The sequence below is a fragment of the Vollenhovia emeryi genome, unplaced genomic scaffold, assembly GCF_000949405.1.
Source record: "Vollenhovia emeryi isolate VEMERY1.0 unplaced genomic scaffold, V.emery_V1.0 DF939151.1, whole genome shotgun sequence".
In the NCBI taxonomy this organism is placed as follows: Eukaryota; Metazoa; Arthropoda; class Insecta; order Hymenoptera; family Formicidae; genus Vollenhovia; species Vollenhovia emeryi.
In genome coordinates, this window is record NW_011967215.1 from 1,908,008 (window position 1) to 2,018,462 (window position 110,455).

The 110,455-nt window shown below is 42.1% G+C and overlaps 8 protein-coding genes and 1 long non-coding RNA gene across 12 annotated transcripts in view; 3 read left to right on the plus strand and 6 right to left on the minus strand.

Annotated features, from left to right (window-relative positions):
* LOC105565548 (peroxisomal leader peptide-processing protease) overlaps positions 1-1,925 on the minus strand; it is a 73,988-nt gene extending 72,063 nt beyond the window's left edge. The window contains exon 1 of the mRNA XM_012018839.1: positions 1,440-1,925. The gene's annotated coding sequence lies outside the window, so the exon portion shown is untranslated. The remainder of the gene's footprint in view (positions 1-1,439) is intronic.
* A 1,462-nt stretch (positions 1,926-3,387) lies between these two features.
* On the minus strand, positions 3,388-6,480 carry LOC105565549 (F-box/WD repeat-containing protein 9-like). Its single transcript, XM_012018840.1, has 7 exons — positions 5,901-6,480; positions 5,497-5,656; positions 4,954-5,096; positions 4,627-4,868; positions 4,137-4,386; positions 3,772-4,047; positions 3,388-3,547 (listed from the first exon to the last, which is right to left on the minus strand). The coding sequence occupies exons 1-7, from the start codon at positions 5,976-5,978 to the stop codon at positions 3,458-3,460; spliced, it is 1,239 nt and encodes a 412-aa protein (XP_011874230.1). The 5' UTR covers positions 5,979-6,480; the 3' UTR covers positions 3,388-3,457.
* An 87-nt stretch (positions 6,481-6,567) lies between these two features.
* LOC105565550 (solute carrier family 52, riboflavin transporter, member 3-A-like) lies at positions 6,568-8,939 on the minus strand. Its single transcript, XM_012018841.1, has one exon. It carries the CDS (start codon positions 8,914-8,916, stop codon positions 7,555-7,557), a length of 1,362 nt encoding a protein of 453 aa, XP_011874231.1. The 5' UTR covers positions 8,917-8,939; the 3' UTR covers positions 6,568-7,554.
* An 813-nt stretch (positions 8,940-9,752) lies between these two features.
* Positions 9,753-11,907, minus strand: LOC105565551 (solute carrier family 52, riboflavin transporter, member 3-A-like). 3 transcript variants are annotated; one of them, XM_012018844.1, is made up of 3 exons: positions 11,675-11,907; positions 10,926-11,297; positions 9,753-10,859 (listed from the first exon to the last, which is right to left on the minus strand). In XM_012018844.1, the coding sequence occupies exons 2-3, from the start codon at positions 11,144-11,146 to the stop codon at positions 9,776-9,778; spliced, it is 1,305 nt and encodes a 434-aa protein (XP_011874234.1). In that variant the 5' UTR covers positions 11,147-11,297; positions 11,675-11,907; the 3' UTR covers positions 9,753-9,775. The 3 variants fall into 3 exon arrangements, with proteins under 3 accessions (XP_011874234.1, XP_011874232.1, XP_011874233.1); XM_012018842.1 differs by having other exon boundaries at positions 11,458-11,907; XM_012018843.1 differs by having other exon boundaries at positions 11,433-11,907.
* A 1,799-nt stretch (positions 11,908-13,706) lies between these two features.
* Positions 13,707-16,209, plus strand: LOC105565553. The gene is made up of 2 exons (XR_001009201.1): positions 13,707-15,198; positions 15,416-16,209. It is a non-coding gene; the product is annotated as an uncharacterized LOC105565553 (long non-coding RNA).
* Positions 16,210-19,667: 3,458 nt separating this feature from the next.
* On the minus strand, positions 19,668-82,946 carry LOC105565555. Its single transcript, XM_012018846.1, has 4 exons — positions 82,731-82,946; positions 21,691-21,939; positions 20,631-21,436; positions 19,668-20,234 (listed from the first exon to the last, which is right to left on the minus strand). Exons 2-4 carry the CDS (start codon positions 21,856-21,858, stop codon positions 19,754-19,756), a joined length of 1,455 nt encoding a protein of 484 aa, XP_011874236.1. The 5' UTR covers positions 21,859-21,939; positions 82,731-82,946; the 3' UTR covers positions 19,668-19,753.
* Positions 23,283-27,930, plus strand: LOC105565554 (tetratricopeptide repeat protein 25-like). The gene is made up of 6 exons (XM_012018845.1): positions 23,283-23,554; positions 23,961-24,236; positions 24,670-25,096; positions 25,318-25,581; positions 25,986-26,256; positions 26,886-27,930. Exons 1-6 carry the CDS (start codon positions 23,314-23,316, stop codon positions 27,240-27,242), a joined length of 1,836 nt encoding a protein of 611 aa, XP_011874235.1. The 5' UTR covers positions 23,283-23,313; the 3' UTR covers positions 27,243-27,930.
* On the plus strand, positions 29,517-34,410 carry LOC105565581 (tetratricopeptide repeat protein 25-like). The gene is made up of 5 exons (XM_012018883.1): positions 29,517-29,804; positions 31,207-31,458; positions 31,818-32,488; positions 33,201-33,518; positions 33,935-34,410. Exons 1-5 carry the CDS (start codon positions 29,617-29,619, stop codon positions 34,408-34,410), a joined length of 1,905 nt encoding a protein of 634 aa, XP_011874273.1. The 5' UTR covers positions 29,517-29,616.
* Positions 82,947-102,218: 19,272 nt separating the features above from the next.
* LOC105565556 (bromodomain-containing protein 7) lies at positions 102,219-106,611 on the minus strand. 2 transcript variants are annotated; one of them, XM_012018849.1, is made up of 3 exons: positions 106,438-106,611; positions 103,261-104,964; positions 102,219-103,049 (listed from the first exon to the last, which is right to left on the minus strand). In XM_012018849.1, the coding sequence occupies exons 1-3, from the start codon at positions 106,481-106,483 to the stop codon at positions 102,376-102,378; spliced, it is 2,424 nt and encodes an 807-aa protein (XP_011874239.1). In that variant the 5' UTR covers positions 106,484-106,611; the 3' UTR covers positions 102,219-102,375. The 2 variants fall into 2 exon arrangements, with proteins under 2 accessions (XP_011874239.1, XP_011874238.1); XM_012018848.1 differs by having other exon boundaries at positions 102,219-103,052.
* Between the last annotated feature and the right edge of the window lie 3,844 nt (positions 106,612-110,455).

A 110,455-nucleotide genomic window follows, 5' to 3' on the forward strand; every position in this document is an offset into this window, starting at 1 on the left:
CTAGATACCCAAGGAGAAATGAAAAGTCAATATGACGTCAATTTCACGTCATATTGACCAAAATGTGACATAAATTTGGTCAATCTGACATGAAATTGACATCATCCCGAATTTTACTTCTCCTTGGGTATACTATGGTATAGCAGTCCAGCGGTAGACAGAAGTCTGTGCCTCGGTGCCTCTCGATACGAATGAATCCGAGCGGACGATATGCGTGCGACTTCGACGACACTTTTACCGACTTTCGCGGGATAGTTTTTATTAGATACTCTTGTGCAGCACGCGAGTACGCGGGGGAGGGAGGAGGGGGGGGGGAGGGGAGGGAGGAGGGCGTGATACACGCGTCCGGGGAGACACGTAGGGGAAATAACACGTGTATTGTATATTTATACGCGCATACTCAGATGACACACTACAGGCGACAAAATTCGTGAACGAAGATGAGAAAGGGCTGAGAAATCGTATCCTATCCAATTAAAGTAAAATTATATTATATATACATATAATATATGTAATGTGTATACACCGCATTTCGTATATGCATTTCGTGGATGCGTATGACGCGCGATATTGTATGTATATGGACAGAGGTGTGTACGATGAGTACGATTAACGACACGGATATCCAAGTCTATTCTTGTTTTGCGTGAATAAACGGGTGAATCAAAAGCCAATATTTACAGACTTCTTGTTCATTTTGCCATTACGAGACCGTACGTTTCTTCCCTCCACTCCCCTCATTTCCTTTCTTTCGCTCCCCCCCTTCCCGCCCCTTGCAGTCGGCACTTTTATTTTTCTTCGCGTGTATTTAATTTTTATATTACATACATTTGTATATTTCAGTTTCTCGCGTGTCATGTATTTGAGTACGTTTAATTCAACAAAGTTACTTAAGTACTTTTTAAATTTGATTTGTGTATTTTTAATTTGATCCTTTAAATTTAATGGAAAGATAAAAATTATATATATGTGAAACTCCTGCCACTTCAATTTCTAGCCCGACATATTTAACTTTTATAACTTTCGTTACGTTCCCCATTTCTCCCAACTATTCTATAGTTATGTACTAACTATACATTGTATAACATATAATAACATATTGATTTTTATGGTCTTTAAGATTGTCACATCTCACGCTTATTATTCCAGGGTGTCGTGAAAATGTTCGGAATGGATTCCGGTCGGAACTATTCCGTTTCCCCTGTAAAACACAATAGAAATCCAGGATATAATTGAACAATTCCGAACATTTCCACGATAAGTATACCCTGGGGTTCGATCATCAATCTCTAGCGTGCGCTCGTGAAAAGTGAACAATTTCATTGGCGAATATTAAATTCCTCAACAAACCTTTCACGAGTTCACGCTAGACGGGAAGATTCACGAACAACCTCCCGGCCTGAATGTTCATTGCAAGTTCACTCAAAACATTCGCTTACCGCTGTCCCGCCAAATGCCGCGGATCCGATCGGGAGTTCCAGCGATATCGGTTTCGTTGGACCGCGAGAGAACCGCTCGGTCACCCGGTACCTCGTCCTCCGTTGTCTCCCACGAAGACTCGGGATCCTTTTCTCGAACGCCGTCCGGCCGCCGGAGTTTCCCGCGGACGCCGATACGAACCTCGGCCACCCGTCGCGTTCGCGAGCGCTAACCTCTTCGCGCGCGGCCGCGGACTCGGCTCGCTCTGTCGGACGAGCGCGCGAACGATGCGACGCGAGACGCGCGAGGCCGCGACGACGTTACCCTCGCGCGCACGTGCGACGCGACGTCGCGAGCTCGGGGCCCGCTCGACTCGCCCTTCGCGCGCGAAACAAGGGTGACCGCCGACGCGCGGCACCGTCGCGAGATACGAAAAAGCTAATCGCCACCGTGAAATCGCTTGAAATCGCGTCGCCGTGACGTAACGCGGCGCGTCACGTGACGTCATGGCGAGTTCGAATTCCGTCCCGCGTTCGTCTCACGTAGTGACTAGGGCCGTTACTTTCGATAACCTCGACGATTTCGAAAATTCCAAGTCGACATCGAAGCTTCGAAAGTTCGAATGTCGAAGCCTTCGTAGAAAATCACCAGCCCTAGACCGGTATTCATCGGATCTTATATTCAAGACCGTCTTAAGATCGTCTTTAGATACTCGGTAACCAAATCAAATGTTCCACACAGCATCTTTAGTTAAACTCAAGGCGGTCTTGAATATAAGATCCGACTATGAATACCGGCCCTAGAGACCCTGTAATCAGAGACTGTGGCCATAAGAGTTCGTCAAATTCCCGCGAGTGAGAGAGAAACATAGGCCAGCTCACTCTTCTACGACGTTTCTCTCTCACTCGCGGGAATTTGACGAACTCTTATGGCCAGTCTCTGATTACCGGGTTTCTAGTTTTACGCGGGGGGGCGGGCGGGGGGGGAGCGAATTTCGACGGACGGAAAAGGGAAGGAATTGTCTGTTACTCGAATACACGACTTGTATTTTCGTTTATAAATGTTATAAACAGGCGTCCGGTATTCGAGGAGTCTCTAAAAGCGCGCGGTTCCGCGCGCGGAGGAGATAAATTATGTTAAAATGTAACATCGTGTCAGAAAACTTTGCAAAACGACAAACAATATACGACGTACGGTAACACGATACGACATACGATATTACAATACGCATATAAAATATATTAAATATCATGGAACTTAGTTGTACTATAAAAATGCGTTTTCTCATTCTTACCTCGACGTGAAAGATCTCGTCGTCGTGAGTACGCTAGAAACTCGGCTATCGTTATCGCTCAGCTTGTAATTGCGAGAGATGTTAGTGAAGCTCTCTTACTAAAACGAATCTTCGATAAAACGTCCTTCTAATTTCGCGCGAAACGATGTACATTTTAGCGAATTCGATTGCTTGCGCTAGTGCGCACTGAGCGCACACCAAGGCCCGTTTACAGTCAATTTTTACATTTAACGCGGTCTTAAATACATGTTCAAAGAGTATTTAATCAAAACACGATCCGTACGGATGCTACACAGATCACTTCGCTGGTCATTTCAAGAGATATTTGCGACTATCCTTAAATATAAGGACGTAGGGAAGGTTCAAACCCTGGCTGAGGTAATATTTTTCGCAATAAATTTCCTGTATTATTAAAAATGCCAGATATGTCAAGAAAATACTGAAGTTCTTAAATATAAGAATTGACTGTAAACAAACGGTTTCTTTTCTGTTCCTGCACTGGTGAACTAGTGCAGTAAGCTAGAATGAGAAAATATATTCTTGTCTTACTCTAATTTATTGCACTAGTTCACCAGTGCAGGAACAGAAAACAAACCTAATTAGTGTGCACTCAGTGCGCACTAGCGCGAGCAACCGAATTCGCTATTAGAGAGACACGTTAAAACAGTATCTTAGTAAAAACTAAGAATATATATTATATATCAAAGCAATATTAGCTATAGAACACGTATAGAAATTCTCCGTTCATTGATGCTTCGTTGAATACGTCGATTTCGGGCGCCATACCGCGATATCGATGCCGGATATCGCGAGGATGCCATTCAGATAATCCATCTGCAAAAGACAATTGCATGTAATATCTATCCAACACAGCTTGAGATAAGACTTATAGTTCCAACATTTGGAAGACACTGATGAGACCCGATCTCAAACTTCAAATGCGAGAGAAAATTAAATTTGTAAATTGCATTCTTTGCGTTTTACACGTAGACGTTTGACGAATTTTTCTTCAAAGTCAACGATCGAGTCAACGAACTCGAGTCTCGGCGATCACTCACGCTGGCGATCTCGCCGAATCCCGAGAGCAGAGTGGCGATGGGCTTCGGCGGATCCGTAGGGCTCGAAATTCTCACGGTGCCGTCCGTCGAGCTCGTAATCAGGCACCCGTGCGTCAGATGCACCCCCGTTATCCCTTTCGTGTGCTCGGTGGAATAAGATTTCACCAGCTTGAAGCTGTTCTTTGGATTTAGCACGTGCAAGTTGGCGGTGCTGTCGCCGACGCAGACCCAATCCCGTTGCATGCTCATGCACATGGGGAACGCCTCGCTAGAAATCTAAAAGGCACATACGTGAGCAGCGTCTCTCCACTCTCTCTACTCTCTGTCTCTCCTCGCGAGACGTTAAAAACACGGAATGATATTACCGTGATAGACTTCATGGTCCGTCCGGCTCTCTGATCCCAAATGGACACCGTCTTGTCCTCGCTCGCGGACAAGATGTACTCCGTGTTCATGGCCAGCTTGATCACGGCTCCGGTGTGCGGCCGGTACTGCCTGATCGGCTTGTGTCCCGATCTCGAGTCGAACACGAATATGGTCCTGCTGTACGAGCCGGTCGCAAAGAGGGCCTGCTCCGGGCTCGACGACACGCACAGCAGTGCACCCGGCACGTTCCTGGAATGTGTCACGTTGATGGAAAATGGTACGCGCGAGATGTTAATACGCGGGCCAACGAGCGAGCTTTAGAATCGCGTTTCCGAATCATCTGTCAAGCGAGACACGGGACTGCCGTGTCCGCATTCGAGCAATTTCGAGGAGGACAATGATCTCTCCCGCAAACGAAAATTATCTTCTCCGCTCGGTCGAGCGTCTCATCGCGGGGCGGCCGGGAGAGACAGTTTCGCTAACGCGTACATCTCGTAAGTTCTCAGCTGGACGAGGCCGGTGTTGATGAGCATCCACGACTTGACGCTCTGATCCCAGCTGCAACTGTAGATCGTGTTGTCTATCGCCGTGAGATCCCAGATCCATCCGTTATGCGCGGAATCTATGCAGACGGAGTTCCCGATTTCGTGCGAGGGCAGTTTCTCGCGGGAGGGGAGCTTCCAGTAGACCAGGGTGCGATCTCTCGCGCCGGCTATGCAAGTGGTGCCGTCCTGCCAACGAGAATCACGTCATCGTTAAGTCGCTTCCCGGCAGGGGAGAAATGTCCAAAGACACTTGGCACAATATACCACCTACGTGCATCAGTAGCAGAGCGTCTATCGTGCTGTACTGTGCGTTCGCGATTATAAATTTCTCCATGGAATCCTGCTGTTTCCACAGCGCCGTCTGTTTCTCGACCGCGACGCATGACAACTTCCAAAACAGTTTGTCGGGCCTCGCTGTAATGACACGTGACTTCTTATACCAACGAAAGCCTTATTCGTACTGTAACGTTAAACACGAAGAATGCAGCTACAACCTGAATCGAGTACAAGTACACTACAGACACATTCTATTCAAGTTCTTACTTTGTCGGATGGTCGCAGTAAGCAGAGCTGCTCAAGCTTGTACGATGCGACCTCTCACAAATAAGAGATACGTAATATTTCGTGGAGCATGCTTATTTTCTCGAAGCAAACGGAAATGAAATTAAGTCTAACGCGACGTAAGCAACTGGTGTACAACCTGCATGTGCATGCGCAAGTTCGAGCAGCGCTGGCGTGGAACGACATAGACGCTGTCTTATTTATTAACGAAACGAGCGGTGCAAGGCGTAAGGTGCTATCAATTTGAGCTAACCGGGACGCAAGAGCGGGTAGCTAGCATCCGGCCATATATGGTTAATTCGCGCTTTCCACAGTGAGTCATCCTTTAAAATCAGGTAGAACTGTTTGCACACCAGGCTCAAACCGTGTACCAACGTCGACGCCTCTAGGAAGGAGCATATATGCAGGAATATCTGAAACGGAGCACAAATTAAAAACGTTAAACGCACAAACCGAACAAACGCCCCGACGGAAGAGACACGAGAAAGAGAGAGAACGAAAGAGCTGATCGTCGATGGTTCGATACACCTTGCTCCGTTCACAAGCGACTACTGACGGGCGAAGTGAAAGCGACGATTTGAAAAATAAATTTCACGTTCGCGGGGTGAAACACGAAAATCGGGACGTTCTTATTTCCCCCCCCCCCCCCGTACAAACCTCCACCGGGAGATCCAGCAGTGACAGTTGTGCGTCTTCCTCGCCGTCGTGCGCGCAGCTTGCGTTCTCGTCACCCATTTTTTCTCGCGCCGCGAAAATCTGAGTATTTTCATTCGATCTGCTCGAGACTGACGCCAAGATTTGACAAAGGCGATTGGGGGTTGGTTGTAAACACGGGCGCTTATCGATGCCCGATCTGTCGTGTTATCAAACAGCGATGGCTATCAACGTCCAGCTCCTTACGCAGCTAAGAATATATCGCCGTGCCTCACACACGAGCAACGCCACCTGTACAGGGTGTCGCGAAAGAAATGTCTCGATCGATTTGCATTAGACTCCGTCATGTCGAGGAAATTTATTAAATTTGTTCGTCTGATAAGCTTATTTAATTAGCAGAGCTCCGTCGAGCTGCGACGCAAAGGATTCCGACAATGGAATCTTCAGCGGATGACGAGTTGTGAGACATGAGTTTTGCTCGAGGATAGCAATTGTTAACGCTCCGCGCAAATTTATGCTCATAGGATGATAAATTCAAAAATTGCGAAATTTATAATTTATTAACAAGTTTTAAATAAATTTTCGCAACAATAACCTATCACAATTATATTATATACTGCCCGTGTTACTTATACAATTATTTAAGTAGAGTTGCCTACACGTAGTATTACAAAAATTGTTAATGTGTTCTCACTATTAAAATATGCAATTTTGCTAAACATAATATATTAAATACATGCATACACACACTAGAGACTGTAAGTGCATAGATGCATTGCACAAATTTTTAATACGTATATAGCTTCTCTCGAGATTTAATACAGTTTCTGGAATACTTTATTGAAATCAACATGGGAAGCACACTGTGCTCGGGCTACTAGGATAAGTTATATTTTTAAAAAATTTGTATGGCTCTAATGTGATAAACATAAGTTTGAAGGAATAAAGGACTAAGAGCCGTGACAGGGTGTTAATGTCTAAATATTTCACATTTTTTTAATTTACTGCGAAAAATATTACCTCAGCCAGGGTTTGAACCTGGACCTCCCTCTCGCCTAGGCGGGTTGACTCAGTTAATTCGACCACCGAAGCATACGGAAACACAATCTCGCAATAAACAGTCTAATGTTGATTCCCGAATGCCACCTATCGTGACAGTATTTGAAAAACGAGATTTTTTTGTTTCAAACAACCGGGACTAATACATTTTTAGTCTGTCGAAATTGATAGTGTGAGACATTATTATTTATCACTCATTTATCTAGCTTCACAAAGCATATATTCTTCTTATTGTCCGCTTATTTTTGTTACTGCACCTTGATTGCAATTGCCCTCGTATCTATCGAATCAGCTCGCACTATATTGCCAGAGTTTCAGCGACTGAAGGGTTGGACACACAAGAACTACATGGTTCTATTTTAGTAAGCTTTACAAGAACTAAGGAAAAACTGAATCTAAAAAGTCACAGTATTTTACATTTTTTTCTTACGTAATAATGCGATGCATTTAAGTGCAATTCTATAAGGCAACGTGTCAATATAAAATATATCTATTGTTTTAGATCCTATCAGCTTTTTTGCAGCAATAATAAAATCACAACTCATTTCTTACAAGAGATGATGCCACCTGGTTCTTGCATCCAACCCTTCAGTTGTCTTTATACGGAACAGGAGTTGTACGCTTTAAACCAATCGGTAAAGTTAATTAAAACGAACGAGATAATCGCACCGGTCGCTGAGCCCGTTTGCATAACTACACCTACGTTGAAGAGCGCCTTCGAGGACGACATGTGCTTCAGAACAGACACTATCACGAGTTTCAAATACGATATGATGCCCATCAGAACGATCCAGGACAGAACGATCAATCCCACACCGATCGTTGACTTTTGCAACGGCGGAGTAGGAGACAACAGAGCCACGCCAGTAACGTAGCATCCAGCGATTAGGCATGCCAGAGACAGGCAATTAATAATCTTTATATCCGACACCATGACCCAGACGGTCAGGAAGCATGCTAGGGGGTTCACGAATTGGGCGCAAACGATGGACAACTGATAGGCGAAATGTCCGTACGGTAGACACGAGTACGATTGAATGCTCGGCAAAAATCCATTACTGAAGAAGCAACAGACCCCGATCAGGACGTACAAATAAACTTTCCTAAATAAAGCTAAACTGTTCGCCTTAACAAGCGGGCAATTGTTTGCCGTTTCCGGCATATCGGCTGATGTGCGGTCAACGTTATCAATGTGATAAACGTGGACGGTAACATCGGACGCACTACGTCGCTTATAATCTACTTTAGTTTGCGTGGGAAAATTAGGGTCGCGCAGGCTCTTGTTGACCTGTACGAACGCGGAGTATCGCAGGACGATAAATGCAACGAGCGATAATACGAGCACAAGGGTCAGAAACAAGAAGTAATATTGCCCCGGGAACTTCAAGTCGGGCGCGTTAATCGTTTCCGTTGTATTTGCAAGAGGGACGTCGCACGCCGCCTGCTCGCCGACGCCCTGTATCAGCGCCACTACGCTCGGCAGCACGCCACTCAGGCCCTCCCCGACGAAATAGGACACGATGTAAACGTCATCGAAGTCGCGAAGGTAGGGCATGAACAGCACCGAGCTGAAGCAGCCGACCAGCGCGCTGAAGAATACCGTGACGAGCAGGGCCAGGCTGTGTTTTTCGCCACCGATTGCGACCGTTGTGTCGTAAAACACTATTAGCAGCCCCATGGCGAGAACCTGCGAGCCCAGTAAGCACAGTATGCACGACGACTCGTCCGGCTGGCATTTGCTCTTGTATAACAGGAGGACGTATATCGCGGGACCAACGTTCGCGGATTGGGCCACTATTACTATGTACGCGGGCAAATTCCAGCCTTCCGGAGCAGTGCCGACGAGCAGCGGCAGCTCGATGAATATTCCATTGACGCCGATCCAGGTGGACACACCGAACAAGATCACGAGAAGATGGACGATCGCGCGGCTACATTTGACACGTATACCGTCTTTCATTGTATATCGCCGGTTCCTTTATCTGTCCCTGCGCAAACGATTGGCGTTTGACTTAACAGCCTCGCCCGGCAAGTAACAAATAATTGCTATCGGCACTCCAAATTAAATCGATCACTCACACCAATACTGATAACAGTTTAAGTATTAAAATATCACAGAGATACATGTACATATACGTCTCTTCTCCGAGCGACAGGTGGAGAACGATAAGTACGGAACTCTGTCGCACAAGCTTATCAACAGCAGAGTCATGGAGATAAGTAAAGTTAGGAAGTAGAAAACTGCCCCCCCCCCCTTTCAATAAAATTTATCAGATGGAGGGTTTGTGCAGTCGTAAGAGAATAAACATCAAGTTTACGCGCAAGATTAACTCGAGCACTGTCTGACATACGATCTGTCTTCAGATCTAATAAAAGTTGAGCTGTTCACATATTATTATCTAGCACGGATAATTATAAACATTATATTAGTTCGTGAAAGGAAAAGTGCACGCGTCACGTTTTGATAACGCAATGTGCGTAAAGAGTTCGGTTCATCGTTCAGAAAAATATTGAACCGGTTTCACTAGGCCTCGTCTAGGCGCCGGATGAGGAATCTATTATGAGAAAAATGTCCGAAATGCACAAAAAACGTTATCGTTTTATATGTACATCCATGTTTCATTAGTATTGGTCTTCAATTAAGTATAATATCTAATAAGTTGCTAAAATAATGGTCTAAGTATCTTTATGTACCTCCAACAATAGCAGAAAACAAGCAATTGTGTACTATACGAAGTAGTTAATGCCCTTCCTGGGAGAAGAATAAATTCTCAAACACTACCAACGCAAATAATTAACAAGACTAAGTGCAGACTGCGTTAATTTTCTGTAAGGTACGCGCATGGAGAGTAAGTCTGAAACACTTTTGCGTAATTGACCAAAACAAACGTGATGATTGCGCCTATCAACGATCCGATTTGCGTCGCGACGCCGGTATAGTAAAGACCCCTCCCAGGATCGAGCCGATACAACGTCGTGATGCTCATTTTTACGAATCCAATTAAACCGCAAAGCGCTATCCATACGAGAACTACCATCAGCTCGCCCACCCATGAGTGTTGCAAGGGAGGATGAGGCGATTTCGCGGCCAGATATAGAACGAAGCCGGAAAGTATTAAAATAGGTGCTGCAAGAATGTTGAGGAGCTTCAACCCTGGTATTTTTACGAAGAAACCTAAAGACATGGCTAACGGGCCAGCTATGGCAGATAGCGTGACTGTCAAATGATAAGCTGTACTGCCATACGGTAGGCAGGAGTACGATTGTATGCTCGGTAAAGTACCGTTACCGAGGAAACAGACCACAGCCATCATGGCTAATACATAGTAGTAGGTATATTTCGGCATTTTCCAGCCGGAATCAACTTTGTAGCTGGGCGGTGCCGTCATGTCGGTCGGCAACATTTCCATGCTGCTCGGAAGCTTGACCCTCTCCCCGCGTGCTACAGGCAAGAGGTTCAAGCCCAAGAACGAGAAAAAACTCAGGCACAACAGAAATCCGATGAAGATGAAAAACACTTCGGAGGAGAATCTCGGGTCTGATTCGGCGGGCGCGAATTCCAGGTGGCTCGAGCCTGGTTTGGTAACGTTTACGCAAGTCTGATTATTACCAACGCCTTGGATCAGCGCAACTGCGCTCGGTACGAATCCGCTCAGTCCTTCTCCCACGAGATACGATACTAGATAAATCTCACGATAGTTCCTCATGTACGGCATGAAGAGCACGGAACTTGTACATCCGACGAGGGCGGTGACGAACATCAGTGACAGGAGTGCAGTCGAGTGCTCTTTGCCGAACACAATCGAGGTATAACTATACAGGAAACACAATGCGATACAGGCACACGTTCCTGCTACCAGCAAGGTATAAATGATATACTTGTCGTATGCCCAAGCGGTGTACCTGAAACAATCATTCATGTTAGGCTCGTTACGCAATCCCAAGACACGCTATGAAACGTAGACCTACTTTATGTACAGGGTGTACAGTATGGGACCTAAATTGGCAAATTGCACGAGCATCACCATGTGCGCGGGCAGGCTCCATCCTTCCGGGGCTACGTGCACGATGAGAGGCAATTGTACATAAATGCCGTTCACGCCAATCCAAGCGCCCAGACCAAACATCAGAGCGAGGAGATCGACGAGTAATCTCCGGTTGCTCAAGCGTTGACTCAGCATTTTGCCCATTTGCCTCAGAATATTTGTACTCTCAAATTATCTTCCACGCGCGAGGAACGCTTCTGGTAGCCGATCGCTCGTCAGTTTTATAATATCGGATTGATAATTATTATCGCATCATTATGATAACGAACAATTGTTCGTCAATTACAGCCAGAGCCTATCGGGAGAAATAAAAATTGAGATAAGCATATTAGTGCAGATACATTGAAATGCACTTAATAAGAAATAATTGAAACGTGATTCGAATACATTCGACGTATTGCTGCTATTCCTTATATATGAAATATATTACATTATATGTATGCATAACCACCCACTGTATATCCACGTGTCCAGATAACGGATAATATAATGAAACCCTTGACCGGAATTACTCGGTTGCATTAGAAAAGAATTTCTTTGTATCAATTATAATTTATTAATTCCTCGGAACTCGCTGGAGATATCTCGTCTTTGTTATCATATCATATTACAATAGGACCGCTTTTTCACGTGGAACTCCACATTCGTGGGAACGAGGAAAATGTTTCTTACACGTCGACTCCGATCGGATAATCACAAGCGTGCGACCGACACGCAACTGCACTCGGTTGCCAGAACGAATGCTCCGATTGCTCCGAATGCTCCGGAGTAGGGTTATATAAGCACGTGGCACTTCGATATATCGCACCAGTGTTTCGATAACGTCAACACTTTGCTCCGGTTTAATTTTCGCGCAGCTCGGCGGTACTTGTCGAGAGTACCATTTCACGTGACAAATATTTGTGCGCAAATATTTCGGGCGATTAGTGCACGTAATTGATTAAATAATGCGCATCGCAAAATATCGAGTAATCTCGAACGACCGGTCGCGAGTATCGAGTAACGAGCCTGTCTAGAGAAGAGGAGGGGATTTACCCCCACCAAAAGCACCTGTTGAACAGGTCACCCGGTATGATGGATGGCCGTAGGTTTTTGTTTTTGTAGGGAACGTAGTGTCTAGCGAGTTATCTAATGCAAAATGTATATAGTCACCAAGTCACTGTACGAAAAAAAGAACGGAAAGAAAAACTATTCTATATTACAGAGAATTTTTTAAAATATAACAGTGCTGGATGCCTTTACATTTTAGCATCTATTGAATTTTTCACGAACAATTAATTTGTAGCTTTTTCATAATTTATATTAAAATTGTTATGGAATGTCAACGATATTGATTAATACCGGTCAATGTTATTCCGCATATCGTCGCATGAAATATTTCATACTTACTTTTCTACCGACAGGTGGATCGCGGTCTGATTGACTGTTCGTCAATAGAGGGGATCACATGGACGAAAGGGCGTAGAGATTGAACATACGATAAATTGAATATAGCAAGAACTTTATAAAAGACGAGGCAGACTCACAGATGGTTTAAGTACATTAGTATTTGTCTCAAAACTCTTGAGAGTTTTTGCATTTGAGAGTGTGTTTTGCGTTCGCATCTTTGTTTTTTTTTCTTTTTCTTATATATATATATTGTTGTAATCATTTTTAATAGAATCACATGGATGAAAAAAGGTCGCAGAAAACGTGCTTTTGCAGGGTGCTCGAAAGTCGTGTACGGATATATAACATTAATTTAAAGGAGTCCCCGTTCGGATGACAGATGGCGGAAAAAGGAAACGCCGAACTATACTTGACATAAGCTTCTTCGTGTTGCGCCATAGTATCGTCGCCTATATATATTTTTTTTTATCTGGACGATGAATATGCATAAACAATAAAGTGAAACTTTCTTATCATAAGGAAAGAAAGATCTCATCGATTTATTTGCTTTTTTGTTAAGGTTTCCTCCTTCATTTAAGACAACTGGATAATGTACGGAGTGTCCCAGAATTCGCGCACGCGGAACGTACGGTTCGTTATGTCAGAAGAAGCAACTTTTTCCTCTGGCAAAGTTGCGTCCGAAGGAGGCCTTAAGTTTCGCATAAATCAGGAGCTGCACGTGCTGAACGCTGCCTCACTATTCTTCTAAAAATCTTATAACTATCGAGTACACTATTTGGAGTACATTAATGAGAAAGTTTTCTAATCTCTAAAGCAACGGCTAAAAATTAACTAAGTCGATTCCAAGAGTCTAGAGACGGACTTACGGATTTAAGAGATTGGACATTTTAAAGCATATATTCACAATAAAGGCCTCCCACTTGTTAACAATATTTATCTTGCAAATAAGATTTTCTTGTGCAAGTTAAATCACTAGTCACATTTAATCCATTTCCAACCGTCACTTCGAACCCGGTGAGAAATGATTCGTCGATCGATGTCAAATCGACGTCAACTTGACGGTGTCGATGTCGACTCGACATCGATCGACGAGTCATTTCTCACCGAGGGGGAAACCGCTGAGGGCATGTGGTGTACAGATTTGCGGCATTACTGGGCATTTTTTGGGCATTAGGTCTTGCTGGGGCATTATAAAGATAAAATAGGATATAATAAGATAAAACGAGATAGACAAGATAATAAGATAAAGCAATGCCCACTGGGCATTAGTGGGCATTGGTGTACAAGATTTTGGTCAGCGGTTTCCCCTCGTTTCTCGCTGGGAAGATATCAGTTCGATAATTTTCTTTTATTGAGAGTAAGCTGTAATAAAAAATAACGACGTTTACGTATATCGTGCACAGCCGTGACAAAATCTTTGGAGAAAAACAGATAAAATAGATTCGTCACGCACCACCCCTCATTCGTTAGCTTTAAACTATTCTCATTTCAAAACTATTGCTCGGACGCAACTTCGTCGAAGGAAAAAGTTATTTTCTCTGGCACGGAAAATCGCACTGTGCATTCTACGTGCGCGAATTCTGTGACTCTCTGTGCACACAGTGCGTTCGATATCAAATATATGTACATGTAGTATACAAATGTATTGTTACGTGTCTCGTATATATCATATATGTTATATATATGTATATATATGCATATATATATACATGGCTCGTTTAACCATATTCTATTCGCAATCTCGTGCGGTGCACGTTTACCTTGATTAACCGATTTGCCGTTGATTGTTCGTCAGATTCGTCAAATTCGAAAACTCGAGTACGGTCGATCGTGGCAATCCCCCTAAAGTTCGAAGCGATTACTATTTGCAAGTACGGAATCCCGTCGTGGAGGACGACGACGATTGTCGATTACAATATGGAAAAGTGTCGCGATCACGTCGATCGACCTTATGGGGGCGCATAATCGCGCGAATCATGGAAATTGCTGGATCGGCTGCGACACAATGGCGCGGGAAGCGACGATGTACACATTGAAAAATCGTATATACACATATAGGTATAACATGTGTGTATGTGTACGTGTGTGTTCTGTCGAACGAATGCGCGAGTAAACGAGCGTGAATGAAGGTAGAATATAAAACGCACGCGAGAAAGAACTCGTGATCGTTTGCGGGATCGAGAACGATCCGCCGCACGTACAAACTAATAAGCGCGATTGCGCGTGTCGCTATCACTAGAGCATTCTTATTTTTCTGCGTATAAATTTGTCCGCTGACGCATGTCGCTTCCGCTTGCCTTTATCAGTCCTTAAGCCAATTATGAACGGATTAATCGATCGCGATCAGTTAGAAGCGAATTAGCTTAAATATTCAAATTTTATTCAGGTCGGGATCCTATACGTTTTAAATGTCACAGATAAATATTTTCCCATTAAATTAATCAGAAATTACAAAACGAACCTTCAAGACGATATCTCTGATCAAACAACAAAATCACTTCATCAGTTCACATTTATTTCTCTAAATCTTGCATATTTTGGTTGTCAGCATCACGTGTTTCTTGCTTGGTCAACGTTACGTAATCGTTTAATAAAGATAGATTTCGCTTGTCATTCACTACGTCAGCGCACCGTTCTCGCGAGAATGAAATTAATCGACTGAGTCGTCGAACCGTGTCGGCTACACGAGGAATTTAACACTAACAAGTTTGTAATCGAGTGCGCAGTAAATGCAGCGAGTATCAAATATCGTTCGCGATCGTCTACTTTGCTACGTATCTCCGTCCGAGCTTGACTCAACTTCTCAAGTATGTATCTCACGGGAATTATCGACAAACTTGTTACTCAGTAATATCGAAGTTAACGTAAAAGCTACTGGCGTACGAATGCCGAAAAATTCCTACTGGCGCTTCTACGTAACGCGAATCCTCGCCGTGGCAATAAAAAAATGTTTAGATTATCCGTCGCGGAGATTTAACATTGTCTTAAATCGCAGTGTCATTTTAGTGCGATTTTTTTTTTAAGAAATAGAAATTTAGGGATCGACGTTAATTTGAACTCGAGACATGCTGTCAGGATCTCCTCAAACGTGTTAAAGCGGAAACGCCGGGGATCACGTCGGCGGACAAACATTCGATTCTCATCGTGGTAAGATGAGATTAGGTGCGATTGTCAGAGCTGCTGCTGCTATATACGCCTGCCACGAACGTGAGTTCGCGTAGAAAGTTTCGGGTGGAAGGGAGCGCTTTCTCCTGCGATTGGACGTTTATTCCGGCCGCAGGATGTTGAGGGAATCTTCTCGCTGGGACGCGAGCAAGACCGATAAAATCTCGATGAAATTGACTGCAGTACTAGTACACGGATTGTGCGCGACATGGGCGTTTTGTTACGAGCTACTATTGCGAGTCTGGTCCTTTCGCAATTTTTTGACACTTTGTTGCAGTTTCCCTACACCGCTTGCATCGTCGCCGTAACATTCTTCATTAAAGATCTTCGCACTTTTAATGATTTCTGATGACTTATTGATATTAGGAATAATCGAAATATGTCGTGATATATAAAATATGTACAACAATCTTTGTTGTGTCGCGTGTAGATTAATTAATAATACACAAATTGAAATGTGCAAAAATGTGAAATAAATGAATTAATAAGAAGAATTCGTTAATAAAGAGAGAGTTGGAGCTTCTTCCAAAGCTAAAGTCTAATTTGGAAACATTTCACGCCACTCAATAAAAAGTTCTTATAATTGATTTCGAAATTAATCAAACTGTTAAAAACGCGGAATTTTTTAGATCAATCCTTCGGTAAAAAAAAAAGACTGTCTCTTTTATTAAAAATTTGGCAACTTAGTCAGGAGATTTTTTTCAGGTCGAGCAAAAATAATAATGCAAAAATGCAGATTGTTACGCGACTTTGATTTTAGAAATGACACGGAAATGCGTCGCTGGCGGTATGACGAAATCTCCTGATAGATTGACATTCACTATAGATGCTATATGGGGGAGACGAGTTTCTAGCTGCGAGCGACGTATCACCTGAAAGTCCACGTACATATACACACACGTGTACACATTATGACGTAGGACAGTTTCGGCTGTACGTAAGTGTGTATGTACGTGTTCACGGGGAACATCCAACGTGCGGACCGGTGATACTGTATCGATCAAATGTTACCTGCCGGTGTCGCAGATGTATACATATATATCTGCGGGGATGGTACATGGTTCGCATAGCTATGTATTTCGGTAACGTACGGGGCTCGCACGTACGAGAAAATACCGCGGTGAGGCGGAAATTATTGCATCGTTCTGACGGCAGGGAGTTAAGTAAGACGAGAACGCCGTTAAGAGAGACCGCGAAATTCTGTAATTACTGCAAACGAAATTTTGTTCGAGAAACGTATCTACGGACACAAGAGGTATAACTTCTGCAGCGTTGTCTCAACCGAGAGAAAGAGAGAAAGAGAGAACACGTCCGAATGAAAGGTCTAAGCTGTACGATTCAACGTGTATTTATAAAATTTCAGCTGTATATGCTACACACGTGCAGCTCACTGCGCTCTTGCAGCGGTATATCAAGTGACAAAATTATCGCCTCTTGCAAATTCTTTACAAGTGCTGTAACGCAGACACTGAAAAAATTTTAGAATGACCGCGTATGCACATGCCGCTGAGAAAAAAATACTGCCGAGATTTTCAATCTTTACTCTCCTCGCCTAATAAGTTTTACTTTAGTTATAGATTTTCGTGAGATATAACGCTGTCGTAAATCGGAAAAGAGAAAATTACAGCTGCGTCAGTTGTTCGCGTTTCACGATCAGACCGCCAGGTCGGAATGTCTGCACCTGGTTACTGGGTCTAATATATTTGATCGATATGCAATAAATATGAAATTACGACACAAAAACAGCGTAGTTTCACCGAGGTCTTTTTGCACGTGTAACGACGTAAATAAAAATATTACGAGCATTAGAAAATTAAATGGGCGATTCTGACCTCAAACTTATAAATATGTAACAGTGGAAGAATCGTATGGTAGCTTATTTGCTTTCTTTTCTTTTTTTATTTTTACCCTGATCGTTTAGCCTTCCACGAAAGGCAGTCTGGGCTTTAAAGGCCGCGAATGACGACGTTCCCAGTTTAAATGCCTTTAATTGTCGTGTGATACTCTATTGTGTATGCTCGATTGGTTCCTTGAAGACGCTCGAAAGATAGGCGAGTTGTAAAAGAAATTTATTCTGCAAATTCGAATTTTTAATCTTCGAAGCCAGAAAATCTCCCACGAGAACTTCGGAAGCCTAGTTTATATTCCTGTATCGCTAATTTATCAACACGGTGGTTTAGATGTTTCATATGAAAGAGACGCTAGAATTTATCTTCATCTAAAGGAATGAGTCTTTTTTTTAAACTTTCCGTTGTTTCAATTTTTATAAAGATGAATGAGAATGATAAATATTAAAAGTCTATTTTCGATTACGAAAATACGAAATAAATGCAAGTTCGCAAAATATATTATATTTTTTTCAATTCCTATTAATCCACATACGTCTCGGATAGTCAGTTTTAGAATTAATAGATACTCCCGGCACAATCTCACGGCTAAATATCTGTACGGCGAGTAGCGATAGCTTGAATGGAAACGTAGATTTATATAACAATGACACTCTTAACGTTCGTAGTAAAAAGATCAATTTGAAGGTGACGAAATCGACTAGAGCGTCCGAGTGAACTCAATTTGCACAACGATGGCATTACGCGCATCGCGATGCGGCCCTTTAGGGCCCCCAATGAAGAAGCACGGGTTTCGTGCCTTTACCATTTCCTCCTCGTCCCCTCCGGCTCTTTCACTTCTCTCGTATTTGTTCGCTTATGTAACATTGACTGTACTCTAAAGTTCTGTTTAATATACGTACTACGATAATTACAGTATTGTTACTTGGCTTGGCGACTATGCCAACGCGCATATCCTCTTATTTCCACGGCGATGTACACAATAGGTGAAAAAAGTCTTTAGAGGAAAATAGGTTCTTTAGTAAATTGACAAGTAGATAGATTCGTGTTCGTGTATATGTGTCGCGTATGCGTAGCTGTGTAGAGTTGTGTGTATATGCGTGTGCGTGTCGGTGTAGAGTCGAGGAGAACGCGACCCTAGACTTCACCCTACGATTCTCTTTTCCCGGTCCTTTTGCTCCCTACCGTGTTCCTGCGTTACATGGATACGGTTCTGTCTCATAAAATCGGTGATCGTTTGCAAACGTCTCGCATAAAGACTGACCCCGTATTCAGGGAATACACGGCCCGCCCAACGCACAACATTCTGTATTGTATATTTCTAACGTGTCTTATGAAAAATGAAAAGGTACATTTTTATAAGCTGGATGTATAATAAAAAAGAATTACGAGGGAAAATATACGCCAAGAAAGTTATGGAACTGAAAGAAACTCTTGCAATCCTGTCAATATGATGTGCTGTAACAACTGAAATTTATAATAACGAAAGAAACCTGAAACGAAAGAAACCTTAAAATATGTGTGAACCTAAATTTCAATTATACCATACTGTTAAATTAAACGCTGCAATATGAAAATGTAATTTACAAAGGAACGAATTGAAAAAGATACCAACCATGTGCTTTACGTTAGGATTATACACAATTCCTTCGATCGTTATGCGACTCCTGTCTTCGATACCTCTCGAAATCCGCTTGGCGCGAGATATTGCACCGACATACATAAGACAGAACGCGGCGTATATATGCACGCCCGACGAGTTCCATGTCACATTCCCGCGCGTTTGCCCATCCCCGCAATTGCGTCGGGTCTGCGGCCGTCGGCCGTACCCTCAGAGAGGATCGCCCCGTCTGGCGGCCATCTTCGCCGCTCTGGAGGCCAGAGCGCCCAAGGAGCACACCAGCCCCGTCAGCGTCTCCCAGAATGTGGTCCTGCGTCGCTTGTGCGCCGCTTGGCCGACGTATCCCAGATAGTAGCCGGCATACCGATCGTTGTTGCCGGTGGCGCGATTCTCGTAAGTGCCGCCGCCACCGCCTCCGTTGCTGGACCTGGCGCCGACGCTGGATCTGGGCTGCTGCAGGATGCTGCGACGATGCTCCTGGCCGCTGCGATCGATGCTCCGTCTGGGCGAGGAGACACCGCTGCTGCCGCTGCCGCCGTTGCTGTGCCGATGGTATTGTCGCTGCTCCTCGAAGAGTTGTTGCTGCAGCTGCACGTTACTTAACCGTCGATCCATCATTCTGACTAGATTCTGATGCACCCGCTGGTCTTCCTCCGGCATCGCCGCCGTCGGCAATTGACGCCGATAACCCGGTGGTGTTGGTGACGTTGGTAACTCGCGTTCCACTTGTCAAGCGTATTCGGTGTCGCTGGACGCCGACCGCTCAAGGTGACCCGGATGACCCACCACCGAGTGATGCTGCTGATTCGGGTGTTGCTGCTGTTGCTGCTGCTGCGCCTGTGCATACGCCAGACTCTTCTGGTAGCTGAACAACTGCCTCTCCAGGCTGTAGTTCTCCGCCTGCAGCGACACGATCTCGCGTCGCATCTGCTGATTGTGGACGCGACACACGTCGTCGTACTTGTGATAGGTCGCCTGAAAAAGCAGGTGGCTCTCGTTCCACTCTAGCCGGATCCTCAGCTGACCCTTATCCGTAAGATAGGGACAGTGATTCTCCTTCACTTCATTCATGTCCACGTTCGTCTCCATGATGATACCCTCGTCTACGGACTCCTGAACGTAGTAGCGGCTGAACGGTTCGCCGGGCAGCCCAATCGCCGCGACGTTTGGTCCCTCGCCCCTCAGCAGATACGCCGACCAACTGACATACCTGTTCGGACAAAGAAAATCTCAAAAATTTAATCTCCTAATCATTGCACAACATCTCTTCAACGTTTCTTAAACTTGATTTATCTAGAAAGGAATATCTATTTTTGTTAAATTTTATTATCAATAAATATTATTTTATTACTTTTAATTAATTTCAATGGTTTACTAACTAAGGCAATAAACCATTGCAATTTTTCAACGATTGAGTATTTTTACTCATTTACATTATTACTCGCTCACAGACCAAAACTTTTTTTTGTAATGAAAGATATTAAGTTGACAAAGATATTCAGAAAGATTCGGTAAAAACGTTTAAAGACACGCAGCAACATTTTACGATTAAATTTGAGCTTCACAGAATTTGATTTCAATTTTTAAAGATAAAAATAAAATATACCTTAAATGATTCCTCGGCACATTATGGATGTCTTTGTACACCAAGTGCAGCCTAACTGTGTCAGAGTTGAGATCGGCGCGGATGGCCCAGGCCTGTTTGTCGCGATCGTAGCAAGGCGCAGCCGGCAGGACCGACGGTCCCAGCGCCTGCACCGCGACCTCGCAGATGGTCCTCGCCTCGAGCATCTCGAGCGACACGCGGAGCGTGCCCTTGTGCGCGATGTCGGACCATTTGACTCTCGTGTGCCATCCGAAGCCGCAGCCCTCAGCGTCGGATATATCCTCGATTTGCCCGGAATCTATCCGCCGGTCACCGTCGCCCAAGGCCAAGCTGTACCTTACCCTGCACCGATGATCGAAACCCGACAATCTCATCAGGTAGACGCTCACGCGGCTGTCTTGGCCGCGACCGTCCGCGTCCTTGCCGTGCGGATAGATGACCAGATTCCAGTCGAAACCGCCGAACGCGAAGTAGTCCGTCTCCAGTTTGCTCGGCTTCGTCTGACCGGCCGAGAACACCGACGTCGGCATCCTGACCTCCGTCATGTAGACCGTCCGCACGTTCGCCATGGACAGCTCCAGCTGAAATTCGCCGTTTGTGTCGGCGAAATTACGGCTGTAGAGGTCCGCCACGGCGATGTAGCTGCGGTTGCCCTGGGCCGGCGCCTCGTAGGTGAACTTGACGCGCTTGCCGGAGAAACTCTCGTTCATGGAGAAGTGCTCCCGATTCAGCAGCGTGAACGTGAAGTCGACGTATACGCGGAGGTTTCTTGACGCGCCACGCCATACCAAGTACACGCCCAGGACCTTGGTAGGATAAATCGAATGATAGCGATAGTCGCTATTTAATTCTAATTCTATTGCATCTTTCGAGACCAATTAGACGTTTAATGATTGAAGACGAGGAGACTTAAAGTGATAATCTTTCCCACGTATCTCGTACAAGAGAAACAAGTTTTTACGCCCACTTTCTGTCGAGAATTAAACAGAAATTTGTAGGGACAATTTTCCAACTGACAATTCTGCTCGGTAAGTTAAAAGGAGGTCACCGATCGAATTACCTTTTCCCCGCGCGAAAAGGCGACGGCCCATCTCTGAAAACCGCATACTAGTTCCTTGCTGGTAACGTCCCTCTCAGGATCGCGCACGACGGTCCTAGTGACGACGAAGGAGAAGACCCGCGTGCCACTGCGATCGTGCAGCTGCGCGAACCTATACAACAAAGCCATCACCGCATCTCGAGGGCACCGTTACCCCGATGGTCCGCGATGGTTTACGAGAAGGATTCGTCTTGGTCGATTTACGATAATCTGAAAAACATAACATTCCATCAATCTCTGTGGTGCCTAATAACAACTCGATAAGAATAAAAGGAGAAAAACCTTTCAAAGATGATGCAGTTATCATTCCGATATTTTTCGATTTTTTTTTCCAACATATTTTAGACTCGCGTTGTTTTAAAATACTAGACGGCATTTTATTACAACGAAAATGGTAATTGTCTTCTGTCTTAATTAAGACTTCAATAATGAATGACTCGAAATGTCAGAAATGCTGAATATTCCTGTTGAATATTCTCTTTGAAATTTAAAGCGCGGCAGCCAAAAAGTTCTTGCCCGACTTTTCTTGGAGTATTCAGTTCAAGGTAGTATTCATCATAATCCGCTTTCATTCCTAAATACTGCTAGGTACGTAAGAGTCTTTGTGGTATTAATTGTCATGTATAACGGAGCACGACAATGAAACGGGCGAGTAGGCTCTAACGCAGGGTTTTTCAGGAGAAGAACACGCGGAAACGTGACCTGATTTCGTGAATAGCAAACTTTTCTGTCGTTGCAGATGTGCGAATTTTAGATTTCGCTTCTAATGCGAGCTTCGGCGAGGTTAGCAGCCTACCGAAGATGAAGTAAAACCAAATGCTCAAAGTACCAGAACGAACTGAATAAAACAGGCTTTAAGCCTAATACACGAGGAAGAATAAGAAGCTTCTAATGTGTAAAAAATATGTGTGCAAAGAAAGCAAGAATTTCACATATTTTGATATATATATATATTATTATTATTATGTATGTAGTATGTATGTGTGTGTCTATGTGTATGTATCTGTGTATATACACATATATATCGTAATGCCGTCAGTGTTCCAATGCCATGAAATTCATTTAGCAGTTATAACTGACGCTGCGCTATTCTCTCTTTCCCTCTCTCTTCACTGATCTACTAATTTACATCCACGAATATGCTGGGATAAACTGAATTTAGCACTTTGCGGCCTGTGTCAAATTACATTCCATTGCAAAGCCGCATTTTGGAATCTGCGAGAGTCGCAATGTATTATGTATCGCCGTTCATACTCGCCTATTTTCACATAATACGCTCTATCCATGATGATCCATCCATCAATCTGTCATTTGGATGTCATGTAATGCGAAAGATAATAATACGTGTCTAGTAAATCATGTAAACGTGATTAAGAAAATTCAATAGCACGACAGGAGCAACCATGTGAAAATAAAATAACTCTCAAAGCTTTGTAAAAATTAGAAAAATTTGTCTGAGAAGAATGTAGGGTCCTGATCATTTTTCGTCGATTATTGTGTTATTTTTGCGCCGGTATTGGTTTTCAGTGTATCTACAACGGGTGTATGAAAATTACGTTATTAAAAAACGTTCAATAGATCATCATGTCGGCGTTGAAGAAGGAAGACACTCCCGAAGTCTTCAGGGAGGCTATCCTTTATCGTGAATGGGGCTATCGACTGGCCAGTCTGGGCAGATACCTCTTGGCCATAGATTATTTCGAAAAGGCGTCCAAATCGGCCGAGGTCGAGGACCTTAGAACGTTAATTGGCCTCTACAAAGCGCTCATTAAATGCACAAAATATTTCGCGGCAGAAAAACTGTCGGAGAAATGTATGAAAATAGGTACGACCGTAAGAAACTTGCAATATAAAATTGAAAACATAAAACATTGTAAATACTAAAGATATTTTTTCTGCACTTTCATGGTAATATGCAAATGAATGCTAATGTAGTCATCTCTGTTATTAATTATCCCCGCTTTGCTCGTGTGCATTTATAAAAACAACACGTTCGCGCCTTCCGTTTATTCAGCGTTATTTTCTTGAAATTTACCTCGCTCCATATTTTCTGCCTACAAATGTTTATCCTATAAAGTATCGTGCCGTATGAACGTTCGTCGCTTAAGCGGCGTCGATCGATGGCGTCCGATAATCGTCTTTCGGTCGATAATTTTATAAAAAACAGCAAAAAATAGCGGACACACTTGATCTCTGCGTTCGTGCATCGTTGTACCATACTCCGTCCGCAGATCCCGGTCATTATAAAGTACGGCAGATGCGAATGGAGGCGCTTTTCCAGATCGGTGAGTTCGGTCACAGTCTGGTTCACGCCTACGTGGGTGTGCGACGGCACAGGGTGACCTTTGAGCACGGCGTATATCAGGCAAACGAGACCATCGAAGATTGCATCGGCCGGAACACGTCGCCCGTCGCGCTGCTGCTGCTCTACCCGTGGATACAGTGCTTGTGGCAGCACCGCGAGCTCCTGATCGGCAAGGTCGAAGAGGAGGAGGACCAGCTCGAAGGTGCGTATCGCGATTAGAGCAAAGGTGGGCAAATGATTGTGCTTGCTCGCGATATCGCCGCGATCAGTTCTCGTCGAGCAAATACTCGACTCAACGACTGCCCGTCGAGAGTAATGTCGAAACAGTCGTCTCGGGATAGCGCTCGCTGACTTTTATGAGATGAGATTCGATTTTCGCGATGGTAGAGCAAGAAAATACTTGGGTTCTTATCGGACCTCGCTTTACCGAAGCGAGGTCGATCGGAGTAACTGTGATATAAGTATGTGATCGATATTTCTCATGTGATACGATCGGGGAATCGACACATCTCTCAATGATTTTACTAAAAAATATTATTTATCACGTTACTCGTAAATAATACGAAGTCTTGTGTAACTATATTGAAACTGCTTCAGCATGATTCGACAAGTTTAAATTGGCTCTATGATCGTAGATGTCGTAGAGGACGAGGAGAGATTCAAGGTGAACGATCCCCGAGTGCAACGGCAGGCACGAATGGAAAGACTGCAGCGCGTCATAGCGAAAACGGATATGGGTTATTTGACGATCGATAGGGATTTTCTCGAGGACCTTGTGAAGCGGCCAGAGATCGTGGCTTCGCTGAGCAAGAGGTCGACTGCCGAGCTGCTGGCCCTAGCGAGTGCTTGCTATCGCAATGCGATGTATCTGCAGGATCTTCTGCGTATGAGACGGCCGCTTTACGTTACCCTCTTCCGGCGACGTAAGATTCCAAAGGGTCGCAAAATGATGATAGAACAAGAGCGAAAATTGCGAAGGAACATCGTCATTGTAAAGGCGGATTTTCTTTTGCGCCTCTTGCAAGCCGCGAGGATCAACAAGGACTACCCGGCCTTCTTCAGGTCGGTAGCAATGTGCGGACTTACTTAGGTCGCCAATGTACCAGAGGAATATACCGTAATATTTCGAACCTTGTTTGTATCTTGAAATGGAGATACTCGAGAAGCACTCAAATATTATTGCTGCATGGCTGGGATTATGTGGCAGTACATTTGTAGAAATTCATCAAACTACTTTATGAATGTGAAATTGTATGAAATTTAATATCATGATCCTATACCAGACTCGTCGGTCACATTAAGGACAACTTCGACGCTTACTCGGACAAGTTGTTTCCGTTGAAGCAAAGGTGTCTGAACGCGCTGTACAAAACGGTGGCACAAGTGTACCTCGACACGCGTAATTTAACGTGTCTGGACAACGAGGAAATGAAGACGAGATATGTGAAGCATCATTTGGGAATACGAGTCGCAACGTTGCCCCGAGACAGTGATCTCGCGTGGATGCCGACTGTAAATCCGAAGGAGACGCTGAAGGTGTTCCGGAGGTATAATTCATTTATAAGTAGATTTCGGGGCAGAATATGTGATGTCTCGTAAATTTCCTGTCTGTTTAATGCAAGTAGTCATTCATATTTTATTTCCGTGCTATTAGAATTTCTAGCCACGAGAGCAACACAGATAAAACATCTCGTTGGAATACTAGTTTTCCGTTTATTTATTTCTGCAAGTTTCATTCTTAACGCTCTGGCAAATTCGCTCTTTGAAGTAACAGCCATTACTCTAGCATTAAACTGCATATTTTATACGATTATAGATTACGTAATTAGAAACGTTATATAATTTAGGGGCGTGTAATTTACAGTTATAATTATGCTTGCGGTTAGTCCACTAGTTCCCATTTAACTGATCGATATTTCGAAAATGGCTTCGATATTTGTGGTTCGAACAGGAGATTAGCTATGGCATCCGCACCGCTCGAGCTCGCCTGGCTGCACCATGAATTTTGCAAGTTTCTCTTCGGCATACGTCGCCTCGATCTGGCCAGATTCTACGCCAAGAAGGGACACGATATGGCACGGAAGGCAAACTGTGACCAATGGGTCCTGAACATCGATCATCTGATGCTGCGAATAGAGATCTATCAGAATAACCGGAACGAGGCGAGAGACATCGCGATTCTAACGCTCGCGCACGCCAGAAAGCTTAATATCGATTGTCTGGTAAAAATAAAATTCACAATTTCGCATACCTACTCGTAACGGCGTCGCCATTTTGCGGTCGAATTTATTCCACGCGATCGATATGCACACATTATTTAAAATTAGCTTGCGGCGCGCGAGAGAACGCGTTTAAAAAATATCGGAAAACGACGAGCGAAACCCACTCGCGCCGCCTCCAGCAATTTGCACTAATTTTTCCTCTCTTCAGAGCAATCTGCGCCGTCGGGGTCTCTTGAATTTTTTAATATATGAAGTCTAACGGCTCTACGGCGAAATACATTCATTGATGCATTATCGCGAGTCATGTTATATTTACTAAACGAATCAAAGCTAATTTTTCAGAATTTTACGTTCTCGTTACATTTTTTTTCGATCATTGAAAAACGTTTTTCTCTCCTTTCGTCAAGAAGTTACGCATTCCTGTTTGCAACCACAGCTCTTTACGTATTAGAAAAAGCTAGGAAAGTTCTGGAAAATCCCTTCATAAAAACGAATGTAACGATCCCCTTTCGCGAAAAGCAATTTTCGCCATTACGCGACACAATTGAGTCGCTGACGTAGGGATAAGCAAAGCATTCTCCATTGACAAGGTGCTTAATTCAAGGGCCGGTCTCATAATGTTTCCGCAGATAGATTTCTATGAAAGGGCTATGAGGGTCGTGGACGAGCTGGACGCGGAGCGTAGCGGCGACTTTGACGGCATCGCTGCCAGGCAACAGCTTATCCTCGAGCTGATGCCGAAGGAGATGAAGGGGGAGGTGGATTTTCTGTGGCGGCGAATGGACGTCGTGCCCGCCGAGAGGAGACTCTCCGTTATGCCGGGCTGCAAGCCGATCGATCGAAAGTTCAAAATGCCGTCCACGCGAAGAACCATATTACCCAGCCCGCCGAAGGACCCGGTGAGGGACGCGAGGATCGCTCTGTTAAAGCAGCATGCCCTGCCGCGCAGGCGACCGGGTTTCGTGAATTTTCAAGAGTTCGAATAATCGATCTTCAGTCGGCTCGCAAACAGTCGTGTTTTCGCATTGTTTGCGCCGCAATTCATTGCAAATTATCGCCGGATAATCAACGCCAGCCGCAGATGTAACGATTCGCATTCGCGAATGGACTCATTCGACCGTTACGTTATTAATGCGCATTTGCTCATTTCATATTTATCGAAAGCCATTAAAAATCTGTACCTCTGGCGACGCGAGATTATTCGATTACTCGGTAATATTTATTTCATAAATAATTACCAAAGTTTTTTTTTCAATTTAACAGTTTCTATTTCACGTTGATGGAGGCAATTTATTTGTTTACGTTTTGTAGTAGGAAAAATACACACATTTAGAATACGCTCGCTTTGATACTCGTTAGAGTAGCCTCATGCTGCTTTCTATCTTCGTCGGAACCAAGGGGGGTAACCACTTTATGTAATCATGGGACAGTATCTCCGAAATTATTATAAAATCCTTACAAAATCCCCATGTAATCGTTTTGCCTTTATTTTTCAGTTTCTTCACTTGTTAGACAATGAACATAAAATTTCAACATTTTCCCAACTTGTTTTCATTTCCCCCCAAAATTTACCTCTTTTAGTGAATATTCAAATATATATCATAGTTCACGATTTTATAAGCGCGTATTACTTTTTTCATAATAAGACTGAAGTAGTTGCTAGGACAGTGAGACCACGGTTAGACTGATGGGAAAAGTGGGAAGCGAGGAAATATGTTTTCTATATACCTAACCGAATACTACAATCTTCATTGAAATTACTTCTACAAGCAAATACTTATTAGTAAAATCAAAAAGATATAATGTTTTGAGGAAATCTAACAGCTCTTAACACTATTTTTAAACGTGCATATAAGAAAATTCTTTGCAATTAGATGAAATTATTTGTAATCAGATCAGGGGCGTAGCTACCGCCGTATCAGCCGTAACAGTGATATGGGGCCCCCGGGCTAGAGCGGCCCCGACGTGTGTAACCCGACAGTCGGGTAGAAGGGCCCCCCCGACAAGTTTTGATACAGGGCCCGTCTAGGGCAAGCTACGCCACTGAATCAGATGAAAGTGTATGAGATCTAATTAAATCATGTAATCGGTGGGACAACATTTTATGCTAGTGGTTACCCCCTTGGTCGGAACTGGGAAGGCGCCTAGATCACGCTGTCGAAGTAGCGCGACATTAAGAATTCTCGATCAACGTTACAGCTTGCTACTTTAAATCACGATCGCGCACAGTGACTTCTCTTTTCATTCGCCATGCATCATCGCGCTGCCTCGTTATCCTCGCGTTTCAATCTGGTGGCGCTTGACAGGACCATTTCGCCGAGGTGCACGCTCGTTTTCCAATAACGACGTCGCGCCTCCCAATCCGAGATGAGCAACATTCTGGCCGCTCGCGGAGCTACTGAAAGCATCGTAGCGGAAATCTCCTTACCGCAACGACACTCCCCGGCTTTCCACTCTCCCTTCTTTCTTTTCTTCTCTTTCTCAGTCGTTACCATCCCCTGAAATTCCAGTCTCACCCCTTTGCGTTTTCCTCGCCCTATTTGCCGGGCTCTCCGACAACGTTTTAACGCGGCGGTATGCCGACTGGTAATTGGCAAGAATAATTAATTAGCTGCCGCATGGGGACAATATGGTAAAATATTGAGTTGCGAAGAGAGAGATCGCGCGCGAGCGCGCGAGAGAGAGAGAGAGAGAGAGAGAGAGAGAGAATGGAGAAATTAAATCCGAAATTGAATATAACAAATGAGATATGTGTATTCGTGATTTGGGATTTAATTAAAGCCCTTCCGCATTTCCACGACGCGTAAATTTGATGTGTGATGTAAGAACTACGTAGCGTTGCATTTCTCTAGAATTGTACGTTGGAAATAATACGAAACGGATAGCCTTCGGCGGGCTGCTATGCAATGCGTTATTGTTCCAGATACGCACGAAATTTACGAAGACAGATTACGAAGATAGATTACAAAGATTACTTCTCGCGCGCGTAGGTGCTTATAAAACCTGCCGCGTAATAATTATAATAGCGTTCGCGTCTGCTGCAAAATTATTATTACTCATCCTTTACAGGAATTACATTGGTCTCGTACAATTGCGTTAATATACGATTTAGTAAAGAAAACAATCTACCTGTGGCACGTGTAAAACAGAAGATATTGTGTAAATATAATTACATTTGCACAATTAGGTTAACATAACGATCGCATGTGTCATAAACAGATCGTAGCCTGTCATATCGTATCGTGTTATACGAAGAATCGATTTTGAACGAGCGAAATTGGTCGGGAGAGAGGCTTTCGCCCAAAAAACAAATCGCGAGTATCTTCGGTCGGGCACAGACTCACGGAACAGGCGGTATGAATGGCTACCTCTGCCAGATGGAAGCTTAACAGCGCCGTGCACGATCTCGATGTCACCAAGCGGACCGTGGAAAACGCGGAGAGTCGTGCGCGCCTTCAGATAAAGACTAGCACTTCGAAACTGTCCCGTGGAAATGACCGACAGTATGCACAAGCCCTACATCACCAAGCGGACGAGCTGTGCCAACGGTGGAGTAATCAATACCTGTTAACGATATTAAGTGCTGGACGGCATTAACCGCACGTCCCACTTCATATTTCATGACTTTTGATTAGCTCAGCTAATTTGACGCGGGCGTGACGCCAGTCTCGAGGGTCCACGTTGAATAATTCGAGAATCGATCGACCGTTTTCGGGGTTATATCAAAAGCGCATTAACCCCCGACTTCCTTTTTCTGCGACGCGAGTCTAAACACCGGTCGTTTTCTTAATAATATTTTCGTTCCTCGAGAAATTTCGCGCGATCGCATTGGATCGCGAGCGCGTTTAACAATGAGGGAGGAAAGGCTATTGTGCCGGCTTGACGTCCTGTAATTTTCAACTGGAAATTGGATCTGCACACGTGAATGTGTAGAAGTGATCACGGTATATTCCCATTAACTTAGTTATGTCAAAAGTGCCAATACGGATGTAGATTGATCGACATGCATAAGCGATGAAAAAATTTCTATGAGAGAAGAAAACTCTTTATCTTAAATAATTTTTTTTGTCTAAAAAATTGAATCAAGACATTATTCAGTTTGTCTATTGCAATTCTTCCCTCAATTGTTTTTCAATTATACTTTTATTTTTAAGTATCACGTTTTTTAATAAATTGATAACCGTAGCGTTTAACCTATTAATATTTTGAGCAGAAATATTGGTAAATATTTTCGTTAACTGCGTGAATTTATCGGATGTTGTAGCGAGGAGAATTTGTTATCGATAAAACGCAGCATAACTTTGTTGCACTGAATTTAAAATTTAAAGCTCGTTACAATAACTTATCATTATTGTCGCTGAAGTATAGCATTTTGGTCGCACTTGAGAGAAATAGGTCATGGGGAATATCGGAAATGCTACCAATACGTCTCGTTTCCCTGAAAGAACATTCAACGAGAATATCGCTTTACAAACGGTCGATGTTTAGTTTTCGCGGATAGCCATGAGCGTTTTAATTCTACAAATAGATTTCCTCTCTTCTCGTGTTAAAAATTCTCAAATAGCCCGCGGCTGAATTCCTGTGTCAATAAGATAGATGCTTTTTTGCAATCTTACAGTATTATGGCGACATTAAACTTATTAACCGCACTTTTACCGACATTTTTCTAAATTAGTGCCTATCCAATTATTAAATATACTCACAGAATTGATTATTTTATATCTTTATACATATATGCATATTTATATTAAAGCACAATTATTAAATCATACTTTGGGGAATAATATTTATTAATAATGTAACAATTGCTTAATGATTTTTAAAATATTTAAACATTTTATTACACTGCTTATACGATCACGAGGGATTAACGTTGAAAGCTTTATGACAAGAATAATTAATGACAAGAATGATTAATTATCTAAAAATTTACCAACATAAATCGCACAGTGGCGAGTACGAGTCGGCATTGGTGTTATATCATCGAGCATCTATTGTGTGTCCGCACGACAGCAGCCACAGTGTGGTAGCGCGACGAATCGCGGCAACGATAAGCTCGTGGAATAATTCGGAAAAAAGCTCGGCAAGGGGTAATGCAATTTCGAGGGTGGCTTCGAGTCACGAGAGTGCGGCATTCAAAAGACGTGATGTTACGAAATCTTTTGATAATTTATCGATCCCGATTATCCCCGATGTTCTCAAGTAAGAATAGACAGGTCATATAGATGACATCACACGAGATATTTCAAAATCGTGAATCATAATTAATTTTAAAGAATCCTTTGCAAACTTTTTAAAGCCGATATTCTAGTACCTCAAACTTCCGACATTCAAGATTAAATACCATGGCAATTACATCTTGAAATAAAATTCGAATTAAAATTAAAGTCGAGAAGAAATAAATCCTTCGATTTAAAGCAAATAATAGGGCGGCGCTCTAATTATACCTAAAAATGTAAGAAAATTTAATTTGATGAAAGGATTTATCTTGGACAATTTCGGACTTGAATATTATTAAGTGTCTCGATACTTCGATCAAAGGATTTTTCATCCCCCTTCAGATATCTCGATAGTCGCAAGAAGACTTCCCACAAAATTTCTCCCGCGTTAGCACCGTTAACTTCGAAACTAATTCGACGGAGGACGTTGTTGAAGCACATCAATAGTCGCGCCAGTGTCATGCTGAAGAATTTGAAAGTTAATTTCAACGCCGGCAAAATGAAGACTTCTCTGAGACTCGCTGAAGATCTACTAACATTATCTTCCGGCTTGGAGGATTCTCGTCGATATCGAATACCGGCGTACCAACACTTATCTCTGATCCACATGGCCTTGGGAAGACATGATCGAGCGTGCAGCAACGTCGCGATGATGGTGCGACTGTCGAAGGAAACTAACGACGTCGTCCTCCTGTCGCATGCTCTTGTGACTCTGGGCAAGGTGCATCTCAGTTTCGGCCATCTGGAAGCCGCCGCACGTGCCTTAGAAAATCTGTCGATCCACGTCGACCATCCGGTGCCGCGAGCCTGGGTGCACCACGAGATTGGACGCTGCCATTTGGAGACGGGGAAGTACGTCAAGGCGTTGGGCAAGGCGGCGCAGTGTCGGGACTGCGCGGAGGAGGCGAACTCGAAGAAGTGGACCTTCCACGCCGACCTGCTGCGGGCGCAGTGCCTGGTGATGCTGGGTCGTTTTGCCGGTGATGACTCTATTTCTCAAACTGTCGTTCCAGGTCTTTCCAGGAGCATCCCTCTCTTCTTCCTGGGCCAATTTCTTAGTCGAACGAGTCCTCCGCGCGAACAAAATTGCAATGTCGCGAGGGATATTGCATATATCTCTCTCTCTCTGTTTTGTGGAAATTTCAGCCAAGTTTTTACACACTATCTTCTAACTTTTAGAATTTTTCCAAAGTATATATGTATAATGTCTCTCGCCATTTTTGTTCTGCCGAAAAAATAACGCACACTTTTCCACAATTTTACCCGAATTGCTCGAAAAAAATATATCTAAAACGTCTGGTTATATCAGTATTGTGTGCCTGAGCTTACAAAAAAGAAAAGGCGAGAGGAAAGAGGAGCGGAATGAAAAATATAACACTTTTCTCTGACGTATACGCTGACGTTTTTATCACGCGGAATTTTCATTTCACTGTGTCTGTGAGAAAGTGTCAAAATGTAGACCACGGTGAAATATCTGCAAACAACTAAGATACGGCAAAATTGTGGTAGAAATACAAGACGCCTATCTTAGGCATGAGATCAGAGCATTAATAGGAATTTGTTTAGTTTAACATATCTGCATATACATTCATTCGTTTCACTGAAATTATGTAATAATTTACGAGACGTTAGATTTGCTTAGGCACGGACGAAATGTTTGGACGAAAATTATGGAAAGAAAATTCAGTGTACGATCGTCTCTAAGATGAGCTCTGCTTCACACAGAGGCCCTCGAGGAGCTGCGAGTCGCCGCGAAGATCAGCAAGGAGGAGGGCGACACCCCAACGCTGTCTTACATTCGAGATCTAATCGAACAGCTGAATCGTGCTCTGCGCAAAGTCACGTTCGGCGAGGATCGATGCTCCAAAGGTATTCTTCGAAGGTTATCGCCGCGATGCGAAGAGCCTGGACTATCCGAGGGAGACGAGGTGATAACAAGTTCGGGAATTAGGCGAACGACGCGCACCAAGGACAACGACATTTTAACGCCGTCATTCTACTCCGACTGTCTAGAGGACGGGAGCCTCGATCGTCGCGAGATAGGTATGTGTAGGTTAGTTGCGGGAGAGATTTATTGAGAGGATTCAAACTAGTTGTATCCGACGAAAAAGTTAAAAATATTGTGTGAAAAAGCGTTATCCACGGATAAACTTGAATCTGTTATTTTAAAAAAAGGAACATATCCAGCTGAACTGAACTTTTTAGAAAAATCGGAAGAGAGTCGAAAAATTATTCCAAGAGAAATATTGGAATTCTGTTTTTTTTAACGCGTAAGCTGATCTTATTACTGTGCCGTAATGCCGTATTATTCTACACGAGACTAAAATAATTACTTCTTTATTTCTCTTATTAAATAACATTATTAAGAGAAACTTAATTTTTGTTTTTTATTTATCGTCGCATTGTCAAAGAAGCGTTAAATAAAATCTTCAAATTTTAATCAACGACAATTAATACAGCGTCAAATTCAAGTTCGCTGGGCAGTGCCGCGTCCTGCAGAAGTAAAAGGACTAACTTGACGTATGTCATCGACTCAAATACGGACGTTTCATACAGCAGCAAGCTCGACGGTATGAGGATATGTGACGACGAACTTTTGTCACGCGACTCGCACATGACGTTCCAAACGTGTTACAAGGAGTCCAGGCCCTTCATCGACGAAGACAAAGGATCGGTCTCTTTAAAACATCCAATCGCGACGTGCTCCAGTAATGTCGAAATAAGCGGCGGGCAAGCTGAATGCGAGGCATTCAGGATTTCGAGATCCTGCGAGGACGGACGACGTAACTTTGACACCGTTATTGGCAAAATGCACCGCGACACCATTGCTGGAACATCGTGCGGCCATTTGTCACTCGATGAGATAGAAAAACAGAACGACGACGAGGAATCCTTCGTTCGCGAAGCATCCTCCAGTTTCGAAATATCAACCTAAGCTCACTACAACTGAGGAAGGGTGTTCAGAATTGCGTTAAAATTATGACGAAAAATCGAGAGGGTATAGGATGCCGTAACAGTTACAAGCGCAACCAAAAAAACTCTTGAATTTTCCTACTCTTTTTAACACAAAACCTTTGAGATTCAATTATTGATCATGAAAGGTAGAATGATTGCAATAATAAATCGGACAAAAACACAATTTGTGAACTGTCTATCACAACGCGTGCGTTGAATGCGTCTGTTTTTGCTATTTTTTAATATCCGCAAACCTCATCTGATTGCGTAGTGTCCATCCAGTGCGCATCAAGTCACGCTTTATTTGCTCGTTCGAGGTGCATCGCGTGTGTAATTGTGCATCGCCGAATGAAGTGCCAGGCGACCGTAGTCGCCGTGTTTAATGAGAGCGCGCGATCATAATTACGTGTGCTTTTTTTTACTACTATTCGTGTTTGTGTTCGGCTTCGAAAAGTGAAATTGAAACAGTGATATAGATGAACAACCTGTACCAATTGACCACTCTATTATCTGTTCGCATTCGTTTTATTTTTCTGCAACAATTTAATATTGCGAAATCTTTTCAATCCTTTTTTGTAAAAAAAAATAATTGACTATTTCACCCTAGTTCAAACTGAATTTTTACCATGTTTCCACGTAAAAGAGAGAATTAAGATCTTTAATACTTCTGCAACAACTCCATTTTGCGAAATAAGACGACAAATAAGTTATTAGTATTTCTACGCATTTGCATTAATATTTTAATAATTTAAAAGAATTTGTTATATGTCCGAAAATAACGTATGAAAGATATGGTTTTGAAACGTAATCGTTCAAAATGTATATGTGTTGCCACAAAGCGTTCAAATGATAAAAAGTGAGCTATATAAAATCATTGTGCGATAAACAAACCAGCACGTGTCGCGGAAACGAATGAGTTTATTTAATCGCGTTTATCGCGCTCGTGAGGATACATGTGTATACCTCGCCAAAATTCAATCGAATTTGATGTCAAAGGGTGAAGCGGCGTGGAAGGTATCAGCATCGAAGAGCAATCCACGCGTGTAGGCGTGACAGCTCGTCTGCGTAGCATGTAAAATATGAAAGGACGGAGAAAAATACGATGGAGAGGAAGAGGAGAGGAGGGTGCGAGGTTCTAAAAGCTACCTGTTGAGCTATCTACGTGTTCTCGGCAGGCCTCTTTGTCGAGCTGCCAAGATGGCGAAGAAAATAAGTCGGGGCACGCGAGAGTTTACAATATGCGCAACCACGATTGCGACCTCAGCTGCGGAGGTTTCAAGTTGTTAAAGAAACACATTTCAAAACTCCGTAATAAACTAATTATTTTCAGGCGAGGTACTTTAATTTAATTACGTGTGGTAGGACAAAATTCTAGCGTTATATGCATTTTTATCGCACGAAAATGTTACAATTTCTAACACTATAAAATTATTATATATCCTTAGAAAATTACTAAAATAAAATAAACTTATGTACTAATCAAAGGCATAAAATTAATTCTTAAAAAAAGTTAACTGCGAGTAGGTAATTGACGGGACATAGTGATTGTATTGTATTGGAATAAAATTTTGAGATAGAGAGAGAGAGAGAGAGGGGGGGGGGGAGAATTTTATTGTAAATAATTGTTACGAAAAAATGCAGACCGAAATCTAGGACATCTGTACAAATTGCACAAATAATAAAAAAGGCAGACACAATAATCTAATTTCCATAGCTAAGAAATCCTTTCGTTGTTATTCAATTCGCATACGTTGTGCAAATAGCAATGTCTTCGCGCGATTTGTCCTGCTTCACCAAATGGAAAAAACTAGACTCTGGATTATATGAACAAAATGTAAATGCAAACTGCTGTTGTTCTTACTTATCGCAGAAACTGTTGCTGAAAATGTAAATACAACATTTGTTCACTTACCTTCAAGAAAATTATAAAGTGAACATTTCTCCCCCCTCTCTCTCTCTCTCTCTCTGTAAGTAACAAGTTGTAACAAATGTTGCAGACACAAGCGAATAAACGAAAGCTTTTAATATCTGCAAAGCTGAACTTGCGACTACGTGTCGCACGGCGACGATAACGGAAGATGTTTAACATCAACTCCTAAAAAGCAAAGAATTATTCATAGAGTACGGTTTTGCCTCGTACCTCTATCTCGAAACAAATGCTTTTACTTTTATCTCCTCCCCCTACCCTCAGAGAAAGGTCGCTTCCTTGCCACCTATAATACATGACCCACTGTGTAAAATCAGATTCTGTCGTCCCGCATCGCGCACGAATGCACACGACCACCGTAGGGGAAATGTATCGACCGGAAGCCAACAATAGTTTCGCGCGTTAAAACAACCCCGCTCGGGAGTGTCGACAAATTAGTTGAGAAGGGCAATTCTCAAAAGGGTCCCCCATTTTCCACTCATCCCTCCAATTCGCGCGCTAAATCCAACGGCGTACAATAAATCCCCATTAACCCCCGCCGGGTTTTATTTTGAGTACCGACACGTGTGGCCGTTTAGACTGACCGATGTTCCCCAGGTCGGATTTAATCAACTGATTTTTCTTCTCTTCCTCGCAACGAGCTTCATCGCAACGAGCGCGGCAACGGGGAAATCATTTCGCGAGAAGACGAAGGGACCTTCCAGCTTCATTTCGCGAATGTGGTTAAAACCATCTCTTCAACTTTAACTCGCCGGTCGGGAATGTGCGCCTTCTTGCACAGCGTGTATCTCAAACTGAGATTCCGAGTTTCTTGTTAACTCGTTCAGACGGAATTTAATCATGTCGGTAAAGAACAATAAACGTATATTACTTCAGCTTTGAAAAGAAATGATCGTGTCTTGTTATAAGTAACAGTGGCATATTTAGTATCGAAACTCTTACACAAGTTAAATGGGATACCTTTGTTATTCTTTAAGCCATTTCGAATTTTGTATGCAGTATTGAGCGTATTCTACATGCAAAATTGATATAAAAAGTTTCGTGGTAACGTACTGTCTGTCGATGGCTAGAGCTGTACAAGTAGAATCTCAACTCGAAAGAGACTTATGAAAATCTTATATTATACTAAAATTCTTGTGGTTGCCTATTTTTATTCAGCATAAGGCGAGTTTCCGTGTCGCGCCGTTCCTATATCAGCCGTATTTCATTGTCAAGATATCGAAATATGTGCGGTCAAAACTATTTTTGCCATTGGGTTCCGTTACCACCACATGAATTATGGCTGCAATCCAGATGCAGTTGGATATTGTAAGATATGTGTAACAAGTTCTCTCTCCCATATATATGTTTTCGGATAGCTTATTCCAGACACGCTCGATTGTAATCGACAAAAACAAAATAGAAAGAGAGTAAATAAAGGATTGTGAGGCTTTCGATATTTCCATAAAATATAACAATGGATTATAATTGTTCATCATGCAGTTCGCAAATCACAATACGCCTGAATAAAATAATACATACACTGGGCAAACGCGTGGATAAAATGATAATCAAATAATGTAACTCGATCAATATTAATATTTCTAGACTCTGGGCTTTAGTTATATGTCCGCAGTGGTAAAATTCCACAATCGTTATCTCGGCTTTGCCGAGATGCGATTTAATGGAACGCGAAAAACAGAAACAATAGTTCGAATAAGTCCCTCGGTTATGTTTGGCGTTAAAATAATTCATCCGTGGCTTTTACGCGAGCTTTCCGAAACATTACCTTTTACTCTTATCTACGACTGCCACGCGGAAGATAGAATACTTCGCAGCAGCTAAATCGATTTTTGAAGATGCGCCGGTCTGCGAGCGCATGCTAGAACTTCTCGGTGGAATGAAGAAGGATAGAGTCTGCGGGCAGGGAGTCATGGTAAAGCGAGTGGAGTGATGCGATTAAACCGCGTTAATCTGAAATCTTTATCACTGTTCTATCCGACAACTCAATTAAAGGCCGTAATCGACATCGTATTACATAGAAAATCAGTGAATTCCCGACTCCGTTATAAAACCTTCGCAGAAATTATCACGGAAAGCAGAAGATGGTAACAAGTTTTTCAAGTATTTAAATAAAATCAGAGGGAATCGAGTAAGTAAAATAAGTAGAAAATGACAGGTACGCTATCGTCAGACCCGTTCTTGCGTACTCAGCGTTCAGAAATTGCCGCGTTGATTTTAATAAGCTTAAATATTAAGCAAAGATAGCGCTTTATAAGCAATAATTGTGCTCTTCTCGCGAGAGCGCTACATAAGCCTTCGATAAACGCGCGGAAGAGTAATTTTATTTACTCATTATCAATTAACAAGGAGCGAATTATACAAACGCTATTGGCGCTAATTGAATCTTCTTTATGCATTTTCATCGTGGTTGGATGTTTCATATTGAGAGACAGTAATTAAATTTGTGCGCTGTATTTATCGCGTGTTTCCGTTTACAGTCCACGGTGGAAACGTAAAAATGATCGGGGTCGCATGTCCCGCTTTCTAGTTCAAACGATCGCGGGAATAACGCGTGGATAACGCAACGAAGCGTCCATTAGCCGTGATTGATGAATGCGATGTCATAACTTTTATACATTTCGCGTGACATGCACGACCGAAAAGAAAATATTAAGGTATTTGTGAAATCTATAAAATAGTATTTACATGTAAAAATAAATAAAATGTAAAGTTTCTTCGTTGCGTGATTTTTATAGAAATAAATCTACGATAATCTGTATAACAATCTGTAAAATGACAAAAAAGAGATAGAAGAGAGACGGAGAAGCGGTCATAATTTTAGATCGAGTTTCACGATTTATTAGCACCGCAAGAAGTAGAAAGGTGAGAGCGATTCATTTAGCTTGGCTTCCGGGCAAGTGAGAATTAGCGAAAAAATCATTTGCAATCACGACCGGTTGACTCCCCGTGGCTCGTCGCTTTCAGAAAGATAAATGGATTTGCAGTCGGCCTGATAAGTCCATTGTGGATCATGTTAAACGACGCCAATTTGTCCGTTATAGCCGTCGTCGTCGAGGATTCCGGGTAATCGACGCGATTCAAATTAAGATCACGAGGAATGATCCTTTCCACACAATAGGCCATGAAAGCGTAATTTCGATCAGCAAAATTACATCGGTCGGTCGGGAAAGCGCGATGAAGTTTGGTCGCGTGGACCGAACTAACGATTATTCACGAGCTGCTACAAAATGGAACTACGTTGTACTCGTTCCATATGCAAATGGGGACGCGAGACTCGGAATTACGGAAAATTTATAGATTCAAAGCCATCTTTTTGCGTGATCTCGTCGCTCTTGCGTTTAAAATTAATTTGCTGCGAGAGGAGTCCAATTAATGTTACCTCCGAGCTACGTATAGTTAAATTGCTAATTTATTTTTGCGAATATTTAGCTATATAATTATTTGCTTTTTATAATCTTTATAATAACGTCTGTTGTGCCAAATCCTTGCAAATAAAATAAAAATGTTTAACAAAGATTTAAGTAATATGGAATTATATAAATTGTCATAAAACATGACTCTCCACTTTCTTTACTTTTAATAATAGTCGTTAGAAAGCAATCAATTATAATAATGCTAACCTCATGATCTCACTCGCTATCAGTCGCCATTAATCGGCGGTAGCCTCGTAGAAACAGGAGTTGTTTCTTGTGGTGGCTGTAATTTACAAGAATCCAAACTATGTACGAACTACTTTCGTGTGGCTTGATCGACCGCTTGAGCAAAGTCGTGCTGCCTCGGACACGCTGGCTTTCTCGAGCCGTAAAATTGTCGCCGAATAACTTCTGACATGCCCCTGTACTTGGAGATAGAAATCGAGCGAAGGAGCGAAATTGAACGAAAGCGTTCGACGTGTCGCGTCGCGAAAAATTGCATTCACATGTGAAAGCTTTCAATATTCGAATAAATCTCACGAGCGGGATTAAAAAATGAATCGAATATTCAAACATTTTGGGTAAACTCAACTTTCAAACTGACTTATATCGAGACACTCGATTGTTAAGTATTCAATTATACTATCTGCTGGTCTAAAAGTACTCTGGAAGTCTGTCGACTTTATTCGTCGTTTGCGGAATATTTTTCTATTAAGTGTATTCATCTCATGCATCCATTGTTGAATCCATGGAATCCATTGTTTTCAGAAAAATGTATTATTTCGCATATTGCCCATATTGCCCAGCTCTTGCTGATTCTTCGGTGCAAAGGTATCGTTACAAGATACTGTAACCATTTTTCAAAGTGTCATCGCAGTCCGCTAAAAATACACGGTAACGCCTTTTCACGGATGCTATATGCAATAGGTATACTTGGCACTTGTAGACGCTAGCTCGCGTCTTTTGATAATGGGAGATGTTTGTCGGGATTTATGAGGTTGTACGGAGTGGAAAGAAGCGAAGTCTCATCGTCGTCGCTTCTTGGATAAAAGAGAAAGATCAGCAAAGTGAGCAGGAAGAAACTTGCCAAGTCGATATCGCCGGGAAATCGGGCAACGAATGCCCGATTTCCTCGATTCTCAGTTTCCTCCCTTTCCAACTGATATTCGCTGGATTTTGTCAGGCTTGGATAATATAGAGATAAAGCGTAACCCAGCCCTTTTCTATTTTCAAACTATTCGCTTTGTACATCTGCTTTCGAGTTACCCGCAAAAATGTATCTGAAAAGCTGGCGAGGCTTCCGACGTCCAACATCCAAAAGCAATCGCCTTCACTATCGACGAATATGTTGTGTCTCCGGTTTTATTATCCCGAAGTGAAGGAATACGGAAGAGAAATATGGCTCGTGTAAAAATATGGAATACACCGTGTAAAAATATGGACTGCAGGATTTTTCTATACGCGCGCCGTGAGCCTCGCACAAATGTCGCACGTGTTTCGATCGGATACCATGAAATTCAAATAACGTCGACGCCTTTAAATCCGTTTCGTTCCAGTAAAGGGATCTATGAAATCAGGGCATCTCCGCGTGCATCATTAAAGACAGCCGCGAGAGTAGAGCTAACGAATTCTGGCTGGCTCACAAATTCAGTAGCGTTAGAAATTTATATGTCAGCGTCTCGTTGCCTCGTAGAGCCACCCGGTTGAACATCATTAAATAGGATTAAAAAACTGGGTAATGTGAGTTTGATTTAAAGAGGAGATCAGCCGCGCGAAAAATATGAAAAATCGAATCATGTAATCTAAGACTGACGTAATGTTTACGATAAAAAATTGGTCTAAGAACCCTGCGGCAAGCGATAATAAATGAAAACGGATTAAGTCAGTCATGCGTACAATTGTGTTCTCTTAACACTACCCCCTGCAATCGTTTGAATTGATAAATCGTAAAAATAGTGACGATAGGTCAAAAGGTAACAGCGAGATGACCGACTTCCAATTGACAAACGGAGAAAGAAAAATGCGCGCAGTCGGCGCGAAACAAGTGAAAATCGATAACGACTTTCCTCAAAAGAAATCAGGGCCGGCGGAAAATCTTGAGGCCGGAGATGGCCGTTAAAAAAAATACAAAGAGCAGACGGGAGTTGCAACTTATTCCGTTAGCGTTCCGCCATGAAAAGAACAGGAGGAGCAAGCGAGGCAAACATAAAATAAATTGCAGCGCCTGTGATCCCTCCGAGATTTTCAATCGCCATTAGCTTGGACGGAAACTGATATTGATTATACTCCGGAAAGCCTCAACATTGCTCGAGCGATGCTTGAGTGGGATATCATAACATAATACGAATAATCCGAAGACAACGCGAACGTAACGCATTAACTTCCATTTGCGTAATTTAATCTGACATTATAAAAAACCCGCGGCAATCAGAGTTTCGATGCCATCAATTACAATTAATCATGCCGCATAGACGAACGCCATTTATTTTATATCGCAGTAATTACGGTGGAGCGTTGTAATGACTTACGCAAACTGTTTAAGCGCCGCCGTTGATTTTCCAACGATTTAATAAATCATAAATCATCGCCGGACGCGAGCGTTCGGATACATCATCGTTCAGCGAAGCGTATGTTCGAATATTTCACCATTTTATCGCAGTTCAAACACACAAATACACACACACACACAAACACGCATGCATGATGCATATTATCTGCAATGCAAAACGCATCGGCGTCGAAGTTTCCCTCGCACACGGTGTGTTTGATCTATCAGGGGGTAGTATCGATAGATACGAAGCTACGCCAAACGTCACTTTTGTCGGGACGATCGATTTCTCGTGTAATACTTGAATAGCGCTGTTTATACTGGCAAACACGGGCTCTCTCTTAGAACGCCCCATCTTCAATTTAATATTTACACAAGCATATGCATATACAGGAAGTTCTCCACGTTCTCCGGAATATGGAATATTTTTTATGAGTAACGCCCCTTTCCCTTGTGTATATCCTTAAAAATAGGTCGACCGAAATCGGCAATTCCACGTCAAGAGGGATCGAAATATATCGAAGCCGAAAGACCGGAAGATGACGTGACGCTCGGTTTAGAAACAAAAATGGTATGCTATTAGAATTCGATCGAACCGAATTCTGCAGGAAGATAGCACACGGGACATCGCAGAAGCCATTATTCGCGGTGAATTTTTAATATTCAACATTGAATATTTTAGTAATTTAAACTGTGACGTATAGAAAGCGAATGCATGGATTTTGAAGGAAAATTCATTGCTGTCTTACGATCAAAGGTTACTTAAAATTTCTTGTATGCACATGTGTGTGCGTGTGTGTTAATAATTATTTTGAAATAAAATATAATGTCACAATTATGTGATCATAAACATGTTATAGAAATACACAAAGTGTATTGCATGATTATTATTCACAATAATTTCTCTTTAGCGAGCGTCGGATTTTCCATTCAAAATTGCCCTTCGACCATCAGCTCTGGTATCAAAGATACGGTATCAAAAATATTCAATATCGCAAGCATCGTTAGACGCAACCTAGTTTTTGCAAAATTCCATCCGTACTCTTTTTCGTGCTTATGCATTCCGCTTTCCAAAATATTTTCTTAGCAAAGAGACTCGCGCGGCTGGCGATTAAATTGCTTTCCGACATATCCCGGATAACCCTTTGGCGCGCATCGAACATAAATCCTTCATTATCGCTAAGTACTTATTCTGTGAATGTACCTAGAGGTATACAGTATGTTTTCCAGCGGTCGAATATACACTTCTCAAATATTTGCTCGCGCGGTAATATCTGTTCGGTTACTTCGTCTTGAGAAAATGCATAAAAAGCACCAAATCAAGTTCTTCCCGAATTCAATTAGAAAATCCAATCTGTAAACATTTAAGGTAAATTATCCAGCGAAAGTACACGTACTTTTAACTGCTGAAATAACATGTATATTTGGAAAGGTACATTGCAGACATGAGTGCGCGCTTCCTGAATCGCGAAAGAATTACGATGGGACGTTACGTAACGAAAATGGAACGAGTTACCCCATAAAGTACGTAATACGTTAAATTCAGCTTAATGCGTTCCAAGGTATTAACTTTATTACCAGCTATATTAAATCACACGTGTTGCTCAGTACGACATTATGAACTTTTAACGATCACGTGTCGAGACACCTCAAAAATTACATAGATTGCACACATTGTTCCCGCGGCTTTTGTCATTTCTCTCAGCGCGTTCGACCTTTATTTTATCAATCGCGTGCACCTCGGAAATGCTATTAATAACGACGACGTGATATCCGCGGCCTGTGATAGCAAACACTCTCTCTAGCGTCTGGATATTAATAGAGAAAAGTTCATACAAGGCGAGAGAGGCGGAAAAGAAGGCATAAGTGCGCCATTGATCCGCGTGTGATTATGGTCATTACGCATATCGAATTCGGTTTGCTATCACAGGCTATCACATTGCACACGACATGCGCGATTCTTTACAAACTAAAGCTCGACATACACATCTCCGCTTTTAATACGCGCTTATACATTCTGGAGGATCAGAAATGAGACTACATAAAGTTAACCAAGTTCAGATGCGACGTATGTAACTCCTCCCAGAACTAACTTTACGCTTGATGCACAAATAAATGAACACGAATAGAACTTTTAACACTCTCTAAAAATAGTGCTATTAAACAGATTTCCAGAAAAAAATATAAAAGTTAAAAACCTACATCATTTTTTCCACAAGGCTCGCGTTAAAAAATAGCGCATTGCATTAAAATATCATAAAAGAAGAGAATTGCTCGAGGCGATGTGAAGGGCCGCGCGCATGTCCGCCGCGAATTGACCTGTTCTGTAAAATTTGGCGTAATTCCATTACGCGTTTAATTTAGCATGAGCGTCACGCGCGTGCACGTATCTAGTTTACAAACATTTTTCATCTTCGTGTTGCTGATTCAGCAAAACGATCGGTGAGTCGGGCAAACTGAAAAAGCATTTGAGATTACGCATTTCTGAAATTGCTTTTCTCTATACTATTAAAATGTTATCGTGGTTGAAAGTTTTCCAAAAATTAGCTTTCTTCAATGTTGCATGAATATAATGAGTGTAATATAGATATTATTTGCAAATATCCGCTTTAAAATTTTTCGAGTAACGATACATATATGTATACGTATATATCACAACTCAATTTGCGTTTGCGTAACACGTTGCGAATCTTTTCGTTCAATTTTATTTTCATGCACTGAGAAAAATGTTTTCATTGTATCAACAAGACATGTATGATAGAATGTATTTTGGTTAAACCAAACAGAATTTCTAGTTAAGCACGATAGGGCTCGATATTTCATAACCAGATGTTTGCCAGACTTCACTGCACATCTGGCAAATCCTAAAGGAATTCTGATTCGTTCATTTTCTAACAGACGACTGGTTTAATCTACCAGATTTTCAATTTAATGCAACCAGAGTTTTTTTCCAGTGTGAATTTTTTAGATTTCGGGATCTCGAATCTGCGAAATCACGTCCACTTAAAAATAAAGGGACGAGAACATTTTTCATACTTCACTCTTGAAAGACCCGATAATTCATATGTATAAGATTCATCCATTTCATTCGCGATAACGCAAGTGTCATATAGTGCGTGACGCGCGACGGTATTCATAATTTGTAGTGGACGTCTGTTGCGTGCCATTTTCAAACTTTATGATAAATCGCTATTATAACACACAGCACGTCTCGAACAGCCGGGGCGCGAGGATAAGATGTTTTATGTACCGTGACACATCGCATATATAGTTGGACGCGCTCTTATATTTTCCGGACGAAAAAACGCCGTCGAGCAATCTTTTTTACGTTTTACCCGGTTATCTTTTTGCATATAAAGAGCCTCGAGGTACATGGTCGTTATTCCAGAAAAAAGTTCTGTCGCTGAAGAAACCAACTCTTAATATAATATTGCGAGGGAAATTCATATTCAATTTGTCCCGGCGAGTAGCTAAGGCATCAAACGTGACTGGATAATTGCGTGTAATCAATGCATCGCTTAAATGGTCGATTATCCGACATCGAAGGTTGCGTGGAGAATAGACAATCCGTTGTATATTTGCATAATTGCGATTCGCCCTATTTGGGAGAACAATACGCTTGTACGTGAATATTCTGCTCGCTTTTCGATACGCAGGCCAGTCCTGCCTTTGCAATAACGTTGCAACGTGAAAAGAGCAGTCGAATGAGAAAAGTGAAAAATTTCGCTAAAGCTTTTCCGCTCAAATGTCAGTATTTATCTCATCCGCCGCGTATGATATATTGCAGTCATATGAATTAGAGTGATGCACTTTGGATTTCAACTTGAAAAAGAAGATTACTATCATAAATCCTCTTCTGAACTACACGTTGAAAGCGCTTTTCCGCAAAAGTGATACAAGTAATTCGCGATACGTGAGAATAAATATAGCACTCTGGCATATTTTCCGATGCTAAACCGATAATCGGCATAAAATTATTAAAAGCAATAATTCCCCACGTATCGATATACATTAATAATATTCTCTCAAGAAGTTGCGACGTCAACGTTGGGCGATATTGCTGCGTCACAGCGTCTGGATTAAACCAGCCGTAGCCACATAATCGTGTAGTTTGAGGTAGTCACGATTCGCGTGGCCGCTGTCACGTAGATGGAAATGATCTAGCCACCGGCTGACGGGGTCTCGTCCCCGCGAACTTATTCTGGTATTCACCAACACAGCCACGGCACCCACGCCTTTATCTCCTCCAACTGGCAGCGGCGTGCACGGCGTGTGCAGGTGAGTATTGATCGTCGCGGAAGTGCGGCAGGGACGAACGGCAGGCGAAGAAACGGCCGAATGTAAACGGCCGCGAGGCGATATACGCCGGGGATAAATGCGTGGACAGACCAATCGGAGGAGTCGAGGGAGAAAAAGCGATTTATTTGCGGGCAATCTAGGTCGGCTTATGTCCGATGACGACCGACCGGAGCGGAGCAACAGGCGACCTGTAGATTTCGTGAGGGACTATCAAGGCATCGGTGCGCGAATGATCGGTGCGGAGGGTTCATACGTATATTACCTTATAAACGCCTTTGTATTTATTACACGTATACTTCCTATGTATCTTTTCGGGATCGACTTGGACGTTCGTGTATTTCGCGATTGTTTAAAGAATCGCCGCGCCGAGAAAGCGACGCTGACTTTTGACACGTGCCATATTTCAACTAATTATTTCTTATTCGACATTGTAAAATATAATACTTGCAAATACGAGTCTCGTTAGTTTAGTCACGAAGCATTTGTGCATCTAGCGTCAGCTATTCTTTTGAAAACTTTTTATTTCACTTGATTTTATTATCGTTGTGACTGCTATTACAATTGTAAGAAGTACAATACATGTCAACGCGTAGACATGTTAGAAAAATGAGGTCCCTAGCGTTAAGGCTCTCATAACGATCAATGCGTGGCGTCGTGCAAAAAGTACGAGATAATTCGTTGAATTTTTTGTCCCGAAGGTACAACTGGTGTGCGAATTAAAACCAACGTAATTCCGGTTTCAGTTCAATTTCCGTCGCGTCGCAGACGCTGAAAAAAAAACGTGCCTTGCGCCGATCGTCGGTTTTTGTCTCGCATGAGTAAATATATAGAGATCATTTTCCTGTATGCGTAATATCGAAAATCTGAATTCATTGAATATTTATTGGTCCCGATACCCGATGAATGGAGCGTTATACGTTGTAGATCTATACATGGCAAGTGTATAGACGGAATAGTAGCTACAATTCACGCTCGCAAGGTTCAATAGTTTTAGTCTATAAGAATTTGATACAATATGTATGAGATACATGCAATATGAAAACATATTATAAAGCGATCTACAGCAGTTAGAGATACTTTACTGGTAATTTTCCTTATTATTTCAAATATCCTTCCCTCGTTACTCAAACTCGATAGTTTATCTCTCGATGGAAATTTTCCGAGGGGGAAACCGCTGACCAAAATCTTGTACACCAATGCCCACTAATGCCCAGTGGGCATTACTTTATCTTATTAAACAATAAAGAAATAAGGAATAAGATATGGAGCGAAGAATTAGATACGGTAAAAGGAAATACTATAAGGAAGCTATGGATGAAAAGAGAAAGCAAGTTACGAAGTTTAAGAGAGAAAAAGGAGAGAATAAAAAGGAGAAAGAGGAAGAAATGTAAATAATATAAGATCAATATAAGACTAATAAAGTATAAATAAGGAATATAAGAACCATACAAGTGTAAGTACAAATAGGCTAAAAATTTAATATAGAATAAAGCTAAGCTTAGAATTGTTAAATTTAGGTTTCAAATACAAGTAAACTACGTAAGTAAATAAAGCAATTGGAAATACTAGTCACAACACGCAAGGATGAAAATAGGGAGGATGGAAATAAGTATGCAAGAATGAATGAGTTAAGAACATATTGTAAACCAAGTCCACTTCTTGACTGTAAGCTGAAGTTAATAAATTATATATCTTTATCTATTACTTAATCTTATTCAAGGCCTAATACCCAAAAAATGCCTAGTAATGCCCAGTAATGCCGCAAATGTACACCGCAATACCCTCAGCGGTTTCCCCCTCGAAACTTTCACTCGCGAAAAACTCAAGTCTCGGATATAAAGATGTATATCTTTAACAATAGGATTGACTTGTTTATCGGTATTCTGTGACCGGTCATTCGTTCGTGCGATACATATGTCGCCGATTCCATTGGCAGTGCATTACACTGAATTGCGGGCAATGGTGGATGCATACAATTCGGAGTACGGCATGATCGATGTACGGTTCCTGCCTTTGTACTCTTAAGGCTGTGAAAGACGAGGTCGTTGACGATCGCCTGTTGCTCCCATTCGCGGCGCGACCTGATGCAACAGAGTCAGAACGCTGGCAAAGCAGCCTGCAGCTACTCAGCCACGCGATGCTTTGTCTCGCTGGCATTCTCCGAGATTATCATGGTGTTAATTTGAGAAGCACAGATATAGACCCGGAAGAGAGAGAGAGAGAGAGAGAGAGAGAGGGAGGGAGAAGGGATGCACTTGCAATCTTGCCTCGGGTGTTTAAAACGATGAACATTGCAACGTCACTACATCAACGTCATCTATACAACGTCAATACGTAGGTAAATAAAGTTTAAAACAAATGTCAAACACAGATATGGATTCATTATACGCGATATTAAATAACTTTATACAACGTACTTTGTGTAAAATCTCATTTATCGAAAAATATTATGCCCTGCGGCGGCGAAGTTAATTTCCAACTCCCCCGAAAATCCCACGAGTTTTATAACGCAATCATAATAAAATTAACTTTAAGTAATTGTTTCAAAGGAATGAAAGATTTCGATCTCTGTTCTCTATCGCGTAACGGTGAATAATGTAGGTCGAAAGGATTTGATGAAAAATATATAAAAGCTACTAGTTAAATTTGAGTAAAAGTTGATGTAAGGAGACAAAGCCAGTAATTTATCGAGGAAGACTGAGTCAAATTACGAATCGTGCCGAGGCCGAAATAGAGTTAGAATGTCGAAGGAACGATCGCGGTAAAACGAGAGCGAAAAAGTCGGTCAAAGGGTGTCACTCCGGGAATTGCATTTTCCTTTGTAACCACACAAGTGGCAGGTCAGCGAGTTCAATCGAGAGGAAAGTTAATTCGTTTGTTTATTCTCGATATCCGATCTGGACCTTTTTATTTTGCGTTCCGTTGCATCTGCAAAATGGAAATAGCTCCGAAAGTTGTCGCGGAATAAGACTGCGACAATGATAGCATTTTATTGGAAATGTAATTTCAGATTAACTTAATATTCTAAGATAGATAGTAGGTGTGAACGTAGGTATAAACGGTAGGTATAAACGGGGCTGCAAACGAGATTATAACGAGACGTATCTTACCGAACTGATTTGAAAACTTTCCCCGCTAGGCAGTTTTCTTCTTGTTGCGAATCTCGCGAAGGCGTGAGACACTTTTCAAGCTTCCGCACTTATCCGTGTGAATTGCCCAACGACACGTGGGCGAGTGTGCGCGGGATGAAAGCGGAATTATTTAACTGCTGATAATGTTGGGGCTACTGCGTGGACTTATATCGCCGAGATTAATTTCTGACGACAAAACTAATTTAACTTGGGCTATAGCAGCGAATAAACGATTCGCGACGCTTCTGCTTACGGCCGCGTTGCAGCCTGGAGTTAAGTTACAACTACGACATGCCGCAACTGCCACGGTATCTAACTGTAACGTGTCAAGGTTACGATTCGCCACCCGACGGCCTCGTGGGAACTTGGTTGCTTAAAGTTGGAGCTTTAACGACCGTAAAGCCATACGCGTAAACGTTTACCTACAACGTATAACCGGGATACACGTGTCGAAACGACACGTTCGATTAATATTTAATCTATTAATGCCGGACCAATTATTTCCGTATTTATCTTCCAATTTATTTTCGACGATACAGACGAAACAGAATTGGGCAAAAATTTTTCAACGAGATAAAAATTACGATAAATCATAAAACGTTGAGCGCATGTTAGTCTTGACAATGTTCTGTTATTTTAAGTAGCAGTTAAGGAAGGTTTTCTTATTCAATCTCTTTAACAAAAGATTGGCACAATGCGACTTTTCATAAAATAAAGGATAACGTGCGCCGCCCCGTAGTCTCTATTTAAATTCGACCTGTTTTCTGTAAGATAATAAGGATCGGAGCTTTTCCGCTTCAGTCCTTTAGTACGTAAGCAGATTTGCGTAATAAAATTCTAAACTAAAACTGGATAACTTGAAATTATTTATCTTGATGAAATTAGAATTTCACATTTATCTAAAGCTAATAATATACACATAACAGCAATAGAGATTATAAATATGCATTTTAGTATAAAAGTGTAATATAATATTTTTAAAGAAAAATAAGCATAAGAGACTTTTATTTATAAAACACGAGAGGAAGTCATTCTATATCTTCATGTGCTTATAATAACCAGAATTCTCTTTTCCTTAAGAAAAGCTCGACCTCGTATCGCTCAAAGAGTTTATCGACGGAAACCCGGGGAAGTCGGGACAACTCGTATAAACTTACGCTTATCTATGCGCGACAGATCGTCGCGCTATATACGGTAATAAAGTACCACTTTACCACGAAGTGACATAATTGATTTCGCTAACTGTGCGATATTTTGCGCGCTCTCTCTCTCTCTATTTCTATCCCTCTATCTATCTATCTATCTCTCACACACATCCGGCGAACAAGCGGTTCCGGAAGTGTCGCGAATTATATTCGCAAATCATGAAAACGTTTCGGCCGCATAACGATCTCGGATCATGTTAATGACGTCGTTTGCGGCTCGAGCCCGAGAGTCTACGACCGTACGCGACACCCTCGAGCATGACTATCGGGGCTCGCAATAAATGGCCCGACCACACACGGACTCGTACCACTGCCACTCGCCCCCATAGTACACTCCCGAGTTCAATCGACCCGAATCGATCCTTATCGTATCCGTTCGATGCAGCCCTGCTTCTATTCATGATTTCAGCCGGGTAATTGCGGTTCTCTCCACGTTAAAAGGGTTACTACAGGCGCACAATGCTTTACGGTGCACGTGAGTAACACGTTAATCGACGTTAATGATCATTGTACTCGATCGTCAGTACCTACTTCGTACCGATTCGTCGGTACTACAGTACGAGAGCTATTTTTGTACATTGAGCAAAGGGTATTTCGAAGGATAATTCCTTTGGCGATAAAACGCGAGACCATTATCCTCCTTTTCAATTATTAACGTTTAATCTCTTGATGTATTTAAAATTAAATAACCGCAATTTCAAGTATAATTGTATCGTCAATGACGATTAGATATTAATACATGTTAATATGCCAAATTTTATAATCAATATTTCCACCTGGACCCTTACGCATCTAGTTCACTATTTTATAAAAATAATTACATTGCGCTTTCCTAATTTGTCTTGTAACAATTTGCCTTCTGGTAATAGTTAATCTTTTCCCGACAACCATTGTAAAATCTTGAACACTGCGGCGAGTATTTATTGTTTCATTAATATCACTTTCATTCAATTGGAATCGCAGGATTCCGAAAAGATGATAATCGCGTTATGAACGTGCAGCGTTGAGTCCCCAATGAACAGTAACTACGATTATATGAACATATAATACTGTTCTACCGGGGTATTCGCAGATGGTCCTGAATTCATTGAACGACGGTAATCCCATGGGGAAACTACCGGCCAGGACTCACGAGGACATTATTCCATCGAATATCTCGCGCGGAGAGTACTTTCGTCTCTCGGGTGTCCACGTTGCAATCGGATGCACTTCGGACACGAACGTCGCGTTTATCCTCGTTTTCAGAATGTTAGAAGTTATTTGAAAATCCATTTACCGCGCAGGAACGTAGGTACGGAATGCGATAAACGGATAGCCCTTTGCGGTCCGAGATACTTTCCTCGCTTCGTTTCAGCCAGTTTCCGCCAAGTCCGATGCATTCCGTGCATACTTCATAAATTCTCCACAATTTAACATTTTCATAAATTAAACAAAGCGGTATTTATAGTCGCATATGCGTATTCCCGGCGGCGTCATAGGACACGAACAACTTAAATCTAAATTAGTAATTTAATCCAGATACTGTTATTGAAAATACAGAATGATATAACATAGAGTGACATTTCCTTTTTAAACGATCCTTTTAACTTCTAATATTGCATTTCTAACAGAGAAAGATAATTACGCCGGCCAATTAGTCTACGGAAAGTTTCAAGCTTTTTCGGAAAGTGCGAGCTACCAAAATTGCCTCATTAGTCCCTCGAAAATCTCCCGGAATGTTGCTCGTTATCCGAGACTTGCAGTTGCAAATAGTATCGGTGCGAATCAACGCGAGTGCGCCCTCGGTTATACGCGAGAAGTTTATTATTGGTCGCGATATATCCGCGCAGATAAAACGGCACGGCGGGGAACATGACACGCAGCACGTATTAGCAAAGTTTGCAAATTACTGATCTGACTCGCGCGTCGCATATGTGCAATAACGCGCCTCGAGCCACCACCGTGGATAATCGGTTGAGCGGTGCACATTCGGCCTGCTTCGAGTTTAGATGCGAGCAAGACGAGCAGCCTCAACTTTTAATGGATGGACCATATCGATGCGCGGATTCGAGGATATACGGTTGTCGGACAAAACTGATGCGTCTGTAAGTTCGCCGCGTAAACAGACTATGAATATGCAACGCGCGTATAGTCCGATTGCAGTTTGCGCGAGAGGTATGGAGTACCTTAATGGCTGCACAAGGCCGCAGTTATATGATCTCCAGAGACCACAACGGGGGGGGGGGGGGGGGGAGAAGAATACATTTCTCCAGCACAACCCGCGAAAACGGAATCTCGAAAGCGTAGCTTCCGTGGAACGAGAATTTGCAACGGTAAGGCTTTTTTACGGCACAAAAAAGAACGAGTCGCGCTGGCGCTGTACACGAAATGGACCAACTACACAATTTTTAAACGGATCAACCCAAATAAAATGACCTACATGGATTTCGAGTGTCCTGCACGCCTGCATAATTCACAGTCAATCGATATTCTTACCGTGTATCGTGATCGTTACCGTAACTATTAATACTGTTAATGGAAGCGACCCAGTTTTGGTATAATTAATATGAGCTTACGACGCTTCGTTTAGATTAATTGAATTCCTCGAGTCGTGATCGTCAACGCTGTGCAGTTGGGTGTACCTTTTCTTTATCCGATTATTGCTACACGCGGAGAATCCGCTACTCAAAGGCGCAATGTATCATACTTGTCCCGGGAGCCGATTGCCCCGGGTCGAGCTTGCCCGCAATCTATCTTCGATTCGTGGTTACAAATTTCGCGGGTCACGTTGAATGCGTGCAGATTAATGTCGCGGATCATATTTCAGACGTTGCCCGAGTAGCGGAGTAGGTGAGCCAGTTAAGAAGGATCAGCTCTCCTCGAGTTGCTGTGCGATCAGTCACTCGGTTGATTGCACGGCAGATTATCCGCTTATCTAACTCCCCGCTCCGCTCCGCTGTAATCGCCGGCCGCGTTCTCGTTAAGCCTTAATGCATTATATAACGAACATAATCAACCTTGCGAAAAACTCCGATGGAAACGCCAGGACATCGTTACGTCTATCAGTGACCTTTGGACAGGCTCCGTTACATGACGGCAGTGTTATTTATAGCTGATCTCGTCCCTCTGCGCGATGTAATGCCCGATGGTAATGCTCGCGGAGGCGGGTCTTTCATGGTGCAAGCGGTTACGAGCGATTTATTCAAACCGATGAGTCAACCCGTCAATACATTAATTCTTTCGTATTTTCGGATGTTGAGTCGCATTTGCATGAAATTTCCAATTATCCCGCGCACAAAAGAATATAAAGCGATCTAAATAAATTATACAAAAATATTCGAGACAGAAATTTCACGTGAATTTGCGCGAAACGCCAAGTATTGGGGTTTCAATGTTTCTTTTCAGCATGCAAACTATATATTCCATATTTGTACGTACTCCATGATAAATTTCTAGCAACCACTGTCTGTCTACATGTACGGTACGCCAAGGGGAAATAATAAATCTATTCTCTCTCGGTACATCAATCATAGTGAAACGATGTCTGACCACATACAGACATGTACTACTTCAACCCAATATTTCACTTCGCCCGCCCGTTACGTTGCGCATTAATCGCTGCATTAATTTCTAATACGCTACGTAATTAGTGATACGTTAACGGTTCTATTTCGCTAAAAAACTTTATGGATCGAAAGCTACTTCGGTTTCTTCGAAAGATAAGAAAGTTATTCGGCAACGGCGACATTCACATCGAAACTTGAATTTTCAGCTCCGAATGTTTCGTCTAATTTTAAGTAGCAACCGAGTTATTCGAGCGCTCGTAGGCGACCCCAATTGCACGGGCTTGGTCGTGCACAGCGTGACATGGCTATGTATTATAGAATAACCGTGGTCGTGATTCGGAAGCTCCCTTAAGCTCACTCTTTCGCGCGAGCGCGCGTTCAATATAAGTTAACGCGAGAGACGGTCGGCGACGGTTGCTTCCCACTTCAACTTTCCCTTCGCATTCTCACCTAGCGAGGCAAAGAGCTTGGCCACTTAACTCCCGAAGTAGCAGCTAACCACTTCGTTCCATCCCGGTTCTATCGGGCGCGCGATAGCTCTCTCACGTGCCTTTAAAAGTTCAATCTCTCTCGCGCACAGACTCTTCCGTATTATCTTTTTACGCCGCCGACGATTCATCGGTTATCCTTCGTCCTCAAGAGGGTGCTCGTGCTTTCTGTGTCGCACGGATTTTAATTTCCCTCCAACCGCCATCCCGTAACTCTATACCAGCGCCCATTAACATTCCTCGCCGTGGCGACTGTCAATAAAAAGTTTCATTTCTGCATCGTAGCCACCTCCTCTTGCATTACACGCGCTGTTACGGCCTCAGGCTCCAGGGGAAGTTGAATTACCGCTGAAGACTGCATAGCGACTGTAATATCGCATGCACGAGATGTCACAGAATCACACATTTTAATTTTCGTAATTTATACGGTGTAAATAGAAAACGGATTTTTATTCCAGCAAGATTCCACCTGTTGGAACTTTTAATTCCTCAATATTAAATATTTTAATAATTAAGCTTTGAATGAAAATTGAAAGAAAAAGTTACAATTTAAAATATCTGTAGACATTTCATTTGTCGCTACGCAAATGATTAATTGTGTAATTGTGATCAATCGTGCAATGTTTTTTTTATCAGACCCGATTCGACACATTTTTCACTTAAAATCTGTTCTAAAGTTTATCAATAAATATTAATATTTCCTCTTAGAGCATCTCGCGTACATAAAATAGGAACAATTAAGTTCGCAAGAATAAATAATTAGAGAGTATGTAAAGGCACGAGCAGGGTACATAACAAGTCCTATACTTGGCCGCTAAATAAAGATCCCTTAAAATACACGCTATTCATCAACGGGATTTCTCGCCCAAGTATAACGTTACCCAGTTTCTGATCCAAGCCGCGCGGTCGGGTGTAAAGAGCTGGAAGGAATGAATGGTGTAAAAGAGGCAGCCCTACGCACAAAACAACGCAGCGGGAAAGAGAGAGAGAGAGAAAGAGAGAGAGGGAGAGAAGGCAAGTTTTGCGCGAGTTGGAATTAGCAATGCGGGCTTGGCGCGGCGCGCGCTCGTCGGACCCGCGAGAACTTTTGTCAGGAATTTCTATTAACGGCTGCCTACATTGTGCGGACGGGAGTTATGACGATGTATTAAACGGGCCGTGCAGCGTCTGCGTTGACGTCGACGTCACGGCGTCGCGGCGTCGGCGAGAAGTTGCTCGCATAAAACGGGACTCGTTTCGCCGCAACGAGACTTACGTCGGCTCCCTCGCTTGGTATGTAAAGCGGGTTTACTTTATTTCGCCATTGTCGCGCGGCAAGTTTATGCGTTTAGAGATATACATCCGCGGGGGTACATTCGGATTTTCAGCTGATCGTTGTGGGAGCGGAACAGCGGATCGTGTCCCCAGCCCCGTTTCGAAAGATCTGATTAAATTCGTCGCGACGATCTTACCGAAAGATGCGCGCGATTTTGCATGATGTAACAGACATCGCAACATTCTGCTTCCTTTTTATTTCTTTTTGAAGATGACGATTTAAATAATTTTATACGTTACAAATCAGTCTTAAGCTGGCGCCACCCTACTCGCAACTCGTGATTCGCAGAAATTCGTTGGACATTCGTTATTACTTACCGCACTATTCGTGATTCGCGGATCACCACTTGTAATCTGTTATTTGTCGTTTCGTTCGTGTTAACTTGGACAACTTTTAACCTTTACCTGTTATCACAGGACTTGTATCATCGGTCTACAATTAGTCAAGTTTCAATATTAGTAAAAAACCCACTATGTTCGTCAAAAAACCGCTCGGCTAGCGAATCGACAAATCTCTCCTCCATACTATTCACGAACGTACGAATCGCGAGTCGCGCATAGTGTGGCGCCTAGCTTTATATCACGAAAAGCGATTTCGTCGTATCACAGTGGCAAATCCCGTCGTTGTTGTCAACGGTAAAAAGACCTCAAACAATTTCGTCGATATCGCTTCAGTTTAATATAATTTACAAGCTTTCAAAAAAACGCTCGGTTTCGGTAACCGCGGAGCAACATTCTCCCCCCCCCCCCCCGCTCCATCGAAGGGTGCAGCAGACGATATTAATAGAGCTTAATTTACCGAATGGATCAATGCATACCGTGCGTTCTTCGCGGCTCGACAAACTTGCCTGCGCCCGTGCCCTCGCAATTGCGCTTCATAACTACGCCGTTATCGATTTTGCCTGCATTGCGTTCCGCTGCGCTCAGGATCGCCCGGTGCGTTTTCGCATCCGCAAGGATGACGGGGCGAGGGGGAGGGGGGGGGGAAACTAATACCATCTGCAGCTCAGCCGTGTAATCGCGTCGGAATCCGTCGGCGGAGGACGACGCCGGTCAAGGCCGCGACGCCACGCGCCGCGACGGCGATTACGCTCGGAGATGCTCGCGATACATACCTCTGTTAAGCTACCCTTCGCCTCCGATCCCGAATACATCTGATACCTATTTATGCTCGAATAGCACACGGAGTTTTCGTCCAGGTCCGCGTACTTTTTACCTCGCTACATGTGTCTATATACGAACGACGATCATTCGTTAACTTGATAAGATTTTATGACAGTGCAATGTTACAAATCAGATATTTTTACGCCATATCGTATGATTTTGTCAGAAACGCCCTTAAGAAGGGTGCACCTAAAGTGTCCGATAATTCTTTCTCGATATCTCCCGTCGTGTAAAAACATGAGAGTGTGAATGGCACATTCACGCCGCTCGCAGTTATTTATCGCGAAGCTATAGGAAGCGTCAAGGCGAGAGGTAATCGAGACGAGAATAAAAGGGGGCCTCAAGTTACTCATGTTCATTTATAAGCTGGATCAAGGGCAAGGTCTGCCGCGTTATCAGTTCTCATGGGAAATGGAGAACACGTTCATGGCGATCCACACGATCTGCAAGACGATCCTCTCGGATCGAGGAGTGAGAATTTAGCGGCAGATCGCGTGAAAGATAATTAAAAATATGAGCCTTAATCCTCGCGGAGTCTAAGCTACAAATTATAATCAGGACGGACAAAGCGCGGTTGTCCACGACTACAAGAGTCCTTGAGCCGGTTTCTCTTTTCCAGGTCTCAAACGAACTGGCAACATGAAATACGATACTCTTACACGGCTTGAAAAACGGCTGATCGAGTGAGAATTTTAAAAATTTCGCGAATACATCCCTGATATTCCCACGTACGCTACTTTTTCTACTATGCACTTCAAAATAAAGAAAAAGAATCGAGCATTAGATAATCAATGAGGAGAAAAAAACCAATAATTAAATTAATACATAAATAAAACTTGACAAAAGCGGCGAAGAGATTAAAAAGAGTCCACTTATATAAACTTCGAAAAAGATTAATTAATTATATAAAAAATTTAACTCGTACGATATTAATTTTCCCGTCATTTGTGATATTTTTCTTTCCTGCATTCTCTCTCGCTTGTATGAAGAAGAAAAGATTTAGGCTGATTAAAATTGAATCGATTGGTGTAAAGGAACTTGTCGAGCACTTAAAAAGAAACTAACCCCGGTAGTTATTCGCGTTCGCGCGATTGATCAGGGGGAAAACAAATTATGTCCCTCGTTATCCGTCAAGAACATCGGATTAGTTAAAACGTGCATGCATAATGCGCGCCTTTGACGTAAGCGCGCGAAAGTGGCCCGACCGAAAGCGCGTATGCACTTTAATGTGTTTGATGACGTTGTAAATGAATGTAACTTATAGTATTCATGCACGTTACGTTGAGCGTGTCATAATCACGCGCTGAGGAAACTCAGCCTCATGATAAACACACGCGCGCGAGTTTAATTTGCCTCTCGTTAGTCAGCAATAATGAATACGGGAGTGGTAATATATTAATATGAATAACGTTACGTAACAAGCGAGGTTCGCAATTTAGCCAAGCAAGAACCCACTCCGGTTTTTATCGAACTTTCTACCATTTATCTCTACCCGTCCATCGTCTCCAGAAAATGACGAGAAAATCATGTAATCGGTAAATCGCGTTGATTAAACCGCGTTTCTCGCGTGACAACAAACTTTTTTTCTTATAGCAGCCTTTTTCTTAATTTAGAACAGCTTTATCAAACGGCTCCGGTCAGGTGTAAACGTTTCATTTCTCTATCGATTGTAAATTTTTCTCAAAAATTTTCCTTTTCTATGATTACATCGCGGTGCGAAAGGTTGCTGGACATTAAGAAACGAGAAACGTCGCGTTTTTAGTACGCGACATACAAGCGACGGAGCTAAAAATAATATTATTCTAAAATAATTTCCGCCACGTGTTAACTTCAAGCACATAATTCCGCTGTCGTTTCCGGTTTACGGTTATAGCTGCACGAATAATTCCGTGTGTGTGCCACTCCGACCGCGAGCGGCATGCGCTTAACGGTCACGCAATTGCAATTAGTTTGCCGTTCCGAAGTTACAACTCGTCAAAATGTTTTAACGCGTGTAACACAGAAACGATTAATTTGATAGTATCACCTGTAGAGCCGCTCAGGTGGTTTGTGAGAGAAACATCCGCCGACATCGGTAAGCCAATTCTGCGTTCCTGTTGTTCAACGAAATACCGGTGCAATAACCGGGGCGCGTATCTATTAGCGGTGCTATTCCACGCTTTAATTAGTGCGCATAGCGCAATAACGCTCCCCGCTGAGGCTGTCAGTCCGTTCTCGGCGTGCTCTTATTTTTATCGATTTTATACGACGAATGTCATCATTGCGGATTAAATTCATTCGGCCAGTTGAAACGATGGGGACGAAGTGTACGTGGCCGACCACTAATTCTTGCGATAATTCCTCACTTTCGTACAGAATACATTTCAACACTACAACTACCAAGGCGACAAAATAATTTGTCCTCGCAATTTTTAAATAATCATCACTCATTTTTTACGAAATTTTAATATCTGAAATTTTAATTCCCCGACTTTTATTGAAATGTACAGACGATTAATTTTATAAGCTTTATAACTGGTCAATATCTGTGTATTCATAAGATCCTTATTAATATTAATAATGTTGAATTAATTATCAATTTAATAATGTGATATTACATTTCCGGTTTTGGTATAAAGCTTCATTTAGAAGAATAGTAATTAGCGCGTGGTTCAGAAGCATAAAAGTGAAATATATAATATTTATAAAAATTATTATTAGGCGTAAAATCTCTTGTTCGATGGCCAAGATGCTAATGTTTATTTATTCAATTACCGACGTTGAGCGTTGAACGTGATAATAAAAGTACGGAAGAAACTCACTCATTTCCCTAGCTCGGAGCTATTTTCTGTATTGCACAAATATCGTATTATGACATTCTGTTGAGTCGATAACGGCCGACTGTCGGCCAAATATCGTCTGCACACGGTGTGCCAACAATATAGCGTTCTTGCAGGTGTTTGCGCGGAGAAGGAACGATAAAACGAAGATTATTGGAATTGAACGACCGCAATAAGAAACAGACAAATATATCGTGCAGAAATATTCGAGCGTTCGTATCGAAAGCTAGTTTCAAATATAGTTATTACTCCTTTTTTCTACTAAATAATCTGCAAAATATATTTTATATATATTTATATACATATAAATATGAATTTCCTGCAATTCCGTAATCTTCTCACTGCAGTGACATAATATTCTATTATGCTAATCTCCGTTCTGTTTCTCTGCATCTCGACGATGGAACAGTAAACGTTGCATCCCTCCTAGCCACACTTGTGCTCTTACATAAATTCCAGATCTGTCAATTTCGCGAGAGATTGCTATGTCAAAAGGGTTAAACGGCGCGTTTCATCGAGTCGAATAACTTGGAAACTGAGCAAGGGCAAAACTCTCCTCTTAATTGTTTCGATTAAGTCGATATGGAACGGATTTTCCCGCGTCGAGAGCTATTATGTGAGTTCCGTGTTCCCGGACCTTCAGCTTCAGGCTTGTAATTTTCCAACGAGGGAAATTTACTCGTTATATTTGCACAAATTCTCTTGCAGTTAATATTTGCCGTGTCCAGTCTTCTTTGTTTGCCACCACGTCTGTATTCTCCGTGGAAATTCGTAGGACGCTCGTAAAAGCGATAGCTGGAAACATGGCCGGTACGATCGTATTTTCCGAAACTTTCTTGCGCGAAAAGTTATGGATGCATGGAGCAATGTTATCGGATTTGTAACGATACTAATGTAGGATATTTTTCTTCTAAAATTATGCGCTCGAATCTATCATGGCGACAGAATGTTTGCATTTCCTGCCGGAGACACTGTACAACGCGCAATATATTTGTGTAATTTAATGGTATAATTTCATAATGTGCAAACTGCAAAATTAACAGAGATACATTATGTTTAAAGTATGAGAGAAACACAGACATCGTCTAAATTAACCTTTGCGTTTGTTTTTACAGGCATTGAACATCTTTTTCATGCATACCTTTCTACAGCTCATTACGAACTTTTTCTTACAAACAAGTGCACCAACTTCGAACTTAAACTCCGTTTTAGTTTCGATATCTTTTTTCGTTCTTTCGTCCTTATATAAACAAGAAAAACGAAAATCGAGCATATTTTTGCACGAATTGTTTTATTTGTATATTCTCTCTTCGGTACTTCCAAATCGTTGCGCGTTACTTTTATATCTCATCGTGCACCGGCCCTTAAAGACACCGTGTCAGAAGTACCGAAAAGGGTGAAGGTCGCCGAAGGATTTCATGCAAATCTCATGCAAATTGTCGTGCCGGCGCGGAAATAGCGACGACTGCGGCCGCTTTGAGAGAGAAGAGCGGAGCCGACGGGACACTCATCGTCTTGGAAAGCGTTACGCCCCGGCGATCAGCCGTCACCTTTTTCCTCTAATATGCGGAAGATGAGCGGAATGAAAAGGATCGAGTTAATATGCACCCTGTGGCGATGTGAAATAATTCCGCGAACCCTTTGTCGCCCTCTGTCACACTGACAGGCCTAAAAAAAACGAGTAACACGCGCCTTTCCTTCGGATAAATTATGAGACGTGTCGTGATTGATCGGTCAGTCATCAGAACGAAAGTTGTTACAATAGTAAATCTCGCGAATATTACTGTCGACATTTTTTTTATTTTATTATATGTGGAATATATAATTCCGCGAACCCTTTGTCGCTCTCTGTCACGCTGACAAGCCTAGATAAACGAGTAACACACGCCCTTCCTTCAGATAAATTATGAGACGTGTCGTGATTGATCGGTCAGTAATTAGAACGTTATTACAAAAGTAAGTCTCGCGAATATTTCTATCGACAACATTAAACAATTTTATTATTTACCGTCTTTTTCTTCGTCTTGTCATTTCTTAGAAAATTGAATAAAAGTAAAATACGGCAAATATATATGTGGTACCTACATCGTTTTTCATTTACATCCCCTGCTTCTCACTAATATATCTCAAGCTTTATTACAAACTGTTTTATAAGATACCTATATTATGTCGCAAGATAAATTCATGCATAAGATTTAAAGGAAATGCTATTCGTAAAATACTAAGTTCCATTCCCAGGGCACGATATCTTTTGAAACACGTCCCTCTACGTGGCAAATGGTCGGAGGAATGACGAGTCGCTTTCTCAGCACATTATTCGACGCTTGTATCAGTGGAACTTCCGGCCAGGCGCAAACTTGACCGCAAGCGCACAAGAAGCAGATATATTCCTCGCAACTCAACGCGCGTTTACCTTTCGCTCGGGGGGTTTTCATTCTAACGTTGTACATCGTCCGCATAAAGCCTTGGAGCATCATATCTCGTGGGAGACTACGCTCAAGTATTGCGAATTTTCAGAAACAGCCCAAGTTTCAGTGGTAAATAATTCATTCGCGGAAATCACGATATTTCATTTTCCACGCTATATTGTAAATCATAAAACATTGCAAAAGTCACTTGTCGTACCCGATATAACCGATTTCAAAATTTAATATTATTTAATATCAATTTAAATAAAATAATGTTATTTCATAATAGAAATCTAACTTGAAACTGGAAAGGAGAAACTCATATTTTCAGTCACGTTTATTATTAAAAAAACTATTGGTGCTTATTAATGTTAGATTAGTTTTTAAATTAGCCAAAAAGTGTTGTTAAAATTGCAAAGTGAGAAGTTTTCAGAACGCCGTTGACATCTCTCTCAAATTCAAAATTGTGCGTCCATGTATATTCATGAATAGAGGCACGCGTCGACGATACGCCTCAATCGCATGGAAATCTAATTATCGGAAGATAATCTCGCAACTCAGGTTCACCGTTCATTTCACGGTAACAAGACGCGATAGACAGGGTGCTACGTAATATGGGCGGTAGAGAGCAAGAGAGCGAACAGTGAAAGAGAAAGGGATGTGCAGACCGTCAATGTTCTCCTACCATATCTGATCATCGTAGATTCGCGCGATGCAAAGTGCGTTCTGATCCTGTTTGCATACTCGACATGCCTCCTACGCCACAATGATACGTCAACATCACCGGCCGGACGATGCGAACAACCTCAAATTGCGGCTCAATTCCAAGTCCCGATGGATTCGCTGCAATTTGAATGGCGAGAATTCTCTCCAATTTTGCGAAAACTGTTAAAATCCCCGTGGTTGCGGTAATTAATTAGGTCATTAAGCCAATTGTTTCCACTCTTCGCTAGCGGGACATTTTCCATATTACAAGCCCGATTGATGAACGGTGTAATTGCTTGCAATCGAGTTAAACAAAATTGCCTTTCCACGCACGATATTCGATTTTCCGACAAATTTGAAAATTGATTTAACTTTGTCATCTAATGTCTATTATCTAATGACTTCTCGCGCGAACACGGCGGTGTTCTACAACTTTTCTTCAAAGATATAACTTCAAATAGCAGTAAAATTAAGGACCATTTGAAAATATTCTGCATACCTAAAAATATTCATCGATTATCCACACTATGTGAATTTTATTACGCTTGCGATCGTCGATTGGCCACGTTCCCACGGCTTTAATAACTTTTAATTGCCTCGGTATCATCGACGGGTACAATTCCTCGCGCCGCGAGCAATAACTATCCGAAATCTTCTAGTACTGAATCCTGCGAGAACGTTGCCCCGAATATTTGACGCTTCAGATTGCGACGTGACCCTATTCGCGTCGCGTTGTGCTGTGGTGACGTCGCAATTAGCAACACGCCACGTAATGGCAATTAACGTTTAATGCGCGCCAAGTCGAGAACCTCGTTTATGTCTCAGTCGGAATGTGCCCTCCCCCCCCCCCCCGAAAATTCGTTGCATTAAATTTGCAACACGTTGTACGTGACAATGCGACATAATGAATATATCTACACGGGGTGGTCCCGAAAGCAATCTTGCTTTCAACAGTAATTATGTTAAAACACACAATTTAACTAACTCGACGTCATTAAATTAAGAAATTAAAACAATATTCAAATGCTTTTTTAGAAACTGAAAAAATTTGATAGAAACATTCCATTTTCACAACTAGCAATATAATCTTTGTACAATTATTAATATAAAAAATATAATTTGTAGAAAATTCAGCGGACATTGTCGGCTTCTAGTTTTAGTTTTATCTTACTCCGCAGCATACGAAGATAAAGTCAAGAGCTGGGAAAGACGTCTCCGCGTATTCTTTCATGTGTAGTTTTTACGATATCATCGGGCGCGCGGTAGTCATACATGGTACTTTACGACGCGCTTTTGTCGCGTATGCCATCCGTTATCGTAAATCGAGAAGGAGGATACTCATGCGCATCGTATACCCGACACTGGAAAAGCGAATAGCGGCAACGAACGTCGACGCCGCCGTCGCGCCGGTTAGTTACAGTTTTACTGCATCTTGTTGTGCGCTAATGAACTTCGCGGTGCTACAAGACTGACGATGTCTGTTTGCGCTCCGTCTGACCGCGGTAAACCGCATCTCTTGCAAATAAGGCGAGAGCTCTGCGCGCGTATCATCGCGATATTTGTAGACGTTAAATATTGAAAGTATATGTTTTGAAGCACCCGATCCGCCGGTCTTACGGTGGTTGGACTTAAATTTTTAACGCTGGATTAACCTTGTCCCGCAAAACATAAAAATAAACGTGTCCTTTACTTTACATTTATGACGCCATTTGTATTTAAAGAAGTGAACTTGTAACGTATGCATGAGACTAAAATTAAAATTTTGTGTTGTGTGCCTGTCACTATTACAACCGCTATAGGCGGATTTGTAGATATCGATGTACAGGAACAGATTTTATACATGTAGATTTTTATTTTACGGATATCGATGTTAAACAAAATATTTTTTAATTTCCAAGTAAGACCCCTATCTAAAACTAAACAACATATGAGAACACGCCAATGTGGGTCGCAAGGCAAGATGTAGGTAGCCCAACTTGCAAATCTTAAATCTTTCTGAAAATCGTGAATCTATATACCGTTTCTTTCCACAATTGTATATAGATTCACGATTTTCAGAAAGATTTAAGATTTGCAAGTTGGGCTACCTACATCCTTATTTAATCACGCTCAATAGTTGCTTTCAAGTGTATATAAAAGTTTACCAAGGCTTCAAAAAATTCTGAAATTGAACGGTGTGTAACAAGCTGTGTTAAATCTGAAGTAACAGGTGATGCGTGCTGTACAAAAATTCACAACATCGAACTCCCGCGATTCGACGTGTTAACACGCGAAATTTCTAATTCAAAATTCAGATTTTATATCTCAATTTCACACAAATTTTATATCTCTATTCGCTAGAAAAAGTGGGCATCGGATTATCGATCGGATAACCGAGAATAACGCGAAAGGGCTATCAATTTTTCTTGGTATCTTCTCACGACGTATCATCCTCGCTTTTATGCGAATGGCTAACGAGCGACTCCTAAATTGATTATCGGTCGATCCGTATTTTCGCCCGTCCTCAGCCAGGTTTTCCATCTCACTATTTTCGCTCCCCAGAGATACGAATTAACGTGATCTCTAAATTAATTATAACGCGAGTTAGAGATGAATGCAGATCTATCGCGAAACATCACTCATTGTCCGTTAGAAAATAATTTTGTTTTAGAATAACATGTTATATAACTCGAAAAGAACAATTTTTGTGATATAGGACTTCAATTACGGTTTATTTCTCATATATCCAGGGTTGTAATAAAATCTAAAAAAGTTGGAACTTTAATTTGAGAGAGACTCAGTCCTCTTGTGTGTCTCCTCAGAGAAATATCTTTCTTATATATGTCTTAAGAGTTCTATAGACGAAAATGTTCTTCACGCTTCCCATTGCAAACGGCGTGTTCGATAACTCAAGTGAGCTCTGATTTATCGTTATTGCGGCGGCCCGTTTATCTTTCGCTCCGAAGTCGGCGCGTTTGATACTTTTGTTTGTCCCAGGATTTTCCACGTATATACCAGCAACGCCAACCATTCACGGCACAATGGGGGGAGCAGGAATAAATTCGATCATCCACGATAATGTCGACTCGTGGCGTTCGAGAGCAAAGCGAACGACTTCCACTTTTCTTCGAGATTTTAACTCATTATTCTCCTTGTTTCTATTTTGTTTTCGGACGAATAAACCGGTCAAACTGCAGCTTGCATAACCAGAAAATATAGACGTGAAATTGATTCGGTTAGACAACAGAGCTTGCGGTCTAGTTTAATTGTGATTTCGGGAAAGCCCTGTGAATTGTTCACCGTTGAATTATACAGCTGACATTTTATAGAAAATATCTACATTGTGTTATAAACTGTTACATTAACACAATGATATATATCGTATATTAAGACATCAAATTATTTCCATAAATATTTAATATAAAATTATTACTTTGTAATTTTACCATTTTATTTCTAATAAAAGATCTATAAAACTGATAAATTTCTATACGTATACAACGTATATAATAAAAAAGAATATTTTGCTCATTTTTGTCGCTATTTTTCAAGCATGTAATAATCTTTTTTAAATAAAAAAATATTTAAAATAATGTCATATTTTGCTTCTTCTTCGACGGTTCGAAAGTTCTTATCATATGACGAGTATTTCGCTCTTTCAATAGAACACGGCGAATTGGTCGAACGATTTTTCTGCACGCTTCGGTTTCCCTCTCGCGATCGTTTTCATCTGACGTACGTCAGACCACGCCTTTATTTCGTTGTTATCTATCTCGCATTGCCGGCACTCGCATTATCGCTTATTACCGGTCTTTCATCGACCAGCGTACAATAGCGATACATTCATTGTGTTGTTTCGCATTGTGATGCCGTCTTCTATATCGTCGATCATTCTCCATTTCGAGTGATTTCGCCCTTTTCAGGTGTGTAGCGCGATACGCCGTGCGTTGAATGTATTCTGCTACCGTAGTCATTAAACAAATATGCTCGACTAATCACCGAAATTGTAACCTGTTCCTATCTATATCTAATTTTTCCTATTCCTTCTGTTCCTAACGGCTCGAAGTCACGTAAATCTAACGTATCAGCCACTAGAATCGGAACCGCAAAACAAGCCGTATTTCTCGCAGTTTGATAAACCGGAACAAAAAAAGACAACGAAACTAAAATACAATAAAAATATTCTTCCCCGATGTTGCGTTTTTTAAATTTTGAGCTTTACATTCTATTTTTTGTGACGTGTCGCGTGCGTCGGTCGACGAAAATTTCGTAACGCGACACGCTCGATGAATTGGTTATCGATCAGTTTGATAATCCGCTCGCTATGCAATCAGCACACCAATTTCATCCTACACTCTCGTTAGACTGCCCGTTCTTCCTTTTGCCTCTCGCCCGATCGTGCTTGCCGCAGATATGAACACAAACATATGAACCCGAAAGAAGATATTCGCACGCCGATGGGAAACAACAGAATCGAATTTTCGAAAGCGGGCCACTCGCGTAAATTAAAACTTTCGAGCGAAGTACCAAAAGTGCCAAGAACGGGATTAATGTTCCGGAATAATTTGCAAAAACGACAGGACGTTTTGACAGTTCTATAAATATTTAACTTATTTTCCTTTCTTTATTTCGCGTGACGTAATAGCTATTTTATGAACAATAACCATATCATTATATTAATATTAAGGTGCTAATAATAAAATGTTTCTGTTGTATTCGTGTATGTATATCGTTTTGCTCTCATCGTGGGCGTTTTATAACAGCGTTCACAGAGTTTTAAAGGTGAACAATATTACAACTGCACGTTCGTCGTAATTATTAGACATGCAAATCACAGTAACATGTTATATGATGTTCCGATATTAATTAATGTTTACTTTACCTTTGTGGTTGCAAGCAGCTCTCGTTATACCCTATGTAAACACGGTGCATGTAATCTGACATGTCCCGCGGGGATACTTCGTGATTATGTAACAACAATGCAGTAAATGACCTACGATATCCGACCACCGTTCGCATTACGTCGCGCTGCAGCCACGGTAAAGATATGAAAGAATCTGTGTGGTAGCGCAGCTAAGCTAATAGAAGCGATTCTTGTCGCCGCTCGCGCGACGATATATTTATGTGTTTCCCAAGCCAATTTCAGTAACTCTATGTAATTTGCACAATCCAATAATGCTTTAATCTTGTACAAGCTTGTTTCAACAAAATCAAAGAATTCAAGTTTTCTGTAAGCAATCGTCTACTGATATCTCAATCTAACTAGTAATTTTTGGTGCTTTAACATCCTTACTTTTAACAAAAGTTAATTCTGCTTGGTATACTGCCAGTGTAATATTTATAAATTTTTATCAAGAGAATCCTCGCTATGACGATTTCTTCAATTTTCGTATACAAAATGCCGACTATCGCACCGAGCGATTAAAATAAGTTCTACGGCGATAGAGGATATGTACACGGAGAGACCGATATGGTTACCACATGTCTAATTAGGGTTGGTACAACCTCAATAAATAGTAATATTTGGGACAGCTATATCCGTGGTTGTCATTACCCACATTAGTATGATAAGTAGTGGAGGCAACTATATGCGTTTTGTGCAGCAAACTTAGTGAATGTTACAACACAAAACCATGTAGATGCCCCCACTATTTATACGGCAACATTTTTATTTTAGTAATTTTTGCCTCAGCTTTCCGTGTAGTATTAAAATTTTGAAATCGAAATACTTGAGTATTCTCTATCAGAGAGAGATCAAGATTTTCTATCGCTGCAGCTTACAGGCAAAAAGGATCGCCTTGATCCAAATTCAAGTAATATGGATAGTGCATCCCCTTCTTGAAATACACTCAGCGCGCATATAAACACTCCATGCACTCACATACGCTCACACAAGCCTGCAAAAGTATTTCACGAGAACTATTTTTGTCGCCGGCTTTCCGTTCGACGATGCAAGTTTGTCTTTCCAACGGCGCGTAAGTTACCTTGGGAAATCCAGGTTTCGCAATGGATATCTGATCTGGGGGATATCTATCCCCGAGCAAAGGACGGAATACGAAGTATCTGCAGTATGCTCGCGAATTCAGGTATTTAAATGGAATTGTAAGCAAGTGACATAAATTATCAGTACGTAAAATACATCACGTTTGAAAAAAATGTAAAGACACCTGCATTAAAGATATATTTGAGAAGTATATGGCTTAGATAAAACCAGAAACGTAACTAATACACATTTGAATATAAAATAGGTTTGTTTTCTAACAATTAAATAGCAGCTTAGTGACGTCAGTCAAGAAATCAAGATTTTTCATAAGTATGGAAACGACCTTACTGGCAATTCTTTATGATAATAAAACACAACGTTTCGGCCAGTATAATACTGGTCCTCTTCAGGTAACAAACTTACAAGAGTGCCTACAAATATCTGAAGAACAGACAAACAAAATATGAACTAAATTAGGATGAGTTCTTACATATCAGAAAAGAAAATTAAGGTGTTTGTTTTTCATTTATCCAACTAATTCAGAACTTTTTATTTAACTAACAATTAATATTTGAATAAAGCGTAATTTTAATAACGACGTTAATACTCTCTGTAATCCGTATTATACTTTTGAAACTGAATAGAACTCGTTGAGGGGAAAAAGGACTTTTCATTTTCTCTGGAAAATTTCGTATACGAAGCATACCTGCTAAGCAATCTGTCTAAAATTTGACACTCGGTATTCGTTATATTTCGTCGTACACGGTGTGCGCATACGTACGCGACGTCGTATCGATTGTTCCTGAAAAATACACACATTCCTCGCCCAGGGTGAAAATGATTTATGAGGTAACGCGTTAAATCTTAATCGAATCGAGATAACGCGCGCGCCACGCGCTTTGTGCACAAACTGCTTGTTATTCTTATCAGAGCTACCATGATCCGTTTGGGGCATAATAATTTTGCGGTCCATTCACGCATACCGATGACGTATCAATCTCTCTATTAATGCCAATCCCTTCAAATCGCGCAAATTCACGCTGCAAAGCGTTTAAATAATTCAAACGCTCGCGTTCCATCCATGTTATTAGACGAGTATCCTTATTAATATTGCATTATAGCATTCGCTAATTACATTACATGGCTCGGATTACCGGTAAAATGTCTGTAAAAGTTTCTAACGCGGACCACGCCGAAACTCGCTAATTAGACATTAATTAATGTTGATTAGTATCGTAATACTCGGTAATCTGAGGTGGTACCCGAAACAAGTGAACAATACCTTGGTAGCATGATCAGACATCATGCTTGATTTAGTTAAGTCAGGAAAGTAGATCGAAGAAGAGCTACAACGATATAACAATACGAAGAGTTAATTACTCTTATGTACATACGCAGATATGCTCAGTACACGACATAGCATATGGATATACATATAATCGATAAACTGGTTGAATAATGCTAGAAACTCCAAAGGTTTCGGATAAAAAGTAAAAATATATTGCAAGTAGAAAAACTTGTATGCAGAAAACTAAATGCATTATCAGAGGATGTTCATTTACCCGCGACCCAATTTTGTTAACCAAATGCATGGAAATTTGTCTTGACAACAGCAGCCGACGGGACGATTGAATAAGACGTTATCCGTGAACGGCCGGCGAATTGGGGACACACAGACCCAGCCTCGATATCGAGTAGAATTTAATCTCGGATTTCGAGAACGACGAGGTTGCGGATCGCGGCGGAAAAATTCACTGGTTAACAATCGGTTGATCCGCCCGGAGGACTGTGCACGATATACGCAGCGCGAAAGTATTATTTGAGAGAAATATTGGTGCAATGGAATAAAAATAAAAATATGATTTCAACGTATATTGCTTAAATATATGTAATATGTAAGTCATCGCGCATATACAATTATCTCTAACAGAAAATTTTAAAGATCCTCTTTTTGTAGGATCATAAAAAGCAGATTATTGCAGTCAAACAAATGGATTTACATTAAGCACTTTCTCACGTATCTTTTCATATATTTCTCGAAAATCTGTTTGCCTTTTACTCACGGACTGTAGTGTAATCGCGATTAAAAACGATTTAAAACGTTCCTCCACACCTTACAATTATTGCACATATACTCATAAAAATATAATTTAGTTTTATTTAATAATTCTCCGAGTATTATACGCGTTGGCGAAAAAGGTTCACGATATTGCGTCTTATCGCGAAGCACAGGGCGTCGCGTCACCTCTTACAAGATCAATTTTCACGAAACTTAATCCCGGTACTTTTCTCAAATTAATCGAAATTCCTTTGACGGAACCGATTGGTTTTAACGCAATCGAGCGCGCGCCTGTTTATTGATCGTTGAGAGCATTTCCGGAGTAACGCAATTTCGCGCGGTAGAAACGCGGGCTAACGAGCTCTCGACCGCGCGCGAACAGTTCGGCAAAGAAGACCGTGTTTGTTTCACATTATACGGGATATCCCATATTCGCCGCTTTTTCTTTCATTTGCTTTCCGTTCCATTTGGAATGAAAATTTTGAGCATTCAACGAGAAGGTCGAGATTAAAAACCGACAGTTTGTGACTCGTGAATAAAAACAATAGGTGCCGCATACTAAGCTCCTAAGCTGTAATCCATTACGAGGCATTATTTTTCGTTTAATCCCGAGCAAACTTCGTTTTAATAAATTTTCAATGCGAAGCTGAATTACTAATGTCGGGCGTATGATTTCCAAGGAATCTAAGACAGATCTCGAACACTTAATGCACATCCCAACGGTTTTACCTGAGGCAGAATGCACGGCAAAGCTCTAGAGGATCTCTCGCTTTCCCTGGTACCGCGTCGCAATACCTTATCTTATAATATAATGTCCGCGTGCAAGCTCCAAGCGTGTAATTGCGGTGGTCGTGTTAGAGCAGGTGCTACGAGGGAATTTTCTCGCGCGAAATTTTCTCGTTGTTCTCAAAAAGAGATTGCGCGACAATCTCAATGTGAAGCAATGAAACGAAAGAGTCGTAGGTCTTTCGGAGGACATATGCCAGAACTAATCTTAAAATAAGGAGCAATTCTACTTCAACAGTATATTATTTGCAATACTATTTCATTAGATTTCATTAGTATTTTAACATCTCGATATTCGAGCGATGCATTCAGTTATTATCTCCTCAGTGTCGAAAGTGTCTCTAAAAGATACAGGACAAGAGAGTTTCCAAGAGACGTCAAATACGATTACGTTTGACTAATGATAAAATTTTTGAAAATAAACAAGTGACGATAATTAATAGTTTCTAGATGGATCGTTAATAAAACAATACTCTGCGGTATAAAAAAATCTAAATGTCGACGTAACTCTCATGCGATCGTCGCGTGCACGAAAGTAGGCGAATCGCGATATAGCTCTACTGCTTCTAGCGGTAGATTACTCTTTAGCTAATGATAATTATCACAAACAGTGCGGTATGATACAAACAGCGCAAATAAATTAAACAGAATTTATCAAATGAGATCGATGTAGCACCAAATAATCGTCGCGTATGAGATAATAGGCAATTTACTCTCTAAAAGTCAATCAGTGCACTATCACTGACAACAGTTGTAACTGTGAATCAGTGAACATTCACTGTTTTCGATGATAATACACTGATTGACTTTTAGAGAGTACGATTCAGATTTAGGTATATCGTTTTAGCTTTCGACCGATGGCAACACACGTACATACACAATGATATGAACGGCGGAAACAAATAAATTAGATTACGGCCGTACGTCATCGATGAAACCGCAAATGATCGTCGCGTGCGGAAGATAAGCGGAGCTTTATGGCTTTAAGCCGCGATCGCGTTATCGAAGTCGATACCTCGAGGCTCGCGGCTATGGCCCACCTATTTGTCAAAATCGATCACGAACGCGGACGGACGTATTGGCCGTCTCTGCGATGCGGCTCTTGAAGGGATCATTCCTCATAGTCGCGAGGTGTATAACGGTGTAAGGAGGACGGAGTAAACCTGTCGTTACGTTAACTTTCCCTCGCGTCTTGTCGAAGTCGGGCTAAAGTTCTTCGACTCACTTTATCTGAAAGGTACCATTTCGTTCGTTCACGCGGAATCGGAAGACCGGTCGGGTAACAACAGCTTTCTGCCTCTTTTGTGCGTGCTGAGCGAACCGCGTTCGTTCCCCGTCCTACATGAAACAAGAGGTATATGACACGTAAAACTAAGCCGCCGGAAACCAGAGACGGCGAATAACGACAGCGAGGGAGAAATGAGAGAGCTGTGAGTGACGTAGGGTGTGGCCGATAAAAAGCTCTCACTTGCTCTTCGACGACAAGAGAGACTGAAGTCTGCGATTAATACGTGAAGCCAAATAAATTGTATATTAGATATAATTGTTAAAATTTCATAAATTATATAATTTATAAAATTACAGTACACTAGTACTATAAGGAAAGCGTGCAAGAAGAAAAATTAAAACGAAGTAAGAAAATATTATACGTCACACATATAATTATTTTAATTTCTTGTAACTGTTAATTACTTGATGTCGCAATAAAAGCCATTTTTTCTTTCTTTTTATCTTAAACTCCTTAATATTTTTGGTGACACGATCATTTTCGTTTAGATTATAAAATTATTAATTCTATAAAGTCTAAATATTTCTGCAATCTCTCTCTTCTTTCTCTCATTCTGATTCTACGTTAAGACTCTTACTATAATCTAGAATTATCGCAATTCAATAATTAAAGCGGCTTTCGAATCTGCGCGTGAAGATAAGGGGAAACGCGAATGCAAGTAAAATCTCAGCGCTCGTATCGTAATCGGACGAGTTCCCGGCGCAATTGAGGGCGTCGATCGTGTCCTTTGTCGAGGGCCATTTACAAGCATTTACTTACAAGCGTTGGAGTGTCGATTCATTAGGCGAACTGCAGTTCAACGTTTCCTCTCTCAAGGAGACGAACGTCGGGAACAACTTGCTCGCGCGCGCGCCCGACGGAGCGCAAAGATGATAAGCGACGATGTACCATAGATAGCGAGACGAAGGCGAGACCCATTCTAACATTTCTTTACACGTCGGAACGAACGTTAACGTTGCATCCTTCCTGCATCCTTCCCTTATGGCAGTCCGTGCGCTGCAGCAATTGCAACCGCGAGAATGCAACCGTGATGTCTCCGACCGAGCGCAGCAAGTTCGTTACGAATTCGCGCTCGAAGTTTCGCGACGAATGCACTCCGAGTGCGTTACATTGCACAAATATACAGGCTGGAATGTAATAATCAGATGTACGGGGTATTCAGGACATTTTCGATCGTCCCCGCGCGCGATTCGGATTTCTATCTTAAGAGAAATTCTCGTGCACATTTCTTTTCTAGCTGATTATACAAATTTTTAGATAAACCAGAGGTTTCTCTCAGATTTTAATCTTTTAGATATTAAATCTTTGTTAAGATTAAGATTTATACGAGTTGTTTCTGAGACAATCGGGACATTTTCTAGAAACGTCAGTGTTTTCTTGACCGTACCTGGCATATTTAATAATGCAGAAAATTTCTTGCGAAAAATATTACCACAGCCAGGATTTGAGCCTGGACCTCCCTACGCTCTCACGCGGGCGTCTCACCAATTCAACCACCGAGGCATATGATAATATTTTTTATTCATTCGCAATAACAGTACAAAGATGTTGTCTACGCGTCTATTTCTCGACTCCCGCCTAGAGTGTAGGGAGGTCCAGGTTCAAACCCTGGTTGAGGTAACATTTTTCTGTATTATTAATACAGAATTATTAATACGCAATAAATTTTCTGCATTATTAAAAATGCCAGGTATGGTCAAGAAAACACTGACGTTGTTAATTATCGCTGGCGACACTGAAGAATTCTTATGAGTTGATTTTCTAGATATTTGGTGTGGAGTATGTGTGTGCGCGATGCGTCCCCGATTTTTCCGTGTCAGCATGTGTGAGATGAAAACATTTCGATAAAATTTCCTGAGGATGCACGAATGCTAATGCAGCGCACACCATCCGAAGGCTGCGAAGGAACCTGTTGCTACCGTCATATGGACTGAACGACAAAAGTCATCGAGTGAAGGCTGCGTTCTATTTTCTTTCAGGTCTTTAGGTTGTCCTTGCAGTCTATGGGATTGTGTGGGCGTCCGCAATATCATATTCACCCTTGACATATACACTCGCACAGGTGTATATCAGGCCATATTAGTAATCGAAACAACAAAGTCCTATATAGAATCTTAATCTATATTAATCACAAAAGGTAATCCAGTAATAAAATAATATATTACTGCTTGTACCTACTTGAAAAAATAGAGTTGAAAACTTAAAAATTTACACATTCCAAAGATGCAGAATTTAAAAAATTATAAAACAATTAAAAAATTAAAAAATTGAATAAAAAAATAATTTATTCCCTTTATAGAGTTTATAAGTAATGATTCACAAAGTACGACGAGCAATAAAGTCGAAACTAGATTATTACCATCGTTAAAATATTTAAATGTAAACTTATGTTTTCCTACGTAAATATTAATAATCGATATTTAGGTAAACTGCGGAAGTTGATTCGATAATGAAGGCTCACGGGCCGATAATGGGCGAGGAATAATTAAAGGGAACACTGTCGTTAGCAGTGCAAGCATCGGTTTACTAAACCGAATTAACACTCACACCCGCGCTGCATGTAGGTATAAGATGAAATTGTTAGAGAGATACGTGCAAAATCCTCATTACCGGAATGCATTAGTTCGTGTAATTTTGGGGCTTATCTTAAAGACGGAATAAAAAAGGAGCGCAAGAAGAGCATTATTTCCGAAACTTAAGTGCCTCGTCAAAAAAAATGTGTCAGATAAAGCGAGTTTCATTAATCAACGAGCACGTTCGCTAGTAGAGCGCTAATTTCATCTACTACGAGCATTTTTCTCTCTTCTCTCCTTTTATAATAAAATAATGAGAATTTGAAGAAAAAGTAAGGTTTCACAATGAAGTAATGTGACTTGACGTCCAAGTCCAAGTATTAATTACGTAAGTTGAGTTTTTAAATTCTTCGTAATTTTAAGATTCGCCTGTGATATCCCCCTACGATAAATGTTACCAATGTTTATCTGAATGTGGAAAAATTGTGTGAAATAATTTGGAAAATAAATTTTGCAAAAACTGCTTAACTCGATCTCCCTGAACTTAAGACAAGGAAATATTTATCAAGTCAATTACTCGAGTGAGAAAACGCCCCGTTGCGATGTTAATTTCCTTGAAAATGTGCCGCGCGACAAGTTCTAAAAGGGGATTAGTATAACTTCGCCGTGTTCGGCATCGTTGTCATCGGGATGCGTTCCCGGGTCGCGTCCTCGCTAAAGAGAAGCGCCGCGACGAAACTTTCGTCCGCGCCTTAACTGGCTACGGCGTGATTAACGAGCCGTCTCAAAATACGAGCAATCGACTCACCGGACTTAATGTCCGGGAAGGAGGCCGGTGTGCACCGAGGAGACGCGGAATTTAATTTCGCGGATATAACGAGAGCGGGTTGCAATTACAGCGAGGGGATTAATTGAGCGACATGCAGCGGCACTCTCTCTCTCTCTCTCCCTCTCCCCCCCCCCCTCTTTCCTTCTCTTTCCCTCGAATCCAGAAGACCGAGATCTTTGCGATCGCTAGGACATTCTTTCACGTAGAAGTTTACGTTCTTGAGATTGCGCATTCCTCTTAGCTATGCTGCAGAACAGCGTTTCGCACTTTCGTGAGCTATCATGAGTTAAAAAGCACCGAATACGGCGTCTTAATGATGCACGACAAAATAGCTAATTTTCATCCTGTTTGCAAAATATTATATGTAATATTTAAAATATAATGTAACAGTAGAAAATATCTTTATTCTAACGATACAAATAATAAGATCGTACGAAGTAGAGAATCATTCGTGAAAACCTTCTCACAGAGATAAGAATCTCCTTTAATTTATTTTACATTTTTTTATTTTCATAATAGATACATTTTTCACTTTCTTTCCCCAGAAAATTTATCATTGCTGTTGAATCGAATCTACACGCTCTCGTTTCTCTGTCCGTTTTTCTACTGTCAGATGTATCTTTCCTCTTAGGAAAGGATAATGCCGACGTTAATTGGTCACGGCATTTTCCCGAGAAATAGTCTTGGATGAGCCTTGCCCGCAAATGGTACTCGCCAATAGATGGTACAAGCGAGCATATTTTCCGTGGAAAAATTACCTTCGGCGGCAACCAAGCCGATGTACGTCTCTTGATAAAACCCGACGTTGAATTGTTACGACGCTAATGATCCATAATTAATTCTCCAGTTAGATTGTTCGCGTGTTTAAGTCCACACAAAATCGGCTGAAGCGCGCGTTTGTTTTCACAGAAAGGAACTTAAATGTTTACTATGAACGTTAAAAATGCAATCTTTTAAATAAACCTATTAGAGAGAGAGAGAAGTAAAGGCATTGCTAATAGAAACTACGTCATTATAAAATGTTAAGTAGGTAACAGAATATATATACCTATATATTTTTTTATATTTCTTTAATTTGTACTATCGCGGACGAAAAAGTGTACTCATCTTAAATATCTCAATCAAGTGAACTTCACAATTTTTGATTACCGTGCAATACACGCGGTGTCCGACGTGACGACGGAAGTATGAAATCTCAGTTCAGTCAGCGCATGAAATACTCCGCTCACGTATTTCGTCCTGCACCGACTCCTTCCGGACGTTAAGGCACGCGCCCTTTAAAATGTAGGCGACATCGCAGCTCATATACTTATTTCGTTTAAACGGGACTGGACTCCTCTCTAGGACTAAGATCTCATTACGAATTTATTTTCCGTGCTCGATATCACGTCCCCCCCCCGTCCCCCCCAACGATGAATACCGCGATATAGCGATGACCTCATATATTATCAATCCTTATGATACAACATCAAATATGCATTGAAGATGAAGGCGCGTACGTAGTTCGCGACTACTACAGGAATTCACAGAAACATTTCGGATCTTTCGGACAACGAATTTGGCAAAAAGGGTGAAACCTAAATTATTTTCCGTGTATTTATTTTTGCTTTTGGCACGTAAATAATTAATTAAATTTAGAACAAATCAATTCGCTCTCAGCACTTTTCATCTGGTTGTATCGTACGCTCGAATACCAAATTTATGAGATTTATTTCTCGCTTTAGATGTCTATCGACGGCTCCTGTTGAAAGAGAAAGAGAGAGACCAATTAAGTTACGGAATGTTCGGCACGCGCGTGCTAAGGACTTGACCCAATGCCCCACTCGGAATTTTCAAGATGCATCGAGCGATGCGTCGGCTCGATTCACCTCCGTGTCGCGGGGTACTTGTTGAATACTCGAAACAGGAATTCGATACGCAGCTGTCACACGCTCGCGGACCTCAAACAACTTGCTCGACGACAATGCGCGGTGTGGAGTCGCTTTCAGACATTTGGGCATTTCTAGCTAGCAAAAATCGACGCGGGAAACGGAAGAGAAGTGCAGATAGACGTACGAATCACGAGAATGCGAGAAAAGCAATGAATTTGTGATTGAATCGAAGACAGCCTGTGTTTCAGGAATAGTACGAGAAAGATGGGTCGAATGCATTGAGTGGGCTTAACGGAATACATTGTTGGCTGACAGCGCATTGACTTGTTCTACTGAAACTTTTAGATACGTAAAAGCTTTGTAATTTGGAAAGGAATATTTTCCGGGCGCATCATTACAAGTTTTACTAACTGCATTTAAGTGAAAGTATCTAGCATTATCTTATCAAGTACATCGCACAGTGTAGTATAAATCGGTAAAGAGATATAAAAGGTTTAGTGAGAATTCCGGCATAATAAGAGTTTTAAGAGGATGACAGAAAATTTTATAAATTTTTTTGGAAGCTGCTACGATTAAGAGTTTAAATCTCATGCGAAATGCTTTCATAAGCTTTCCCTTTGTTTCGCAAAATGGGGAAAATTACTCGCACCACCGGCTCACCCTTTGGCTCATATTAATGGAACGTATTTATGGAACGACGACGCCTCCAGGGCTGCGGTCCATTTAGCCTATAAGGGTTTAGCCGATGTTCTCGTGCCCCCCGGTTCGACGTACCCGGAGGATTTACTCGTCGGCCGGAGCTCGCGATTACGATTACCATAAATATTGAAGAGCGAAAGAGTTTGCTTTCTTGAGTTAATAACCGCTACCGTTCGCCCGCTCGCTTATGCTCGCGCCGTAATATCAATATTCATACGAGTATACGACTTTTGTGTGAGAGCGAAAATATTGGCATGGCTGTGGCGTTGCGGCGAAACTTCATGAATAGCTTTTTAATATTGTTACCGCGTAATCGATTTATGGCCGAGCGCGTTTCCGAAACGGTGGCGCAACTTCTTCGCGCGATGTTTCGTCATCGACATGGTCGCGGCCTAATTTGTGAGAAAACGAAAAGCCGTAGCGTGTTTTCCATGCGGAACAGCCAGCGGCTTCGTCGGAAAATCCCGTCTTACGAATTTTAACTCAAGTTCGCAACGAATACGAATAGCGTAGACGAGCCAAGTTTTATCCGAGTGACGGATAACGATGATGAATGAATCTGCATGTTTCAGTGCAAAATAAGGCTTTTTATTCCTAGCAAAGTTTTGCCTGAATAACTGCCGTTCCTGATCGCCAATAATCTCCCTTGAGTGAAGTGCTTGCTAGGTGACATAGTTCTTTACTAGAAAATAATCTGTCTCGGAATAATCTTTCATACGATAGTAAAGCAGTCCCGTAATATTTTCTTTCGAACGGTAATGTAAAGCGATGTCCGATATGAAAAATGAAGCCAGGCGGATTTTAAATAAAATTTTTATCGCCACGACAAGCGTATAAATTGTAACATCGTCTCGCGACGATCACATAGCAGAGATAAGCCTTTTATTACTGCGCACATGTTCAAATATTTATTTACACAAATTCTTTTAGCTGTGAAACCCCAGATTAAAATTGATTAACCGAGCGAATGTATTTCCTTTTTAAACATAAAAGCCGCACTTTATCCCTTTATGTGTAAAAATATTCAAAGGTTGCGCGACAACTTATTTACTTGTAACGTATCAATTTAGATATAATAGTTGGTAGCGCTCGTACTTTTATCCATTTGTCATTTCAATAGAAAAATTAATCGTATAGAAATATAGTTATACAGAAGTATGTAATTATACATAATTATTCGCTGGCATATCTATTATAGCACACTAACTATCGTGTTCCTCTATCATGAGATTGTACTATCTGAATGCTCTTTACCCGGGACGATCGATGTCGGCTCATGTTCTAATAAGAATTATCGTTATTCGAGCATCTATTATTACGCGAGTGCTCTCTCGCATCGAATGCAACGCTCGTCGCGGCGCGGTTGAATGATCGCCAAGAGAGAAGAGCGCCAGCGCTCGTGTTTCAAAGTTCCTCGGAGAAAGATCTCATAAAAAAATCCGCGAAGCATTCATTCGAGGACTGATATTTTGTGGAAACGTGCTTTTCAGAGAGACACATCCCAGGGTTTTATTAGAGGCCTCCGCAGCTGCGATTATGCGCTCCTCACGAACATAGTCAATATTTCTTTGAAGATTACAAGAAAAACGGAGGAAGAAAAATATATAATATTTCACTCTTTCTAGTTATATCGACCATAAAGCACACCGTGTAAGTGACTATCGTATTATATCAGTTGATTGCATGTAAGCAACTGTCATGTACCGAGTAACCTAGAAAACCGGTTAATTTTCAACAAATTTATTGATCACTTGGAAGCTTTTTTTTTATTAAAGTCGAACGCTCAAGTATATTAAAAATGAATATTCTTTTCACGAACCACAAGTTCTTAGTTTTCTCGGAATATGGAAAAGAAATTTGAGGCTTTGTGTTGCTGAAATATTCAAAACCTGCAAGTGCAGTATCGGAATTTTCTCCAAGGAAAAATCGATTAAAAATTTTTTTAGGAATCTGTCATGCAGATTAACCTCAGCACCTATAGACAGTATATGTGGCAATATCGGCAGCCTGCCAAATATTCCTGACGAGAAATTCAATTCAATTTCCCTTGAAAGCGTATGATTTTCAAAGAAAATGCTGTCACCGTTCATCGATATTTCAACATTATTATTCCATTCTATATGAAATATTAATATTTTATTGCAAAACTCTATCATATTTTTTCCGCGACTTTATATGGTTGTGAATTCCATTCCCTACTGACTATAATTTTTCTATCGACGAATAGATGATCGAATCGCAAACTGACAAATATTTTAAATATTCTTTTTATTAATTCTGACAAATATTCTCACTTGTACAAATATCAGAGCTATGATACGGTTAGTGAATGTAAAACTATTCATAACATTTATTATATTCTCGTTGGAAAAGCTCCGCGTATTATGTCTGGATTACTTCAAATGGCAAGCTCATCACGAGGGTCTGAATTTCCACAAATATTGTTGGAAACAGCACTTAAGTGATATTTGTGAGAAAACTTATTTCCGATTTATTCAAAGATGGAATTGATTTAACGAAGTCGATGAGTTATTTACTTTCCAGTAGTACGAAGTTAAATATGGCGTGTTCAATTGTCCCGTATACGAACAGTTTTATGAGAATTACGTGTTTCTTCTCAAACTGTGGCAATTTTATTGCGCTACTTACGTCACAAAATAATTAATGATTAACTTGGCGACGGGTAAAAATTAATGTACGAAAAACCTTTGTTTTCGAAATATCATCATATTTTTATGCCAAAATAAACATTAGAATCGCTTTTTTAATGTTTTTATAACAATTTCTAAGATATTCAAGAGAAGAAATTGAAAATTTCGCAAGCAATTGAAACACAAGCCGTACTCAATAATTGAAAAAAATAAAAATTACCGTCAACAATCTTAAATATGCTTATTATGCACGTCAATCATCAACGATTTGCTAACGACTGTGCAGCTATTTAGAAACAGATGAAACGGTCAACCTTTATTGCGGATCGAAGAACTTTGTCGAACGATTAAATGAGCCAAATTTACAAACGTTCTTTTACCACCGCGGTCAATTGAACCGATCGATTACATATGATCACTATCGATATTCCGGCTGATTATAATAACAATGTTGCGCGATAAAGCGCAGGACGTCGCAGTAGTGCGACGCAACAGGATACCCGAATGAGGAATGCAGTTTTCGGTCGCGGGAAAATGCAACGTTCACTTTGTGAATCGCCCGTACGAGATACGAGCCGCGATAATTCGTCGCCGCGGGCTCCACCGCACCCGTTGAATCCTCGGGAGATCCGAGAGGGTACCGCGGGAGAGAAAGATGGTTGATAACGCGTACCTGTTACGCCGTCGTGGCGCGTTCGGTGCCGTGTAAACTTTTCTGCGATGACGAACGTACGCGTCGTGGTATATCCTGCTGGGTAGGGTAACAAGTCAAGGCCCTCCTGCCGCGGTCCTCCCGGTATCGCGCCGAGCGAATCACACCTGAACCGGATGCGGACGGGTAACGCGGACCAACAAAGTCGACGGACGCGGAGGGCTCGCGTCGCGACGCCGCTCTGACGATCGTCGGCGTCGACCCGGCCGTAGCAGGCTACCTCGCACCCTCTCTCCTGGCACCCGTCACCACCACCCCCGGCTGCGTAGTGCGGCGCGCAAGCGTGGCCACAGGTGCGGGGGAGAGCGCGCGCTTCCCCACGGACACCTCCACGCACCTTGCGAGCAAGGCAGGTACCGTTTACGTAGGTGCCACGACCTCGGATGTCGCAGGCAGGTAGCCCGCTGCTGGGTCAGACGGATCGTCCGACCCCCGCGATGTCTTTCACTTCCTCCGTCGCGAAAGTTTGCCACGATTTGCGAAGGGTGGATGAATGATGATATCATTTCAAACGATACATGTACAAGACTATACAAGGATTCAATATACAAGATATAATAATTATAACTGGTTTATATAATTCGATAAATTGGCATTGATGTAACGTTCAATTTCAAGTAACGCGAATTACATTGCACATAGAGTGCTCGGAAATCACTGGATCTCTTTTTAATGACGGTTCCTGTTAGCAAATTGAGGTCGACTTTTCATCGGCGAGACTGTATCGGAATATAAGCGATTGCGAAAGGAATACTTTTCACGAATTAAACTTCAAGGGACCGATGAAGACTAAAACTAGTTTTTCAATATAGCTAATTGAAGGAAAAATATACTTTAATATAATTTGAGGTTTAATTATGACGAATTATATAGAATAAAAAATTGAAAACTTGTAAATTATGATTTTGCTTCTTTTTCTACCCCCCAGCAGAGAAACATTTTAATAATCATGATATATTATTTTATAATGTCTGATGTATGCATTATCACACCCATATAATTTAAAATATTATAACAGTGTTGTTAAAATCCACGCTAATTTAGCCAAACTAAATCCACGTAAGCGGTTAAGACTACTTATTTGTTAAAGCCGACATTGTTTTCGAGGTAAACACCTATTCACTAGAGAGACTCTAAAAATAATCCGATGCAGGGGAGAAAATCCGCGTATCGCACGACGACGCCTCGATTTATCTTCCACGCAGAGAGACCTTTTGTACAAGTATAAATAGACTTTCAGTCGAGACGAATGCACGCGGAGGAGGACGCCCGTGTCGGACACTGAGATTTATATGAATGAATGGTACTTTCACCCATTCGTGCGTGGGTTATGCACCCTGTACGTCTCACCCCACGCACTCCCGTTGACGTGCGTCGCGTGGGAGCGTGAAACAGCACGATTTCCGCCCTTCCAATTTCGTCGCCGAAATCCACTTGTCCAGCGAAACGTGATGCGTTGCGAAATTGTTACGATGACCGGAATCCGTCTCGTTAAAGAGTCAATTTACGTTTCAATTGTCATCTTCGTAAAAGGGCTTTTTGCACGTCTGATCTTTTATCTCGTTATTTCGAACTTCGCTCTTGGCGATATTCATTCAAAATTCAGTTCAAATAAATTACAATTAATTACAATACATTATAATACATTATAATTAATTAATCTGTTCAAAATTAATTATTAGATATAAATTTTCTTTTCAAAGTTAATTTTTGTAAGAGTTTTATGAAAATAGCTTAAACTACCGTCGCGCTGAATCTTTCGATTATTCGCTGCGGGAGATAAGTTAATAAAATATTAATTCAACGTTACCACTTATTCGAGTAATCACTTGAGTAACCGTCGGTGCATTTTCGAATCATGCGGGTAACTGTTATACCGTACGCTTTTACTATAATTACTCGTTAGAGAGTTACTCGACAACCGTAAAATGTCTCAAATAAGAGGTAATTTAGAACAATTACTCATTCGCATTATATGCTGGACTAATGAAATTCCATCGTACGAAATCGCGTTAGGTAGTCGAGGGCAAAGTAGATAAAGACCGCCTTTTGCCACGCGCGATTCGCTTGGATTTGTACGGTTAAAGTGGATTTCCCGGACACGTCGTCGTTCGCCGGAGCATCCTTTTTGGGGTCGGCAGGATTCCCGCAAATGCTGTTGTCGAGCGAGGGTGGCAGAAAGTTGGCGGGTGGATTTGTCGCGATGGTTATAACTTTCGTTAATGATTGATACAGTCGGTACATCGACCGTATTATCTCATTCGCCCGCGATAAAATCTATTAACGCGATCAAAGCTGCCCCACTTACAACGAAAGGAAAGATCGTGTCTTCAGCCACTTTCCAATTTAAATACAACGTGAATCTTGATACCACCAGTCGCTCCGAAAATTAATGTAAAATATTTGCGTTACTTTACGAGATGAATTCGAATGGAGATAATCTAGAGAAAATTTCTGGCACGATTCTACCCTAATGTAGATATAAAAAAAGTACCGTACATTTGTGAAAATGTTTGGCACATTCAGTGACGGCGGGATAATTTATGTTTCATCCGTAATTACGGTGAACCACGGAGAGTTTTGGCCATTTATTAAAGAATATTTGTCCTTTCTTGTCTAACTAAATATTCATGAAAAAATAAGAACTAGAAAATGATAGAATATACAATCTCGTATTACTAAATGTATGTGTCGAATGTAAAATATGTGAAGCCTGTAAATTGATTTAGGAACTTGAGAAATAAATAATTGAACCAATGTATCAATGACTCCGATGGCAAGCTTTAGGGTGGCGTAACGATTGATGAGGATTTCATTGAGCGAGACCTTCTGTTTTAAGAGAAACGTAAGAGTAATCGTTCGTTTAATTCATAAGAAATCACGCGCTTACAAGAGGGACATAGAATTTCTTTCCTGCGGCTAACCACCGTCGCCGTGTATTTCCGTCGTAACGAATGAGTCCTTTCTATACGGAATATCTATAGCAGTCGCTCCTCAAAGTCGTAACGACGGAATCAGAGAGAAATAAAGAGAAAAGGACTGAACGCGAGTCCGCAGCTGCAACCATTCTCACAATGTTAGCAAATCCGACGATAAAGATAACATCGTGCATAGAAGGCATTAGGCTTTATCCCCTTAGAGCCGTCTATGTCACGCTATACTGTTCATGCTGTCGCGTTTATCCTTAAACAGCCTCTTTGGAGACACCGGCACCTTGTAAATCATAGCCGGAATGCGGAATTTGCTTGAGCGATATCCATCCCGAAACATTATACCTTAGCAGGATATAATCAAGATATATTATATATCATAGAGACTATATGTATACGTGATATAATTCGTAATTTTACGTCAATGTTTTCAACAAGTGAAAAGTGAAGCAGTTAGAAATGCGAGAGAATAATAATTTTTTTTTAAATACTTAAAATTAAAATATTCTCGATAATAATTCGTCTTTCAAACTCGTTTAACCTGACACGTTACGCCGCTTTAAATTTATCATGATAAGTATCGCATGAAATATTCTGCCTCCATTTCACTACGCAAATATCATGTGGATAAACACGCTTCAGCAGTCGCAGAAAATTCCATAATTTCAATAATTCGTTCTTTGTATCACTATTACGTTGCCATAAAAAGAAATGCTTATAATTGTATCCCCGTTTCGTAATAATTTATCCTAGAGATTAATCTTCGATCATTTTAAAAGGCTGTTTTGTGCAGTACATTTTGTAGAAAGCAAAAGTATCGTAAAAACTAATTGAAAGCAGTTTGAGTATGTAATAACAAATAAAGCTCTTTCGTCAATACTTGTTTTAACTAGTTAAATCTGGAATTAACTGTGTACTAAAATCCAGCTTTAACTACCTAAAACAAGTACCAATGAAAGGGCTTTGATAGAACTAATTTTGAATAGTTAGATCGAGTTTTAGCAGATTTTACGTTTTGATTGTGAGATAAGTAGCGGCCGAATAGAAAGGCTTTTATTTACGTTATTAACTAGACAAACACCATTGAAAGCTATTTTTGACGTTGCCAAGTAGACAAAAATGTATAATGATTTTAGTAATTACGATTAAAGTCAACGGACTTTGCATTAAAATATGAGTATCGTAAAAATCAATTTAAGTATTGAGACGTGAAAATTTAGATGCATTTAAGTGCCGTTAATGTAACTTTGGTATCGACACGTAATTTTATTGCAGACGAAGTTCTTCGACCGCGCACGTCGATAAACTTTCACAAATATTAAAGCTCCCATTTTGCAATTCCCGTCGTCGTTCTTTCGTGTATTGGCTATAGTCACCGATTTTCTTTCAATGCTTATCGGTATTTCAAAGAATGTTATCGCATGTAGCTCCGATCGTTAATATTCCCCCGTCCTTCGATATCAGAGAGAGACTATTGTATCATTACGTCGTCGTCCTTCAACTCGTGTTTTACGTCTACGATTCCGAGGAAACGATCAGATTTCTCTTGCCGTTAAAAATCCTCTCTTTTTCTTGCTCTGTCGATCGAGACTTTCGTTGTGACGGCTATTATTATTTTATTCTGAAATTTTCTTCAAATTTTAGCTCATGAGAAAATATTTCAATTCTTTGCTAAACATAACAGATTAGTGAAAATTCGGTATAAACTTATTCCGCGAAGATGTAAGATGTTTAGTGTGCGATTTAACTGAGACTTGACTTTATTATCGGATATTTCTCCCTTTTTATAAGTTTGATACTTTCAGTGGAGAAAGTGTGACAAATATAAAGTGACGTGCATTTATTCAGATCACGCATACCTTAAGAGACATTTTCGATTTTCTAGTCCACCAGGACGTAAACTTCGACCTCGTCAAGTTGCCTTCGCGCTCACGTCCCGATCTAACGTTTATGGCGTACCGGAGGTTGATCGGGAAAAAAGAGATAAACGACTTGATGGGCGTTTTATTTCTTATGGCGTTTCGTGGGAAAGTCCTATTGTTCGCTCGCGATTTTACTACTTTTTGCAAATCTCCATCGCGTTCTGGCGAGGCCGGCCTCTTTCGAACCTATTTACGTTTATGAGCGTAATTTTCATCACGCACCACTTAAGTGCAGAAATCCGTCCATTCTCATTAACTTTTAACGCTACCCCTAACACCTTTAGTGCACTCAATATTATTATCACAAATATCACCCGCAGTTAGCCACTATGTTAAAAATTGTTTCAAGAAGCAATTTCCTACGTTGCTTGCTTGCCTGCTGTGCAAAAATTGTTACTATTTTTAGCAAATGGCCTGATTTCGATTCTTCAGTTTCTACATTTTTCCTCAATAAAACTCTCGCAGACAATTACTGAAAATTTAACTCCTTAATAAAAGGTACTAATAATGCTGTAGTATACAAAGTATTTTCTAATAAAGTACATTTTAGTAAAAAGTGGTTTTTCAAAAATAGAGCATACAACTTTTTACTTGATAAAGTATTAGCCTCATTAAATTTTATATTTCTCGCGTAATACAAAAATTATTAAAATAATTTTTAATTAATATTAAAATCGGAAAATTTTTACTAATCACCCAAAAGTTTGAATGTTACACGTATTTCTATACTTCTATTTAATCCAGTTCGTCTCAGTTTTGTTGAAACAATCCTCTTTCCTAACGAGAGAATCGATCAATGTTCTTCAGTAATGTCGAACGTTTCAATATCTCAACTTTGTAACAAAAGGATTAAAATTCTTTCGGAGTTAGACGACCGTGACTACCGTAACTTGTGAGAAGTGTCGAAATGTTCTCGTACTTTCGTGAGAACGTGCCATTTTCTTTCTCTCTCCCTAATTCACGTAACGCAAAACAGATTGTCGACAGCGGAATATAAAAATATAGGAACTTTCGCAACGTGTAGAGGTAATTATCTTGTCGAAAGACGATCGACTGAAGTTGAAAAGTACTACGGTAATTATTTTCTCTGCCAATGCGTTTTACGAATCCCATCCTCGATTCTATTTGTCTGCTATATAAAACCGCATCATCGATATAAAACCGATGAAATGTCCCCGCGCGAGTGCCGTGGCGTAATCCTTTAAAATTATGCGCGCGATCTTTCCACGGCGGTGCGAGAAAAGGGCGATGGGTGCAATTTTTTTTATGTAAAGCAGTCGCGAGCGTAAGAAAAAAAATTGATTGAAAGTAAGATCACTGGTTTTAAAATGCAAAGTCGCATCGGCGAAGCAGCGCCCTTCCACAAGCTTCCAGGATCTTCTTTACGAGAATGTTCGTCGCGGTAAATTGCAATTTTGTCTTTAAGGCTCGCGAAAGAAAAGTGTTATTTAAGGGATAGACTTGAAAGATTGCGAGAAATCGCATAAGTAAAGACGGCGGACCTTCAGGCGAGTAATTGAATTTTTTCGCGGTTCAGCGAGCTGCGATAGAAACTAACGCGGAATCTAAATCTTATTCGTGAATATTGTAACGAGATAACCGGCCCGCGAAACGCGGCGATGCTACCCTGTCTCTTTGTAAATCGCAATCAAGGTCGATAAGGTAAGAAAAATTTGTGTTTATCTTAATATGTACATATGTACGCAGTGCTTCTAGATTTCTGTAAAAAGTTTTACCTTTCCAAGGCAGTTGACTGAAATTAATTAGATTCAAATAATTTTCAAGACAATCCCAACACGTGTTGGGAAATCTCGACTAAAGTTCTAACTTTTCGAAGGGATCGTACCGTCAGAACGTTTAACTTCCAAAATGCAGCCCGACGCGTACTCTCAAGTGTGCTTGAAAAATTTAAATGCGCCATTAAAAGTTCGGGATAAGATGCCAGATGGTAGCATGCTAATGTCATCGGCGCGCCCGATGCCTTCGTAGGAGAATCCTCGACGTAATTGCTGCCATTCACAGGCCACGTTTATAAGTTGTTGCGCCTGCTCGCTCATTTCGTTTTGCTCTTAACATTTAAGTCAACTATCGACTTTCCCTTTTCTTAAGGCACATTACAGTGTTATACCTTTATTTCCCCGATTCTTCTTAAACGGAAAACGAAAACACGCGCAACCGTTTTATAAATTGCCAGGAAATCGGCCTCTCACGTAATTTAATCTCACCGACAGGGGTAACGATAGATATTTACGAGTTTGCAATATTGTATTTTCTCTAATATAAATAATATTCTGATAAACCGAAGAAAATATAAACGCTTAAAGCCCGCAAATAACATTGCGGAGAAACATCAAAGAAAACATTTACACATTAGTTTGCTGAACTGAAACAACATATGTACTTGCTCAAATTTAATATCGATTGGATTTGAAATCATTAACAGTAATGGCGTTCAAAACATTGACTCTGCGATAAATAAGTCCAGCGTATGTTACTGCAACGAACAACTCTGAACGTTGTATTAAAGCATTAAAAATTTAACGTTCCTTTCAGGACATAATTAAATTTTCATACGCTAGTAATTCCCGCACCGCGCTCCGAATATCGCTCGAGAATAGAAGAGAATTCGCGGATGAACGAGGAGTCGAAAAAAAAGAGATTTGTGCTTTAAGGTCAAGTGGAGCTTCTGCATTGTAATCGCAGCCGTCACTGAATCATTCATAATCGCGCGATTCCGTTTTAGCGTAACACAATGCAAGGATTAACATTTAAAGTCGACATCGTGTCTTGCAGACTGATGCTATTGTCGCTACAGCTTAATTGGATATTCTCGGCCGAGGTATCCGCGGTCATTTAAACGGACTAAACTGATTGATGGCCCTTAATCAACAAGCAAGAACAAGCCAATCGTCTATCATCCCTATTCTTGTCTACACAACCCCACGTAATTCTCAACGACGCTCTGATTTACATTTGTACATTTCAGATACTATTCGAGACAGAAGAGTCGCTTAATATAGCAACATTAAACAACAAGAAACGTCTGATTCAGAGTAATATTTAGTAACAAAGAGTTGATTTACTTAAATAAATATTCTATAAAAGAAGTTAACATCAATATCTAAATTCGTAAAAATTCTTATTACATAAAATCCTGTCCGATCAAAAATGTCAATTTTAGTTCTGCTCGATTATCAATTTGCGTCTTACACAAATTTCGACCAAAAAAAAACATAAATTTTAATAAGAAAATATTATTGTACCCATGTTGGAAAATTCGAGTCTCTTTCTTAATAAATAAGCAAGTGCAACCGTAAGAGTACAAGATCGAAATGGGACGTTCGAGTTAGAAATTCATCATACTTTTCCCCAGGCAACACGCACGACCCGGTGCGATCCGTCAATTCCGGGCAGGTTTGTACACCTGCTGCCTCAGCAATTTATTGCCGAAACAACGAGTGTAGAGCAATTGTGTGTTTCTGGCTTGTCTACAAGCTTTATCGCCAAAAATTCACCCGCGGGATATTTTATCCTATTTTGGGCACGGATTCGGAAGAAAGAGGGGCATTCGAAGTACACAGCGACGAAGCAAAATAATACGAGACAAGAGCTGCTGCGCTATAATAAATAACATATGCTATATATAAATAAAGAATTTCACATTCCTTGAAAATTTCAAAGCTAAGACGTTGCGAGAGTTACGAGACACGGGAGTTGGGTGTAACGTCAATTTTTCAGGCGGTGCAATATCTCGAAGCACGAGGCGGAAGAACGAATAATTGCAAATAATTCTGAATTACGCGAAAGCCCGCAAAAGATGTTACTCGCGGAAACTACGAGGCGCAAACGAATGAAACTTCGTTCCCGTCGAGGCGAAATCAAAGCCTTTCGCTGGCCATGTCTCGTTATTCGCTACGAACGGAACAGAGTTACAGTTTCCGTTAAACTTCGAGGCACTAGTTAACTCTCTGATACGGGACTCTGTACGATTCTCGGCCGAGAGACTCTCAGATCTTTGCTGTATATAATTATATATAAATGAGTATCTAACAATATCGTTTTCTACAAAATAATGCTAATCAACAGACATCGCGAGCATGTTATAACATAACAAGGATACAACGTTGATGAAGAAATGGATGCAGTTAGTGAGAAAGTCATTTAAATGTTAATTAGAAATGCATACGTGCGTAATTACAGAATTTAATGTTGAAATTTAAATTCGACCTGCAAAATGAGATTTCTTTTCCGTCTCTTACGCCGAGCATTTTTACCCGGTTGATGTGTGCTGCATCATTGATGAATCACACAAAGACGTGCATGCAAGATGAATAACATATATCCACCCGAAGAAATCCGTTTTAAGATCAAACGGACCGCCGTCGTATATCGCCGTCTCTCTTATTCGGCGAAACAAAGGAAAAAGCCGTCATCGCGAGAAGCAAACCGTTCATGCATATGTTATAACGAAGCAAGAAAATCCATACTTCACGAGTTTCCGCCTCCTTTTTTCCCCATTTCCCTTCTCGGGCAAAGCCATCACTACCCGCGTCTTCTATTGTTATCACAGGAAACAGTTTAAATGCAGAAATAAAATCGCCGTGTTCAAATAAAACGAATATTTACAGTGATGACTAAAAATATACTTTCAACTTTAGTAACGACGCTAAAAAAATGACCGATTGAAACTTGTCGAATTCTAAATCCGATATTAAATATTTCTACCATTTTGACATTTTCTCCTCTAACCAATTTCACATTACGTTATTTTATAGAGTGATGAGTACATCTGCGTCTCTTGAGAGACCGCGGAAAATAAAAGTGTCTATGAACTGAATGACTCGAGCATCGAGGGAAACAAAGCTAAGGGTGTGCGTGAAACGTTTAAGTATATCATATTTAAAATGCGAAAACACTTTTCCGAATGTTATCAGGAAATTCTTCCGTGCTCAAAGGAAGGTACCGATGCTTTCCTTTACTTCGCAAAATTGCCGATATTGATTTTCTTTTATTTCAACAAATTATGGTTTCTCCCTCGGCAGCTACGTCGAGAAGTTACCTGGTTGAGAAAAAGCAGAAATTAAAACGCGAGCTTTCCCGCGAATTCCCGATACACATTCTTTTCCGATCAACGTTCACTGTATTCCTTTGGCCGAGGGAGTAATATTTACGTAACGTAACAATTAACGTTGACTACTACAGCTAGAAATTTCATATTCTTAATGCAAGGTGTACTATATGACACGCGGATTATAGATTTTATGATAAAATAAGATATTCAACACGTTTCGCACGAAGACACCTTAGAGATACTTGCGGAATAAAGAACCGAAGGGAATATGATAACGAAAAGTCAAACGCATAAGCATTTGAATTCTCGAGGCTGTTCGCTACAGAAATGACGTAACGAACGAAATGTTTCTTCCGCGTTCTCAATACATTTTCTTTCGCTGTCTCCCTCTCTCTCCGAAAAATCAGGATTGTAGATTTTCTATACATTGCTCATACACACATGACATTTCAGGAATAACAATCTCTTGTCCGCCGCAATAGAATATGATTTCCATGAAAAATGTAACAAGCATTTTCATTCTTTCGTGTAGATTAAAACGGATGTCGGAGTTGTCGAAATATCAAGCGCGATATTAATCGTAAACATTTTCAGACATTTAATATTATCTGATATATATATATTTTTTATGTATTATAAAATATTATAAATTTCTCAGGCCGCGGAGACCTCAGATGATAGCTTTAAATATTAAACACTACTCTACTCCATTCTGCCGTTATAAAGGCAAGTTTAACGTAACTTTAAATGCTAATATTATACTTTGACATATTTTATTTTGCTTTCGAGCCTCTCTCGATGGGCATACATCAACTAAAGTAACACTCGCACGCGTGTTAACGGACGAGAAGGAGGCGAATGGAACTTTTCGGGACGCAATTTAAATGGCGCACGTGTTTTACGTTAGGCGAATACCCACATAAACATGCCGTACGGTCCCCCCTCGCTCTAACGAGAATACGATTGTCCGTCTTATGAAAAAAATTTTTTCTTTCTACCGGAGTGACCTAGAAAAGTAACTAGCTCGAGAAGGATATTTCGTGCTAACTATTGAAATCGCAATTTTAAGTTAATTCCATTCCCGATGTCTTTTTCAATTGTGACAGCGAACATTTTTCGAGCAAAGCGATGGCAATTTTAGGCCTCGTTTTCCGATTATTTAAAATCGCGTCTAATATAGCGAATAAATAAACATAATAATTTAAGAATGAAGAATTGGACGCCGTTTCAGGCCGCATTAGATTCTCTTTAACGACTCGTAAACCGCAGAAGAATTACGATGCACAATTTAATGTTATACTATAAGAAAATAAGTGACCGTAAACTATGATCTAAACTATGTGCTTTCAATAATCTATTCCTGGCTATAGTTTAAATCATCGCGGGAGACGGCAATAATTTATCCGTTCGATAAGCACAGCTGAAAGTTGAGACTCCTAACGTCGCACGACGCTCTGCGAGGCTGTATCCGATTTCCGTCAAGTTTTAATTGATTCCAGGGCGGAGGCGAGCTAAACAAGATTAAAATAAAGCATCGTGGCCAGAAAGGCGCGATATGCCGTGTAATTAACGCACCTAATCGCCCGATTTAAATCGTCGCTTTGAGTGACACGGTTGTTTCTCGGAGTCTTAATTATTGGACGTATACCGGGGCGCTTTTACAATTCGCGCAAATCCTGGTAAAATGTCCTGTCAACTGTGTCCTATTTCATTCTCTGAATCCCTACAATATATCTTCCCGCACAACTGTTTTTCATTCGACAGAACACTAAGATATGTTTCTCTTTTATAAAATTATTAAGCGCTGACATAAGCCGAAGATCGTGTCGAGCGCTTTAATCAACGTACAAAAATTATATTTTTATTTATTTAAAATGTATCATTTTCCTCGATACAACTTTACGCTGTAATTAAAGGGGGGGGGGGGGAAAAAGTCGACTTTCTTATTTCCCGCAAATTTCCTCGCAAGCAAAGCTTTGACGCTAAAAAATAAATCCTCTTATAATCCTCAGTATGCTGAATAAAATGTTGCGGTAGTCTGATAAATATTGAAACGATGATTCTTTTCGTCCGAGCGACTTATAACACGGAAATGAAATGGAATTGATCGTCCGCGTGACGAAATGTAGCGCACACGTTAAATTATTCGTGTTTATTAGTGTATCGCGACAGTGGAGACTTCTCCGCGCGTGTAACTAATTCATTATTCTCAATCCCCTAATGAGATTACTCGAGGTAGTCCGTGCGCGGTAATGTATAACTAATTTCGCCGGTATGAACGCGGAACGCGCAAAGTCTCCGGCGTACTCTTAATCATAATTCTTTCTTAATGAATCACAACCGGGCGTGAACACGTTCGGTAATGAGATCGGGATTTTAGGTCTTCAATAATAACGCGTCGATAAATTAATAAAGTGAAGCTCCTCAGGAAGCCCCGTCTCGCAACGGAGATCTCAACCGTTAATTTATTTCACTAATTTATTCATCGCTGAATTGGAAATTCACCCGAGCACTCCCTCAAAGTTCCGATGTATCGGCATTCGAGATGAGCAATGCGCGAATATATTCTGTGTGTGTTATCACTTTCAATGGAGTCCCGCACGGAAATTCATTTCTCCACGGCGATTTATATCTCCACGGTCCTAATTCGCGCAATTTTTATAATCCAAGCTCCCATGCATTCTAAACCGGTGGGTAAAATTTATCCACGCTTCGAGTTATCGACTTAACTCGGCCGCGCGCTGCGGTTTCACGCGAGGGGAATAAAGTGCAAAATAAAATAGAGCGCGTTGTGAAAAAAATTCCGGGCGGCGCGCTTTTCCTCATCAATGCGTGGGAAAAACGACAATTTTTCCCGTGGGTGCCGTGCGTCGGCGGCGCGGCGCAAAAATACCGCGGTGCGCTTCTCGCCAGTGCGATAATCAACATGCGTATGCAAATCGGGCTGCGACTTCATTTCCGAGGGACCGCGTATTTGCATGTACGCGCGTCTACGCGCAGAGCGCATTCGCATGCGTGTCTGCGTCGCATCAGCGAATGTACACAGTGCCGACCGCAAATCAGAGTGATCCTCCGTGATTAAACTATCATGAAGCCCTGCGCTAATAGCGCCCCTTGCTTTCGCTCCGATGTGAAGCGATAAACTAATAATCTATTTATCTCTTAAGCGCGTTAATTCCAGCACGGGCCCCGTTGAAAAGAAACGTTTGCCGTGTCGAAAGGGGTGCAAATTCCCACCCGAATGTGCGGCCGTTGCCCGACAGTCCGCGCTATAAGAATAAAATTTCGAGATATATCGCGCGCGAGCAGCAGTTAAACAATTGAATCATTTTTCTTTTATCGATTCCCTCAGGAGTCGTGGAATTTCATAAAAATGTGTGCACTTTGGTCAAGGTAAATGCACTTTAATCAAGTAGCAATAGTAATGTTGCTCGGTCGAATTTGGCTGAGAGCGTTATTAGGAATTTTATAGCGCGGCATTTTTAATTAAAACAACGATATCGCCGAAGAATGCCGGGATCGACGCGTACGAACTGAAATAACTCCATCTCGGATATATGAAACGGCGGCCTGTGCCGGCAGCGTGAAAACCACGCTCGGCACCACGTCATTTACACGTCCGCCGCATTTTCGAAATAGCGGCGGAATGTGGCTTAATTAACTTGTCAGCGTGCGCGCGGTGTCTACGGCTCGTGCAGACTTCAGATGCTTTTGAAATCCGACATGACAATGCGTGTAAGTCGCGCGCATCGCGAGTTATTAACCCGGCACGTTCACGTGCAGATACATTTCGAATACGTTTCTCTCGCGGCTCCTCGTTAATTAATTAAATATAAAACCCACTTGTAATTATATATATGAGCGCTTCCATTTGCATACAACATTAAACATTTATACGCCGAATAAAGAACAATGTACTTACGTATGTGACTTCGCTTGAGAATCGATCGTTTCTGTCACGCCTTTGTTTTACTTCATTTATATTACACGACGTATATAAATTACTTGCGTCGTTTTCACGTATAAATCGTGCACCGATAATATTAATACTAACTTGCTTCTAAATATCGAATATTAATTCCTCGCGAAATTGAATTCAGAATAGGAGATGATATAAATTTTTCGTAAAATCTATCGTACATAAATGTAATAACAAATCGTAGAAATATTATCAAAGTGTCCAACTAATAATTAGACACCGTAAATTAAATACCGTACTTTGTATATTTTATCAATCGAATGTTTTTCGTCTAATTTTGCCGAGTTACGAAATTTCCGATTCAGCTATAAGTATAATTCAATTGAATGCATTATTTGCGGTATTTTTCCGCGAATAATTAACTAAAATTTCACGTTGATTCACACGAAGCGCTGGCCGGTAACAAAGCCGTGACAGAATTGTCGAACTATAAGTCACCAGGTCCATGAGCCGATAAACATTTCGGCTAATTAGCGACATCCAGAGAATGCCGCAATTAACGCGAGATCCCAAATGAATAAAGGACTGCGCGTGCGACAAAATTACTGTGAGTATAAATTTCTTATATCTCGATAAAATAAATAGATGTTTGTGTTAAAATAAATATCTCGTTACTGTGTTACCGATAGAATTGGAATTATTCAATATATGACGGCAATTATACAGAATCATTTTCAATATATTAACAATTACTTAAATAATGACAGAATGAAGAATAATAAAAAGTAATTTTTCAAATTATTTGAATGCAACAAACGCGAGCGTATAACTGATTAATTCTTTAATGCAATACAATGGAAAAAAATCTTTCTCGTTTCGCGATGAAATATTGGGAGGGCGTGGGATCTCACGTTTCACGTTGTTTCGTTTCGAAGCGTATATTCAAATCATTCAACAAACATAAATGAATGGGCTATGCAAACGATTTAGTGTATTGTAAGTATAAGTGCAATTGCTCTCGTTTTTATTATTAAATAAATTCTACAAAACAAATTGACGAGAAATGTTCAAAGCAATATGCAATACTTTAATTATAACAAATTCTACTTTATAAATGTATATGCTTTGTATCTATGTACACTTGCAAAGAGAAGCAAAAACCTGACAATTATTAAGTGACGCGGTATAAATTTATTCTAGCCCGTCCATTTCAAAATGCATAATGGATTTATGAGATACTGTTTCATCTGTAATATTTTCTCATATTCTTAATATAAATTCTTATTTATTAGGTACACACGTTTTAGAGAGATTAAAGCCACAGGAATAAATAATGCGTTCCGATATCAAACAGCATAAATGACATATTGTATATTTCGTTTCTATTTTTCATGCGTATGTGCTTTTTGAAAATTTAAATTACTATGCGCTAATAATTTTTGAAAGAAAGGCTGTTATCTCACATAAAATTCTCATCAATCCATTATTAGGATAAAAATAATTAAAACTCACCGATACGATGCGCAGCAGTGGAGTTACGATCCGCACACGATGTTAATCTGTAAAACACGAAAATCAGCCAAATTAAAACCGTAATTCAAAGTAATTAATAATTGTAAAAAAACATCACGGCGTGCGTTCGACTTTTCGTTCCTCAGATATCTGACTTTTGCGAAATTTAATGCACAAATAATTTCTTTCTCAATAAAATACAAATAAAAAAAACTGTTAAAATAATTACAAACGTTAAACGCGTGGGGGGTGCTCTCTATAAGTTTGTTTTCTGTTCCTGCACTGGTCAACTAGTACAGTAAGCTAGAATGAGAAAACAATATGCTTGTCTCACTCCAATTTGTTGCACTAGTTCGCTGGTGTAGCAACAGAAAACGAGCCTTGTGTTTCTCCGTAAAAACTCGGACGTGATAAAAATTACGGTGGCACGCGCGCCAACCTGTTTCTCGAAACGATCTGGGGCGCTTAAACTCGACAACAATACGAAATGCCGCGCAGGACGCCACGATAAACGGCGAATTCCACAGGTGACAAGTAACGAAGCAATGAATCACTCACCCGTGGTTGCTCCACCGGCGCCCGACGCCACCCCGGGCCTCGTCCTCCTCTCAGACCTCCGTGTCGTCGCACATCACTTCACTCGCGCGCACGTAATTACGATCGCGCACTCATCACTCGCGCCACTTTGCACGGCACTCCCGACGCGCGCGGCCCCGTCGCGTCGCGAGCGAGAAAACGGTAGACGCGGCGCGAAGATTCGCTCGTCGATCAACGCGAACCGTTGGTCCCCAACATGGCGGACGGCGTTCGTAAATCGCGCGGCCAACTTCACGCGCCACCCGACTCGGCACCCGCGCTGCGCACGCCCGTTTCGCGCTTCAAACGACAACCGGCACTCCTTACGGCGTTCCCTGTCGCCGATCTTACTTTCGGGAGAATTGCCGCGGCGCGTTGCAACCGAACTGCGAGCGTCCGAGGCGAAATCGAAGCTGAAACACCCGCGGGACGCGACGTTCGGTAGAGAACGAGCGTCGTCTCGCGTTCGCGACGGTGGATCCCGGGCCGTAAATCTTGCGAAACGCACGTCCAGCGGGTCGCCAGTAGATATACGTACTTAACTCGCGCCGCGGAGCCGTTAATTATCGAGACACGACGCCGATGACGGTCGTACTTGTCGCCAGACGCGCCGCTCGACTCGTCCTTTTGCGTTGACGGCAACTTCAGAGCGACGCGACGCGATGCAACATGGTCGGCCGAAGCGCGACGAGATCTCGTTCCAGAAATGCGCGATTAATGCATATCCACCGTTTTCCGGCTCGTTTCAGTCCGCAAAGACGGTCGTCCAAGTACGTGGACTTCGGCAAGGAGAAGCGCGACAACAATGTATACAAGTCTCTGAGAAAGTAACCGCCGCAGAGCGATACAATTTTCCCATCGCTTAGTTCCGGCGATCCAGCCGCGACTTTGGTCTCGCGCGAACAAGACGCGCGAGATTACCTATTTCGGCGAAGAGTCGTCGCCGCGAGATGCCTACGAAGTCGCTCACGGCGAAGCGAATCCATCGTGCCAGCCGATACTTCCCGATTGTTCGCAGAGAGTCTCGCACGCGTCTCGCCGCTGCCGCGTCCCGAAGGGCAATGCGAGCGGTAGGCGGCTCGAGCCGCCGTCGCCGCCGCCGCCGCTGCCGCGCGGCGGCTCGAGTCTCCAAGGTCTCGGCCGGTCGATTTGTTTACAATAATACATTCCGAGCGATTCCGAGAATTTTGTGTACACCGCGTGAGAGAAAAGCGCGTTCCTAATAACTGTACAACGTATTTGAATGAAAACTACAACCGAATATTTCGCGCTTCGGTATCGTAAAATTATCTCCCGTTCCGTACATTTTGCGCCTCGCCTTGCGATGCGTGGAGCGTTAACTATATGCGTGTAAAGTATAGCGAGGGCTGCGGATTTGCAAGGCGTATTTTAGCAATTCGACCGATCGTCGTTCCTCGCTTCTTTTACCCGGGGGGGGGGGGGAAGAAAAGATTGCAATTTGATAATAGACCGAGAAACATTGTTTCCGAGTTGCGTCGAGAGAGAGCCTTAAATATACGAACGGGCAGGGTTGGGTAGTGTCTATAGTCAAAAAGATAAAAGTTAAATAATTCTAACTTACAATTAGTTACATTATGGACTGTTAACGTTCAACTGAATTTAGTTACATTTTATCGGTAACTTTTAACTTTTAATTTACTTCTCTCTCAGGCCCGGTTTTTCATTTTCTGGTTAATTGTTAACCAGAGGTTTAGTTAACTCTTTCAAATAATAATGTATAGAAAGATAGAGAGTCGACTAACTTGTGGTTAACAATTAACCAGAAGAATCGACTCTGCGCCTTTCTCTATGTTATTATCTGAGAAGGGACAGAGAGTCAACTATAAACCTCTGGTTAACAATTGATATTAACTTAACTTTCAATTCAATTAAATTGTATTATTTTGTATCTTAACTAAGTTAAATTTTCACGGCTGTTAGCTTTAACTTAACTTAGTTAAAAAAAAATAAGATAACTCACCCAACCCTGCGAACGGGATAATTATAAATTCGTTCGACGCTTTATGCGGGGTATGTGGCATAATAAATGCTTCACGGTGAATTAATATTCATTGCAATTTTATCTCTGACAGCGGTGTGTAACCCGATGTCGGTGCGACAACGCTTCGTGCACGGCGAGCTATTTTTGTCATTAAACTCAGTTGAAAGAGCACGTGGCGCGAAGGGCCACCTGATTTCCAAAAATAAACTCCCGTATTTGCGTAATCCGCGCTGTCGGGCGGATCTCCGCGATACAGAACCCGATTATGGGAAAGGAATTACGCAATTTGCGTATACAAACGCACGTTATACGACAAAATTACAACGCTCGAAACCGATACTATCCCACGTGGGCGGATTCGTGCAACTGCTATCGTAGAGACGTTTATGTTTCTTCGTTTTCGTCAATTATTCTCACATTGAGTTGAAATAAGATCCCGTTCTATTCTTCGATGAATTATGTAAAATCGTATTATGCCGTTTATGAAACCGAAATGCAAAGTCGCGCGCTTCTTCGCAAAGAATTTTTCGGTAGGAATAACGAGATGCAAATCCGCGAACGAAAAAATTGGCGTCTCAAACTCTCCGATCGTAATCTCTTCGATCCTCGTGGAAACGCTCGGAGTTTCTACACCTCCGCCCGTAATTCCAAAGTTCTCACCCCTCGCCCTCGCGAATTGACTCGCCCATTAAATCTCCCCGAAACTTGGAAACGCTCGCGGAATATGAGCGGGCAGTGCGCATTGCGGGGTATATGACGCATTTCGTAGCATTATCCGCTTCATCGGACACGCCGTGATTGATTTCATTTTCGACCACGGGAGAAACCCATCGCGGCTGGCCGGACCCGTCTTCCCATTACGCTTTTGATATAGAGAGAATACAGCGATAGCGGCTGCACTTATCAGTAATCGATAGCATCATTGTGCATTTCCTTTATGTGCCTTTCGGTATATAGCGCATACGGGACCGGCATTGTGTTCCGATAATACGGCCGTATCGGGTATCGATATATGTAAATTACATTCCAACGTTACGGGCATCGCATAACAAATGAGCTAGTGCGCACGGAATAATAGATACGTGTCTACAAAGAAATAAAGGAACATTTTCATTATTCTGCACTTTACGGACCGTAGAACAAAAATGTCGCCGAAAATCATCTGCGTTCCAAATACTTTGGCGAATCTTTTTACTCGTCGCATCGAGAAACGAACTATCCACTAAAAGTCCCTCTTTCTTTCGGACCTTCTTTCTTTAATCCTCCGTCACACGGTTGAGCTTCCCCCGGTCCTACCAAAAAGGTATGCTACGGCAGAAACTCGCCAAGCTACGAACTAAATAGTCAATCTAGATGACCGAGATACAATTTTAACAACAGACTTGGTACAAGTGACGACGAAGAATACTAGGAGATAAACACTTTACTTTTGCTCAGTAATCTCTTTGCACTTTAATTTAACTTTACGTTTCCTTCGAAGAAAATGAAATAGAACTCAGAAATGAAAAGCAAAGTGATTAAAACCAGACACAGGATATGATCATTTATTAATCGTACATGCGAAAGTAGCGTATCAATAAGAAAATGTACAGAATTCTGTGTATATTTATAATATATATATATATATATATATTTATCTATTTATAAATTACGTTTCGGATTACCGCGCGCGCACTAAGATTCAGACAGGATGTCTTCCAGTGTTTTGTCGTCATGGAGAGGTGAGTGGCCCAGCGTAGGATCGCTCTCTAGGAATTCGCGCAGCTCGGACTCGAGATCAGCCACGCCGGACGGTTCCGACGCGCTGAGTAAAGACGGTGGCGTCTGACTGCTGTGCGTCATACCGATCTGCATCTGAATCGGCGGCGGCGGCGGCTGATTCGCGCCCACGATACCGATACTCTGACTCGGCTGACCGGCCGGGCTCAGTAGACTCGCGTTCGAAATTGGCGACGGGGCCGGCAACAGGTTCGACAGCACCTGATTGTTGCCATTGTTCGGATTCGGCAGTAACGAGCTGTCGGCGACTATGGCGGGGTTGTGCGTGATCGGCTCGACCTCCATGGGCTCCGGTCCGCCCAAGGGTGCTATGCCCATCGCTCGACGCAATCCGTCGACCGGCGCGATCCCCGACGGCGGCAGTTTCTTCGCTATGTCAGTGAGATTGTCGGTGATCTTCTCGGCCAACATTACCTCTGCGTCCGGTGCTTTGGGAACGTTGGACAGGTGGGCCGGTGGCGGTGCCGACAAACGCTCGTGTTGGACCTGCTTCAGCCGTCCCAGCATCTGCGACGTGTCGTCGAGACGGCTTTGTAGAGAGGCGCGTTCCTCGCTATACTTGAGGTCTTCTTCTGAAAATGTAAACGTGTAATTAAATAACATGGAAGAGAAGCGATAAAGCGATATCTAAATTATTCAATTATAACTGATAACGTTACAAGATAAAATACTTTTTGATACACTTTTAGACAAGAGTGACGAAATTGAAGATAAATTAGCTAACATGTATTGCCTTTAGTTACTTGGAACAATGTGATAAATGGTTATTTCCATAATTACCTAAATTCTCTAAGAAGTTGATGTCGATACCGATATCCGTCAGTGTCTTGAGCTGCTCGAGATCAACCTTGACATTGTCCATCAACGGAATGTTACGATTCACGTCCTGCATAGGCTTCTCCAGTAAATGCTTGATCTTCTCCTCCTCCTCCCTCAGCCTTCGCTTTTCCTCGAGGAATTTCTTCGTCTTCCTATGATCGCCACTCGTGAGAATGTCCAGCAGATCGTCGACCATGGTCAACGTGTAATCACAGTCCTTGGCGAAGTCTAGTATAGATTCGGCATATTGCACGGCAGTCTCGTCACCGTAAGTTTGATAGACTAGGTCGGTCTCCTCCTTGGTGAGATTCGCGAACGTCGAGTCGTAGCTCGGTGCGTATGAACCAAACGCGCCATAATAGAGGGGTTTCACCGGCTTCGACATGTTCCTCCGATCCTCCCGAAATCCAGCCAAGGCTCCAGTACCGTGATTCAATTTGCCTATCAGCTGCCCCAGCGACACGGGTCTCTGATTGGTCCCGGGAATGATCCCGTCCCCGGGCACGATGATCTGCAGGCTGGTGGTGCCGTCCTTCTTCTGCCGCAGGAAGCCCATCTTCGAGTTGACCCTCTTCAGACTGAGCTTCTCCGCCGCCGCTTTCGCCGCGCCTCTAGCCTGCTTCAGTATCTCATCTGGGGTCATGTCGTCTGGTATCGCCTCGAATTTACCTAAGCTAGCCAGCCTCATCTTTCTCTGGTTCTCCTTTCTAAGCTCCTCCGCCTCCTCGTTACGTTCCTCCTGCTCGCGCTCCCGCTCTATCTGCTCCTCCGTCGCGGGAGCGTCCGGATTGTTAAGATCCTCGTTGCCCAGCTCAAATCCGAGCTCCTCCTTCGTAATATCGTTCATGTACATCAGGACCGGCCTGAGCTGCCGCAACTTCTCCGGCGTGACCATCTTCAAGCCGACGTGCAGCAGCTTCTTCGCCGCCTTGTAGTAGATGGTGTCGGGATGATTATACGTCATGGCGTTGTCGCACATGAGCTTGAAGTCGTCTACGAACTCTTGCAAATTCTGGTAGTTATTGTCGTCTATCTTTTGCTTTATGGTACTGAAGTCCATCGGATTCGTGATTATCTGCGAGTAACCGGGCGCGATGCTGTCTGTGACCGGCCAGGCGAAGAATTGCTGCGGATCCCGCTTCTCCATGGACCTCAACAGGTGCTCCAGCAGCCTCTGGAGGGGCGTGCGCTCCGCTATCTTCCTGAGGACGCACGTTCTAGGCTCGCGATGAGGCGACAGAGAACTCACGTTACTAACGCCGACCCTCACTTCGCCGCTGGACGGCGGCCTGGGCGGCAGCAGCTGGTTGGGATTGGTACAGGCTTTCTTCGGCGCAGGCTCGGCCAGGCTCTCATCGGCGTCGCCAACTGACTCCTGACTCGACTCCTCTCTCCGTCTCTTCTTATCCTTGTGATGATGCTTGTGTCGCTTGTCTTTCTTCTTCTTCTTCTTCTTGAGCTTTTTGTGCCCGACATACCGGTCGTACTCCGCGTCCCCCTGGCTGACGGAATAGTTGAGACCCAATTGTTGCTGGTATTGTTGCGACAGCATCGCGGCCTGGCTCGGCGACTCACCGCCGTGCTCGGGCGTTCCAGTACTACCTCCTACCTTCAAAATCAACTTGAGACTGGGCGGCTTGTCCGTCGTTGTGTACTGGCCCTCGGCTGAAGAAAAAGAAGAGAGCACGCCCATTAGACATCGTTCCGAGCGAAACGTTTCAAACGACTTCTCTTTAAGCAGTGTACTAAAGTTGATGCTCTAAAAGCCATACGTATGATCCGTTGTAAATGTGCCACATGCAGCAATCGGGGGGGAGATCTTGCGGAAAGATTATGCAGGACGAGAGTACGATATGGTAACACAAAAAAAAATATATATATGACGCCAGAAATGTTGCATGACACGAGGATGGCGAGAAGAGATGCAAGTCGTGGACGAATATAAAATTGTACGGGCCGGTTAGGGAGATGAGGCGGCGGATGGGGATTGTATCCACGATAATGTAAAAATGATCTTATTAACAGGACAGTGCGACCTTGTTTTCACATTCAACAAACTGGAAAGCGAGATGGAAGTAGCTCGACTTAAATCAAACAAATCGTAATATATAGAAAATAATCTCCATCGTTATATCAAATCGAATAATATCGGCGGGGATCAGGGTGAGCAATCATTAAGATTGGCCCCGCTAGGAGGCCAAGCGAAGCATGTGTGGCTCTCGGCGCCACGAATACATAACAGCCAGAGGAATTACACGATTGAAGTGCAACAGGCTAGTTTGTGCATCGCATCTGAACGTACAACACCTCACGCTGGCGGCGAGGAGAACATTTCGCTCTCTCTCTCTCTCTTGGCCGCAAGAGTCTTGTTGCACTTCAACGGATTCAAACAGACAAGAAAAAAAAACGAAAGGGGGGTTGGGGGGGAGAGACGTTCGATAATTCTCGAAGCGCAGCTAGCTTCTTGTCGTGCAACCAGTCCATGTCCGTTGTTACTCGACACTTACTTCCACGTCGCGCCTGTCGCTGCGGAACGCTCGGTTTATACTTTCGAATCCGCCTCACTTCTACTCCGACCTCACTCTCTCAGTTTGTCCGTGGTGAAAACGAAGTCAAAATTCCTGTGCATCATTAAACTATGAGTATGAGAAGGATCCCGAATGAAAATCGAGCGAAGAGCGCACTCGTTCTCGCGAGAGCCGAGGGGGCCGGCGGGTCCGTCGCCCCGAGGCGTCCCCGTCCTCTCGCTTTTCATTCGAATCCTCAATTATTTTTTTCATGATTGACATACAAGCACACAGCTCTGGCGTGGTGCGATGATGCCGCAGGAACGCGACGTTCCTGCGGGTCTATTTACGTCTAGTTAGAGAGTCCTCGAGGGGAGGCCGCTCCGCGGAGCGGGCCTCCCCGTCGGCGAGGGTAAACCCGGCACACGCAGGTGCGCCGTTAACCGACGAGGCGAACGGTCGTCGTCGGCGACGATCGACGGATCGGGCGGCGGAAAGGGAGGAGAGATCTCGTGGCGACGGGGAAATCCCGGAGCCTCCGTCGAGGAGACGCGGGACACGACCGGGAATCTCTCGACCGAGGGGGGGGGGGGGGGAAGGTCTCGGCTCTCTCGCGCTCGCGCGTCCTCACCTTCGTGCCTCTCGCGCTTGTGCTTTTTGTGCTTCTTCGAGCCCATGTCTTCCGGCCCAGGGCGCCCCGTGCGAGATAGCGGCTATCGGCGTCCCCGTGAGCTTCCGCGACGGCCTGCGTGGGTGCCGCGCTCCGCTGCGAGCACAGACAACACGGTGGCGGCCATTGATGATGTCACGTCGATAGCGCTCGGAACGCCGCGCGCGAGGCGTCATGGCGGCGCGTCGCGCGCGCGATTTGAACGCCCCGGGCCGTTCCCTCGCGCGTATACCGCCGGTGTCGCGTCGCGCGCGCGTCGTCGCTCTCGCTTCCGCGCGGAGGAGGGTGGCGTTGGCGCGTACGGGCTCCCGGACGAGACGAAAAGAGACGGCACGTTCGCGCCGACAAGATTCCCGGCGCCTCGCGTTCCATCGCGAGGAGAGCGAGAGAGAGAGAGAGAGATATATAGAGGGAGAGAGGGAGAGAGATGGAGGCGCAAGGAGACAAAGAGGGAGGATCCTGACGCGCGTTTCGTCCCGAGTCTCGCTGCGACGAGGGCGAGATTCACGCGTCCTCGCCTCCCTCGGCGACGAGGCGCGCGCGTTGCCTCGACGTCGCGCGGCCCCAGACGCCCCACGCGAAAGAGTCGAACATGGCGGCCGTGGCGCGTCCGCGTCGCGCCCGGCCGTACGCCGCTCTTCGCGGAAAACCCTCCCTAACCTAGAAGAGGCGGCTCGCGCGCCGGCGGGCGACGCCGCCGGACGCGCGGGATACTCACCCGCGCCGATCGCACGCGGCAACGTAGACGGCGGAGGGTCCCACGACGGCCGGTCGCCAGCGACTCAACCTCGCCACTCCGCGAGAGTTCGGCGACGCGATTAAAGGGACGGGCTATCAGCTGTTTCGCGCTCGAAACGCCAACGGACGGGCCGGCGGGGCAGGGGGGGGGGGAAGGGGGTCGGGGAGGCGACGGGGAGAGACGCGCCGCTCGCGTTCCTGCGGGTTCGCCCGCGACCGGCGGGAAAAATAGAAGGAGAGGAGGAGCGAGACGCGCCAAGGGAGAGGAACGACCGGCCGCTGTCTCGCGCTGTCTCGCTCTCGCTCTCTCTCGCGCGCGCGTCCCCGGACGCGACGCAGACTGATCTCTCCGCGCCCTTTCGCGTAAATCGCGAGACGACGGACGTCGCGACCGGCACGGTGGACGGTACTCGCGGGATAACGCGAGTCGGTAAAAGCTCCCAGCGAGAAATGGCTCGTCGACGAATCGTTTCTCACTGGGAAAATATTTCGGGCGAGCCCCAGCGAGAAATGGCTCGATGTTGAAACGATGTCGAATCGTACGCCGTTAAATTGATGCCGAGTCGACGTCGACATTGTCGAATTCGTTTCGACGAATCATTTCTCACTGGGGCGACCTCGTTAGCGGAGGGGAACGTCGAGGAGCCTCGACGCGAGGTAAAACGGCACCGAAATTGATCGGCGACGAAACGGTCGCGTTGAGATCCGCGACGTACGGCGCGAGGGAAGTTCGTGAACGCCTCGGGCGACGTGGAAAAAGCATTCGCCTCGTCCGCGCGGCTCACTTCGGGAGCAGCTCGATTAATCGATAATGTTCTTATGCAATGCGTGTCGCGCGTGACGCGACGGAAAGTCCGCGGCGGTTTTCCGGGGAGGGAAAAAACCCGCGGCTCCGCCCCGTTTTCTCGCGCCCCTCCTCGTCCTGGAAAAAGACTTGGCTGGGAAAGAAACCTGTCCGCGATCACGCGCGTCGATTCCGCGATAACGGCGATATCGCTCGTTGCGTAATGAAATCATCGCGTTCGTGAACTCGCCATTATGGCTGTTGTCTCGTAGAAATGTACAAAAGGGTGGGCTCGAATTTCTTCGGCTCGAAACCGAAGGCCTTTCATCACCGCGGAAAGGGAAGATTCAAGATGCAAAGAAATGACTTGCAATTAGTAATTTCAGCTAAATTGCAGTGGCCAGTTTGAATTTTGACAAAAAGCCAAGATTACATTATCGTTGGTTATTTTATTATTTGTCTCCGATAGTCAAAGTTTCACGCTACAGCGTCGGTTCAAAGAGTTTAAGCCTGACCTACAATGTACTTTTGCATTCTATTTTATTGTCAATAAATGCATTTAAAACATTTGTGCAAGTTGATACAATGTAAGTATACATTGTACGTTGTCGACAAGTTTTTGAAGCGTTTTGATTTGCTTATATAAAATAGAATGTTTCTAGATGTGAAGAGTATTTTGCAGATCAGGCTTAAGCCTAATCTATGTGCGTCTACAAACATTCTATTTTATAGCCAATAAATGCATTAAAAACATTTGTGTAAAAATATACATAAAGAAAGTTGGAGACTAAACAAAATGTTAAAGAAAAAGAAGTTAAATTTAAATATCTAATTGAGTGAAGGAAAATGAAAGAAATTCTTATTCTTCTAATAAGATACAACGGTAACTAATATTCTTTCTAAAAAGGTATATGTATAAGAGATTTTATTATTGGCGCTGTTCCGCGATGCTGATTTTCTCGCTTGGCTTTCTACTGCGAGTAGCTGTCAGTGCGGAGATCATATAATATGTATTTCGATAGAGTGTCAACGTCAGATCACGTCTTCTTCACATGAAAAAATTCTTAATGTGCGAAGAAGATCGTGAATAAATATAAATTAAAGCCAAATAGCGCGCGCAATGCTATTTCCAATAAAGTATTTAATACCAATTTATATTAAAGTAAATAATTCGATGATTTTTGCCCTAATAAATGAAGATTTGTGATTTAGTAATATACATTTGTATGCATTAACTATTGAGGCAAAATCTCTAATCCAAATAATTCGAATTTAAGTAACAACGATTTTTGTTTCGAAACATTTTCTCAATTGAACAGAATTAATCGTTGATTTAATCAATACCAATAAGTCCGCAGAATGATACGCAAAACGTAGCAACAGTCGCGGAACAAGGTAATGTAAAATATATTCAGTACAGAATTTTCAATTACGTAGGCGGGACAACGAACTCTCAACGTTCATTGTTGTTTTTCTCCCGGCGCGGTATCGTACGACGTTACGCGGGCCATTGTTTACCTGAAGGTCGCCGCTCTTATCACTCGCTCGCCGAACGTCGTGCCGGCAGGCAGCAGCGAGAGTCGCTCCGTGCGTCGTATTACTTTCGCGTTAACAATTTCCAAGACGCGATCGCGATGAATGTGCGGACAAAACGCTATTGATTCGTACGCGTTTATTATTAACAAGTAACGTTCGTCGACTAAATATTGTAACTGAAAAATGATTTGCGCGTTCAAGCCGCGGTTTTTATCAACGTAGATTTCGCGAGACGAACTCGTATAATTGTAAGATATGAATGTAAACCGTGGTAATTTGTCGCGATTACATCTCGTTTACGCACCACGCGTTTAAATTATCTGTCGATTTCGTATAATTCGTTCCATTTTCGGGAAACGAGAAAGAAATTTGTGGCGGCTTTGGCGTTCGCGCATCGCGTACGGGAGTGCCGGAAATTTCGATGATCTTCGCGAGTGAGTGTGTTGTGTGAGTGCAACAAGGAAATCTGAGAGGAGGAGGCGGCCCAGGAGGCATCGGGCAACGGCGGAGAAATCGTAAGGTGAGTGTTTTACATTTTTATATTATTTGCTACTTGTGTAAAATAAAGCATTTGTTCTCCGTTTTCGTTTTATCTATTCAAGTGATTCGAACGAGGATTCCAATAAGTGTTACAAAACGAAAGTATAAAGTTTTGTGAGTTTATATTTCAAAGGAAGACTTTTTCTTAGTATTCCAGTATCCATTCTTAGTATTAAATTAAAAACAATTTGTGCAAGTTGATAAATTGTACAATTGTGCATCGTCGATAAATCTTTCAAGCGTACACTGAAAAAAATGTGTGTGGCAAATATCCTAAATCGGTTAGGTGAGAGGTGTTTGGCTGCGTCGCTCATGACTTTAGCAATGGCACTAAATATTGTTGCTGTGTCTTCATTCGCAGAAAATTGGTGTTGTGGCTTA

Bases quoted from the DNA above. Each gene is read 5' to 3' on its own strand.
- LOC105565581 (XM_012018883.1), top strand. From the start codon at position 29,617: ATGGCTACCTCTGCCAGATGGAAGCTTAACAGCGCCGTGCACGATCTC. The intron at 31,459-31,817 runs GTAAGAATAGAC...ATCCCCCTTCAG, and splicing joins ATTATCCCCGATGTTCTCAA to ATATCTCGATAGTCGCAAGA. The intron at 32,489-33,200 runs GTCTTTCCAGGA...TGCTTCACACAG, and splicing joins TTCTCAAACTGTCGTTCCAG to AGGCCCTCGAGGAGCTGCGA.
- LOC105565549 (XM_012018840.1), bottom strand. From the start codon at position 5,978: ATGGGTGACGAGAACGCAAGCTGCGCGCACGACGGCGAGGAAGACGCA. The intron at 4,869-4,953 runs GTAGGTGGTATA...TCTCGTTGGCAG, and splicing joins ACGCTCTGCTACTGATGCAC to GACGGCACCACTTGCATAGC. The intron at 4,048-4,136 runs GTAATATCATTC...TGTGCCTTTTAG, and splicing joins GGACCATGAAGTCTATCACG to ATTTCTAGCGAGGCGTTCCC.
- LOC105565550 (XM_012018841.1), bottom strand. From the start codon at position 8,916: ATGAAAGACGGTATACGTGTCAAATGTAGCCGCGCGATCGTCCATCTT.
- LOC105565551 (XM_012018844.1), bottom strand. From the start codon at position 11,146: ATGGGCAAAATGCTGAGTCAACGCTTGAGCAACCGGAGATTACTCGTC. The intron at 10,860-10,925 runs GTAGGTCTACGT...TGATTGTTTCAG, and splicing joins CTGTACACCCTGTACATAAA to GTACACCGCTTGGGCATACG.
- LOC105565554 (XM_012018845.1), top strand. From the start codon at position 23,314: ATGTCGGCGTTGAAGAAGGAAGACACTCCCGAAGTCTTCAGGGAGGCT. The intron at 24,237-24,669 runs GTGCGTATCGCG...CTATGATCGTAG, and splicing joins GGAGGAGGACCAGCTCGAAG to ATGTCGTAGAGGACGAGGAG. The intron at 25,097-25,317 runs GTCGGTAGCAAT...ATCCTATACCAG, and splicing joins GACTACCCGGCCTTCTTCAG to ACTCGTCGGTCACATTAAGG.
- LOC105565556 (XM_012018848.1), bottom strand. From the start codon at position 106,483: ATGGGCTCGAAGAAGCACAAAAAGCACAAGCGCGAGAGGCACGAAG. The intron at 104,965-106,437 runs GTGAGGACGCGC...CTTTTTCTTCAG, and splicing joins CAAGCGCGAGAGGCACGAAG to CCGAGGGCCAGTACACAACG. The intron at 103,053-103,260 runs GTAATTATGGAA...TTACATTTTCAG, and splicing joins CAACTTCTTAGAGAATTTAG to AAGAAGACCTCAAGTATAGC.
- LOC105565555 (XM_012018846.1), bottom strand. From the start codon at position 21,858: ATGGCTTTGTTGTATAGGTTCGCGCAGCTGCACGATCGCAGTGGCACG. The intron at 21,437-21,690 runs GTAATTCGATCG...TATCCTACCAAG, and splicing joins CCTTTTCGCGCGGGGAAAAG to GTCCTGGGCGTGTACTTGGT. The intron at 20,235-20,630 runs GTATATTTTATT...TTGTCCGAACAG, and splicing joins GTGCCGAGGAATCATTTAAG to GTATGTCAGTTGGTCGGCGT.